The sequence below is a fragment of the Salmo salar genome, chromosome 04, assembly GCF_965601325.2.
Source record: "Salmo salar chromosome 04, fSalSal1, whole genome shotgun sequence".
NCBI classification, from domain to species: domain Eukaryota; kingdom Metazoa; phylum Chordata; class Actinopteri; order Salmoniformes; family Salmonidae; genus Salmo; species Salmo salar.
The window spans coordinates 34,909,402-35,013,643 of NC_138294.1; the positions used below are offsets into that span (position 1 = coordinate 34,909,402).

The 104,242-nt window shown below is 42.4% G+C and overlaps 3 protein-coding genes across 5 annotated transcripts; 2 read left to right on the forward strand and 1 right to left on the reverse strand.

Moving 5' to 3' along the window:
• The first annotated feature begins 4,897 nt into the window (after positions 1-4,897).
• acsl1a (acyl-CoA synthetase long chain family member 1a) lies at positions 4,898-56,272 on the forward strand. Of its 2 annotated transcripts, none has more exons than XM_014195507.3 (21): positions 4,898-5,006; positions 21,689-21,888; positions 30,190-30,304; positions 32,620-32,684; positions 33,011-33,112; positions 35,659-35,758; positions 36,481-36,656; positions 36,897-36,929; positions 37,128-37,179; positions 38,733-38,806; positions 39,313-39,390; positions 40,091-40,225; positions 40,790-40,924; positions 47,162-47,257; positions 47,860-47,932; positions 48,179-48,267; positions 51,263-51,379; positions 52,270-52,413; positions 52,690-52,791; positions 53,921-53,992; positions 54,226-56,272. In XM_014195507.3, the coding sequence occupies exons 2-21, from the start codon at positions 21,694-21,696 to the stop codon at positions 54,364-54,366; spliced, it is 2,094 nt and encodes a 697-aa protein (XP_014050982.1). In that variant the 5' UTR covers positions 4,898-5,006; positions 21,689-21,693; the 3' UTR covers positions 54,367-56,272.
• A 1,796-nt stretch (positions 56,273-58,068) lies between these two features.
• Positions 58,069-74,787, reverse strand: primpol (primase and polymerase (DNA-directed)). 2 transcript variants are annotated; one of them, XM_014195535.3, is made up of 14 exons: positions 74,574-74,787; positions 73,801-74,018; positions 73,262-73,356; positions 72,971-73,109; positions 70,478-70,625; positions 68,092-68,194; positions 67,147-67,256; positions 66,690-66,852; positions 66,146-66,249; positions 64,330-64,416; positions 64,054-64,162; positions 60,133-60,209; positions 59,867-59,913; positions 58,069-59,643 (listed from the first exon to the last, which is right to left on the reverse strand). In XM_014195535.3, the coding sequence occupies exons 2-14, from the start codon at positions 73,981-73,983 to the stop codon at positions 59,353-59,355; spliced, it is 1,656 nt and encodes a 551-aa protein (XP_014051010.2). In that variant the 5' UTR covers positions 73,984-74,018; positions 74,574-74,787; the 3' UTR covers positions 58,069-59,352. The 2 variants fall into 2 exon arrangements, with proteins under 2 accessions (XP_014051010.2, XP_014051011.2); XM_014195536.3 differs by having other exon boundaries at positions 74,484-74,585.
• Positions 74,788-74,881: 94 nt separating this feature from the next.
• casp3a (caspase 3, apoptosis-related cysteine peptidase a) lies at positions 74,882-84,028 on the forward strand. The gene is made up of 6 exons (XM_014195538.3): positions 74,882-75,131; positions 75,966-76,105; positions 78,921-79,049; positions 79,875-80,050; positions 82,183-82,297; positions 82,531-84,028. Exons 1-6 carry the CDS (start codon positions 75,067-75,069, stop codon positions 82,758-82,760), a joined length of 855 nt encoding a protein of 284 aa, XP_014051013.1. The 5' UTR covers positions 74,882-75,066; the 3' UTR covers positions 82,761-84,028.
• The last annotated feature ends 20,214 nt before the right edge of the window (positions 84,029-104,242 follow it).

The following is a 104,242-nucleotide window of genomic DNA, read 5'->3' on the forward strand; positions in this document are numbered from 1 at the left end:
GGCGTGACAGGGGGGTTTTCTAGTTTTGTTTTTCTATGTTGTTATGTTCTAGTATTGTATTTCTATGTTGGGTTTTGTTTGGGATGATCTCCAATTAGAGGCAGCTGGTCCTCGTTGTCTCTAATTGGAGATCATACTTAAGTAGGGGTTCTTCCCACCTGGGTTTGTGGGAGATTGTCTTTGAGTTAGTGTATGTTTCACCGCTGCATCACGTTTTGTTATTCAGTTTATTTATATGTATTGCATAGTTTCACAGTGAAAATAAAATGTGGAACGACACACACGCTGCACTTTTGTCTGCTCCTTCCTACGACAACCGTGACACAATGCAAACTCATTCTGGCTATGGATATGGAGAACATCAACACATTAACATGTCACTAAAGTCATAATTAACACTGACAACTAAAATATTGTTGTTACTGCTATGCATATTAATAATAATAGGGCAGGGGGATAGTTCAAAAACCAACCCCAAAAGGTTCTTCAAAATGTTTTTAGAGGATCCATTAAAAGGGGTTATTTGAAGAACCCATTTAAAGGGTTCTTTGAATAACTTATAGGGGTTCCCCCACCGTTTGAATTTGAAGAACCCCTAAAGGATACTCCAGGAACCTTTTCTTTTTAGAGTGTAGAGTGAATCTTTCCACTTTGTCCTATTGAAGCACACTGGTGGATGGAGAATAATGACTTAGCACTTACAGCCACATCCATATATTCATGTCAAATTGATACATTTATGAGGTCAACATATAGAAATGTACAGTGTTCAGAAGTTATCAAACTATACGTTAACTAAGCACTATATCATTTCAGTTCAGTAGTTATCCATTTTAAGAAGTTTGATTAGCTGATAATTGTATTAACAAATGACAAGAAAATAATATTAAAAGTAAAGTGAATATTGCATTTTGAAAAGCAGATACTTTGAATATGTAGACTATCCAAATTGAAAGAGTGATTTTGTGCAATGAACAAGTGACTTTGTAAATGTATTTGTTTAACTCAGTCAAAATGTGCTTATAGTTTTGAAACATAAGCCATTTTGAGAATCTACTTAGATTTTTTTGCTTAGAGTTAAAATGTATAACATACTTGTGCCAAAGTAATTGTAAAAACTGTAATGCTACGTATAATTGAAGTGTTGATAATTTTTTTATCAGAAAAAAAAGCCTATTTTGTAGCCTACAGATGTCAGATCTTAATATGACCCATTTTGTTGCAGGAGGAAAACAATCCTGCTGCAGGGGGATTTGAATGAATATTGAATATTTAGAATCGCCAACAGGGGGCAATTAGAAGTGATGTTTGCACTACCGTACCTAGGGGTCTATGGTTTAAAACAATTCTAGCATACACATGTTTATGAACGTTGTGCATTTTATTGCAATAACGAATAAAGTAATATGTAGTCAGCCATTCAAATTGATACTCTCCAAATTGACAATGAAATAATGACTAAATTATCCTCTATAGTTTAAGCTTTAGATAAGAACCTTTTGTCTTTGACATTTCATTGAATAAACATAACTGATAGTCTGACATTAATGATTTGCTGAGTCTCACTTTGATGGGTCCTACTCTAGAGTGCGCCATTGGTCTGGTCACATTAAATAATGAGCAAAACAAATAATGGGGTTCATCATTTTATCAAATAACAGTTTTCCATAATCAAACATTTATGGTTCGAAAGAAAGGCAAAGCGTTTCAATAATGTAAAATGAAAAGCCTGTAATTTAACGTAAAAAAAGTTGATTGATAAAACACTTTGTACTATTGATGATGTACCTGTATGAAAGAAGCAAATGCTGTTATGATTATTCTTGGATATGAAATATTGTTATTACAGTATGAACAGATTCCAGTTATAACCACAATAGGAAGCATACATACATTGTAGACATTATACTCGTCTGTCATCTGTGTGGCCATGCACACCTCCAACTCAATCATTAAGTTTGCAGACGACACTACAGTGGTAGGCTTGATTACCAACAACGATGAGACGACCTACAGGGAGGAGGTGAGGGCCCTCGGAGTGTGGTGTCAGGAAAATAACCTCACACTCAACGTCAACAAAACAAAGGAGATGATTGTGGACTTCAGGAAACAGCAGAGGGAGCACCCCCCTATCCACATCGACGTGACAGTAGTGGAGAAGGTGGAAAGTTTTAAGTTCCTCTGCGTACACATCACGGACAAACTGAAATGGTCCACCCACACAGACAGTGTGGTGAAGAAGGCGCAACAGGCGCAACAACCTCAGGAGGCTGAAGAAATTTGGCTTGTCACCGAAAACACGCACAAACTTTTACACATGCACAATCGAGAGCATCCTGTCGGGCTGTATCACCGCCTGGTACGGCAACTGCTCCGTCCACAACCGTAAGGCTCTCCAGAGGGTAGTGAGGTCTGCACAACGCATCACCGGTGGCAAACTATCTGCCCTCCAGGACAACTACACCACCCGATGTCACAGGAAGGCCAAAAAGATCATCAAGGACAACAACCACCCGAGCCACTGCCTGTTCACCCCGCTATCATCCAGAAGACGAGGTCAGTACAGGTGCATCAAAGCTGGGACCGAGAGACTGAAAAACAGCTTCTATCTCAAGGCCATCAGACTGTTAAACAGCCATTACTAACATTGAGTGACTGCTGCCAACATACTGACTCAAATCTCTAGCCACTTTAATAATTAAAAATTGGATGTAATAAATGTATCACTAGTCACTTTAAACAATGCCACTTTATATAATGTTTACATACCCTACATTACTCATCTCATATGTATATACTGTACTCTATACCATCTACTGCATCTTGCCTATGCCACACGGCCATCGCTCATCCATATATTTATATGTACATATTCTTATTCATTCCTTTAAACTTGTGTGTATAAGGTAGTTGTTGGGAAATTGTTAGATTACTCGTTAGATATTTCTGTACAGTCGGAACTAGAAGCACAAGCATTTCACTACTCTCGCATTAACATCTGCTAACCATGTGTATGTGACCAATAAAATTTGATTTGATTTGATTTGAAGGCAGACCTTGGTGGTGAATGAGTTGAGTTGACACCCATTCAATTCAAAGTGCATTGAGCATCTCGTGGAAAAGCACTATAGAAATCCAATCCATTATGTTCATAATTATTGTTTGTCATCAGCTTAAAGGGGTAGAACATGTAGACCAACTGTCAGGGATGGCCCCCACATCAGCCCATTTTTTCCCCTTGTAACATTTACCTGAACTGCTCTATGGCAAGTCTTTTCAACCTACTGTTTTTCCCAAGTGGGAAAAAGTGAGAGATGGGATGTAGTGGTGGGTTGCTTTATGACTTTGCGGTTGTGGCTGCAGACTGGGTCCTGCACAGAACTATTGGCCAGATTTACCCAAGTTTGCACTAGGTGCCATATTGGCACCTGTTTCTTTCAGTAATGGATAAAACACCAAAAACAAATAACAATTATGAAACTGTCTTCATCTACACTATTACTACACATCTACACACATAAATCTGCTAAATGACTTAAATGTAAATGTAAAATGTACACACATACACATATTCTTTCTCTAAACTTTTATTTGCTATTCATGTACTGTCCTTTACGTTCGGTTCTCTGGTAGTTGGTAGAGCATGGCTTTTGCAACACCGAGATAGTGGGTTTAATTCCTGGTTTCTCCCATACGTAAAAATTGTATGCACGCATTACTGTAAGACTGCTAAATGGCATATATTATTATTATTATTATATTATTTCATAAAACAGATGGACATGGAACATCCTTTTCTCAGACAAACAGTGTTGTACACAGATTGTACACAAATTTATTTTACAAAAAAGTTAAAGCTTTTTAATCGGCCTTTAATGTACGTATTTGGACAATAGTATGTTTTTTACTTTACATTCATTCCCCATCATTGGGATCAGCCACCGGCTTGGTTGAGGCACCTGCTCGGGATGTTGTTGACCAATCCTAGGGAATGTCACCAGCTCCCTCAGATTTCTCTGTGCTCTTTTGTTGAATGCTTGCTTCCATGAGTCGACACGCCACAATTGCTCTATTGAATTGGAGATCTGGACACTGATGGCCGGTCAAGAACAAGAACAAGTTTGTGTTCCTTTTTGCCATTTATCAAATTGGATTGAATGTGTTTGATGATGTATATGTTGGTTTGTCAATATGTGATCAAACTTTGGATTCTTTTCAGGGAGATTTTTGGTACAATAGAAGCACAGGTTTAGGGCACAAGGCTAAAGGGATTTTTAAAAAGGATTTTAACGCGACATTAAAGCATAAATTAATCCTCTAAATGTTAGTTGTCACCATCAGATCACAGAGGACAGTGTGTGAGTAACTTGATTGCTGACTGACAATCTTAATTTTAGTTGGTTGGATGAAGTTAAGTTAGGCTAGACAGAATAAGCAATTGAGCAGTTGGCTTCATACAATGTCCTTTACATACTGTAGGCTATAATGTCCTTTACCCTGGTGGAATATTATAGTTTGTCCATATGAGAAAAAGGGTAGGCCTAATTAATGGGTGTCTTATAATGTGGCAAAACAGTGTTGTCAAAAACAACAAGAAATGTAATAAAATCCTAGGCTACATGAATTGCTCTGATAAAGATTGTTTTGAAATTGAACTTGGAACAAAATTGAACTTGTCTGAACAAACTTGCATCCGAAGCATCATTAATAAACAAATACAAGTTGTTTGAGCAAATATGATCTGAAACTCTTTCTGTGATTAAATATTTATTGAATAATGTGACGTAAATAAAGTGTGATGGAATGTGCAAAAAAATGGACGCGTACGTAACGTTCAATAAAAATTGTCCAATGAAAACACGCCTTTGAAAATGTATGGGGAAAATATTAGACAGCATCACTGATTGGCCAAGCAGCTGCTTTACAAGTGAGATGCACTGTTCTTGAGCGCTACATCCTCTTTAAAGATTCTGAATGGTTCACGACTAGGAGGCTGCCTGACACAGGTTTGTTGGATATATAACTTTATGCTTTTCCTGTTCAATTATATTATTCCAAGTTTGTGCTCAATAACTATGTAAAAAATAAGAAATACATTATTGTGTGTTTGGTTGCGCAATAACTGGGTCATTAAAAAAACAACAGTCGCTCAGTTTTCAAAAGGCGTAACGTTTAGATGTCTGATGGTGGATTAAATCGTTTTAAATGTAGATAATATCCATCATATTATCAATACAGATTACGTGCACATCGCAGGCTGGATAGACTACGCATTTTAAGACGTAGGCCTATACAAAAACAATATTTATATTTTACAGGCGTTCCCTATTTCGTAGCGTGCTCGGTGAATCAACACGTAGTCATAAAAATAGCTATCTGCTGTATAACTTTTTCTTCCTGTAAACTATATATCAACTTCTTGCTACGTTTGTGAGACACTCAACTTTGTTTAGAAACGTTTTATCGTGATACGCGCGTTTAGGACTTGTGAAAGGAGCCCGAATGACGCCATTGTTAGTTAATTCAGTAATATTGTAATATACGTTTTTAAAAGGAGACAATGTATCCATTGTCAAACTCGTGTTGTGGCATCCCCGCCTTGTCATTTGCCTCGAGACAGTTTCGAGAGTTACTATCAGTGATTCTCGAAAAATATTCATAGGTTAATTGGTATACTTTTTAAAACCATTTATTTAAGCAAGCAATATAAAATACAATATTTCCATTAGTAAAGTGATAGGCTACTCCGATGCATAGAGAAAACAATTGAAATACTTTTGATTATTTTGGAATGAACAGTAACTTTCTTTATCATGTTTCATTTTAAAGGGAAATTGGGATACCCATTTAAGTGACTGCAAGGTTCTGTTGAAATTGCAATGTAGCGATTTATTTTCAAAGAGTAGCTCAAAGCCTATTAATGCTGCATTAGGCCTAATCAGGGTTTCAGTCTTACTGACCTTCTCAAATGAAGGTTTATTTTTGCTTTTGCTAAACGGTTAATTCCTAAACATTATTAAGCTTAGTACAGGTGGCAAGATTTAAACCTGTTGGTGTAACTAAGACTTCTTCAATGTTCTTTGCCAGAAAGCTGTAATGCACACTTTCTTAACCCTGCCCAGGCCAGTCCAGGGTGGCTTCAAGTTCACAGCTATTTCAAAGACATACATTTGCTACCAATGGTTGTAGCCTACTTATTAGGCCCAAGTTCAAAATAGACAGGTGCCATTGAAACTTGGTTTGGTAGAACACCTGAACATTTGACGTTATAAGCTAGGCCTATACCTGGCTCATTGTGGTACAGCAAACAACCGCATAAGAGGAATTGTGTGGAATGTTGTCTGGAGTCTGTTTTTGACATTGACTCACTGTCTGAGTGTGCTGCTTTTAACCGGCTCTCCTGTTGACAATATTCTTGCGACGCGGACCCTTTTTTAAATGTTTTTATTTTCTGGATTGGTCTGCCATGTGGTTATCATATGGAGTAGCATTGTTCATATACTACAAAGGAGATAGTATTTTGTTAGTGTATTACAGTACCGCTGTTTTTTTTTTTTTTTTTAGGTGAAAGGGGAATTTCTCTTGTTGTAGTCAACTATCAATCCCTAGGGTCAGTGTGTTCCCGAAATCTGGAGTAGTCCGCATAATAAAAAAATAAAAAAGTTGCCAGCTAAGGGGGAGTGGTGGCATGCCCCCCTGCAAAAATGTTTGCCCTTCAAAATCAGATTTGGTGGCATCTGATGCACCACAATTTTAGTCATTTAAGTAGATGCCACAAGGGAGAGTAGCCGGTTATTTGACTGGCAGCTGGCTCTTATGGAACACATGGCAGGGGTCACCGGGGATGTTTCAGTGAGGTTCACAGATAGAAATGTAATAAATACAGCTAACATGGTTTCTTATTCTACTTGGCAGACAACCATATCTGTTCTACTCAATGCTTTTCTATATGAAAGTTTCTGTAATGTTGCACCATCCTGAACCGGCCCCTGTTTACACCCATTCGTCATCCAGCCTGGTTCCCAATACCACCCTAGCTTTTTTTTGCCTTAAATCTGCTAGGTCTGGTCTGAAACCAACCCCTATACCCCTTCCTTTAGTAGCATGCATTCATGCCTCTTTGAATTCAGATATGAAGCGATGTGTTGACTGACAACCACGTGGCAACTTCTACAGAAGCTCTTCTCACGCCTTTTACTATATATTACAAAGGGATACTGCTACGATCTCTGGTTCGTATTTGTATGTTACAGATGTTACATCTCTCCAAATGTGCCACAAAAGAGATCTGGAAACAGATTTTTTTTTTTTGTATGACCGTATGCATGACTGGATGTCATTTACAAAATAGCCTCCAATACCCTCAATAAACTGGATGCAGTCTATCACAGTGCCATCCCTTTTGTCACCAAAGCCCCATATACTACCCACCACTGCAACCTGTACGCTCTCGTTGGCTGGCCCTCGCTTCATACTCGTCGCCAAACCCACTGGCTCCAGGTCATCTACAAGACCCTGCTAGGTAAAGTCCCCACTTATCTCAGCTCACTGGTCACCATAGCAGCACCCACCTGTAGCACGCGCTCCAGCAGGTATATCTCTTTGGTCACCCCCAAAGCCAATTCCTCCTTTGGCCGTCTCTCCTTCCAGTTCTCTGCTGCCAATGACTGGAATGAACTACAAAAATCTCTGAAACTGGAAACACTTATCTCCCTCACTAGCTTTAAGCACCAACTGTCAGAGCAGCTCACAGATCACTGCACCTGTACATAGCCCATCTATAATTTAGCCCAAACAACTACCTCTTCCCCTACTGTATTTATTTATTTTGCTCCTTTGCACCCCATTATTTATATTTCTACTTTGCACTTTCTTCCACTACAAATCTACCTTTCCAGTGTTTTACTTGCTATATTGTATTTACTTTGCCACCATGGCCTTTTTTGCCTTTACCTCCCTTATCTCACCTCATTTGCTCACATTGTGTATATAGACTTATTTTTCTACTGTATTATTGACTGTATGTTTGTTTTACTCCATGTGTAACTCTGTATTTGTCGAACTGCTTTGCTCTATCTTGGCCAGGTCGCAATTGTAAATGAGAACTAGTTCTCAACTTGCCTATCTGGTTAAATAAATAAATGCATGAAGTAGGAGATGGGCTACAAGATGGACCACGCTTTTTTTTTATTAATCATAGGCGGAAATCCTCAGGAAGTTTAGGTCTACTTGTTGCTTAATCTTCAATCTAACTGCAGTTAGCTGTCTAAAGCTAGACTTGACAGATTTTAAATCTACAATTGCTGAATCCATTTGTGGACTTAAATTGAGACGTATAAACTCAGCAAAAAAAGAAATGTCATCTCATAGTCAACTGTGTTTTATTTTCAGAAAACTTAACAAGTGTAAATATTTGTATGATCATAACAAGATTCAACAACTGAGACATAAACTGAACAAGTTCCACAGACGTGTGACTAACAGAAATGTAGTAATGTGTCCCTGAACAAAAAGGGGGTGTCAAAATCAAAAGTAGCAGTCAGTATCTGGTGTGGCCACCAGCTGCATTAAGTACTGCAGTGCATCTCCTACTCATGGGCTGCACCAGATTTGCTCGTTCTTGCTGTGAGATCTTACCCCACTCTTCCACCAAGGCACCTGCAAGTTCCCGGACATTTCTGGGGGGGAATGGCCCTAGCCCTCACCCTCTGATCCAACAGGTCCCAGACGTGCTAAATTGGATTGAGATCCGGGCTATTCGCTGGCCATTGCAGAACACTGACATTACTCTCTTGCAGGAAATCACGCACAGAATGAGCAGTATGGCTGGTGTCATTGTCATGCTGGAGGGTCCTGTCAGGATGAGCCTGCAGGAAGGGTACCACATGAGGGAGGAGGATGTCTTCCCAATCCATATCTCCATCCGTGGCTAATTTAGTAAAAGGTCTATTTTAGCTAGCCAGCCACCTGGATGCTGGACTTCCTGACAGGCTGCCCCCAGGTGGTAAGGGTAGGTAACAACACATCCGCCAAGCTGATCCTCAACACGGGGGCCCCTCAGAGGTGCGTGCTCAGTCCCCTCCTGTACTCCCTGTTCACTCATGACTGCACTGCCAGGCAGAACTCCAACACTATCATTACGTTTTCTGATGACAACAGTGGTAGGCCTGACAACGATGAGACAGCCTATAGGGAGGAGGTCAGAGACCTGACCGTGTGGCGCAAGGACAACAACCTCTCCCTCAACGTGATCAAGACAAAGGAGATATTGTGGACTACAGGAAAAGGAGGACCGATTATGCCCCCATTCTCATCGACGGGGCTGTAGTGGAGCAGATTGAGCGCTTCAAGTTCCTTGGCATCCACGTCACCAACAAACTAACATGGTCCAAGCACACACAGTCGTGAAGAGGGCACGACAAAACCTATTCCCCCTCAGGAGACTGAAAAGATTTGGCATGGTTCCTCAGATCCTCAAAAGGTTCTACAGTTTCACCTCTGAGAGCATCCTGACTGGTTGCATCACTGCCTGGGATGGCAACTCCTCGGCCTCCGACTGCAAGGCACTCCAGAGGGTAGTGCGTATGGAACAGTACATCACCGGGCCAAGCTTCCTGCCACCCAGGACCTCTATACCAGGCTGTGTCAGAGGAAGGCCCTAAAAATGGTCAGACCCCAGCCACCCTAGTCATAGACTGTTCTCTCTGCTACTGCACGGTAACGGAGCGCCAGGTCTAATAGGCTTCTAAATTGCTTCTACCCCCAAGCCGTAAGACTCCGAACAGCTAATCAAATGGCTACCCAGACTATTTGCATCCCCCCACACCTCTGGAATGCTGCTGCTACTCTTATCTATGCATAGTCTTAAAGTGACTATCTACATGTAGGGTTGGGCGATATGCTTATATAATATATCGTGTGATAAAACGTCTATGGTATCATTATGCTCTATCATTTATTTTGTTGTTGTAAATCACACTTTTTACAGCAATATTTTCCGTCAATTGAACGATGCTTTGCGTTCTTCACGTGCCGTGTGGACAACAGGCTCAAACACCACTAACCTCTTTTACCACCTACGCAAGAATCATGTGAAACAGTACGGAGAGAGTCTACGGATGAGACCCACAAAAGTACAATCGAGTGCTCAAAACAAACCCCCCCCCCCCCCCCCCCCCGACTCAGATGTTGCAAGAGGCTTTTGCCCAATTGGCGCTAACACTCGACCCAATGTACCAAATGCAAATTGACATGTGACACACATTAATGCCAAAATAACACACAACAGGCAAGCACCCCCCCCCCCCCCTCAAAAAAAGTGTGTGTATATAGATATATTTTTATAGATTTATTTTGTTTGCAGATTTTTATACATTAATATTCTGTTAAATGCTTAATTGAAAATTTGCACCAAGGTTCTAAATAAAAGGAGAAAGAATCAAATATGAGTAAGTACCTTTTTTATGTTGAGTATAATTCAAAGGTAATAAGTAGGCCTTTACATGTGGTAATTTTATATAAACTATTTATTCATTGAATTTACAGAATGTGCAATATGGCGATATGTATCGTTAACGGGATATGAAATTACCTATATTGTGATATGAGCTTTTGGCCATATTTCCCAGCCCTACCTACATGCATATATTACCTTGACACCGGTGCCCCCGCACATTGACTCTGTACCGGTTCCCCCTGTATATAGCCCCGCTATTGTTATTTACTGCTGCTCTTTAATAATTTGTTATTCTTATGTCTTACTTTTTTAGGTATTTTCTTGAACTGCATTGTTGGGTAAGGGCTTGTAAGTAAGCCTTTCACTGTAAGGTCTGTTGTATTCGGCGCATGTGACAAATAACATTTCATTTGCTGCGACGCACACAGACCAATTTCTCTAGTTTACAAACTTGTGATTATCATGTGGAGGATTCTTGTCCTGTCAGCTTTGAAGTACAGTGACAGCGTTCAAGGAAATCTGGAAATGGAGGCTTGTGGTGTGGAGAAGAAAAAAAATCTTGGTCCTCTCTCGCTTTCGTCTCGAATGTTCGGCGTCTCTCACATGAGAATCTAGCGTTTTCCACTTCAGATTACAGAGCTCTCTCTCCTGTTCTCTCTCCCTCCCTCCCTCCCTCCCTCCCTCCCTCCCTCCCTCCCTCCCTCCCTCCCTTCTCACACCCTCCCTCCCTCCCTCCCTTCTCACACCCTCCCTCCCTCCCTCCCTCACACCCTCCCTCCCTCCCTTCTCACACCACTCTGTGGAACAGGGCCAAGGATGCACTGACTCTCCACCGTGATCCGCCTGCTCCGCTCGTCTTTGGCAGGGGTTACTAACGGCCAAAGCCCTCAGGCCACAGCAAGTCAGTGAGCCTTTATTTACACAACACTTCTACCAAGGCTCTGACCACGGCCTGGTCAAACAGGAAATCGGCACTCGGGCAGGGGCGAGCTGTAAGGTATTAGCGCGTCATTGGTGAGAGCCCCATTCCGTTGAGTGGAAAGTTAGAGCTTACCTCTCTCTGTAAACGGCTAAATGAGCTAAAGCTGATGAGATTAAGGGTATTTAATGCTTTCCATTGATGGTTAGATGCTAAATGGATATTAGTCCAAATTGTTTTGAGTTTGTAGCATTTCGGTGTAAAGGCGTGGTGATTTTAAATTGTTTGCGAAGAAAATCAATAGTCCCTGGCAAAAAAAGATAATGTATAGCCACAGTGGGATCGGAGTGCTGTCACCAACTGTTGATATAAAAATATGTATGAATGTGCTTTATAAATATAACATTTGGAGTTTAGGCCTAATGGTTCTTCACCACTGGATGACAAAATTTATCCTGTAACACTAAGTCTTTTTGAACCGAGGTATGAACCGAACCGTGACGCATGGATTTAGTAAACCTTTGCACTCCTACATTTTATTTGAATGTTAAGACAGCAGGTTTGGCGCTTTGTGTTTGATGCTGCATGTAGAGAGATGCGTACAGAGCTATTATTCTCTTATTGATCATGGTTATGAATGGCTTTTTGACAAACGCACATGCAGTTTAAATTTAAACTACCGTAATTCCGGACTATAAGCCGCAACTTTTTTTCCCAGGCTTTGAACCTCGCGGCTTAAACAATGACGCGACTAATATATGGATTTTTCACACTTTAACATTTTTTTTGCTCCAAAAAAACACATTCTGTGACGTGCTCAGTTTTTTGGCGGCATGAAGCTTTCATTAGACCAATGAAATTGCCGAACGGGTTAAGGTCAAACAACCTTTTTGTTTACTGTTTAGATTAAATCGAGCGCTCTCAAACTTCCCATCATTCTGATTACGGTAGTCATTTTGTCACCCTCATCATGGCAAAGACACGGAGAAATGCATATGATGCAGCTTTCAAGTTGAAGGCACTGGATCTGGCTGTTGGAAAAGGAAATAGAGCTGCTGCACGGGGGCTTGGTCTTAATGAGTCGATGATAAGATGTTGGAAACTGCAGCGTGAGGAATTGATTCAAAAAAGACAACTAAAGCTTACTGCTAATTTTGAATTTTTGTTACAAGCTGTGTTTCGTTAAAGCCTGTGTAAAGTTAATTTGTTTCAATGTACCGGTAGGCACCTGCGGCTTAGACATGTGCGGCTTATTTATGTTCAAAATAATTTTTATTTTTTTTAAGTCAGTGGGTGCGGCTTATATTCAGGTGCGCTTAATAGTCCGGAAATTACGGTAGGTGAAAATTGGGTCTGATTTTATAAGTATGACTTTGAAATTGTCCTCTACCATGTTTTTAGGATTCATAGCCCAGACTCAGATTCTTAGGTGCAATCTGTAAATGTAATTTCCAATTAAGTGTTGACCCTGGTTTTGTTTGTAAATGGGAGTGATGGGTCTTGGAAAATAAAGGGATTCTACTATCTGTGGTTGACTCTGCAGTGTGTTGGTGGGAGCCTCATGGAATCTTGGCAGGTTAGGAAAGCCTGGTCCCACATCTGTTTGTGCTATATGGCTACAGTTAGGTGTGAGAATTGACCATAGGAGTTGGCAAGACAGCACAAACAGATCTGGGTCTGGGCTAAGGCTAGTTTTGAAGCCATTTTAGCAGACTACTGTCTTTCGGTCCTGTTGACCGTGAGGCTGCAGTCACCGAGCCATGCCTGCAGTGCGGACAACCTTCCCTCACATTCACCCCTCCCCAATGTCCCATCTCTCTATGACCCTGTACAGTGTGGTCATGACCCAGCACATTTGCTTTCCTCTTGGGTCACCTGCTGTCCTCATGAATGCTGCTCTCCCCACCAAAGTCACCTTTGTGTCCAAAGGGGAGTGGGGATTGAGGGTGAAAGATGAGGCTGTGTCCGTGCGGGGCTAATTATAGGCGGATGGATCGCTTTGCAGTTACCTCCACCTCACCACCCCCTACACTCAGTCCACAACTAGCCAACTCAGTCACACTAGTCTAGATTGACCTCCCTGCTCCCTTGCAGTGAAATAAATCTAGTATGCTTCCCCCAACGTGTGTCTCGTATGTTAACAACTTTGTATGTATAGAATAACGATCCCCCCGCCCCTTTACTACAACATCCTCCAGAGATATTTGTAGCTAATGCTGTTGAATTATCAATGAGGCATCAGCGCTTAACAAATCACAACACGCACACGCGTACACACAGCCTATTCAGTAACTGAATAGTGCATGGCAGTTTTGAGGGGTTTTTCTGTATGCAAAAGGATGTTGCACTAGGCTAGAGTATCCATACTGTGCTAATTCAGGAGGGAATCAATATGCTACAGGGATGGTGCTGCTGATTTCCTCCAATTTATGGGAATTTTCACATCACTGAGACTGGAAGCCTAGTGGCTTTGGTCCTGAGAATTCAAGAGGGGCTTTTCAGGAGGGTGCAACGTTACAGAACATACAGGAAGATGCAATTCTATCTCAAAGTGAGCTGTATTTGAATTAGATTTATGTCTGCACTTGCCAGGTTCAGAAAGTCCCACTTCATTGAATACGCTGTACATCTAGAAGTGGAGTTGCTGGTATTGTGACAGTGTGAGCCCTCTGGGCATTTCTAACTATAAACATTTGAAACTGAGCTAGCACGCTGCTTTAACACACCTATAGCAGTTTTAAATCCCTAGTCTTCTAAAGAATTCCCTTAACTTTAGCTTTAGAGGATGTGTTTTTGGACCAGGCCTTGGAGTGGGAATGGGCTAGGCATTGTATCTGAAGCAGGCCTAAGAGGGGCTAGGGGTTGAATGGCACGACAGGATCTCGTCACTGTCCATAGCTTATGCCTGCCCATACCATAACCCCTCCCCCACCATGGGACACTGTTCACAAAGTTGACATCAGCAAACTGCTTGCCCACTTGACGCCGTACATGCTATCTGCCAGGTACAGTTGAAACCGGTATTAATCTGTGAAGAGCACACTTCTCCAGTATGCCAGTGGCCATCGAAGTCTGTTCTTCGGCGTCGTAACAGTCAGGTCAAGACCCTGGTGAGGGCGATGAGCACTCACATGAGCTTCCCTGAGACGGTTTGTGACATTTTGTGCAGAAATTATTTTGTAAAAACCCAGTTTTTGTCAGCTGTCCGGGTGGCTGGTCTCGGATGATCCCACAGGTGAAGAAGCCGGATGTGGAGGGGCTGGCCTGGTTACACGTGGTTTGTGGTTTTTGAGGCCGGACTGTGTCGCAGCCAGCCGTGATTGGGAGAATCATGAGGCGACGCGTAATTGGCCCAGTGTCGTCCGGGTTAGGGAGGGTTTGGCTGGCCGGGATGTCCTTGTCACATCGCGGTCTAGTGACTCCTGTGGCGGGCCGGGCGCATGCACCCTGACACGGTTGCAAGGTGTATGGTATTTCCTCCGACACATTGGTGCGGCTGGCTTCCGGGTTAAGCGTCAAGAAGCAGTGCGGCTTGGCGGGGTTGTGTTTCGGAGAATACACATCTCTCGACCTTCACCTCTCCCGAGTCCCATTGTTGCAACTCCCAAGACTGTAACTACCAATTGGCTATGACGAAAAAGGGGGTAAAAAATTATGGAGGCGACTTATGGTAGAGAAATGATCATTGAATTCTCTGGCAACAGCTCTGGTGGACATTCCTGCAGTCAGCATGCCAATTGGCGCGCTCCCTCAATTTGAGACCTGGCATTGTGTTGTGACAACTGCACATCTTATTGTCCCCAACACAAGATGCTGTTTAGTCAGCATCTTGATATGCCGCACCTGCGAGATGGATGGATTATCTTGGCAAAGGATGCTCACTAACAGGGATGTAAATTTAAATTTGTTTGCAAAATTTGAGAGAAATAAAAGCGCTGCGCATGGAACAATTCTGGGACCTTTTAGTCCCATGTTTCATGAGCTGAATTAACACTTTACATGTTGTGTGTTATATTTTTGTTCAGTATAGTTGATCCTTCTCTTGTCCATCCCCTACAGTTATCCTGTATGTGAATACTTTGTTGCATCGTATTCAAAACTTCTGCAGGGCACCAACAAGTAGCCTACCATTTAACAACCTGAATTTTAAAATTGTATATTTTGAACATGGCTCAGGTTAACCACTCTTCTAGCTAGTAAGTAAGTTGTACTCCATATTTTATTAACATCACACATCATATCCAGGGGATCTGCAAGAATGTGTCTGTATAAACCTAGATAGTCTGACTCATGCACTTGACTTGCACTGAAATGACTGAACCACATACCACTTTCTTTTTAGCTGTTGACAGTGCTGTATTCCGTGCGTTCTGCGGTCAAACAGACCAGCTGGATTGTGACCCCACCCCCCCCTCAGTTTTTTCCAATGTCTTCAGTTTTCTGGCTGAGTGGGGTGACTGGTGGGCGAGCGCTGCCATTGGCCCATCATCCTCCCAGGCCAATTATGGAGGGGCTGGCTGGAGGGGGAGAAGCAGTGGCGGGTTACCTTTAGCCTGGAAACGACTCCCAGCCAAGCCATGTGATGCCTGTGGCATGTCCCTTTTCCCTGCTCTCCCCGGCCAGCTGACTGAGGCGCGCACACATGCGCCTTACGTGTGTGTGTGTGTGTGTGTGGTATACATGCATACACAGACGCTTGTATGCACATACCACACACTTAGAGTGGGCAGGTTGGTATGGAAACAAAGATGAGAGAGGGGCTGAGAGGGAAATGGCAATGGTTTTAAGTATAGTGAGCATTCGGCTGTGGTAGTTACCCTAGTCTTAAGAATTCCACCATTTTGTTTGACCTAAGCAGTTTTCCATATCTGGAGGTTGTTCAGTAAAAAGAAACATTTACCCTCTGTACCTCTTCCTTGTTATAATCTCTAATTTCCATGTCAGTGTGTACGTCAAGCTACCAGCTATTCCCGCGAATGCCTACCCCGGGGCTTGTTTACATGAGATTAGATTCTTCTTCATTAACATGTTTCAGATGTGATGGCTCTGCCATTAGCAACATTAGCATCCTGGACTAAATCTTCAATCACTATGATGGGGATCTATTGGGGCTTTTGTGGTTAGGGCTGGCACGGTAATTCTATAATCATGTAACCGACGATAATGGATGAAGACATAATGAAAATAAAAATGTTTTAATACATTCACTTAAGAAATGTATTTTAGTCGAAGTTTACATACACCTTAGCCAAATACATTTAAACTCAGTTTTTCACAATTCCTGACATTTAATCATATTTAAAATTCTCTGCCTTAGGTCAGTTAGGATGACCACTTTTATTTTAAGAATGTGAAATGACAGAATAATAGTAGGGATAATGATTTATTTCAGCTTTTATTTCTTTGATTCCCAGTGGGTCAGAAGTTTAAATACACTCAATTAGTATTTGATAGCATTGCGTTTAACTTGGGTAAAATGTTTTGGATAGCCTTCCACAAGCTTCCCACATTAAGTTGGGTGAATTTTGGCCCATTCCTCCTGACAGAGCTGGTGTAACTGAGTCAGGTTTGTAGGCTTCCTTGCAAGCACACGCTTCTTCAGTTCTGTCCACAAATTTTCTATAGGTTTGAGATCAGGGCTTTTTCCTCAACATGACGATGGTCATTATTGCCAAACAGTTATATTTTTGTTTCATCAGACCAGAGGACATTACTCCAAAAAGTACAATCTTTGTCTACATGTGCAGTTGCAAACCATGGTCTGGCTTTTTTATGGAGGTTTTGGAGCAGTGGCTTCTTCCTTGCTGAGCAACCTTTCAGGTTGTCGATATAGGACTCGTTTTTACTGCAGATATAGATACTTTTGTACCTGTTTCCTCCAGCATATTCGCAAGGTCCTTTGCTGTTGTTCTGGGATTGATTTGCACTTTTTGCACCAAAGCACGTTCATCTCTAGGAGACAGAACACATCTCCTTCCTGAGCGGTATGACGGCTGCGTGGTGACATGGTGTTTATACTTACGTACTGTTTGTACAGATGAACGTGGTACCTTCAGGCGTTTGGAAATTGCTCCCAAGGATGAACCAGACTTGTGGAGGTCTACAATTATTTATTCTGAGGTCTTGGGTGATTTTCTTTAGATTTTTTTTCCCCCCATGATGTCAAGCAAAGAGGCACTGAGTTTGAAGGTAGGCCTTGAAATGCATCCACAGGTACACCTCCAATTGACTCAAATTATGTGAATTAGCCCATCAGAAGCTTCTAAATCCATGACATCATTTTCTGGAATTTTCCAAGCTGTTTAAAGGCACCGTCAACTTAGTGTATGTAAACTTCTGACCCACTGGAATTGTGACACAGTGAATTATAAGTGAAATAATCTGTCTGTAAACAATTGTTGGAAAAATGACTTGTCATGCGCAAAGTAGATGTCCTAACCGTCTTGCCAAACTATAGTTTGTTAACAATTCATTTGTGGAGTGGTTGAAAAACAAGTTTTAATAACTCCAACCTAAGTGTATGTAAACTTCCGACTTCAACTGTGTGTATAAATTGTACTCTTTTAAAATGTTACCTTTTTAACTAGGCAAGTCCAGTTAAGAACAAATTCTTATTTACAATGACGGCCTATATGTCCCCTAACCCTGACGACGCTGGGCCAATTGTGCTCTGCCCTATGGGACTCCCGCTCACGTCCGGTTGTGACACAGCCTGGGAATGTACCAGGGTCTGTAGTGCCACTCGGGAGACCTGTTTCACACCACTGACTGAAGAAGGCCGGGCATTAAAAAAGACGAGAGCCGTGTGGTTGAGTCCATTTTCATGGTAACATGTATTCTTTACCACGTGATGAAACTTTGCTGCTTGTTTTAGCAAGGTGTTGTAGCAAACAACTATCAGCAAATACATGCACTCAATGGCTTACCACAAACAGGGCACACTGTCACTTGACCAAGATATCAGCAAGCTAGGCTAGCTATCCCCTAGCTGTCAGTTTAGGAAAGGGGATACCTAGTCAGTTGTACAACTGAATGCATTCAACTGAAATGTGTCCTTCTGCATTTAACCCAACCCCTCTGAATCAGAGAGGTGCGGGGGGCTGCCAGTAAGTAAACACAGAACAGTCTGATTTGAGTCTTTGGTTGCTTAGGCAATACCCGCCCCTGAAGCAGCAGCACATGCAGTCAGGATTGAATGAGAGGAGAATATATTTAATCAAAAAAAAATATTTTTTTTATAACGATGGTCACTTCATGACAGTCACAGCCCTATTCGTGGTCCTAACACAGACCGGCACTCGCTTTTCAATGACTGCTTCCTTGAGCGGAGCTCCAATGAGTGGCTCTGAAGAGGGTCAGCGCCTCATGCGCCTGCTGTTTTGAAAGGGGGCGTCGCCCTGTTATTCATAATTGTGAGAACTAAGAGGTCTACTGTAGCTCAGTCCCCTCTGGGAGCAATTGCTACTACTTCAGGGATACAAGGTAAAGAGATTAACTGCTCTGTATCAGTAGAGGTACATCTCCTTTTTGTGGCTATTTTTCAATGATTGTCACAATGTGAATATCATTTTTTTTCTCTGACACAGAAATGTGAACGAAGCAAAAACATTTATTTTTAATATTTTCTTAGGCTAAAATGTGACTGCCACCGTTCTTGGAAGTCAAAATTGAGCCATCTCCCTGTCTAACTAACCATTCTCAGTCATCAATAGTGTCAGGCAGTCTAGGGGCAAAGAGCATAGGGTGACCTATTCACTCTTTCCTGTTTCTCTCTCTCTACCTCTCATTCTGATCTCTGTAATTGTGCCAAGACAGGATGAAGCACCTTTTGAGACTGTAGTGCAGTTTACAATGGTAACAAACCTCTGTCCTGCAAAGAAGTGCTTTTTAAGAACAAACAGGATAATCAAAAAATATTCTGTCACAATTGATGGGAAATGAGAGTAGAAGTGAAGTCATCTTTAAAAGTAAAGACCCTTCACGGTTTTAATGCTAAAAGGTGTTGGTTTATGGTGTTGTATAGACTCAAAATGGCTTGCTTCTGAAGCTAAGCAGGGTTGGTCCTGGATGGGAGACCAGATGCTGCTAGAAGTGGTGTTGGAGGGCTAGTAGGAGGCACCCTTTCCTCTGGTCTAAAAAAAATATCCCAATTCCCCCAGGGCAGTGATTGGGGACATTGCCCAGTGTAGGGTGCTGTCTTTCGAGTGGGACATTAAATGGGTGTCCTGACTCTCTGTGGTCACTAAAGATCCCATGGCACTTCGTTGGCTAAGTTCCCAATCTGGCCTTCATACCATCATGGCCACCTAATCATCCACAGCTTACAATTGGCTCATTCATCCCTCTCCCCTGTAACTAATTCCCAGGTCGTTGCTGTAAATGAGAATGTGTTCTCAGTCAACTTACAGGGAAAATAATAAAATAGACAAGTAATGCAACTTTCAATTTGGCAGAATGTTGTTGTATTGACAGAGCTGTTGACATTGAACATGTTGTGAGGTGACTGTCTTTCAGACTGTGACCTATGACGGTCACACTGGTCTCCATTTGGAGAGTGAGTGACTAGAGCCTCAGGGCCTTGTACTATAAAATGCTTCCTTCTTCCTTAAGGTAATACTGTTCAAAAAATGATATTTTTTTGGTATTTTCATTGTTGGACATAAGACTGTTATCAGCACCAGGAAATATGTTCCCAAGTATTCCCATGCGTAATAGAGGTTTGAAATGTTTTAGTGAAATATGTTATCTGTTTGGGCTTCTTGTGGTCAATTTGCAGTCTACAAATTATTTTGTTTTTATGCTCCGGCACCCCGACCAGCCGCTCAAGAAACAATTGGCCTGTGGCTGATTATTGTTGACAATTCCTGCTGTAGAAAGTACCCACACAGTTGTCAGATGTTGCCTTACACCCTGGACTATCAATCCACCCGCTTTGCTTGGATCAATTAAACTGTGCCGGATCATGAGATCAATGCTGACTTCAACGAAGTGTTTATACAGGGCTCTGGCCTGGTGTGCAGGGAAGAGGGGATTACAGTGAGCTCACTATCAATGCACTTCAGACAGGAAATGTCACCACGTCTTACTTCCCCACTAAAATGAGATGTGCCATGTGCGGGTGTCCTGATATCATGATGGAAACCTGTGTTCAGGATTGGTTTGTGGAATGTTTTGAGTGTTTGCCTCCCCTAAGGCATTCATTATGTTTGCATGTTAAGTGTTTGGTGATGGGGAAAATAATAGAATGTAATACAAGGCGCTATGAGGCCTCCCGAGTGGCGACGTGGTCTAAGGCAGTACTGTAGCTGTGCCACTAGAGATCCTGGTTCGAGTCCAGGCTCTGTCACAGCCGGCTGCGACGGGGAGACCCATGGGGCGGCGCACAATTTGGCCCAGTGTCATCTGGGTTAGGGGAGGGTTTGGCCGGCAGGGAAATCTTGTCCCGTCGCACACTAGCGACTCGTGTGGCGGACCGGGCGCAATGCACGCTGACATTGTCGCCAGGTGTACAGTGTTTCTTCCAACACATTGGTGTGGCTGGCTTACGGGTTAAGTGGGCATTGTGTCAAGAAGCAGTGCGGGTTGTGTTTCGGAGGACCCACGGCTCTCGACATTCGCCTTTCCCGAGTCTGTATGGGATTTTCAGCGACGGGACAAGATTGTAACTACCGATTGGCTACCACGAAATTGGAGAGGAAAAAGGGGTAAAATTAAAAAGGAACCATTTTCCTCCCTTGGTTTCAGTTTGGTGAGGTGTTGCACTAAACCCTTTCTCTCCCATCTTGTTTACATTTTTCATGAAATGTGTAGCTCTGTCTCAATGTTCTCAATGATTTCCTTGTCATTTCCGTCAGCTGCACTGGTCTAAGATTGTATGCGATGAAAGAAGCCTACTATTACTGTCGCTTTAAGCCGTCTAGTTATTATAGGTGAGTGCAGACAAAGGAAAGGAAGCCATTTGAGAGTAATGGGACCAACCAATTTCAGTAGTACCTACTATGTTTCTAGAACCATGGGGATAAGATGGGTACAAACAATATGTTGGTAATAAATGTAGCTCCACCCTCAACCAAAGCTCCTTGCAGTCAAACATGTCACTCCAAATGTGCTCAGTCCTCAGTGTGCAGGGTGGGTGAATGGAACCGGGCACTAGTCCTCCTTTGGCGATTATTGCTTTCCCCTATGCAGTTCTTTCATGTCTTTACATATTGAGGAGGTAGTTAGGTGCTAGGGGAGATGGAAATGTAACTTTTTTTAAAGACTACAGATGTGTTACACTAAATGTTTTTTTTTCTCCTCTCTCTCGACAACAGAGAAGATGCAGGCCCAGGAGCTCCTGAGACGGCTGCGGATCCCAGAGCTGGAGGATGTGCGCCAATACATGCACAGCCTGCCCACCAACATGCTGATGGGTGTGGGCGCCCTTGCCGCCCTCACCACCTACTGGTACGCCACGCGGCCCAAGGCCCTCAAGCCGCCCTGCGACCTCAACATGCAGTCAGTGGCCATGGTGGTAAGGGAACATTTTCGTTACTTTTATTTCTTTATGTTCAAATCCCAGTTCGCCTCTTTTTAATATTCCAGCACAAGTCCAAAGAGCATAGGTTTCCTTCGTTTCTGAGACAACTTGTGTAACAGCATAGGAGGAAGTGATGAGGAAATAATGGCTGGATTTGTCAACAAAAAAAAGGCTACATGTGACAAAAGACAAACTGTCTATAGATGCATCGGTCTTTATTACTGTATGACATTGTACTTGTCCACAGTAAGTTATTCTTGTGTACATTTTTGAAGCGTGTTGTAATGTTAACTTGGTTTAAGGCGGTTCAAAAGTTCACAGTTAATGTGGGTGCTTTGGACAATGTGTCCCATGTATTTTTAGTACTGTAGCCTTTGGTCTCTGTCTGTACAGGTTCATTTTATTAACAACACTTGTTACAACACAAGCGTTGGACCAGATTTTTCTCTTTCTACTTTCAAAATAGTATATCCCAGTAACAGAGTAGGAGGCCAGACAACAAGTGTGCTTGTCTGAGCATGTAGTCCAAGACTATTTACATTTTTGAGTGAGTCACTGATTGTGTGTGCACTAGTACAGATTGAAGCATCTTAAGGGACTCCCACGATTTCAATTGGACACCAAGTAAGTCCCTGTATTTATCTTGCTTAAGAAGTGAGATTAATGTGTGTGTGAGTGAGCGCACACACCCCGGTGTTGGCAGTGGGAATACTTGAGAAAGCTGTTCCTACTCTGGCCTACGTAAACACGAGAAGTTCTTTGCTGTGCCAGCACTGCATTCCAACAGTCCTCATCTGTTATTTTGTGTGTGTGTCAAAGACGATGAAAATGTGTAATAGAATTGCGTTGTGTGGTGTAAAGGAAAAACACCACTAGTGTCTTCGTTCTTTCAGCCAGCCCTCTATTCAACGTACAATACAAAGTCATTATGCAGACATACTCATATCATGATTCATTACTAATGATAAATCTTGGGGTGGAGGCAGTCGTCTCTTCTAGCGTCTGCTGCCTGTTTTTCTAAGTGAAGTTTGAAAATGTAAGAAGTCCGTCTTTTTCTTGTTTGAGACGATGTAGCAGTGGTTTGAACACACATACACAAACTCTAATGATTTACAGTTCTCCAAGCTGGTCACAGGAGGACCAGAGAGTAGGGTGAAGTTACACTCTAGACACTGATTTTTGGGTTAGTTTAGCATTTTCCCTACAAATGTTTAAGGTTAAGATTGGGTGAGAGGAAGCTGATCCTAGATCTGTACCTTGAGGAAACTTCACCCAGAGTGGAGAATCAGAGAGAGACCACAATGTAACTGGGCCTGTCAGCATGGGCCCCTTTGTCACCATGACAACCATCTAGGCTGTGTTCCATTCCAGAGAATTTAGCCACCCCTCCTCACTCACCCCCTCTGTCCTTGTTCACTCCACTTCACCCAGCTACAGCTTGAGTCTTTTCTGCCACCCTTAACTCTCACTCATTCACTGTGTGGAAGGTGACCAGTTTCTCTAACCTCAGCCACCACAGGTAGCCTAGGTTACACTAGCTTTACCCTAGCTTTATTCAGTCATTTCAGATCCTCAAAGGTGGAGTGAGCTAGGGTAGGAAACAACTTTCTGCAATGAAAAGCAGGCTTGGTGTTTTGTCCAGTGCAGCTGTGGCCAACTTCACAGAGCACATGGCAGTTTAGTAGAGTATTATTTTTTGCTCTGTGGTTGATGGTTGCAGAAACAGATTGGCCAAAGGGCAGTTAAGACAAATGCCAGATGGCCTGGTCCATCTTAAATCCGTGGACATTTTGTAAATATGTTTTGCATAGAGTGATCCTAATTTGGTTAATAATGGGGGCCCAAAGAAATACATTTTAAAAAATGGGCCAAAGTATCTGGGCAAATGTTGGGTCCTTGGAGGGAAATTATTGAGGAGCAGGTATCGATAGAGAGGAGGGAAGGAGATTGATGTACACACTGTACAGTTGCCCTACCCTCATTACTCAAAACAAATAATTGTGTTCCTTAACCTTTATTTAACTCAATTAAACATTTAAAGAAATAAAAAATGAGAATACTGATTTTTGAAATGCACTACGTAAGCAAAAGTATGTGGACACCTTGTTGAACATCTCATTGCAAAATCATGGGCATTAATATGGAGTTGGTTCCCCCTTAGTCTCCTTTCTTCTGGGAAGGCTTTCCACTAGATCTTGGAACATTGCTGCGGAGAATTGCTTCCATTCAGCCATGTGCATTAGTGAGGTTGGGCACTGATGTCGGGAGATTACGCTCGACTCGCAGTCAGCATTCCAATTAATCTCAAAGGTGTTTGATGGGGTTGAGGTCAGGGCTCTGTGCAGGCCAATCAAGTTCTTCCACACCGATCTCGACAAACCATTTCTGTATGGACTTCGCTTTGTGCACTGGGGCATTGTCATGCTGAAACAGGAAAGGGCCTTCACCAAACTGTTGCCACAAAGTTGGAAGCACAGAATCGTCTAGAATGTCATTGTATGCTGTAGCATTAATATTTCCCTTCACTGTAACTAAGGGACCTAGCCCAAACCATGTAACAGCCCCAGACCATTATTCCTCCTCCACCAAACTTTACAGTTGGCACTATGCATTCAGGCAAGTAGCATTCTCCTGGCATACGCCGAACCCAGATTTGTCCGTCAGACTGCCAGATGATGAAGAGTGATTCATCACTCCAGAGAACGCGTTTCTACTGCTCCAGAGTCAAATGGCGGTGAGCTTACACCACTCCAGCCAACGCTTGGCATTGCTCATGGTGATCTTATGCTTGTGTGCGACTACTCGGCCATGGAAACCCATTTCATGAAGCTACCGACGAACAGTTCTTGTGCTGGTGTTGCTTCCAGAAGCAGTTTGGAACTTGGTAGTGAGTGTTGTAACCGAGGACAGACAATTAGTTTGCGCCTCAGCATTCGCCGGTCCCGTTCTGCGAGCTTGTGTGTCCTTCCACTTCGCGGCTGAGCCGTTGCTCCTAGACATTTCCACTTGACAGTAACAGCACTTACAGTTGGCCGGGCCAGCTCTAGTAGGACAGTAATGTAACTGACTTGTTGGAAAGGTGGCATCCTAGGACAGTGCCACGTTGAAAGTCATTGAGCTCTTCAGTAAGGCCATTCTACTGCCAATGTTTCGCTATCGATATTGCATGGCTTGTGTGCTCTTTTTTTTATTTATTTTTTTTGTCTTTTTTTATACACATGTCAGCAATGTGGGTGTGGCTGAAATAGCCAAATCCACTAATTTGAAGGGGTGTCCACATACGTGTGTGTGCGTGTAGTGCCTTTGGAAAATATTCAGACCCCTTGACTTTTTCCACATTTTGTTTCATTACAGCCTTATTATAATATGGATTATAAAAAAATCCTCAGCAATCTACACACACTACCTTACAATGACAAATTTTAAAATAGGTTTTTATAAATTGTTGCTAATTATTTACCCCAAAAAATGCCATATTTACGAAAGTATTCAGACTCTTTTCTATGGGACTTGAAATTTAATCTCCGGTGGATCCTGTTTCCATTGATCCTTGATGTTTCTACAACTTGATTTGGAGTACACCTGTGGTAAATTCAATTGATTGGACATGATTTGGAAAGGCACACACCTGTCTATATAAGGTCCCACAGTTGACAGTGCATGTCAGCGCAAAAACCAAGCCATGATGTCGAAGGAATTGTCCGTAGAGCTATGAGACAGGGTTGTCGAGACACAGATCTGGGGATGGGTACCAAAAAAATGTCTGCAGCATTGAAGGTCCCAATAACACAGTGGCCTCATCATTCTTAAATGGAAGAAGTTTGTAACCACCAAGACTCTTCCTAGAGCTGGCCGCCCAGCCAAACTGAGCAATCGGGGGTGAAGGGCCTTGGTCAGGGAGGTCACTCTGACAGAGCACTAGAGTTCATCCGCAGCACTCCACCAATCAGGCCTTTATGGTAGAGTGACCAGACGGAAGCCACTCCTCAGTAAAAGGCACATGACAGCCCGCTTGGACTTGGCCAAAAGGTATCTAAAGACTTTCAGACCATGAGAAACAAAATGTTCTGTTCTGATGAAACCAAGATTCAACTCTTTTGCCTGAATGCCAAGCGTCACGTTTGGCGGAAACCTGGCACCATTCCTACAGTGAAGCATGGTGGTGGCAGCATGCTGTGGGGATGTTTTTCAGGGACTGGGAGACTAGTCAGGATCAAGGGACAGCTGAACAGAGAAAAGTACAGAGATCCTTGATGAAAACCTGCTCCAGTGCGCTCAGGACCTCAGACTGGGGTGACGGTTCACCTTCCAACAGGACAGCGACCCTAAGCACACAGCCAAGACAACGCAGGAGTGGCTTTGGGACAAGTCTCAATGTCCTTGATTGGCCCAGCTAGAGCCTGATCTTGAACCTCTCTGTAGAGACCTGAAAATAGCTGTGCAGCGACGCTCCCCATCCAACCTGACAGAGCTTGAGAGGCTCTGCAGAGAAGAAGAATGGGAGAAACTTCCCAAATACAGGTGTGCCGAGCTTATAGCGTCATATCCAAGAAGACTCGAGGCTGTAGTTGCTGCCAAAGGTGCTTTAACAAAGTACTGCGTAAAGGGTCTGAATAGTAATATTTCCATTTTGTATTTGTTATAAATTTGCACAATTTTTTTGCTTTGTCATTATGGGTATTGTGTGTAGGTTTAGGGGGAATGAAACTTTATAATTTTTTTTTAAGAATAAGGCGTAAGAAAATGTGAAAAGTCAAGGGGTCTGAATACTTTCTGAATGCACTGTATAATGTATGTTCAAAGATTCATCCACCCAGGACTTATCCATCAACATTGAGGAATATGCATTGTAAGTCACAGGCTTCATTAGGAAATGTGTTGGTTATACCCACAATAACAATCCGGACATCATACCCCAACCAAAATCCCTGAATAAATGAAGATATCTGTACAATGCTGAGAGCTCGTTCTGCAAGGGTCAATGTCAGCAGAGCGAACCCCAATGACTCGGTGGCACGTGACTCGTACAAGACAAGCAGTTAAGAGCTCTGTAAATCTATTAGGGACGCAAAAAGACAACACATATGTTTGACAGTTAACGCTTGTCGCATGTGGTAAGGACTACAGACTACAAAAGCAAATCCATCTGTGTGGTTCCCATAGAAGCCTCCCTCCCAGACAAGCTTAACAGTCTATGGTTGCTTTGAGGCAGAAAATACTGAGCCATCCAGGAAGACTCTCGCTGCTCCGGACGTCCAGGTGCTTTCGTTCACTGAGGCTGACGTGAGAAACTCTCGAATGAATACTCAGTCGCCTGCCCAGATGGCATCCCTGGCCAGTGTGTGCTGACCGGCTGGTGGGCGTCTTCTCGGACATCTTCAACCTGTCCCTGTCCCAGGCTGTAGTGCCCACCAACTTTTAAGGAGGCCACCATTGTCCCGGTGCCCAAAGGAAAAACAAGGTGACATGCCCAAGACTCTCGCCCCGTTGCACTCACCATCGGTCGTCATGAAGTGCTTCGAGAGGCTTGTCAGGGCCCACATCAAGGCCAGAATGCCAGGCACACTCCAATTTGCCTACCGCTCCAACAGATCCACAGAAGATGCCTTTTCCATCGCTATTTACACGACCATAACACATCTGGACAAGATTAACTCCTATGTGACTACAGTTCAGCATTCAACACTATTGTTCCCACCAAGCTCAGAACCCTGAGTCGCCTGGACACCACCCTCTGCAACTGGATCCTGGACTTCCTGACCGGCAGGCAGACCACAAGCTATGAGGATCGGCAACAATACCTCCTTCACACTGACTCTTGAAGCAGCGGCCCACCAGTGGTGTGTTCTCAGTCCTCTGCTGTTCACCCACAACTGCGTGGGTTTGCACGACACCAATTCCATCAAGTTTGCTGATGACACCATGGTTGTAGGCCTGAACCAACAACAACAAATCAGCCTATAGGGAGGAGGTGAGCTGGCATTGTGGTGTCATGACACCAACCTCTCCCTCAGCGTCAGCAAAACAAAGGAGTTGATTCTTGACTTCAGGAAGCAGAAGAGGAAACATGCCCCAATCCACATCAACGGGACTGCAGTAGTCATGTTTTTAAGTTCCTCGGCGTCCACATCACCGAGAACTTGCCATGGACCAATAGCACCATCACTCTATGCGAGAGGGCCCAACAGCGTCCATCACTGGGACCGTGCTCCCACTCATCCAGGACATCTACTCAAAACGGTGCATGAGGAAGGAACTCACATCAAGGACCCCACAACCCCAGCCACAAGCTGTTCTCTCCCTTACTGTCGGGTAGACTGTATCGGAGCATGAGGTCTCGTCCCAACAGGCTCAGAAGCTCTACAAGCCATCAGACTGAACACTTGAACTGGACTGACCATCTGCTCTGATTATATGCAACTTATCACATACACACACACACACACACACACACACACACACACACACACACACACACACACACACGAGTCCCCCCACCCCTTTTGCCCTCAGAACAGCCTCAGTTCGTTGGGGCAGGGACTCTACAAGGTGTGGAAAGCGTTCCACAGGGATGCTGGCCCATTTTGACTCCAATGCTTCCCACAGTTGTCTCAAGTTGGCTGGATGTCCTTTGGGTGGCGGACCATTCTTGATACACACGGGAAACTGTTGAGTGTGGAAAAACCCAGTAGCGTTGCAGTTCTTGATACATTGATACGCCTGGCACCTACCATACCCTGTTCAAAGGCACTTAAATATTTTGTCCTGGCAATTCAACCTTTAAATGGCACACATGCACAATCCGTGTCTCTGTTGTCTCAAGGCTTAAAAATCCTTCTTTAACCTGCCTCCTCCCCTTCATATATATTGATTTGAAGTGGATTTAATGTATGTAAGGGATCATAGCGTTCACCTGGTCAGTCTGTCATGGAAAGAGCAGGTGTTCTTAATGTTTTGTGTGCTCCATTCATGCAGTTTATATTCATGCCACACTCTCAGATCACCACTACTGCTACCAGGCTCTATTTATACTGCTCAATTTATATACTTGCCCCATCCTTCTCCAATACCCGTGTAAATATTGGACTAAATTGTGCCTTCCTGTATTAGACTTTCTGTTCATAGTCTTATGTTTTGTTATTGTTGACTGAACCTGCAAGTAAGCATTTCGTTCGATGTATAACATGCGTTTCCCATACATATGACTAATAAAATGTGAACCCATGCTATTTGGAACATGCTCACATGGGTCCTAACATGCCTGTTTTGCACTAAACCATGCTAATGCTAAAGCTGTAGCCAAGTAAATAACCTGAAAGCTGTGCTGATTCTCTTGCTCCATAGAATACTTTTTACTTATCCGTAAGAAAGGTTGTGTGTGTGACCGAACTGCCATTATAAATGTGACACACAACCACGATGATCAAGTTTCTGTGTGTCTGTCTGTCAAGTCAGCCTGAATTGTCTCATTGTGACCGAAATAGGATCTGGGGAGTGCCTTTGGATGTTTGGCTTATTTCAGCAAGCTACATAAAAGCGATTCCTGAGTGTAGCAGCTAGGCCACTTGCAACATTTTAACACGCGGGTTACACGGAGAGCATGACACCATTTACTCTCTATTTTAGTTATGGGATGAGACATTTGTTCATGGTTGGTTTGAATGCAGGAGGTTAAGTGTGGAATTATGAAATGTGTCTTCAAAATCTTGGTAAAAATATTTCTTGCCTTATTATTTTTTTTCAGAATAACCTTTTTTTTTTTTACTTTATAACCATGGTTTTGGGGATGCACACAGTAAGTAAGCATTTTCTTTCTGCCCAGCAGTAACACTTTCATTTCAATCGATCCAGCCCTTGATTCATTGAATCAGCTGTGTTCATACGGTGTTGAACAAAAGCCGGCACATCCTGTGGGCCCCAGGACCAAGATGGAATAAAACTGCTCTAATTGAGTGATGGGCATTGAATCTTCCCCCTGCAAGGACTGGTGTGGACGCATGCCTTTGTTCCAGCCAAGCAGTCACTATTCTACTAATCACCTAACCATAATCTTCAATTAAGAATTTGGTTATTTGAATTAGGTGTGTTGCTGCTTGGCTAGAACAGAATTCTGCACACACACCAGCCCTCACAGGGTAAGACTGTCCTGTCCACCCCAGTTCTAAGTGGATCAGTTATTTCAGTGGCACACCTGGGTCCTGTTTAGTAGGGCACACTGTAGCAAAATATATTTTTGCGATTTTGCATTTCAAAATGTTTTTAGGACCCAACTTAACTATGTCTCTCTCCTAACAGGGTGACGGTTACGTCAGGCGGTCCATTCTGAATAACGACGATGAGCACATGACGCACTACTACAGTGACGCGCGGACCATGTACGAAGTATTCCTCCGAGGCATGCGTGTGTCCAGTGAGTACTCGTCAACAAACACGGTTCTTTTTTTTTTTTTTTTTTTGAGGGGGGGGGGTATATTTTTATTTTCTTTATTTAGTTGAGGTGTAGACTCAAAGGACAACAGGCATGCAGCAACAGACAAGTCATAGTCTTAATAGTAAGCAATCTTATTAGTAAATCAGTATTTTGATAGTTCATTTGAATAATATACAGTTGAGGGAGATGTGTGTTACGCTGATGAAAATAGTCTGTGTATATATTGCAACAACATGGCAAGGTAAACCACAACACAATGATTTGATGATGGTAATGTGCCTAATTCAATTGAAATCACCACATGCCATATTATACAGTTGTTATCATACCCTAAATTCCTAGAGGTAGTTTCAGGCTTTCTTACAACTTTTTCATTAAAGTTGTTCTACTAAAACTGTCTGCATTATGCTATTATTTTCAGCAGCACACTATTGGGATGTGTGCATTATTCTCTGCAAGATTGGTACAATCCTGCCGAACTATGGTTGTAACCAGACCTAGGTTCAAATACTACTTGAAATCTTTCAAATACTTTTAGCCTTATCTTTTGTCTGCCTGGAGCGCCAGATGGAAGGATTTGCTCGTAGTACTTTAACCCTGGTCTGGTTCTAACTGACTTGTGGCTTATCATAAAATCAACTTGTATTGGTCGCGTACACAGATTTGCAGGTGCAGCAAAATTATTATGTTCCGAGGGCCAACACTGGAGTAATATTTAGCAATGCAAACAAAATTCTACAACTTTTGAATTAAGTTGTGAGAAGAATATTGTTTAACCTCTATGGGCTAGGTGGGACGCAAGCGTCCCACCCGTGGTGCACTCCATCAACAGCAGGTGCATTTCAAGAGCGGCAAATTTGAATCCAAATAAATGTCAAAATTCAAATTTTTCAAACATACAACTATTTTACACCCTTTGAAAGATAAACATCTCCTTAATCTAACCACTTTTTACGATTTCAAAAAGGTTTTACGGCGAAAGCATAAATTTAGAGTATGTTAGGACAGTACATTTACAAGAGTTGTGTGTAATGTTTTGTCAATTCAAAGACAGGGTCACCAAAACCATAAAACCAGCTAAAATGATGCACTAACCTTTTACAATCTCCATCAGATGACACTCCTAGGACATTATGTTAGACAATGCATGCATTTTTAGTTCTATCAAGTTCATATTTATATCCAAAAACAGTGTTTTACTATGGCATTGATGTTGAGGAAATCGTTTCCCTCCAATAACCGGCAGTCAAGTCAGCACCACAAATTAAATAATTAAAATTAGAAAACATTGGTAAAATATTATATTGTCATTTAAAGAATTATAGATTTACATCTCTTGAACGCAATCAACTTGCCAGATTTAAAAATAACCTTACTGGGAAATCACACTTTGCAATAATCTGAGCACTGCGCCCAGAAAAATACGCGTTGCGATACAGACTAGCCGTCATGTTGGGGAGATCTAAAATCGAAAATACTATGTAAATAATCCATTACCTTTGATTCTCTTCATCAGATGTCACTTCCAGGTATCACAGGTCCATAACAAATGTAGTTTTGTTCAAAAAAGCTCATCATTTATGTCCAAAAATCTCCGTCTTGTTAGCACATGATCTAAGCCCGCCGGACTTCACTTCATGAACGAGGGGAAAAAATATATTTACGTTCGTTCAAACATGTCAAACGTTGTATAGCATAAATCATTAGGGCCTTTTTTAACCAGAACATGAATAATATTCAAGGTGGACGAATGCATTCTCTTTTATAACGTATTGGAACGAGGGTACCCAACATGAACTCGCGCGCCAGGTGTCTAATGGGCCATCATCGTTCCATGGCTCTTGTTCGGTCAGATCTCCCTCCAGAAGACTCAAAACACTTTGTAAAGGCTGGTGACATCTAGTGGAAGCAATAGGAAGTGCCAAAATATTCCTCAGCCCCTGTGTTTTTCAATGGGATAGGTTTAAAGGTAATACAACACATCAGGTATCCACTTCCTGTCAGAAAATGTCTCAGGGTTTTGCCTGCCAAATGAGTTCTGTTATACTCACAGACACCATTCAAACAGTTTTAGAAACTTTAGGGTGTTTTCTATCCATATATAATAAGTATATGCATATTCTAGTTACTGGGTAGGATTAGTAACCAGATTAAATCGGGTAAATTTTTTTATCCAGCCGTGCAAATACTGCCCCCTAGCCCTAACAGGATAAGGACCATGGTTTTCCATCAGTAAGCATGTAGAGAACCGAAGTGAGTTTGTCGTCACAAGGGCGCTGTCTTTTACTTTCCAGATGATGGGCCCTGTCTAGGATCAAGAAAACCGAACCAGCCTTACGAGTGGCTGTCATACCGAGAGGTGAGCTATACTACCATTTTTAGTCAATTCTTTTGAGATGGAAAAAGTAGTTCCAGTTGGTTTCTCTTTGAGCAACGGACTTTAGACATTTTACAGCTTATTTGGTTAATTAGTTCGTTCTTCAGTCAGTTTTAACAGTTATATATATATATATATATACACACACCATTAACAAGTGAGAGATTTGCCTAGTGCCCATCTTTATATAGATGTTTTACTTTTTTATCTTTGTAATTCATAACAATGAATTCCCTCAAACCGGTATGGATCATATGATTGTTCAAATGGGGAAAAGTAAGAGCATCTTTCCTATTTGTTTTGTGAAGGTTGCAGACAAAGCCGAGTGCATTGGCTCGGCTCTCCTTCACAGGGGGCACTCCCAGACTGGAGACAAGCATATCGGCATCTTTTCCCAGAACAGGCCAGAGGTAAGAGGAATGAGCAGCAACAATTCTTTCTCTCCCTCTTTCTTGCACACTCTTGCTTTCAATTGTGCGCACATCCCCTTTTACATATTCACTGGCTAAGTCTGAATACCTGTGCTTGCGTTGTAAATAAACTCAGCAAAATAAGAAAAGTCCTCACTGTCAACTTCGTTTATTTTCAGCAAACTTAACATGTGTAAGTATTTGTATGAACATAACAAGATTCAACAACTGAGACATAAACTGAACAAGTTCCACAGACAACTAACAGAAATTGAATAATGTGTCCCTGAACTAAGGGGGGGTCAAAATCAAAAGTGACAATCAGTATCTGGTGTGGCCACCAGCTGCATTAAGTACTGCAGTGCATCTCCTCATGGACTGCACCAGATTTGCCAGTTCTTGCTGTGAGATTTTACCCCACTCTTCCACCAAGGCACCTGCAAGTTCCCGGACATTTCTTGGGGGGAATGGCCGTAGCCCTCACCCTCCGATCCAACAGGTCCCAGACATGCTCAATGGGATTGAGAACGGGCTCTTCGCTGGCCATGGCAGAACACTGACATTCCTGTCTTGCAGGAAATCACGCACAGAACGAGCAGTATGGCTGGTGGCATTGTCATGCTGGAGGGTCATGTCAGGATGAGCCTGTATGAAGGGTACCACATGAGAGAGGAGGATGTCTTCCCTGTAATGCACAGCGTTGAGATTGCCTGCAATGACAAAAAGCTCAGTCCGATGATGCTGTGAAACCACCCCAGACCATGACGGACCCTCCACCTCCAAATCGATCCCGCTCCAGAGTACAGGCCTCGGTGTAACGCTCATTCCTTCAACGATAAACGCGAATCCGACCATCACCCCTGAGACAAAACCGCGACTCGTCAGTGAAGAGCACTTTTTGCCAGTCCTGTCTGGTCCAGCGACGGTGGGTTTGTGCCCATAGGCAACATTGTTGCCGGTGATTGTCTGGTGAGGACCTGCCTTACAACAGGCCTACAAGCCCTCAGTCCAGCCTCTCTCATCCTATTGTGGACAGTCTGAGCACTGATGGAGGGATTGTGTGTTCCTGGTGTAACTCTGGCAGTTGTTTTTGCTAATTAGTACCTGTCCCGCAGGTGTGATGTTCGGATATACCGATCCTGTGCAGGTGTTACTACGTGTGGTCTGCCACTGCGAGGATGATCAGCTGTCCATCCTGTCTCCCTGTAGCGCTGTCTTAGGCGTTTCACAGTACGGACATTGCAATTTATTGCCCTGGCCACATCTGCAGTCCTCATGCCTCCTTGCAGCATGCCTAAGGCACATTCACGAGGATGAGCAGGGACCCTGGGCATATTTCTTTTGGTATTTTTCAGTCAGTAGAAAGGCATCTTTAGTGTCCTAAGTTTTCATAAATGTGACCTTAATTGCCTATCTGGCTGTTAGTGTCTTAACGACCGTTCCACAGGTACATGTTCATTAATTGTTTATGGTTCATTGAACAAACAGACAGGACGGACAGCTGATCGTCCTTGCAGTGACAGTCCACATGTAGCAACACCTGCACAGGATCGGTACATCAGAACATCACACCTGCGGGACAGGTACAGGATGGCAACAACTGCCCGAGTTACACCAGGAACACACAATCCCTCCATCAGTGCTCAGACTGTCTGCAATAGGCTGGACTGAGGGCTTGTAAGCCTGTTGTAAGGCAGATCCTCACCAGACATCACCGGCAACAACGTCGCCTATGGGCACAAACCCACCGTCGAAGGAATGAGCGTTACACCGAGGCCTGTACTCTGGAGCGGGATCGAGGTGGAGGGTCCGTCATGGTCTGGGGCAGTGTTTCACAGCATCGTCGGACTGTGCTTGTTGTCATTGCAGGTAATCTAAATGCTGTGCGTTACAGGGAAGACCTCCTCCCTCATGTGGTACCCTTCATGCAGGCTCATCCTGATATGACCTTCCAGCATGACAATGCCACCACGCACAGAACGAGCAGTATGGCTGATTTCCCGCAAGACAGGAATGTCTGTGTTCTGCCATGACCAGCGAAGAGCCCGGATCTCAATCCCATTGAGCACGTCTGGGACCTGTTGAATCGGAGGGTAAGGGCTAGGGTCATTCCCCCCCCAGAAATGTCTGGGAACTTGCAGGTGCCTTGGTGGAAGAGTGGGGTAACATCTCACAGTAAGAACTGGCAAATCTGTTGCAGTCCATGAGGAGGAGATGCACTGCAGTACTTTGTATCTGGTGTTGCCACCTGCTGCATTGACTGTTACTTTTGATTTTGACCCCCCCCCCCCCCCTTTATTCAGGGACACATTATTCAATTTCTGTTAGTCACATGTCTGTGGCAGTTGTTTAGTTTGTCTGTTGAATCTTATGTTCATACAAATACTTAGACATGTTAAGTTTGCTGAAAATAAATGTTGACTGTGGGAAGTTTCTTTTTTTGCTGATTTCAGTATATACTTTTTGCAAGAATGATTTCGGACCCGGCGTCAAACCTTGATAAAATCTTACCCCTGTACTGATGTTATCCATGTCCTCTCCTACAGTGGACCATTTCAGAGCTGGCCTGTTACACATACTCCCTGGTGTGTGTACCACTGTATGACACGCTAGGCGTCGAGGCCATTGAATACATCATCAACCAAGGTATGTCGCAGGGAAACCAGAAACGCCATTTGGAACAAGGTCACAAAAGTGCGGCCTGATATCCAAAATCGACCCCTAGACTTTTCTTTAGAAATAGAATTGCTAGAACAGGAAAAGCCCCTTAGTCTATGGCAATTTTACTCATGAATACCACACACACAATATTCTATATGACGGCAGTTATTTAGAGCTGAATGGGTTAGATTCAAGTAATATGGTAGAAGTTCCAATTCAAAAAGCAAGGTGGGGCTATTACATAGTTCTTACACCTATTGAATCCTTCCAGATCTACATGTGTTAAGGGGCTACAGTAGCTACATTCCACACTGTTAAACATGTCGGTCTTGGCTTCCTCACCAGCTGTAGAATAAACTAATATCAACCAGCAGACACGGCGGCCCTCAAATATTTGTTTATGATATAGAAGTTATTCTTTCAAATATTACTTTAGTTTGTCATAAACTTGTTATGAAGCATTATGATGCACTGAAATCTCACTAACACTGAAAACGTAAAAGATGTAATCTGCATAAACTGTCATTAGATGACAAGTCATGGTTATGTCACTGTTGTAGGCATTATACAAGAACATTCAATTAATGTGTAACTAAATTAATTTCTCAGGACAATAGACAGGACTATACCTCACACCCTTACTACCATCACGGAACATAAAAAAATAAGCTGACAAAAAATAACCCAGTGCCATCCCATGTTTTTAGCCGCCGTCTCTACAGTGATCTGCGACTTGGCTGACAAAGCGCGGCTCATCCTGGACTGCGTGAGGGGTAAGGAGCACACATTGAAGACCATCGTGCTCATGGAGGCCTTCGACGAGGAGCTGGTGGACCGCGGGCAGCAGAGCGGCATCGAGATCCTTAGCCTGAAGGATGTGGAGGTAAAATGTAATGTACTTCTATGTTCACAGTATTCACGTTTTGCAAAGGCTCTTATCCAGAGGCTCATTGAGAACCAGCTTGTTCGAGCAGGGTCCTCATTTTGATCTGTTCTCCAGTTTTGTTTGGTTATGCATATCCCAGCTATATTTTCTTATGTTAGTAAGCTAATGTTTCAATGCGGGAAAAATGTAACTGAAGTGTGTTTAATGTTTTCTTTACGGTTTCTTTGTCACCCTCAGGCTGTTGGCAAAGCCCACTACCACCAGCCATTGGTGAGTAGGACTGTACAAATCCATATTGCGGTTCATTCAAACAGTGGTGATTTTAATGAATCCCAAAGAAACAAATAATATTAGTAGGTTATTACTCTGTCCTTACTGTGTTATTTGTTTGTGACTATCTGGTATGTCTGTACTGTTAAAATAACGTGCTACTAGTTCGCTCTTAAATCTCTTTGTGGTCTGCTATAGCCCCCAACACCAGAGGACCTGGCACTCATCTGCTTCACTAGTGGAACCACAGGTGTGTGTGCATTAATTCAGCTTTCATGTCATTACTCTGTATTTCAGAATTTGCATATCCCACATTTAAAACAATGAAATGTATTTTATAAAGCTATTTTTTTTACATCGGTAGTTGTCACAAATTGCTTTACAGCTTCTACCCCCAAGGCATAAGAGTGCTGAACAATGAATTAAATGGCCACCCGGACTATTTGCATTGACACCCCCCCCCCCCCCCCCCCCCCCCCTTGTTTTACACTGCTGCTACTCACTGTTTATTATCTATGCATAGTCACCACTTTACCCCTACCTACATGTACAAATTACCAGTGGTGGAAAAAATTACCCAATCCTATTTGAGTCAAAGTATTTGGTTTTCAATATACTTAAGTATCAAAAATACATGTAATTGATCAAATATATTTTAAGTATTAATAATTTCCAATTCCTTATATTAAGCAAACCAGACAAAACCATGTTTTTGTTTTAAATTACTTACAGATAGCCAGGGGCACGCTCCAACGCTTAGACATAATTTACAAATAAATGATAAGATTGTGAATTGGACCATTTTCCTGTCCTGCTAAGCATTCAAAATGTAACAAGTGCTTTTGGGTGTCAGGGAAAATGTACGGAGTAAAAAGTACATCATCATTTTGTTTAGGAATGTAGTGAAGTAAAAGTTGTCAAAAATATAAATAGTAAAGTACAGATACTTAAGTACTTTACACCACTGCAAATTACCTCGGTTAACCTGTACCCCTGCCCATTGACTCGTTACCGGTACCCCCTGTATATAGCCTCGTTATTACTTTTTATTTGATTTAGTAAATATTTTCTTAATTCTATTTCTTGAACTGCATTGTTGGTTAAGGGCTTGTAAGTAAGCATTTCACGGTAAGGTCTACACCTGTTGCATCAGCGCATGTGACAAATAAAATATGAATTGATTTGAGATAGAATAAGCAATGCAGAGGTAGAAGTACTGTGGCCAGGTAAAACTCATTAGAAGGCAGGAACAGGAAGAAACCTAGAGGGGTGACCAGTCCTCTTCTCGCTGTACCGGGTAGAGATTTTAAGAGTACCATTTAAGGCCAGATGTGTTTTACCAAGATAGGGGACCAGCAGGGTCAGAGAATATCCATAATGGCTATAGAGGGTTCAAACACTTCAAGACTGTCAGGCTTTTCATAGTCAGGGATTCAAAGTAGGGAGAGTAGACATTTTTAAAAGTATGAACAGTCTTATTTCAAAAGCAACACAGTAGAAAAATAGGCCAGTACACTGACATGTATAATGTAATACAAAAAGTATGATAGTCAAGTTTGAAGTAACACTCACTGACATACTGTGTACATGCATGATCAGGAGGATGTGTGTTACACTTGGACCCTCGTGACAAGAATGATCCAGTTTATGAAAAATGGTACTAATCCATTGTTTCCATGAATGGAGACTCTCCCACACACATGAATTACTGACTCTTTTTATTAGTGATATTGTGTACTGGAAACGTGAAGCATCTAACCTTCAAGATTTAATAAATGGTCACTTGTTTTCTTTTACTCCCAGGAAACCCAAAGGGTGGAATGCTTACACATGGCAATGTTATCGCCAATTGTGCTGCTTTCATCAAGATAACAGAGGTAAACTAACCACCTTTTTGATGAATTTGTTCCTTGAATGGCTTATCAAAGGAATTGTAAACATTGTGAATATCAAAAGAAATATAGGTATTGTGAAACTATCAGAAGTGCTTTCTTATAACAGTAAGTAGAATTTATTCAACCTGGTAACAATAGGAAACAAGTTCTTATTTGCAATAACAAACCTGGCTTAAAAACAGCAATTTTTATCTTAACATTTGCCTCTGCTTAGATGGGCAAGTAAAACAAAATGGGCACTTATTATGCTTAGTGTCATGTTAATATTTACTGTTGTATTCCACAATGTGTGGAAAGCTGCTATTTTCCAAGCCGCCTTTGCACTTCCTTACCCACCCCCCTGCTAAATGCCCTTTAAAATCCAGTCAGTTATTTTTTTCTCGCTCTTGTTCCTCAATCTTCATGTTGACTTTGACTTTCCTGTCTGTCCTCTCCTATCCGTTCCCTTTTTTCCCTTCCATATCTTTTTCCGCTCTGTGTCTACTCAGAGCATACTCAAGCCCAGCACTAAGGATGTGCTCATCTCCTTCCTGCCATTGGCCCACATGTTTGAGAGGGTTTTTGAGGTAATGCAATGCCTGACGCGGGTGGGTGTGTGTGTCTTCCGCAGGTGCACTGCATGCTGAACCTCCATGACATTCACATGTCCTACCTACCTCTAGCACACATGTTTGAGAGGGTAGTGGAGGTACGTACTGAAACTGATAGAATGACGAGAAGCAGGAACCCCTCGTTTCAATTCACCCTTGTTAAAACTGAGACTGCAAGGATTGACCATCCATGATATCAAAATTAGAGTTTTAACCTTGTTTTGTGGCTATATAGTGTTTGTTTACATTTTCTTTGTTTATAAACCAAAAAGTTAAACATGTATTGTAAATATTTATCAGCACAGCATTATGACAGCATTTTATAAACTGCAGCTTATTTTGGATTCTGATGGGGTATGACAGTTGGACTAAGTTTATCAGGCACATTCTTCAAGAATCATTGTCTGTGTATAGATGAATAGAATTAATTTAAAAGGCCCAGAATGGATGTAGCAATCGCAAATTGCCTTTTTTTTAATACACTTAATGTCAAATAATTGAACTTAGCTTGATTTAGTTTGCCCGCTACCATGGAACCAATAGAATAGTCACAAAAGTGCAAACTCAAAGCTAAAACACCTAAAATATATTGGAACATATTTGACACGTGTACTTGACAGTTAACGGACACTTCCTTTTTCGTCTGCCTCCTTCTCACACCTCCACCCTTCTCCAGGGAGTGATCCTGGTGCACGGTGCACGGATTGGCTACTTTCAGGGGGACATTCGGCTCCTGATGGACGACCTGAAGACCCTTCAGCCAACAGTCTTCCCTGTCGTCCCCCGTCTGCTCAACCGCATGTTTGACAAGGTCAGATGCACTGTAGACCCTGAGGGATGTTTATGACTATAATATGACCATATCATTTAGTACCAGTAGCTGGATTTATTTTAATGGGACATGCATAAAAGATGAATACAAAAATGTCTTGGAATAGTTGTACATGTGTATCAAAACCTTATTTAAAGCATGGGTGGGTGTGGGCAATGGTATGGAAACCAAGACGCTTCATAAACATTGCAGAGGTGGGTTGGACTGAATTCGACCACAAAGGTTTAAAATAGCTCCATGGCCTAGATTGCTTTGGGGTTTGATATGTTGTTGAATACTCTCTCTTCTTTGGAGAATGGGTGGTAGGTAGCCCAGAGGTCAGACAGGTGGACCAGTAGCTGGACAGGCACTGGTTCAAATCCTGGGCTGGGCTATAACAGAGCGAACTGAACTGTCAACCAATGGGCTGCTGCTTTCCAGATTGTTGCTATCCATCCACTCCAGTTTTGCCCTTGATGAAGGCACAAGGTTGGGAGCTGGGCATAAGACCAATATCCTTTGCAAGACAAATAAATACGATTATTTTTCATCTCTCCTTCAAAGATCTTCGGACAGGCCAACACGCCACTGAAAAGATGGCTGCTGGTTTTCGCCTCCAGGAGGAAGCATGCAGAGATGATGAATGGCGTAGTCAGGAAGGACAGCTTGTGGGACAAGCTCATCTTCCAAAAAGTCCAGGTACCCATGGATAGGCACCTGATGATCGTGCTAGAAAGGACAATGTTGTAACTTTATATGAGCTAAGTTTAGGTTTCGGGTTCTGGGTGAGGGTTAAGGACGGCAGGTAGCCTAGTGGTTAGAGTGTTGGGCCAGTAGCCGAAAAGTTGCTGGATCGAATCCCCGAGCTGACAAGGTAAAAATCTGTTAAATAAAAAAACAAAACAATTTTTTTAGGATTGTGGGTATCGTAAAGACGAGGGTTAATGGTAAAAACAATTGGTGGTAAGAAAGTGCCACACATTAGCATTTTTCATCATGGCAAATTTGTATGAAGCATTATAATGTAACCCTTAAAAGGATTAGCCCCTTTTTTTTTCAATTTTCGCCTGAAATGACATACCCAAATCTAACTGCCTGTAGCTCAGGCCCTGAAGCAAGGATATGCATATTCTTGGTACCATTTGAAAGGAAACGCTTTGTAGTTTATGGAAATGTGAAAGGAATGTAGGAGAATGGAACACATTAGATCTGGTTAAAAAAACTAAATTGGACCATCTTTGAAATGCAAGAGAGGCCATAATGTATTATTCCAGCCCAGGTGCAATTTAGATTTTGGCCATGGGATGGCATCAGTGTATGTCGAAAGTTTTAGACTGATCCATTGCACTTCTGTTCAAAATGTTGTATCAAGCCTGCCCAAATGTGCCTAATTTGTTTATTAATAACTTTTCATGTTCAAAATTGTGCGCACTCCTCAAACAATAGCATGGTATTCTTTCACTGTAATAGCTACTATAAATTGGACCGTGCAGTTATATTAACAAGAGTTGACTCTGTCTGCCAATATCAGATATGCCTATGTCCTGAGAAATGTTCTTGTTACTTACAACCTCAGGCTAATGGCATTAGCCTATGTTAGCTCAACCATCCCGTGGAAGGGACACCGATCCCGAGGATGTTTGATTGGGGGGAAAAATGTACAATCCAGAGGATAACATGTTGTTTCCAACATCGTCCCCGATTGAATACCCCCACACAGACCCCAAAATCAAAAAATACTTTATCTTAAGGTTGTGTCTATTGCAGTGGTTCTCAATTGGTTTTGCCTCTGGACCCATATTGAACCAGGTTGTCTGTCGCGACCCATTATTCGCATTGCAAAAAATAATTGCTCGACATGAAATCTGTAAAACTATACTAAACAAAAATATAGATGCAAAAATGTCATTGATTTTACTGAGTTACAGTTCAGATAAAGAAATCAGTCAATTGAAAAAATATATATTATGCCCTAAATTATGGATTTCACAAGAGTGGGCAAGGGCACAGCCATGGTTCGGCCTGATAAGGCATAGGCCCACCCACTGGGGAGCCAGGCCCAGCCAATCAGAATTTGTTTTTCTCTACAAAAGGCTTTATTATAGACCGACAAACCCGCAGGTGAAGAAGCCAGATGGGCTGGTGTGGTTACACGCGAGTTTGGTTGACGTACTGCCAAATCCTCTAAAACAAGGTTGGATGCGGCTTATGGTAGAGAATTAACATTAATTGGACATTTCTGCAGTCAGCATGCCAATTGCATGCACCCTTAACTGCATATTTTAGTGGCCTTTTATTGTCCTCAGCACAAGGTGGACCTGTGTAATGATCATGCTGTTTTAATCAGCTTCTTGATAAGCCACTAACAGGGATGTGCACACAACTTGAGCGAGAGAAGCTTAATGTGTGTATGGAACATTTCTGGGTTCTTTTATCTCCACTCATGAAACATGGGACCAACACTTTACATGTTACGTTTTTATATACATTTTTCTGTCTGTTTTTAAATGCAGTATTGATATTAAATGTAGAAATTTCATGACATGGGAACAACATTCCCACCACTTTCATTGTTAGTAATTACTATTTGCCCATATTCTTGATCAGTGACGATTTTAGCATGTAAATCTTGGTGGAAGACTCCCCACAATTTTTTTGTTGTTGGAATGCTTGGCAGCAAAGCCGCTACAAAACACAGCACTAAACAATACATTAATTGCGCTATAATGGTGAAAAACAGTGCCCACAAACTGTTAGGGCCTACACAAAGCTGTCCCAACAGCAGTCCCAAAGCCAGGTGTAGTAGCAGTGGTAAGGTTGTCTTGAACTCACTGAAGTCTGAAATTTCCAAGTTTCCAGTTGTTTTGAATGCAGCAGAAGTCATGCTGGATTGACAGCATGGCCAATGTTGAATGTTTATCCCTTTAAGCTTGGAAAAGACTCAAACCCAGACTTGGCCCACACACCAACTCCACTGAATAGCAGGCTAGTGACTGCTTAGCAGATGCTTGCAGTTAGCCACTAATTCCTTCCAAACCACTCATTGTTGAATTTGTGATTTTCAACTTTTTGTATAATGTTTATGGCCGATGTGCACCAATTTGCTTTATTGATAAATTATTTTCATATGACAAGGATGGATGGATTCGCCAGTAGATTGTCGACTTGATTCATTCATGATGATCAGTCCAATCATAGCTACAGTAGATATAACGTGATTTGACGTCAATTTATCTGTGGCCAATGACCTTTTGCCTTCTTGGATGGGCATTTGTAATGTAACTATGGCAGCACCCAAGGGGCTTGAATTTTCAAGCACTCCCCTTAGATTTTGCAGTGATGTAGTGTCCCTATGAGTGACATAACAGTAAGCCAATCACGTGGCAACTAGAGAACATTACCAACCCCTACGCTCAGTATTTTCCGCTGGCTGCCCCACCACCACAGAAAGCAAAAAAGAGACCATGATTGTATGTGGCTTTATTAACTCTTATTATTATTTATTTATTTATTTATTTATTTACTTTAAATGTTATTTGCTGACAGATATCAAATGTTATTTGGCACATGCGCCAAATACAACAGGTGTAGAACTTACAGTGAAATTCTTACTTACACGCCCTTAACCAACAATGCAGTTTTAAGAAAAATACCTAAAAAATATGTACAGTGGTGGCCAAAAGTTGAGAATGACACAAATATACATTTTCAGTCTGCTGCCTCAGTTTGTATGATAGCAATTTGCATATACTCCAGAATGTTATGAAGAGTGATCAGATGAATTGCAATTAATTGCAAAGTCCCTCTTTGCCATGCAAATGAACTGAATGCCCAAAAAACATTTCCACTGGATTTCAGCCCTGCCACAATAGGACCAGCTGACATGTCAGTGATTCTCTCGTTAACACAGGTGTGAGTGTTGACGAGGACAAGGCTGGAGATCACTCTGTCATGCTGATTGAGTTCGAATAACAGACTGGAAGCTTCAAAAGGAGGGTGGTGCTTGGAATCATTGTTCTTCCTCTGTCAAACATGGTTACCTGCAAGGAAACACGTGCCGTCATCATTGCTTTGCACAAAAAGGGCTTCACAGGCAAGGATATTGCTGCCAGTAAGATTGCACCTAAATCAACCATTTATCGGATCATCAAACACTTCGAGAGCGGTTCCATTGTTGTGAAGAAGGCTTCAGGGCGCCCAAGAAAGTCCAGCAAGTGCCAGGACCGTCTCCTGAAGTTGATTCAGCTGTGGGATCGGGGCACCACCAGTACAGAGCTTGCTCAGGAATGGCAGCAGGCAAGTGTGAGTGCATCTGCACGCACAGTGAGGTGAAGACTTTTGGAGGATGGCCTGGTGTCAAGAAGGGCAGCAAAGAAGCCACTTCTCTCCAAGTAAAACATCAGGGACAGACTGATACTCTGCAATAGGTACAGGGATAAAGTCATTTTCATAAAGTGATTCTCATTTTCATAAATCCCCTTTCCGATTGTTTGGGGCATCCGGTGAAAAAGCTTGTCTGGAGAAGACGAGGTGAGTCCTGTGTCATGCCAACAGTAAAGCATCCTGGGACCATTCATGTGTGGGGTTGCTTCTCAGCCAAGGGAGTGGGCTCACTCACCATTTTGCCAAGAACACAGCCATGAATAAAGAATGGTACCAACACATCCTCCGAGAGCAACTTCTCCCAACTATCCAGGAACAGTTTGGTGATGAACTATGCCTTTTCCAGCATGATGGAGCAGGAAATCCCCAGACCTTAATCCCATTGAGAACTTGTGGTCAATCCTCAAGAGGTGGGTGGACAAACAAAAACCCACAAATTCAAACAAGCTCCAAGCATTGATTATGCAAGAATGGGCTGCCATCAGTCAGGATGTGGCCCAGAAGTTAATTGACAGCATGCCAGGGTGGATTGCAGAGGTCTTGAAAAAGAAGGGTCAACACTGCAAATATTGAATCTTTGCATCAACTTCATGTAATTGTCAAAAGCCTTTGATACTTATGAAATGCTTGTAATTATACTTCAGTGTTCCATAGTAACATCTGACAAAAATATCTAAAGACACTGAAGCAGCAAACTTTGTGGAAATTAATATTTGTGTCATTCTCAACTTTTGGCCACGACTGTACATGTAGGTAGAGGTGTTAAAGTAAAAATATATATTTTTTAACACTTAACAAATTCTTATTTACAATGACGGCCTACTGGGGGTTAACGAACTTGTTCAGGGGCGGAATGACAGATTTTTATCTTGTCAGTGCGGGGATTCGATCAGCAACATTTTGGTTACTGGCCGAACGCTCTAACCAGTAGGCTACCTGCCCCCCCCCCCCCCCCCCCCAGGAGTAGGAGTAGTAGAGTCTGACTAGGGTGGCTGGAGTCTTTGACAATTTGTAGGGCCTTCTTCTGACACCGCCTGGTATAGAGGCCCTGGATGGCAGGAAGCTTGGCCCCAGTGACGTACTGGTCTGTATGCACAACCCTCTGTAGTGCCTTGCTGTTGGAGGCGGAGCAGTTGCCAGGCAGTGATGCAACCCGTCAGGATGCTCTCGACAGTGCAGATGTGGAACTGAGGCCAAATCTCCTTAGGGAGAATGGGTCTTGTCATGCCCTCTTCACGACGTGCTTGGACCATGTTAGTTTGTTTGCCAGGTGAGACTTCCCTTCACTGTTGTCATCAGCAAACTTGATGGAGTCGTATCTGGCCGTGCAGTCATGAATGAACAGGGAGTATAGGAGGGGACTGAACGCACCCGAGGGGCCCCCGTGTTGAGGATCAGCGTGGCAGATGTGTTACCTTCCCATACCACCTGGGGGCGGCCCGTCAGGATGTCCAGGATCCAGTTGCAGAGGGAGGTGTTTAGTCCCAGGGTCCTTAGCTTAGTGATGTGCTTTGAGGGCACTATGGTGTTGACCGCTGAGCTGTAGTCAATGAATAGCATTCTCGCATAGGTGTTCCTTTTGTCCAGGTGTGAAAGGGCATTTTGGAGTGCAATAGAGTGCATCATTTGTGGACCTGTTTTTATCTGTATTATTTAAGTTGGCAAGTCAGTTAAGAACAAATTCTTACTTACAATGACAGCCTACCGGGGAACAGTGGGTTAACTGCCTTGTTCAGGGGCAGAACAACAGATTTTTATCTTGTCAGCTTGGTGATTCGATCCAGCAACCTTTCGGTTACTGGGCTACCTGTCGCCCCAAAACTAAGGATGGTTTTTGGGATAATGTTGTTGATGTGAGCCATGACCAGCATTTCAAAGCACTTCATGCTACAGATGTGAGTGCTACAGGTCGGTAGTCATTTAAGCAGGTTACCTTAGTGTTCTTTTGGTATTACCGACTCAGTCAGGGATGGGTTGAAAAATGTCAGTGAAAGCACTTGCCAGTTGGTCAGCGCATACTCGGACTACACGTTCTGGTAATCCGTCTGGCCCTGCGGCCTTGTGAATGTTGACCTGTTTTAAAAGTCTTACATCGGCTGCAGAGAGTGATCACACAGTCGTCCGGAACATCTGATGTTCTCATGCATGTTTCAGTGTTACTTGCCTCATCGCGAGCATGGAAGTAATGCTGACACATATTAATGCCAAAATAACATGTAATACAGGCAACAATAAAATAACTGGTATGCTTCAAAACTGGTTGCCGCTGTCGTTGAAGGTTAATAAACTCACTGGTTTGAGACCAGAAAATCAACCAAAAATGGCACTGCTAATAGCTCTATAATAGCTCTAAATGTTATTGAAAAAATTGTTCAGAGATTTAAAATTGTAAATTCATTATCATTTCAGACAGTTCTTTTTTCCTCCATTAATCCCCCCCAAAAAATATATAATTACTCAGACACGTGCGACCCAAATTTGAGAATCGCTGTTCTATTGTGTGAGGTACAACCATGGATGTCAATAACGTCTTTCCTCCTTTGTGTTCTCCAGAACAGTCTTGGGGGTCGTGTGAGGCTGATGATAACAGGAGCGGCCCCAGTGTCTCCAACCGTCCTGACCTTCCTTCGGGCTGCTCTTGGCTGCCAGGTGAGACTTCCCTTCATGGATTTACAAATTAAACGACAGGTGTAAGAAAGGATAAACTCCCTCTAGTCCATGCTTCCACCAATCCAATGCTTATAAATGCATGGGGAAGAGTGCACAAATGCAACCTTTCTCAGAGAATTTGGATGCAGAGCCTGGTTGTGTTCCAATTCTCTAACCTTCTAAAGAGGTATGTGCACTCATTCATTCACTCCCTCATGCATTTAAAAGCATTGTTTGGATTGGTGGAAGCATGGCTGGAATATTCATCATACCTTTCCTTTTAAATCCTTCAGGGGGAGTTTACAGGTAGAGAATTGGAATCTAGCCCGTCTCATAGGTAGCGATTCGGAGTATAGCCCATCTCATACCCTAGAGAAACGAGTCCCTCTTTGACCTTTCCTGTTTGTTCAACAGGATTCGCCTTAGAAAGATTGGATATAATGTTCTTTTCTATCAGTCAAAACAATCACTTCATGCTTGGGAATCAACCTCACACCCAACCAGGTGCTGTGGTGCCAAAAGATAGATGATACTAGCATGAGAAACACAAGTTACTTAATTACAATGCTTTCAAATAAATGTCTGCTGCTTCTACTTGACAGTTTTATGAAGGCTATGGTCAGACTGAGTGCACAGCCGGGTGCACCATGTCCATGCCTGGGGACTGGACAGCAGGTAATACACACATTCAAGCTTTACCGACACATCGCACAATGCATACCACCACATGTTTAATCCAACAAACAAGTCACACAAATGGCTCTACACTCTGATTCTACAATGAACAAGAACAGTTTTACTTCTGTGTCTTGTGTGGCTCACTGGAACCTTCATGAAACCTTATGAGACCATGTTTGCATTATGAAAGAACAGCCAAATAAAGTGTTACTGGAATGTGACAACTCATCTCTTTTTGCCCAGGTCATGTGGGGGCTCCACTGCCCTGCAACTATGTAAAGCTGGTGGACGTGACTGAGATGAACTACTTTGCTGCCAATGGGGAAGGAGAGGTGAGGTGTTTAGACCAATGGAAGACCCACCTCGGTCTCAAATTGCTCCCTGTCCCTCCCCCTTGGCCCTAACTAGTCGATGTTAGCATATCTGAAGGGTCTGGATAGGTATAAGCACTACAGTAGTAAAGCTTCCACCATACTGATCTGCAAACATTGAAGAATAAGGGCCAAGCCCAGTGGTAGGGTTTTAATACATGCGGTAAAGAGATGTTTGGAGTTTGACAAAACAATGTAAACCCCATGGAAATTCCACACATAGGGCCCATGTGTTGTTGATAGATCAGAATCTCCTCATTCACACCCATCAAAATTAGCCTGTCAACTCCAATACATGTTCATGTCATCGTCACCAATCAACTGCATTGCACTTAAAAACGACTTCATATACCACCATCGATCTCTATATGGCTAGCTATACTACCAGCTTATCTGAACAGGAGTTAGCATTTTGCAGACGTACACTATATATACAAAAGTATGTGGACATGCCTTCAAATGAGTGGATTCAGCTATTTCAGTCACACCTGTTGCTGACGGGGGTATAAAATCGAGCACACAGCCATGCAATCTCCACAGCCAAACATTGGCAGTAGAATGGCCTTACTGAAGGGCTCAGTGACTTTCAACGTGGTACTGTCATAGGATGCCACCTTTCCAACAAGTCAGTTCGTATAACTTCTGCCCTGCTAAAGCTGCCCCAGTCAACTGTAAGTGCTGTTATTGTGAAATGGAAACGTCTAGGAGCAACAACGGCTCAGCCATGAAGTGGTAGGCCACACAAGCTCACATAACTGGAGTGCCGACGCGTGTGGTGCGTAAAATTGTCTGTCGGTTGCAACACTCACTACCGAGTTCCAAGATGCCTCCGGAAGCAACATCAGCACAAGAACTGTTCGTCGGGAACTTCGTGAAATGGGTTTCCCTATGGCCGAGCAGCCGCACACATGCCTAAGGTCACCATGCTCAATGCCAAGCGTCGGCTGGAGTGGTGTAAAGCTCACTGCCATTAGACTCTGGAGCAGTGGAAACTCATTCTCTGGAGTGATGAATCACGATTCACCATCTAGCAGTCCGACGGATGTATCTGGGTTTGGCGGATGCCAGGAGAACGCTACCTGCACCGATGCATTTGGTGGAGGAGGAATAATGGTCTGGGGCTGTTTTTTTTTTTATGGTTTGGACTAAGCCCCTTAGTTCCAGTGAAGGGAAATATTAATGCTATAGCATACAATGACATTCTAGACGATTCTGTGCTTCCAACTTTGTATCAACAGTTTGGGGAAGGCCTTTTCCTGTTTCAGCATGATAATGTCCCCGTGCACAAGCGAGGTCCATAAAGAAATGGTTTGTCGTGATCGGTGTGGAAGAACTTGACTGGCCTGCACAGAGCCCTGACCTCAACCCCATCAAACACTTTTGGGATGAATTGAAAGGCCGACTGCAACATTACATTACATTACATTACATTTAAGTCATTTAGCAGACGCTCTTATCCAGAGCGACTTACAAATTGGTGCATTCACCTTATGATATCCAGTGGAACAACCACTTTACAATAGTGCATCTAAATCTTTTAAGGGGGGGGGGGGGGGTTAGAAGGATTACTTTATCCTATCCTAGGTATTCCTTAAAGAGGTGGGGTTTCAGGTGTCTCCGGAAGGTGGTGATTGACTCCGCTGTCCTGGCGTCGTGAGGGAGCTTGTTCCACCATTGGGGTGCCAGAGCAGCGAACAGTTTTGACTGGGCTGAGCGGGAACTGTGCTTCCTCAGAGGTAGGGGGGCCAGCAGGCCAGAGGTGGATGAACGCAGTGCCCTTGTTTGGGTGTAGGGCCTGATCAGAGCCTGAAGGTATGGAGGTGCCGTTCCCTTCACAGCTCCGTAGGCAATCACCATGGTCTTGTAGCGGATGCGAGCTTCAACTGGAAGCCAGTGGAGAGAGGGTGACGTGAGAGAACTTGGGAAGGTTGAACACCAGACGGGCTGCGGCGTTCTGGATGAGTTGTAGGGGTTTAATGGCACAGGCAGGGAGCCCAGCCAACAGCGAGTTGCAGTAATCTAGATGGGAGATGACAAGTGCCTGGATTAGGACCTGCGCCGCTTCCTGTGTGAGGCAGGGTCGTACTCTGCGAATGTTGTAGAGCATGAACCTACAGGATCGGGTCACCGCCTTGATGTTAGTGGAGAACGACAGGGTGTTGTCCAGGATCACGCCAAGGTTCTTAGCACTCTGGGAGGAGGACACAAGGGAGTTGTCAACCGTGATGGTGAGATCATGGAACGGGCAGTCCTTCCCCGTTAGGATGAGCAGCTCCGTCTTGCCGAGGTTCAGCTTGAGGTGGTGATCCGTCATCCACACTGTTATGTCTGACAGACATGCAGAGATGCGATTCACCGCCTGGTTATCAGAAGGGGGAAAGGAGAAGATGAATTGTGTGTCGTCTGCATAGCAATGATAGGAGAGACCAGGCCTAATCGCTCAACATCAGTGCCCGACCTCACGAATGCTCTTGTGGCTGAATGGGAGCAATTCTCCGCAGCAATGTTCCAACATCTAGTGGAAAGCCTTCCCAGAAGAGTGAAGGCTGTTATAGTAGCAACGCCATATTAATGCACATGATTTTGGAATGAGATGTTTGACGAGCAGGTCTATATACTTTTGGTCACGCAATGGATTTTCTAAACCCTAAAGGACCACTTCTAAACATTATGCAGCAAAATCAGATTTTAGTAACCACATAGAAATCATGACGGATTTGATGAATATCCACGTTGTTAGATAAGCTTTTTTGAATGGGTGCCAATGACTGTGTCCTTGGGGTGCCTTCCACTGATCTCTTTACAGCGTGTATTGGGACCGACAGGAATATTGGGGTGGGGGTTTTCCCAGCTTGCTTTGATACTTCCCAATTTAATCATTAGCCTTTGAGGAGGTGGGTGTGTATCCTAGTCCCATGTTTGTATTTGATGTATATATAGTTCTGCTTCTTCGCAGGTGTGTGTGAAAGGACCAAATGTATTCAAGGGCTACCTGAATGACCCAGAGAAGACAAAGGAGGCCTTGGATCAGGATGGCTGGCTCCACACCGGAGACATTGGGAAGTGGCTGCCTGTAAGTACTGTCAACTCTACATTCAGCTAGCTGTGTTTCCCAATTCTGATCCTGGAGACCCAAAGGGTTCCACCTTCTTTAGGCATGATGATGACTTGATTAGTTGAATCAACTGTTAGTGCTATGGCAAAAACAAAAATGTGCACCCCTTTGGGTCCCCAGGACCAAGATTGGGAAACATTGAGCTAGCCTATAAGGCGGGGATGGGAAATTGTCCTCTGGTGGGGCTTGCACGGTGACCATTTTTGTGCCAGAAGTTTAAGTTAAATTACCTAGGCAAGTCAGTTAAGAACAAATTCCTTTTTCAGGGGCAGAACGACAGATTATTTTACCTTGTCAGCTCGGGGATTCGATCATGCAACCTTTTGGTTACTAGTCCAATACTCTAACCACTAGGCTACCTGCCACCCCAGAATACTCACCACACATCAGGTGGAGAGGTGAGGAGTGAAATATGCCAGTTAGGTGGCCATGATAAAATGGGGCCAGGTTGGGAGTTTAGCCATGACAATGGGGCTAACACCCCTACTTTTATGATAATTGCAATGGGATTTTTAATGACAACAGAGGGTCAGGACACCCGTTTTATTGTCCCATCCAAAAGATGGCACACTACGCAGGGCAATGTCCCCTTCACTGCCCTGGGGCATTGGGATCTCCTTAGCCCTCCAACACCACTGCCAGCAGCATCTGGTATCCCATCCAGGGAGCGACCAGGACCGACCCTGCTTAGCTGATGATGACGATTATGATGAAATAAGTACCAGGCAAAAGAGATCAGCAGACATTGGGCCTCAATCTATGACTGACTAAGAGCGGGAAAGTAGTAATGGGGCAAAATCTGATGTAGTTAATCAGTACTTAGTTAAGTTTGTTTACTCTACTTTCAGAATGGCATTCTGAAGATCGTGGACAGGAAGAAGCACATCTTCAAGCTGGCTCAAGGAGAGTACATTGCCCCGGAGAAGGTCGAGAACATCTACATCCGGAGCGACCCGGTGGCCCAGATCTTTGTCCATGGCGATAGCTTGCAGGTTTGTGACAAACCAAATCGTGTGTGCGCATGCCCGCATGTGTGCCAAGGCTTCTGCTGTGCGTGTTTCTATTGAAGCACTTTGTTTGTGGTTGGGTATGTACATGAATAATGTTGGTTGTGGATGTGTGCACCATCTAATTGAAACTTGTTTGGGTGACACTTATGACTTTCATATATAAGCCATTGCTTGTAAATGTTGATACATTTGTAAATTAGTATAAGTGCTTATGAATTGTAAAAAGCTAAATGTTTAAAAATGTCTTGTTTGACACAGGCATGCCTGGTGGGCATTGTGGTGCCTGATCCAGACTCCTTACCAGGATGGGCAAAGAAGAAGGGCATCGAGGGTTCTTATTTGGAGATGTGTGCAAGCAAGGTTAGCGAGCTTCAATGGTATGGCAGATTTACCTGACAGTGTATTCAGTGGCTGATTTCCACAGTCCATGCTAGCATACCTCTTACACTTCAGCAAGTGTTGTCCTCAGCAAAATGTCACTGGAGCTTGCAGAGCCTCTACAGTAGCTCATGGTCCAAACACAACAAGACAGTCGTGAAGAGGGCACGACAATGCCTTTCCCCCTCAGGAGACTGAAAAAATATGGCATGGGTCCCCAGATCCTGAAAGTTCTACAGCTGCACCATTGAGAGCATTCTGACCGGTTGCATCACCACTTGGTATGGCAACTTTTCGGCATCCGACCATAAGGCCTTACAGAGGGTAGTGCGTATGGCCCAGTACATCACTGGGGCCAAGCTCCCTGCCATCCAGGACCTACTGTATATACTAGACGGTGTCAGAGGAACGCCCCAAAATTGAATCGTCAGACTCCAGTCACCCAAGTCATAGACTGTTGTCTCTGCTACCGTAGGGGAAGCAGTACCGAAGCACCAAGTCTAGGTCCAAAAGGCTCCTTAACAGCTTCTACCCCCAAGCCATAAGTCTACTGAACAATTAATCCCCCCCCTGTTTTTACACTGCTGTTACTCTCTTCTTATTATCTATGCATAGTCACTTTACCCCTACCTACATGTACAAATTACCTTGACTAACATGTACCCCCGCACATTGACTCGGTACCGGTACCCCCTGTATATAGCCTTGTTATTGTTACTTTTTATTTCAGTTTATTTAGTAAATATTTTCTTAACTGGTTAAGAGCTTGTAAGTAAGCATTTCACAGTAAGGTCTGCACCTGTTGTATTTGGCGCATGTGACAAATAAGATTTGAGTGTAAAGCCTTAGAATGAAGCAATGTATTGGGCATGCTAGTGTGGATATCAGAACATAGCCAATCTCATCTCAAACACTCATCAGTTTTTATTTGTAATGAAAGTGCTCCATATAGACAATGTGACTTCTGACATGCACATTTTGGGGGGATTCTATTAATGATAGACTAATGAACAAAATACTGAAAGATAGTTTGAGTGAACTATCCCTTTTTAAGTACAGCCATTAAGATGTATTGTCTACACTGCCTTGTCTGAAGTGCCTATCTTTCCAGGAGTTGAAAAATGCCATTCTGGAGGACATTCTGAGGCTGGGGAAAGAAGGGGGACTGAAGTCTTTTGAGCAGGTGAGGAATCCTTCCTAACGCTCCACACATTCATTAGGCACCATTTAGACACGATAACACTCACAAGTGATGTTGGTGCCAAATTGTGCATGATTATAATGCTGCCTCTAGCCCAGAGTACTCTTGGAGAAAAAACAAAACATTTGCATCTCAATGGGACTCGGCTTGTTAAATATAAGCTAAACACATAATAAGCTGAATAATGAATAACATGCTGTCTCTGTCCCGTGCAGGTGAGAGATATCTCGCTGCACACGGAGATGTTCTCCGTCCAGAACGGCCTCCTGACGCCCACGCTAAAGGCCAAGAGGACCGACCTCCGCAGTCACTTCCGAGAGCAGATTGACCTGCTCTATGCCAAGATCAAGATGTGAACCCCAGGTAGAGGGGAAAGGGAAGCAGAGGGTGACAATCTGGAAACCATAGCCCGCTCCCCTTGACTGTAATACTCATCGGAGGTGACGGTTGTGCCCTCTCTTGTCTACTGTGACAGTGTCTTTGGTCCCCTTGCTGTGTAGAAGAGATGGAGAGAGTGAGTCTGTTATGTTAGAGACTGGGATTCAAATAAACATAGGTAGACCCATGCACTGTGATTAGACTTTTTTTAAAGGCAATGTCCCAGAGATCACGTTCGCCATAAACTCAGCGCAATCACTTTTAGAAGTAGATTGCAGTGCACAGGTTATTTATCTACATTTGTTTATATCTAGGCCATAGTGAAAGGGGGAGAGGTTCATGCCTTACTGACCATGTGACTGTCAACCATTCCTGTCAGCCATTTCAAGTGCCAATCGAGTCGCCTGTTAGGAGTTTCTCGACTATCTCACGGTTGGTAATCCCTCAATTGTCAGTTTCAATTAACCAGTTTTTACTAATCATCTCTAAGTTCTGACAAACTTTAGTTTTATTCTTTTATTCTCTTTTTTGTTTATCTGCTTTATGTTTCAAGACCACACCCATGCAGACATTTCAGTTGTTGAAATACTGAGACAAACATTAGTACTGTCTTGTTCAACTTGAGAAATACAGTAGCTATTTATAGCAGTCTATTTAATGTTTGTTTCTTTTAATTTAAGTTGATATTTAATATCATTGATGAATGTTACTGTAAATAGTGTATCTGTAGAAAAAGTCACGAGAGGACTTCAATGGGTCACGGTTGATACAGTAGCATGTGTTCTTTCTTTTTTCTGCATTCCCTTGTTTTTCAACGTTGTACTGTCAGAAGGCCTTGTCTAAACCTTTCTGATCCTTCCATAACTATTTTAGCACAAGACAAGTAGGAAGATGTCCATTCTGAAAGGTGTTATGCTCTTGTGAATGGCACAAAAGCCTGGCAAAGGAAATAAGCCTCCCACACAGCAGGGATAAAAGACTGCATGTGCAATACCAGAACGAAAACACACAACCTAAAGTGCCACCAATGTCTCTGCTCACACACAGAAACATTTATTCCCTAAGTGTCCTTTTAAAACTACAGTGGCCTCAATGTGCCAAAATGCACACGCCGGGACCTGTCCTATCCATAGAAAACATAGTCCTGTCGGCCAAGGGATACCCGGGTCATATTCAGCAGGCAACAATCAGGAGCCTAGCTGCCAAATTCCAATTCTCTCACCAAAATGTGCGCTCGTTCCCTCCCCCTCATGGATGTAAAATAAATAATTGGGTGTAAAATGGTGCAAGGGCTCTCTAGATAGCCCATGCTTACACAAATCTAATGCTTTTTAAATGTGTTCAAACGGAGGTGGTGAAACTGACTTTTGTCCAATTGGAATGCACACTCGCCATCCGTTTTGAAGATGTTTTCTCCCATTTGATGCCTAATGAAGGATACCCTGGAGAATGATCAGGTTAAGCTGGCCAGTGCCAAGCCATGGCTCGCTGGCCCCTTGAGTTTGCTTTTTTTGGACAAAAATAGTGACTTATTTGTGTTAGGCCTAACCATCATTTACCTCTATAAGGAACCACATTATTGACATTTTAGTCTCCTTTGAGATCTAACAAAGAAATAAAAAAGGGTCCTTTTATGAATTCAGGTTATTTAACAATGAATTAAGTGCTCATGATGCACATTGACCTGTTTGTTAACATTGTTCTGTACATTATTGGGTTTATCTGCTTGATCATGTTTCGAGACACCATCACAGATGGCCAATACTAGGAACTTGAGCTCTCCTTAAATCGACAGTGTTCGGTTTTGATGTGTTTTGTACGGGAGTAAAATTCATACCTTTCATTTACTCCACTGTACCAAATAAACCTGTTTGTCCTACTGTAGCTCTCTCTGCTTCATTATACTTTTTGTTGTTGTATACAGACATTCTTTGAGATGTACACAATATGATAACTGATTTCAGTCAACACAAAAAACAAACTTTATTCATAATGCATGGTTTTATTTGTTTATTTAGATTCCCATTAGCTTTTTCAGAAGCATCTGCTACTCTTCCTGGGGTCCACAAAAAACACACATGACAAGTAACAAAACACTGATAGACAAGGAGTCACACTTTAAAAAAAAAAAAATACAATATACAAACAATGCATCTAAAAAATGTTTGTCCCCTCTGTTCCATGAGATGTTTAATCCGTTTCCTAAAGGTAATTTTGATATTTTCTTGAGTAATTGTAATTGGGAGTGCCATGCAATCATGGCTCTGTATAATAATGTGCGTTGCTGTGAATTTGTTTTGGACTTCGGGACTGTGAAGAGACCCCTGGTAGCATGTCTTGTGGGCTATGTATTGGTGTCTAAGCTGAATGTTATTTGATAATGCATACAATCCTGGAATTTTCATTGCAGTAATATTTCTCAAACTAGTAGAGAAGCAGTTCATCTATCATGAACCCTCAACCAGGATAGACTGGCGTGCATCTTATGTATGTGCTGCTCTGTTTTGAGCCAGCTGCAGCTTTGCTAGGTCTGTCTTTGCCGCACTTTACCATATTACCGGACTGACAGTAATCAAGGTGGGACAAGCCTTAACAACTTGTACAGTTGATTTTTGTATAAACATTTTTTTTTTTTATAACATACACCCTTTCCCCATCTTCACAACTTTGTCAATGACTTGATAATTGACCATCCAATGTTATACCTAGGAGTTTGCTTCCTCAACTTGCTCAGTGGTCACACCCTTTATGCACAACTCCAGTTGAGGTTTAGGTCTTACTGTTTTGAAGCAAATAAAATGCTTTTAGTTTTTGATGTATTTTAGACTAGTTTATTATTAACCACCCATTCTAATACTAACTCTTTATTTAGAATTTCAGTGAGCTCACTGGCTTTTGGGTGCTGACATGTTAAGTGTGGAATCATGCGCATACATGGTCATTTTAGCTTCGTGTAAGACCTGTGATAAATCATTTATAAAAATAGAGAAGCGTAACAGACCAAGGCAACTGCCCTGTACATATCTGATGTTACAGAAACATCCATTGAACACTGGGTTCTATTGGCTAAATAACTCCCCAACCATGTGATTGCAGGTGATGTAAAGTCGGAGCAAGTGAGTTTCTTCAATAACAATTTATGATCAATCAAAGGCTACACTGAAATCTAACAATACAGCTCCAACTATCATGTTAATATCCATTTATTTTAACCGATCTTTCATCTGAGTCAATGCAGTACTAGTTGAGTGCCCTACTCTATATGCATGCTGAAATTCAGTAAACTTGTTCCCTGAAGAATTACCTTGTGGCTCAGTTGGTAGAGAGCATGGCACTTGCAACGCCTGGATTGTGGGTTCGATTTGCACGGGGGACCAGTACAAATAAATGTATCCACTCTGGATAAGAGCGTCTGCTAAATGATTAAATGTAAAATGCATTTGGTCAAACACAATTTTCTCCATCAGTTTACTAAGAACAGGCAGCAAACTGATTGGATGGCTGTTAGAGCCAGCAAAGTGTGCTTTACTATTTTTAGGCAGAGGAATTACTTTAGCTTCCTTCCACACCTGTGGACACATGCTTGGTGACTCAATTTGCAGATAAATGGTTTGCAGTCATAATACAATTATAGTATCACCCATAAAAGAATCCAGAACAAACAAGGACCAGAAAACAGGTAAGGAGTTGGTAGTTTATAAATGTTCAGTTATCAGAAACATCCTATATACAATTCTACGCTATCAGAACAACCAGTAGGGCCGACATTCAATGCAAGGTGCTTTATTGTGCAGCGCACTACACGATGCTCTTTTTAATGGCATATTCCCAGACATTTGTAGAGATTGTCACACTATAATGCAGGAGTCTCCAACCTTTTCTACCATGAGAGCTACAATTTTTTTTTTTATGTTTAGTTTTTTTGGCATTTTCACCCTCAAATACAATTGTTCATATAGAAACATAATTGGATGTTCTGAGTCCATGGCAATGCTTAAATCTGGAAGAAACAAAAAAATCCATGTTGTGTAATTATGCAATTAAAGGGTATCTAACGAGTGAGGAATGTTTACTGCTCATTTCATGGCAAAGTTTGCAAATAATAGAGAAGGTTTTTGGGAAAGTATTTCTGGCTACACACAGAGTGATAGACAAACGCACCACACAGGCAATATTACTGGAAATTAATATGGCAGATAGTGTTAGGTTTGGGTTTTTAATCCAATAGTGGCTGACCAGGGGTTTGATAATGTCAATGCTCCATTGACTAGATAGTAGTTGGGAGCTTGCGGTGTCTGATACTTGTGAGATTTGTTTGACCGTTTGCAGTGAATCACGTGAAAATTGCATGTACTTTCAGAATTGTTTGGCGAGCTACTCATAGGCGGGCTGCACCTCATACTGGCACCTTGCGATCGACCTGTTGGAGACCCCTGCTATAAGCCACCTTGCATTGAATAGGCCTAGGTAATTTTTACAGCCAGTAGTTGAAATTGGGGATTGTACTGAATTTCTATTTTTTTATTTAGCCTTTATTTAACCAGGCAAGTCAGTTAAGAACAAATTCTTATTTACAATGACTGCCTAACCCGGACGACAATGGGCAAATTGTGCGCCGCCCTATGGGACTCCCAATCTCGGCGGGTTGTGATGAAGCCTGGAATCGAACCAGGGTCTGTAGTGACTACTCTAGCACTAAGATGCTGCGCCACTCAGGAGCCCAATTACTGTATTACAAATGAGAAATTAACTGTTGGACAAGTATAACCTCTAATGCAGTCTTCTTCCATTCTGCTCCTGTACACTCACAGGCTGCAGGCTTTTGGTCCAGCCCAGCACCTCAACACACTTAATTCAACTAAGCATCAAGCCCTTGAATAGTTGAATGGGGTGGGTTCCCCCTGAGCTGGAGCAAAAGCCTGGTCACCCTGTGTCTCCATGAACAGAATTGAAGGAAAATGCACTTAGCACTTAGTGGCCGACAAGCATACATCTTTGAGGGACTCAAACTCAGTCATGGTTTGGAGCAGAAGCTCATCTGGGACATCATCCTCTGCCAAATCGCCTGTGCTTCTCTCGACATCCTCCAGGGCCTCCAGGTAAGCCTGGTCATCTGGCTCACCTCCCCAGGGATCGCGGTCTTCTCCCTGGGGAAGTGTTGCTGCCGAGCCCCCCAGGTACTTTTCCGCTGGGAGTGTCTGGCTGCGCTCGATGTTCCCCATGTCGTCCATCAGATATGCCTGGTCCTCCTCATCCTGCCGCCAAATAGACAAACACACAGCTTAATAGCTTTATTTTTACTTTTGTTACCGTGGGATTCTTTTTTGAGATACCCATGCATGTAGCCAGAGGAAGTCAGGTACCCAACAGTCTCTTTCTGGTTCTTGTGGTGATGTAATTTTCTATTAAAATGGCCATAAGTGTGACTGAGGCAAATCAGACATTTGTAGCAGTGAGGGGAACAGGTGCAGAACTCACCATTGTTATGAGGTAGCTGACGCAGATGTCCTGTGGTAATGGGTAACCTGGAAGAGTAATGACTGGTTTAAAAGGCACAATCTGTAAGATTTCCTGCTGTTCCAGTCATTTCAATTAATGACATACTGGTACACCAATCACCTAAAACACAGGCTCTCGATTGTGGTGATAAGATGACTTGTGTCAATAGTATTAGATCTATTCTATTTAATCAAAGTCAGCACTATTTTTACTTCAATACTATTTCAATGTTAACCAGCGCATACTAGAAGATCTGAAGCTCTTGCAAGCAGGGTCATGACACTTCTGGTACCAGACCTCCTCTTTAAGATCCACCAGAATCCTGTGGGGGAAGAAGAGAAAGAAAAGTCAGGGGGACAAAAGTAGGGTGTTAATCTCAAAAGTAAATTCCTTGTGTTGTGAGAGAACATATTGGAGAAGGTCCTAGGGGAGGAATCAAGGATCTTCTCCTCAGATGCATTATGAGGTGGTGGTTAAGGAATCAAGAAAACATTAGAGATTCACCAAAGAGTATCAATATACTGACAAAAAACTGAACTTAACTATTACATTGACATAAGTATTCAGACCCTTTACTCTGTACTTTGTTGAATCAATCAATCAAATGTATTTATTAAGCCCTGCTTACATCAGCTGATGTCAAAGTGCTGTATAGAAACCCATCCTAAAACCCCAAACAGCAAGCAATTCAGGTGTAGAAGCACGGTGGCTAGGAAAATCTCCCTAGAAAGGCCGGAACCTATGAAGAAACCTAGAGAGGAACCAGGCTATGAGGGGTGGCCAGTCCTGAAGCACCTTTGGCAGCGATTACAGCCTCGAGTCTTCTTGGGTATGACGCTACAAGTTTGGCACTTCTGTATTTGGGGAGTTTCTACTATTCTAATCTGCAGATCCTCTCAAGCTCTGTCTGGTTGGATGGGGAGCGTCGCTGCACAGCTATTTTCAGGTCTCTCCAGATGTTCACTCGGGTTCAAGTCCGGGCTCTGGCTGGGCCACTCAAGGACATTCCTGCATTATCTTGGATGTGTGCTTATGGTCGTTGTCCTGTTAGAAGGTGAACCTTCGCCCAAATCTGAAGTCCTGAGCAGGTTTTCATCAAGAATCTCTCTGTACTTTGCTCTGTTCATCTTTCCCTCGATCCTGACTAGTCTCCCAGTCCCTGCTGCTGAAAAACATCTCCACCACCATAATTCACCGTAGGGATGGTGTCAGGTTTTCTCCAGACGTGAAGCTTGGCATTCAGGCCAAAGAGTTCAATCTTGGTTTCATCAGACCAGAGAATCTTGTTTCTTATGGTCTGAGAGTCCTTTAGGAGCCTTTTGGCAAAGTCCAAGCGGGCTGTATTTGTATTTATTACGGATGCCAAAGCAGCAGCTAATCTTCTTGGGGTCCAGCAAAATTAAGGCAGTTTATACAATTTTAAAAACATTACAATACATTCACAACACACTGTGTGCCCTCAGGCCCCTACTCCACCACATATCTACAGTACTAAATCCATGTGTATGTATAGTGCGTATGTTATCGTGTGTATGCATGTGTCTGTACCAATGTTTGTGTTGCTTCACAGTCCCACTGTTCCATAAAGTGTTTTTTAAATCTAATTTTACTGCTTGCGTCAGTTACTTGATGTGGAATTGAGTTCCATGTAGTCATGGCTCTATGTAGTACTGTGTGCCTCCCATAGTCTGTTCTGGACTTGGACTGTGAAAAGACCTCTTGTGGCATGTCTTGTGGGGTATGCATGGGTGTCCAAGCTGTGTGCCAGTAGTTGGTGCATTCAACATGTAAATACTTCTCATAAATAAAAGTAGTGATGAAGTCAATCTCTCCTCCACTTTCAGCCAGGAGAGATCGACATGCATGTTATTAATATTATCTCTCAGTGTAAATCCAAGGGGCAACCATGCTGCCCTGTTCTGAGCCAATGGCAATTTTCCTAAGTCCTTTTTTTTGTGGCACCTGACCACACGACTGAACAGTAGTCAAGGTGCGAGAAAACTTGGGCCTGTAGGACCTGCCTCGTTGATAGTGTTGTTAAGAAGGCAGAGCATCGCTTTATTATAAACAGACTCTCCATTTTATCTACTACTGCATCAATATGTTTTGACCATGACAGTTTACAATCCAAGCAGTTTAGTCATCTCAACTTGCTCAATTTCCACATAATTTATTACAAGATTTAGTTGAGGTTTAGGGTTTAGTGAGTGTTATGTTCCAACTACAATGCTTTTAGTTTTAGAAATATTTAGGGCTAACTTATTCCTTGCCACCCACTCTGAAACGAACTGCAGCTCTTTGTTGAGTGTTGCAATCATTTCAGTCGCTGTAATAGCTGACGTGTATAGTGTTGAGTCATCCGCATACATAGACACTCTTTACTCTTTACTCAAAGTCAGTGGCATGCCATTAGTAAAAATTTTAAAAAGTAAAGGGCCTAAACAGCTACCCTGGGGAATTCCTGATTCTAACTGGATTATATTTGAGAGGCTTCCATTAAAGAACACCCTCTGTGTTTTGTTAGACAAGTAACTCTTTATCCACATTATAGCAGGGGGTGTAAAGTCATAACACATACATTTTTCCAGCAGCAGACTATGATCGATAATGTTAAAAGCAGCACTGAAGTCTAACAAAACAGCCCCCACAATCATTTTATCATCGATTTCTCTCAGCCAATCATCAGTCATTTGTGTAAGTGCTGTGCTTGTTGAATGTCCTTCCCTATAAGCATGCTGAAATTCTGTTGTCATTTTGTTTACTGTGAAATAGCATTGTATCTGGTCAAGCACCATTTTTCCCCCAGAAGTTTACTAAGGGTTGGTAACAGGCTGATTGGTCGGCTATTTGAGCCACTAAAGGGGGTTTACTATTCTTGGGTAGCAGAATGACTTTAGCTTCGCCCCAGGCCTGAGGGCACATGCTCTCTAGTAGGCTTAAATTGAAGATGTGGCAAATAGGAGTGTCATCTGCCTTTTACTGAGGAGTGGCTTCCGTCTGGCCACTATCATAAAGGCCTGATTGGTGGAGTGCTGCAGAGATGATTGTCCTTCTGGAAGGTTCTCCCATCTCCACAGAGGAACTCTGGAGCTCTGTCAGAGTGACCATTGGGTTCTTGGTCACCTCCCTGACCAATGCCCTTCTCCCCTGATTGCGCAGTTTGGCCGGGCGGCCAGCTCTAGGAAGAGTCTTGGTGGTTCCAAACTTCTTCCATTTAAGAATGATGGAGGCCACTGTGTCCTTGGGGACCTTCAATGCTGCAGACATTTTTTGGTATCCTTCCCCAGATATGTGCCTCGACAAAATCCTGTCTCGGAGCTCCACGGACAATTCCTTCGACCTCATGGCTTGGTTTTTGCTGACATGCACTGTTAACTGTGGGACCTTATATAGACAGGTGTGTGCCTTTCCAAATCATGCCCAATCAATTGAATTTACCACAGGTGGACTCCAATCAATTTGCAGAAACATCTCAAGGATGATCAATGGAAACAGGATGCACCTGAGCTCAATTTTGAGTTTCATAGCAAAGGGTCTGAATACTAAATATGTAAATAAGGTATTTCTGTTTTTAATTTAATAAAATGTCTAAAACCTGTTTTTGCTTTGTTATTATGGGGTATTGTGTGTAGATTGATAAATTGTAATTTCATACATTTTTGAATAAGGCTGTAAAGTAACAAAATGTGGAAAAAGGGATCTGAATACTTTCGAATGCACTGTTTATCAGTATATTTGTAACAACCTAAACATTATGAAACTTCTATTCAATCAAATAAGCCTCAAGTAGCAAATTAGCAATTCAATTTTATGTTGACCAAACTCAACACTCTTCCATTGACCTCTATACAAAAAATCCCCACTCCCACTGCTTAACGCTATATTTTCGCACGGACAGATATCTCGCTTCGCCTCTTCCTCTCTGGATTCAGTAACAAAGGGCTTTATCAGGATGCATTTAAAATGGCTTCCTCTCCTTCAACTGCACTGATCTGAAAGAACAGGATAGGTGGAAAGAACATGGTGGCCACCTATAGGGCTATTTGCTTTCACCCGTCCAGTTATTTTATATCAATACATAATCCAGTAAGGAGGAGAGGAAGGAAGGATGACACTTTGGACTACTGAGACAGATAGATCCCCTCAATTCCAAACTAGACACTCACATGATGTTGTTGCTTTTGTGGAACCGGTCCACGTTCTGACACCAGCGGTACTTTAGGATGTCGTAGACAAGTAACTGCTCTGAAACAAAGTAATTCCACCGTCGTATGCCTGTTAGGGAAAATATTGGAAACTTTTATATTTCAACACTTCAACTTGGTTAATTTGATACACTACAGATATTTGTAATGCAGCAGCAGTTAGATTTGTTTTATTACATACAGTGCATCTAAAATAATACATATACAGTATTTATCTAACAGCTGCTTAAAACTTACTTCCTTGGATGCCATCCCTTTTCACCACAGAAAGAACAAAGTTGTCCACTTCTTTGTGGGGAGAACACTGGTAGCCTCCCAAAGAGTCTTACATTGAAGGATGACAAACAAAACAATATCTTTCATAGAAGACAGAAAGGCTATTAAATTCAATAACCCCTATTTTTTGCAGTCAAAACCAGTATTTGCCAGAAGTTTAACATTGGCAATGAAATCTCCAGACCTGGGTCAAATACATATGTCAAATTCCTTAAAATGCTAGACGTGAGTTTGACATAGCCTGCCTGGCACAATGGAATAGTCCCAAAAGTGCAAACTCAAGGTTATATTCATATGTGTCTGTATATATACAGTACCAGTCAAAAGTTTGGACACGCCTACTCATTCCCGGGTTGTACTTTTTTTTACTATTTTCTAGAATAATAGTGAAGATATCAAAACTATGAAATAACACATATGGAATCATGTAGTAACCAAAAAAGTGTTAAACAAATCAAAATAGAGATTCTTCAAAGTAGCCAAGCTTTGCACACAAAGTATTCATACCCCTTGACTTATTTCACATTTTGTTGTGTCACAGCCTGAAAATGTTTTTATTAAATAGATTTTCTTCTCACCCATCTACACACAATTCTTCATAATGACAAAGTGAAAATATGTATTTTTTATTTTTTGGCGCATTTATTTAAAATAAAATGCATAAATAATTTACATAAGTATTCACACCCCTGAGTCTTTCTGGGTACATCTAAGAGCTTTCCACATCTGGATTGTGTAACATTTGCACTTTCTTATCAACATTCTTTCAGCTCTGTCTAACTGGTTGTTGATCATTGCTAGACAACCATTTTCAGGTCTTGCCAAGGATTTTAAAGTAGGTTTAAGTCAAAAATGTAACTTGGTCACTCAGGAACATTCACTGTCTTCTTGGTAAGCACCTCCAGTGTAGATGTGGCCTTGTGTTTTAGGTTATTGTTGTGGTGAAAGGTGAATTAATCTCCCAGTGTCTGGTGGAAAGCAGAATGAAGGAGGTTTTCCTCTAGGATTTTGCCTATTTTTTTATTATGTACATGCTTCCTTCTTTTCACTTTGTCATTTAGGTTAGTATTGTGGAGTTACTACAATGTTGTTGATCCAGCCTCGGTTTTCTCCTGTAACAGCCATTAAACTCTGTAACTGTTTTAAAGTCACCATTGGCCTCATGGTGAAATCCGTGAGTGGTTTCCTTCCTATCCGGCAACTGAGTTGGGATGGACGCCTTTATCTTTGTAGTGACTCGGTGTATTGACACACCATCCAAAGCCTAATTAATAACTTCACCATGCTCAAAGGGATATTCAATGTCTGCTTTAAAAAAAAATAATAATAATTTAAGACCTCTCTACCAATAGGTGCACTATTTTGCGAGGGACTAGAAAACCTCCCTGGTTGAATCTATGTTTGAAATTCATTGCTCGACTGAGGGGTCATACAATTATGTGTGGGGTACAGAGATGAGGTAGTATGGTGTTAAACACCATTACTGCACACAGTGCGTCCATGCAACTTATTATGTGAGTTGTTAAGCAAATTGTTATGAACTGATTTAGGCTTGCCATAACAAAGGGGTTCAATACCTATTGACTCAAGACATTTCAGCTTTTCATTTGTAAACATTTCTAAAAACATAATTCCATGACATGGGGTATTGTGTGTAGACCAGTGACAAATAATCTCATATTTTATAGAATGATTCACCTGGTTTGGGTGAGTTCATTAACAACTTTGCTTGCACGTACACAACACACACACAGCTCTGTCTTCTGGGGGTCAGTACCTGAAACACAGTGTGAAGTCGAACCCAGCTGAGCATGAGGCTTGGGGCATATCCCATCCCTCTCGTCATGGAGGTCCCATGTCAGAATCTTCTGACCAGTGAAACTGTAGACCAATATTGAAATAGACATCATCATTCATTAACATTAGATTAAACACAAATGTTATCCTAGCCACACATTATGCAGCATGTCAGAATATTAAGCATGTTGAATAGTCAAGCACTTCCATCTCAATCCAAATCTTAATCTTCAACACACACCCCTGCTCTTCCTTCCTCCCACTTAATGTCGCATGACAAAACCAGCATTCAGTGGGCTTGTGTGAAAGCATTTTTTTTTTATGATTTCAACCAGCTTTGCCAGGTCAGTACACAGTCAAGTCACCTGTAGTTCTGGGGTAAGATTTCCTCTAGGTACAGAGATCTAGGATCACCATACCCTGAGACATCCCAATAAATGCCAACCTGCCCAGTACTGGGGAAAATGCTAAACTGACCCAAGATCAGCATCTAGGGGCAACTCCACCCTTCACTTCATCTGTACCTTACGTTGCTGATTAAGGAGGACTGGAACAAGCTCTCCTCTGCAGAGATGTTCCTTTTAGGCTTGGGGATGAACTTGTTGTCCCCTGCGACAGTGAAGGCTGCATTCTTCCCCACCTTAGATGACTTGTAGAGACGGAAGTTTCTGTTCTTGGTGTACACACCTACATTTCATCCATTATAACATAAATTAACACAAACAAGTGGAAATTAGAATTACTGACACAATTTACAATGCATTGACAAGATAAATCAAATTCCATACAACTATAGACTGGTTGTAAAAATAAAAAATAAAAAAAGATGGACAAACACAGGAATAAAATAAAATTGAGATATAATCATCTAAAACAGAACAAAATACAAAGATTCGTTGTCAATGCTTGTATCTACTATTTCAGCCTCATTTGAAAGTAAAGGTAAAATTGACTTTTCAAGATACATTAGGTGACACTTACCGAGGTCAACAAAAAGCCCATCCTGTCCGTCCTTGTTTTTCACCAACAGGAAGCTGAGGTCCCTCTCTTCCTGTCTGGGCCTCTTGGCCTGTGGACTTCCAATCAGCCCCCTAATAATAATAATAATACATAGGATTTACAGTCAGGTCCATAATTATTGGTACCCTTGATAAAGATAACCATAAAAAGACTGTATAAGATAAATAATACAAATACTGAGCTATATTGGTTGCTCAATTTAATTCAATTAAATTTTTAATTCAATGCATTATTTTTTTTATTAAATGAAGAAAAAAAATCAACTGCACAGGGAAAGAGATTTTGTTTAATAAAAAAGATAGGTGTCAAAAATATTGGCACCCCCATTTTCAATGTATGGAGTATAACAAAACTGAGCCTTTTTCGAAAATGTTTAATGAGATTGGAGAACATGTTGGGAAGGATCTTAGACCATTCCTCCATACAGAGTCTTTCAAGATCCTTGATATCCTTTGTCTGCTCTTATGGATTGCCCTTTTCAATCCAATCTTATTAAACATTTTAGAATGAGGCTCAGTTTTGCTATCCTCACAAGGGGAGGGTGCTAGAGTACTGAAAAGAGGGGTGCCAATTATTTTGACCCCTATATTTGAGAATTTTTGTATTACTTGCTAAACAAAATATATTTCACTGAGCAATTATATTAGTATACAATATAATTTCCCCATTACATTGAACATGCAATATATCTCAGTATTTGTATTATTTATTTTATACAGTATTTTTTGCTTATATGAATCAAGGGTGCCAATTACTATGGACCTGACTTTTCTAAACCCTTAAGTATTGTGTTGTAGTATTGAATGTATCTATCAATTAGTTTCTTAGTTACTAATTGCGTTAAATCCCTTGGAATTATAAGGTAAAGTGTTACCAAAATTTGTTTTAGAACATCAAAGGACAGACCTTTTGCCACTGTCCTCTGTGACTCCACCCACGTCATTCTCAAGTTCACTTCCCCTCCTATGCACGCTCAGCACTGGCTGCAGAATCAAATGGATAAATTGCCCTTTAAAAAGACAAAATGCATACTTGATTTACTGATGAGAGATATTTTTTAAATCAGCACAAGCCTATATTGATTAGAAAACAATGCATTTTATTTTCTACCTCCAATATAAAGCAATAATATTGTGAAGTTGAGTTTAATATCTATACTGAACAAGAATATAAATGCAACATGCAACAATTTCATTGATTTTACTGAGTTACAGTATTTCATATGAGGAAATCAGTCAATTGAAATAAATTAATTAGGTCCTAATCTATGAATTTCACATGACTGGGAATACAAATATGCATATGTTGGTCACAAAAGAAATGGGCCTCACAATGGGCCTCAGGATCTCATCACTGTATTTTTGTGCATTCAAATTGCCATCGATAAAATCTAATTGTGTTTGTTGTCCGTAGCTTATGCCTGCCCATACCATAACCCCACCCCCACAATGGGGAACTCTGTTCACAACAGCAAACTGCTCGCCCATACGACGCTATACACGTGGTCTGCAGATGTGAGGCCGGTTGGACATAGTGCCAAATTCTCTAAAAAGACGAAGGCGTCTTATGGTAGAGAAATTAACATTAAATTATCTGGCAACTGCTCAGGTGGACATTCCTGCAGTCAGCATGCCAACAGAACATTTCTGGGATCTTTAATTTCAGCTCATGAAACATGGGACCAACACTTTACATGTTGCCTTTATATTTTTGTTCAGTTGAAGTCGGAAGTTTACATACACTTAGGTTGGTGTCATAAAAACTTGTTTTTCAACCACTCCACAAATGAATTGTTAACAAACTATAGTTTTGCTAAGTCGGTTAGGACATCTACTTTGTGCATGACACAAGTAATTTTTCCAACAATTGTTTACAGACAGATTATTTCACTTATAATTCACTGTATCACAATTCCAGTGGGTCAGAAGTTGGCATACACTAAGTTGACGGTGCCTTTAAACAGCTTGGAAAATTCCAGAAAATGATGTCATGACTTTAGAAGCTTCTGATAGGCTAATTGCCATAATTTGAGTCAATTGGAGGTGTACCTGTGAATGTATTTCAATGCCTACCTTCAAACTCAGTGCCTCTTTGCTTGACAACATGGGGAAATAAAATAAAAAAAATCAGCCAAGACCTCCACAAGTCTGGTTCATCCTTGGGAGCAATTTCCAAATGCCTGAAGGTACCACGTTCATCTGTACAAACAATAGTACGCAAGTATAAACACCATGGGACTACGCAGCCGTAATAGCGCTCAGGAATGAGACGCGTTCTGTCTCCTAGAGATGAACGTGCTTTGGTGCGAAAAGTGCAAATCAATCCCCGAACAACAGCAAAAGACCTTGTGAAGATGCTGGAGGAAACAGGTACAAAAGTATCTATATCCACAATAAAACAAGTCCTATATCGACATAACCTGAAAGGCCGCTCACCAAGGAAGAAGCCACTGCTCCAAAACCACCATAAAAAAAGCCAGACTGCGGATTGCAACTGCACATGGGGACAAAGATCGTACTTTTTGGAGAAATGTCCTCTGGTGTGATGAAACAAAAATTGAACTGTTTGGCCATAATGACGATTGTTATGTTAGGAGGAAAAAGGGGGAGGCTTGGAAGCCGAAGAACCCATCCCAACCGTGAAGCACGTGGGTGGCAGCATCATGCTGTGGGGGTGCTTTGCTGCTGGAGGGACTGGTGCACTTCACAAAATAGATGGCATCATAAGGGACAATTATGTGGATATAGTGAAGCAACATCTCAAGACATCAGTCAGGAAGTTAAAGCTTGGTCGCAAATGGGTCTTCCAAATGGACAATGACCCCAAGCATACTTCCAAAGTTGTGGCAAAATGGCTTAAGGACAACAAAGTCAAGGTATTGAAGTGGCCATCACAAAGCCCTGACCTCAATCCTATAGACATTTGTGAAAAAGTGTGTGTGAGCAAGGAGGCCTACAAACCTGACTCAGTTCCACCAGCTCTGTCAGGAGGAATGGGCTAAAATTCACCCAACTTATCGTGGGAAGCTTGTGGAAGGCTACCTGAAATGTTTGACCCAAGTTAAACCACTTAAAGGCAATGCTACCAATGACATTTCACATTCTTAAAATAAAGTGGTGATCCTAACTGACCTAAGACAGGGAACTTTTACGAGGATTAAATGTCAGGAATTGTGAAACACTGAGTTTAAATGTATTTGGCTAAGGTGTATGTAAACTTCCGACTTCAACTGTATATCTCTATCTACGGTCTCGTTTCCACTTTACATCAGAGACAGTAGGAGATTACGTACCGACATGTAGGTTATCCTTAAAAGCTGCATTTGGTAAAATGAAGATGAGATGGCGACTGAATTTTTCCTCGGTGCTGGAGTCAAGGTTCAGAACATCTTTCCCAGAGCACTCAATCCCATACACCTCCTCCAGCTTCTCACACACATACTGTAAACACACAGGAAAAAACAGCGTTACCAAATATAAATATTAATAAACATGTTGAAGTAGGTACCATCGACATTAAAGGGTCAATCTGTGATTGATACATCAATTTTTTGACTTTTAAATTAATTATATACACTACCGTTCAAAAGTTTGGGTCTCTTAGAAATGTCCTTGTTTTTGAAAGAAAAGCATATTTTTTGTCCATTAAAATAACATCAAATTAATCAGAAATACATGGTAGACATTTTAATGTTGGAAATGACTTTAACATTATGGAATATCAACATAGGCGTACAGAGGCCCATTGTCAGCAACCATCACTCCTGTGTTCCAATGGCACGTTGTGTTAGCTAATCCAAGTTTATCATTTTAAAAGGCTAATTGATCATTAGAAAACCCTTTTGCAATTATGCTAGCACAGCTGAAAACTGTTGTCCTGATTAAAGAAGCAATAAAACTGTCCTTCTTTAGACTAGTTGAGTATGTGGAGCATCAGCATTACAGGCTCAAAATGGCCAGAAACAAAGAACTCTCTTCTGAAACTCGTCAGTCTATTCTTGTTCTGAGAAATGAAGGCTATTCCATGCGATAAATTGCCAAGAAACTGAAGATCTCGTGCTGTGTACTACTCCCAGCGCAAACTGGGCCTAACCAGAATAGAAAGAGGAGTGGGAGGCACCGGTGCACAACTGAGCAAGAGGACAAGTACATTAGAGTGTCTAGTTTGAGAAACAGACACCTCACAAGTCCTAAACTGGTAGCTTCATTAAATAGTACCCGCAACGTCAACAGTGAGGAGGCGACTCCGGGATGCTGGGCGTTTAGACAGAATTGCAAAGAAAAAGCCATATCTCAGTGGCCAATAAAAAATAAAATATTAAGATGGGCAAAAGAACACAGACACTGGACAGAGGAAGATTGGAAAAAAGTGTTATGGACAGACAAATCTAAGGTTGAGGTGTTCGGATCACAAAGAAGAACATTCGTGAGACGCAGAAAAAATGAAAAGATGCTGGAGGAGTGCTTGACACCATCTGTCAAGCATGGTGGAGGCAATGTGATGGTCAGGGGGTGCTTTGGTGGTGGTAAAGTGGGAGATTTGTACAGGGTAAAAGGGATCTTAAAGAAGGAAGGCTATCACTCCATTTTGCAACGTCATGCCATACCCTGTATGCGTGTAATTGGAGCAAATTTTCTCTTACAACAGGAACCCAAAGCACAGCTCCAAACTATGCAATAACTATTTAGGGAAGAAGCAGTCAGCTGGTATTCTGTCTATAATGGAGTGGCCAGCACAGTCACCGGACCTCAACCCTATTGAGCTGTTGTGGGAGCAGCTTGACCGTATGGTACGTAAGAAGTGCCCATCAAGCCCGTCCAACTTGTGGGAGGTGCTTCAGGAAGCATGGGGTGAAATCTCTTCAGATTACCTCAACAAATTGACAACTAGAATGCCAAAGGTCTGCAAGGCTGTAAATGCTCCAAATGGAGGATTCTTTGACGAAAGCAAAGTTTGAAGGACACAATTATTATTTCAATTAAAAATCATTATTTATAACCTTGTCAACGTCTTGACTATGTTTCCTATTAATTTTGCAACTAATTTCATATATGTTTTCATGGAAAACAAGGACATTTCTAAGTGACCCCAAACTTTTGAACGGTAGTGTATATATATATGTATATATATATATATATATATATATATATATATATATATATATATATATATATATTCTTCAAGAATCAATAGGTATATATATATATATATATATATATATACCTATTGATTCTTGAAGAATATAACTTATGAGCTTAGTTCAACTGTCATACCATCAGAACCTAAAATATAAGCTAGTTTTGCTCCATTGTTTGTAAACAATGTAGTTGTAAACAAACACTGTATAGCCTCAAAACATGATTAAAATTATGCAAGTGAGTCTTTGCATCCATAGCTCTGTCTATGAATTTGAGAGTGGTTACATTAACATTTAATTCCTCAGAATGTACAGCAAAAAACAACTTTCTACGGATCACACTTTATTTGGACCATCAGTCATACAGTCAGGCTACATAACACTGTCATAACAATTAAATAACATTTGTCATAAACAGTCTTGGCAGCTGGCTTCACCTTATGGCAACTGACTTTACACTGTCATGCCATAAACCATTAATTTGATTAGCCAGGTTGCTAGCTAGTTTGCCTAGCCAATAGGCTGATCTAAACATTGTGTGTGTCATGTCAGTGTAAAGTAAATTGTCATAACAATGACATAACTAACACCATAAACAACATATTTGACCCAGGTCTATTTTGCACTTGAGAGGGAATGTTTGCGTACCTGGATGAGGGAGGCCACCATGCACTTCCCATCAAAGCCCTTATTGGAGGGCCTGTGGAACTCCAAGTCAAAATATAGCTTGCAAACAGCCCCCTCTGGGATCACCTCATAGCAATGCATCAGAGATTGCCTGTAGGTACTAATTACAGTTGAAATTGAAAGGGTTGAAGTGCAGTAGTACCATTGGTTAACAATCTTCAGTTATGACAAATAGGACGTTCTTATTTCTTAACTGCCTCTGAAGGTATAAATAAAGTTGTATTGAAGTGAATGGTGTAACCTTATACATACCTGTAGTAATGCCATAGCTCACTGTAACTGGTGACCAAGAAGATCCTCTGACCCATCTTGGCCTGTTCCTTCTCAAGTGCAAACACGTGTACGTCCTTTGAATTAGAGGGCAGTCAAAACTACAGTTAGCTGAAAACAATGTCATGCTGTTATTATGACCCATTGGGGCGGCAGCGTAGCCTAGTGGTTAGAGTGTTGGACTAGTAACCGAAAGGTTGCAAGATAGAATCCCCGAGTTGACAAGGTAAAAATCTGTCATTCTGCCCCTGAACAAGGCAGTTAACCTACTGTTCCTAGGCTGTCATTGAAAATAAGAATTTGATCTTAACTGACTTGCCTAGTTAAATAAAGGTAATACAAAATAAAATGGAAGTGCAATGAAACACACACATCACACAAAAGGACATAAAGTCCTCCGGACATACAGTAGCCTGCTCACAGATCTGTTTGTGCTGTCTTGTCAAATCCTATGGTCAATGTCAAACATGACAGCACAAATGGATCTGGCACCACGTTACTCCAGACATGCTGGTGCATACCTCTCTGCAACTCTGTGCAAAGTTGATAGCCATACATTGACGAGGGAAGAGCTTCCATATGGAGGATGGCTGCCATGGCCGGGACAGCCTAGGTTTGTAGCATGATGTCAAAGGACACTGCTGGAAGGACTGAGCTAGTTGTTCCACCTTCTTCAATCTGTTTTCCCAATCACCCTTGTTCATCTTCTATGTGATGCTGGCTGCCACCACAGTCATTTCTGCATGTAAGAAATAAAAAAAAACAAGTATTTGATTACTTTAGTGTCAGTGTTATTAATATCTAACTTAGCAATGATCAATACTGAAGGCATTACAATAGACCTATGGCTCCATCTCTGATTTTGCATTCACAACCATGTGATTGTGAAGCCCCATCATTATTAGGCATAGCAGAAAATGGATGGATTGTGGCTGGAGAAATGTAGCTAGCTAGGGCCAACTTTCAAATTCAGACACATTGGATGCAAGGACTGACAGCCCATGAGAATGACAAGATTGTTTTACATTCATAAATTTGTTTACAAGCATTCGATTGTGTATGAATTGGTACCAATTAAATGTGTATACATACAGCCTGATTAAATCAGACTAGCCATACACACTGCACATTTAGCCGGAGTTGAGTTTAATATGTAATGTTGTTAATGCTAGTACATGTAAAATGTATAATAATATGTAAAAACCTGCTTAACGTTTGCTAACCTAAGCTAATTAGCTAGCTAGCTAACGTTACAGAATTCGACGTATAGCAGGAACTGAATCTATCTACTTACAGGAACCCGTGTTGAAAACGTTGTTTTGCAGCGAAATGTGACGTACTTCATGGAAAAACGTATGGTGCGTTCCAGTGCGCTAGAAGTGTGCCTTACTATCCAAATAATTGAGCACATGCTGAATTCGTGCAATATGGATATGAAATATTGCAAATGCATATAGCCCACCAATATGGAGCCACCATTTATATGTACACGTTTATTATTATCAATATTATTTTTAGATGTAATCATATGAGTTGTGTAGAAGTGTGGAAACCGAACGCCCCCTTGCATTGGTTTCGATAGTGACGTGTCCTAATATTGTTTACTCCGGACGCTACTATTGGTTGGTTGCTGACTGTTGTTTGCAACAAAGAACTATAGGAAGACATGCGCATACAATATATTGGCCTGATATAAGGGTGGCAATTTGCACGGTTTGACCAAAACTTCACTACCAACATTTTTATATAGTCACTGACATTTGTTTGAAATCGATTCGCAGAATACCATGTCAGCAGCAAACGATTTGAGTGCTGGGGACTGCGTTGACGCTAGGCGGGGCGATGGACAAGAGTGAGATTCTTTGTTATCTCAATGCATGTATTTTACGAAGTAGCCTAGCAAACCGTGGTAAAGTTGTTTTGAGTTGCGATATTCACCAGTCATTCGGGCCACCATATGTTATTATACATTTCGTAATGAAATCAGGACATTAGGCGACATTGTTACTTGATGATCGTGTTGCGGTCATGGAGTTTGATGCCTATATTTGGTCCATGCTAGGAAATTGCCAAAATTGTTATTGTGTCACGCCTATAGTTGACACACGCACACACAGCCATATATATGATTAAAAAGAGACGTTTTACAATAGGAGATCTGTTGTATCTCTTTTGAAAAAAATATTATATTTTTATTCATAGATATGGCGCAACAGTCAGAGAGAGAGAAGGCACAGGGTCAGCCACATGGCAACACCCCTGGGAGAATTTTGGCTTAAAGGCCTGCCTGGGAATTGCTTTTGAAATGCATCCTTCCACCCTTTCTTAAAGTAATCACTGATCTGATGATTCTACAGGTGAAAAGTAAGGGTACCACCTCACAGCTCCCACACAATCCACATGTCTGATCAGTGATTACTTTGAGGGAAGGATGCTCAAAAGTATTTCAAAGGTGCACGTTTATACTTACTCAAAACCCAGTCTGAGATCTGACTTACACAGAGTATCAGCTTGGCGTATTGCTGTAATCTAACTAGTGGTCCTGTGTGGCTCAGTTGGTAAGAGCTACAAAGTTGTAAGTTCAATTCTCAGAGGGAAAACATGCACACACGAAAATGTACACGACTTTGGATGTAAGTGACTTTGGATGAAAGCGTCTGCTAAGTGGCATCTATTTGTTTCCTAGGTCAGAGGGCCCCTGTGGTGGCTCTGGGTCTATGCAGGTGGATGCCAAGCCTCAGTCCCATAGCTTCAGGTACAGCCTCAGCTACCCCAGCATTGGCCAGTGTATCATCATTAACAACAAGAACTTTGACAGAAGAACAGGTTTGTGTTTGTTCATTTGTAGACTCCGGGTCTAGGCTATGTCTAATACTTATGTTTTGTATTTGCATAAAGCTTGTTGTTCAGCTTCTTCCCAGTGGGTGAAACTAGTTGAAATTACATCATTATAACCTGATTATGTCAAATGGTTGTAATGACATTACCTCACCCAGCTTTGTCTGCTGGGTAAGAATATGTGTAAAGGCAGTGATGTAAAGTACTTAAGTAAAAAATACTTTAAAGTTCTATTTAAGTCGTTTTTTTGCGGTATCTGTACTTTACTATTCATATTTTATACAACTTTCACTACATTCCTAAAGAAAATATGGTACTTTTTACTCCATACATTTTCCCCGATACCCAAAAGTATGTTACATTTTGAATGCTTAGCAGAACAGGAAAATGGTCCAATTCACACACATATCAAGAGAACATCCCATCTCTGACCTGGAGGACTCACTAAACACACATGCTTCTTTTGTAAATTATGTGTGAGTGTGTGCCTCTGGCTAGCCAAATAAAATAAAAATGGTTCTGTCTGGTTTGCTTAATATAAGGAATTTGCAATTATTTATGTTTTTACCTTTTGATACTTAAGTATATATATTTTTTACCCCTTTTTCATGGTATACAATTGGTAGTTTACAGTATTGTCCCATAGCTGCAACTCCCATACAGACTAAGGTCAAGAGCTGTGCATCCTCCAAGAAACAACCCAGCCAAGCCGCACTGCTTCTTGATACAATGCCCGCTTAACCCAGAAGCCAGCCACACCCATGTGTCAGAGGAAACACCATGCGACTGTGTCAGTGTGCATTGCGCCTAGCCTGCCACAGGAGCTCGTGCGCGATGGGACAAGAACATCCCCGCCGGCCAAGCCCTCTTACCCGGACTATGCTGGGCCAATTGTGCACCGCTCCATGGGTCTCCCGGTCGCGGCCAGCTGCAACAGAGCCTGGACTCGAACCAGGATCTCTAGTGGCACAGCTAGCACTCCGAATCAGTGCCTTCGACCACTGCGCCACTCGGGAGGCTCCTATATTTTTGGAATTACATTTACTTTTGATACTTAATTATACACTGCTCAAAAAAATAAAGGGAACACTTAAACAACACAATGTAACTCCAAGTCAATCACACTTCTGTGAAATCAAACTGTCCACTTAGGAAGCAACACTGATTGACAATACATTTCACATGCTGTTGTGCAAATGGAATAGACAACAGGTGGAAATTATAGGCAATTAGCAAGACACCCCCAATAAAGGAGTGGTTCTGCAGGTGGTGACCACAGACCACTTCTCAGTTCCTATGCTTCCTGGCTGATGTTTTGGTCACTTTTGAATGCTGGCGGTGCTTTCACTCTAGTGGTAGCATGAGACGGAGTCTACAACCCACACAAGTGGCTCAGGTAGTGCAGCTCATCCAGGATGGCACATCAATGCGAGCTGTGGCAAGAAGGTTTGCTGTGTCTGTCAGCGTAGTGTCCAGAGCATGGAGGCGCTACCAGGAGACAGGCCAGTACATCAGGAGACGTGGAGGAGGCCGTAGGAGGGCAACAACCCAGCAGCAGGACCGCTACCTCCGCCTTTGTGCAAGGAGGAGCAGGAGAAGCACTGCCAGAGCCCTGCAAAATGACCTCCAGCAGGCCACAAATGTGCATGTGTCTGCTCAAACGGTCAGAAACAGACTCCATGAGGGTGGTATGAGGGCCCGACGTCCACAGGTGGGGGTTGTGCTTACAGCCCAACATCGTGCAGGACGTTTGGCATTTGCCAGAGAACACCAAGATTGGCAAATTCGCCACTGGCGCCCTGTGCTCTTCACAGATGAAAGCAGGTTCACACTGAGCACATCTGGAGACGCCGTGGAGAACGTTCTGCTGCCTGCAACATCTTCCAGCATGACCGGTTTGGCGGTGGTCAGTCGTGGGGTGGCATTTCTTTGGGGGCCGCACAGCCCTCCATGTGCTCGCCAGAGGTAGCCTGACTGCCATTAGGTACCTAGATGAGATCCTCAGACCCCTTGTGAGACCATATGCTGGTGCGGTTGGCCCTGGGTTCCTCCTAATGCAAGACAATGCTAGACCTCATGTGGCTGGAGTGTGTCAGCAGTTCCTGCAAGAGGAAGGCATTGATGCTATGGACTGTCCCGCCCGTTCCCCAGACCTGAATCCAATTGAGCACATCTGGGACATCATGTCTCGCTCCATCCACCAACGCCACTTTGCACCACAGACTGTCCAGGAGTTGGCGGATGCTTTAGTCCAGGTCTGGGAGGAGATCCCTCAGGAGACCATCCGCCACCTCATCAGGAGCATTCCCAGGCGTTGTAGGGAGGTCATACAGGCACGTGGAGGCCACAGACACTACTGAGCCTCATTTTGACTTGTTTTAAGGACATTACATCAAAGTTGGATCAGCCTGTAGTGTGGTTTTCCACTTTAATTTTGAGTGTGACTCCAAATCCAGACCTCCATGGGTTGATAAATTGGATTTCCATTGATTATTTTTGTGTGATTTTGTTGTCAGCACATTCATTCATTCATTCAGATCTAGGATGTGTTATTTTAGTGTTCCATTTATTTTTTTGAGCAGTGTATTTAAAACCCAAAACTTTTAGACTTACGCAAGTAGTATTTTACTGGGTGACTCACTTTTACTTGAGTCATTTTAAGGTATCTTTACTTTTACTCAAGTATGACAATCGGGTACTTTTTCCACTACTGTGTAAAGGCTGTATGTACACAATGATGACACGCATTACATATCCAGAAAGCAAATTTAATTTGTCTAATAACTTTACTTTGTTTTTAAAGGTATGAATGTACGCAATGGCACAGATGTGGATGCAGGCAACGTGATGAAGGTGTTTGGGAAACTGGGTTATAAGGTGAAGGTTTACAATGACCAGACAGTGGACCAGATCAAGCATGTTTTAACCACAGGTAAGCATGTTCGAAAGTCAGCACCACCACTGACAACCACCACGAAGATGGGTTTGTCTTCGTATAAAGATCATACACAGAAGACATTGAGTAAATTACGTTTTAAAAGCAGCCCATTCACAATAAAACAAGTGAAAGTACATGGTCTCCTGTACTTAAACTGAGAATCAACAATATGACGTTTCCACAAGCAACAGGGTTAAGCAAAGACATTGCAGGTGAGCACGATGCAAAACGATCCGCGCTCAGTGTCTGCACATGTGCACTGGTGCGCTTCATTCTCTCACCTGCAACGTGATAGCTGTGTGAAAACTTTGGTGAAGAAAATGAGCATCTCGTTTCTCACTTCTTGTTCTGGAAATCATCCCAATACTGCTCTTGTCTACCTTTTTAAAGGGGCAATCCGCAGTTGAAACAATAACAAAACGACCTCCCCACAAATGTTTCGGTAAAAAGTTGAGAGATGAGGCTGAAGAAATGTAACCATTCCCAAACTCATAGACAGAGCTATGGCTGCCAGGACTGATCATCCATGATATCAACATTATAGTTTTAACCATGTTTTAAAATGCTGTACAGTGTCTGTTTACATTTACTTCGTTTACAAACATTGAAGTAATGCAAGCTTATATTTTGGGTTCTGATGGAGTATGACAGTTTAACTAAGCTCATGAGAAATGTATGTTATGTTCTTCAAGAATCAATGGGTACATCAATAATCAATCATTTATAAGTAAAAAATGTATGTAGCAACAGCAGATTGCTCCTTTAAAGAGCCTTTTCAATTCTGTGAATCACCAATCTAAAACTTGATGTTGTTTCCAGCCTCCAAGGAGGACCACAGCTGCTCCGCTTCATTCGTGTGTGTCCTGCTGAGTCACGGGGATGATGGTGTGTTCTTCGGGACGGATGCCTCCATCGAGCTCAAGAGCCTCACCAGCCTGTTCCGGGGCGACCGCTGCAACTCGCTGGTGGGCAAGCCCAAACTCTTCTTCATCCAGGTACTGTGGCCATCACGTGTGTTCCTAGATCAGACTTTTAAAACTACTCAGGAGCAGATTTACAAAGCCATTGCACCTGTTTATTTTTTTTCTAGATGGAATTAAGGTGAAACCAAAGCATAGAACAACAATATGAAGTTAAGGTTAAAAGAAGGTATAAGACAGAGGCTAGTTGAATCCCCTACTGACAAAACAGGTTAGTCTCGTCCACAGTCAAATCAAATCAAAATGTTTTTGTCACATGCGCGAATACAACCTTGCAGTGAAATGCTTACTTACGTCAACAGCCAGTGGAATCCCGTGGCGCAAAGTACAAATACCTCAAAAATGCTAGAACTTCAATTTCTCAAACATATGACTATTTTACACCATTTTAAAGACAATACTCTCGTTAATCTAACCACATTGTCCGATTTCAAAAAGGCTTTACAGCGAAAGCAAAACATTAGATTATGTCAGGAGAGTACCCTGCCAAAAATAATCACACAGCCATTTTCAAAGCAAGCATATATGTCACAAAAACCAAAACCACAGCTAAATGCAGCACTAACCTTTGATGATCTTCATCAGATGACACTCCTAGGACATTATGTTATACAATACATGCATGTTCTGTTCAATCAAGTTCATATTTATATCAAAAACCAGCTTTTTACATTAGCATGTGATGTTCAGAACTAGCATACCCACCGAAAACTTCCGGTGAATTTACTAAATTACTCATGATAAACGTTCACAAAATACATAACAATTATTTTAAGAATTATAGATACAGAACTCCTTTATGCAATCGCGGTGTCAGATTTTAAAATAGCTTTTCGGCGAAAGCACATTTTTGCAATATTCTGAGTACATAGCTTGTCCATCACGGCTAGCTATTTTGACACCCACCAAGTTTGAGACTCACTAAACTCAGAATTACTATTAGAAAAATTGGATTACCTTTGCTGTTCTTCATCAGAATGCACTCCCAGGACTTCTACTTCAACAACAAATGTTGTTTTGGTTCCAAATAATCCATAGTTATATTCAAATAGCTCCGTTTTGTTTGTGTGTTCAGGTCAGTATCCGAAGGCGAGCGCATTTCGTGACAAAAAAAATCAAAATATTCCATTACCGTACTTCGAAGCATGTCAAACGCTGTTTAAAATCAATTTTTATGGGATTTTTCTCGTAAAATAGCGCTAATATTCCAACCGGGCAACATTGTATTCATTCAAAGGCCGAAAGAAAAAAATGGAGTAGTCTCGTGACCGCACATCTCCAGTGTCACTGTCCCCAGGCTGACCACTCACAAACTCTCCTGCTGTTCTTCGCCCAGAGACAGCAGACACCCCATTCCACTTTCTGGCGGCTTTAGAGAGCCAATGGGAGCCTTAGAAAGTGTCACGTTACAGCACAGATGCTGTATTTTCGATAGAGATGCAACAGAAGGACAACAAATTGTCAGACAGGGCACTTCCTGTATGGAATCTTCTCAGGTTTTGGCCTGCCATATGAGTTCTGTTATACTCACAGACACCATTCAAACAGTTTTAGAAACTTTAGAGTGTTTTCTATCCAAATCTACTAATTATATGCATATTCTCGTTTCTGGGCAAGAGTAAAAAAATACAAATAAAAAAAAGAATAAGAAATAAAAGTAACAAATAATTAAATCTGCAGTAAAATAAGAATAGCGAGGCTATATACAGGAGGTACCGGTACACAGTCGATGTGCACAGGCACCGGTTAGTCGAGGTATTTGAGGTAATATGTAGATGTTATGCATAGATAATAGACAGAGAGTATCAGCAGTGTAAAATAGGGGGTGGGGGGGCAATGCAAATAGTCTGGGTAGCCATTTTATTCGATGTTCAGGAGTCTTATGGCTTGGGGCTAGAAGCTGTTTAGAAGCCTCTTGGACCTAGACTTGGCACTCTGGTACCGCTTGCCGTGCGGTAGCAGAGAGAACAGTCTATGGCTAGGGTGGCTGGAGTCTTTGACATTGTTAGGGCCTTCCTCTGACACCGTCTGGTATAGAGGTCCTGGATGGCAGGAAGAGGTGAGGGATTGTTCAAAAGGTAGCCTCTGCGTTCGTGTGTGACTGTGACTGAACCATGTCTCCTGTCCCCCGTGTGTGTGACAAGCAGGCTTGCAGAGGTACTGATCTGGACAGGGGCATCGAGGCAGACAGCAGTTCAGATGGGAGTTCGACCAGGATCCCTGTGGAAGCAGACTTCCTCTATGCCTACTCCACAGCTCCAGGTCCAAGACATGTTCCAAAGCCACACACACACACATAGAAGCACTCTCCAGTCAAGTTTCCTTGAGGTGTGCACAGATCTATAAGTAGTTGGATCTGTGAATGCAAGGCTACCACCCTCTTACTTTACCAATCCATCCAATTCAGATCTGTTATTATCTGAGCATGGATGCATTTTCTGAATTATTCAAACCAGGCCCTTGACTCTTATGTGCTCTCACATGTCTTCCCACAGGCTACTACTCATGGAGGAACACTCAGACTGGCTCCTGGTTTATCCAATCTCTGTGTGAGATGATTGGCAAATACAGCAAAGAGCTAGAGGTCCAACACATCCTGACCCGGGTCAACCACAAGGTGGCGACAGAGTTTGAGTCTGCGTCAAACTCTCCCGGCTTCGATGCCAAGAAGCAGATCCCTTGCATTGTATCAATGCTGACCAAAGAGATGTACTTTACACCCTGAAAGGAGAAAGGTGTGAAGAAGCTCCTCATTTGCCTGGTCCCAGATCGGTTTTGCTGTCTCGCCAACTTCTATGGTCAATGTTATAGGAGTTGGCAAGAGAGGAAAAACAGACCTGGTACCAGCTTCTATCTGAGTGAGGGCAATAGATGTGTTTGTTTTGGTTGTGGATTGTATTAGCTGAATTCTTAACACCACTGCTCAATCGCTCTAGCTCAATTTGGACTTGGTTTAAACTTGTAGGCTTAAGTATCACATTTTATGTTGGAGGTTGAAACCTCTGTCATGCTTTCAGCCTGATGTCATGCACAGAGAAGTTGACTCTTCTTCAGGGTAGGGGTCAGTTCATGTTTCAATTCCATCAACTGAGGAAGTGTGAAATCCAAATTGTAAATGTTAAATTTAAATAACTTCCTAAATGCACTGATTGATTTGAAAGTTGAATTGACCCCAACCCTGTTTCTTACTGAATGATCCCTTGTGTGTAAAGTTTAAATGTGTATAATGTTTTGGGAGTAGATTGCAGAGGTAGTGTGTAGTAATCAAATCATGGATGTGCAACTCATCTACAAGCACCAGCATTTCTCCCTCCTCATTTTTCTCATACTGTTTTATTTAAAAAATGTATTTGATTATTTTTACAATGTCTAGAACCACACATTTTGTTGGATACTTGAATGAGTAGTCAAAGTGCATTTCTGAGGGGATTATGTTACATTTGTCTTTTGTGTGGGTTTAAATATGATATTTTTTTTAATTGCAGGATATTGTGTAGGTCCGTTATAGTTATTCTGTGAAAAAAAACTATCCTGTTAAATGAATTCTCCAGAAATAAGGCTTGCTTGCCCTTCCGCCTTATTTCATGAAATCATTGTCTCTCTGTCTGCTCCGAAGCGGGTCAATTGAAAGCTCTTCCTGACCTGAACATGACCAAATGCTTATTCTCTTTGTAGGTTAAAAACATTTGCTCCTGTCCTGGCGTAACAAATGTGTGGTATGTTGATAGGATGTGTATGCTGATAGTAGACAGGATGTGTCCTCTCTAACTTGGCAGAGACATTTTGTCTATATATTAAAGGCCCAGTTGTAGAAGCTTAAAGGTGCACTCCAGTAGTGATGTGCGGGGCAGCTGTTTGTTCACCCACCCGCAATTGCTAATAACCCATCTGCAACCACCCAACTATATGTGATAAAGTGAAAATGCAATAAGATTTTCAGTGCAAAATGTACACATGACATCAGTTTGACAGGAATTAAAGCTGTGAAAATGACCTAACATGTTTCTGCTAAGATTTCAGTTCAGCTGCAGAAACTGCTTAATTCTGCAGGAGTTAATTATATTATAAATAATCATAATGGTGCCAGAGGAGATGGCTCTTAACCAATTGTGCTATTTTGTATGTGTTTTTTCGCGTAATTTGTAACTTATTTTGTACATAATGTTTCTGCCACCGTCTGTTATGACCGAAATGAGCTTCTGGATATCAGAACAGTGATTATTCACCTCAAACTGGACAAGGCAACAACACATCTGCCACACTGATCCTCAACACTGGGGCCCCTCGGGGGTGTGTGCTTAGTCCCCTCCTGTACTCCCTGTTCACTCACGACTGCACGGCCAGGCATGACTCCAACACCATTACATTTGCAGATGACACAACGGTGGTAGGCCTGATCAACAACAATGAGGACGTCAGAGACCTGGAAGTGTCTCTCAACATTAGAGCTTCAAGTTCCTTGGTGTCCACATCACCAACAAAATATCATGATCCAAACACATCAAGACAGTTGTGAAGAGGGCACAACGATGATATTTTCAGTCCCTCTCAGGAGGCTTTTGACCGCAAGACGCTACAGAGGGTAGTGGGTACGGCCCAGTACATCATTGGGGCCAAGCTTCCTGCCATACAGGACCTCTATACCAGATGGTGTCAGAGGAAGGCCCTAAATATTGCCAAAGACTCCAGCCACCCTAGTCATAGACTGTTCTCTCTGCTGCCACGCGGCAAGCAGTGCCGGAGCGCCAAGTCTAGTTCCAAAAGGCTTCTGATCAGCTTCTACCCCAAAGCCATAAGACTGCTGAACAGCTAATCAAATGGCTACCCGGACTATTTGCATTGACCCCCCCTTTAGGTTTTACACTGATTAGGCACATTGTTACAGAGAACAATTTATTGTGATAGCAGTTTACCCATCTGAACAGTACAGTTCCATCTTGTGACTGTCAAATTTGTATAGCGCCTCAAAATCATCACACATAACATCTTTCTCAAACATTAGGCTACTGTTCTGGTCCTCACTTCTTTTTATTTTCAACTCTCCATTTTGCAGCTTTTCTCTTATTGAATTACACATCAACATTGTCCCTTTTTTCTCAGTGGATCGAAGTTAACTTTTTCTGCCCAAGTTTCCAAAAGCATGTGGAAATTGGCATGTATTTGCTGCGCGAACAGTTACATCCTGACCAGACGTGTGCCATCACACGCGTGTTGATTTTGTCCATCCACACCAGATGCTATCAGGACACACAGGTGGAAATATCAAAACGAATTCTGAACCAATGACATTCATTTGGGGACAGGTTGATAAGCAAACATTCATGACAATTTAGCTAGCTTGCTGTTGATAGCTAATTTGTCCTGGGATATAAACATTGGGTTGTTATTTTACCTGAAATGCAAAAGGTCCTCTACCTTGACAATTAATCCACAGATAAAACGGTAAACCGAGTTATTTTTCCTAGTAATTTACATTTACATTTAAGTCATTTAGCAGACGCTCTTATCCAGAGCGACTTACAAAATGGTGCATTCACCTTATGATATCCAGTGGAACAACCACTTTACAATAGTGCATCTAAATCTTTTAAGGGGGGGGGGGGGTTAGAAGGATTACTTTATCCTATCCTAGGTATTCCTTAAAGAGGTGGGGTTTCAGGTGTCTCCGGAAGGTGGTGATTGACTCCGCTGTCCGGGCGTCGTGAGGGAGCTTGTTCCACCATTGGGGTGCCAGAGCAGCGAACAGTTTTGACTGGGCTGAGCGGGAACTGTGCTTCCTCAGAGGTAAGGGGACCAGCAGGCCAGTGGTGGATGAACGCAGTGCCCTTGTTTGGGTGTAGGGCCTGATCAGAGCCTGAAGGTATGGAGGTGCCGTTCCCTTCACAGCTCCGTAGGCAATCACCATGGTCTTGTAGCGGATGCGAGCTTCACTCCTACTTCAAATCAAATGTATTTATATAGCCCTTCGTACATCAGCTGATATCTCAAAGTGCTGTACAGAAACCCAGCCTAAAACCCCAAACAGCAAGCAATGCATGTGAAAGAAGCACGGTGGCTAGGAAAAACTCCCTAGGAAAAACTCCCTAGAAAGGCCAAAAACCTAGGAAGAAACCTAGAGAGGAACCAGGCTATGAGGGGTGGCCAGTCCTCTTCTGGCTGTGCCGGGTGGATATTATAACAGAACATGGTCAAGATGTTAAAATGTTCATAAATGACCAGCATGGTCAAATAATAATAATCATAGTAGTTGTCGAGGGTGCAGCAAGCACGTCCGGTGAACAGGTCAGGGTTCCATAGCCGCAGGCAGAACAGTTGAAACTGGAGCAGCAGCATGGACTGGGGACAGCAAGGAGTCATCATGCCAGGTAGTCCTGAGGCATGGTCCTAGGGCTCAGGTCCTCCCGAGAGAAAGAAAGAGTGAAAGTGAGAATTAGAGAGAGCATATTTAAATTCACACAGGACACCGGATAAGACAAGAGAAATACTCCAGATGTAACAGACTGACCCTAGCCCCCCGACACAAACTACTGCAGCATAAATACTGAAGGCTGAGACAGGAGGGATCAGAAGACACTGTTGCCCCATCCGATGATACCCCCGGACAGGGCCAAACAGGCAGGATATAACCCCACCCACTTTGCCAAAGCACAGCCCCCACACCACTAGAGGGATGTCTCCAACCACCAACTTACCGTCCTAAGACAAGGCCGAGTATAGCCCACAAAGATCTCCGCCACGGCACAACCCAAGGGGGGGGGGGGCGCCAACCCAGACAGGAAGACCACGTCAGTGACTCAACCCACTCAAGTGACGCACCCCCCCATGGACAGCATGGAAGAACACCAGTAAGCCAGTGACTCAGCCCCTGTAATAGGGTTAGAGGCAGAGAATCCCAGTGGAGAGAGGGGAACCGGCAAGGCAGAGACAGCAAGGGCGGTTCGTTGCTCCAGCCTTTCCGTTCACCTTCACACCCCTGGGCCAGACTACACTTAATCATAGGACCTACTGAAGAGATATGTCTTCAGTAAAGACTTAAAGGTTGAGACTGAGTCTGCGTCTCTCACATGGGTAGGCAGACCATTCCATAAAAATGGAGCTCTATAGGAGAAAGCCCTACCTCCAGCCGTTTGTTTAGAAATTCTAGGGACAATTAGGAGGCCTGCGTCTTGTGACCGTAGCGTACGTGTAGGTATGTACGGCAGGACCAAATCGGAAAGATAGGTAGGAGCAAGCCCATGTAATGCTTTGTAGGTTAGCAGTAAAACCTTGAAATCAGCCCTTGCCTTAACAGGAAGCCAGTGTAGGGAGGCTAGCACTGGAGTAATATGATCAAATTTTTTGGTTCTAGTCAGGATTCTAGCAGCCGTATTTAGCACTAACTGAAGTTTGTTTAGTGCTTTATCCGGGTAGCCGGAAAGTAGAGCATTGCAGTAGTCCAGCCTAGAAGTAACAAAAGCATGGATTAATTTTTCTGCATCATTTTTGGACAGAAAGTTTCAGATTTTTGCAATGTTACGTAGATGGAAAAAAGCTGTCCTTGAAACAGTCTTGATATGTTCTTCAAAAGAGAGATCAGGCTCCAGAGTAACGCCGAGGTCCTTCACAGTTTTATTTGAGACGACTGTACAACCATCCAGATTAATTGTCAGATTCAACAGAAGATCTCTTTGTTTCTTGGGACCTAGAACAAGCATCTCTGTTTTGTCCGAGTTTAAAAGTAGAAAGTTTGCAGCCATCCACTTCTTTAGGTCTGAAACACAGGCTTCTAGCGAGGGCAGTTTTGGGGCTTCACCATGTTTCATTGAAATGTACAGCTGTGTGTCGTCCGCATAGCAGTGAAATTTAACATTATGTTTTCGAATGACATCCCCAAGAGGTAAAATATATAGTGAAAACAATAGTGGTCCTAAAACGGAACCTTGAGGAACACCGAAATTTACAATTGATTTGTCAAAGGACAAACCATTCAGAGAGACAAACTGATATCTTTCCGACAGATAAGATCTAAACCAGGCCAGAACTTGTCCATGTAGACCAATTTGGGTTTCTAATCTCTCCAAAAGAATGTGGTGGTCGATGGTATCAAAAGCAGCACTAAGATCTAGGAGCACGAGGACAGATGCAGAGCCTTGGTCTGACGTCATTAAAAGGTCATTTACCACCTTCACAAGTGCAGTCTCAGTGCTATGATGGGGTCTAAAACCAGACTGAAGCGTTTCGTATACATTGTTTGTCTTCAGGAAGGCAGTCAGTTGCTGCGCAACAGCTTTTTCAAAAAAATTTGAGAGGAATGGAAGATTCGATATAGGCCGATAGTTTTTTATAATTTCTGGGTCAAGATTCGGCTTTTTCAAGAGAGGCTTTATTACTGCCACTTTTAGTGAGCTTGGTACACATCCGGTGGATAGAGAGCCGTTTATTATGTTCAACATAGGAGGGCCGAGCACAGGAAGCAGCTCTTTCAGTAGTTTAGTTGGAATAGGGTCCAGTATGCAGCTTGAGGGTTTAGAGGCCATGATTATTTTCATCATTGTGTCAAGAGATATAGTACTAAAACACTTTAGTATCTCCCTTGATCCTAGGTCCTGGCAGAGTTGTGCAGACTCAGGACAATGGAGCTTTGGAGGAATACGCAGATTTAAAGAGGAGTCCGTAATTTGCTTTCTAATGATCATGATCTTTTCCTCAAAGAAGTTCATAAATGTATTACTGCTGAAGTGAAAGCCATCCTTCATTTGCGAATGCTGCTTTTTAGTTAGCTTTGCGACAGTATCAAAAATACATTTCGGATTGTTCTTATTTTCCTCAATTAAGTTGGAAAAATAGGATGATCGAGCAGCAGTGAGGGCTCTTCGATACTGCACGGTACTGTCTTTCCAAGCTAGTCGGAAGACTTCCAGTTTGGTGTGGCGCCATTTCCGTTCCAATTTTCTGGAAGCTTGCTTCAGAGCTCGTGTATTTTCTGTATACCAGGGAGCTAGTTTCTTATGACAGATGTTTTTAGTTTTTAGGGGTGCAACTGCATCTAGGGTATTGCGCAAGGTTAAATTGAGTTCCTCGGCTAGGTGGTTAACTGATTTTTGTCCTCTGATGTCCTTGGGTAGGCAGAGGGAGTCTGGAAGGGCATCAAGGAATCTTTGGGTTGTCTGAGAATTTATAGCACGACTTTTAATGCTCCTTGGTTGGGGTCTGAGCAGATTATTTGTTGCAATTGCAAACGCAATAAAATGGTGGTCCAATAATCCAGGATTATGAGGAAAAACATTAAGATCCACAACATTTATTCCATGGGACAAAACTAGGTCCAGAGTATGACTGTGGCAGTGAGTAGGTCCAGAGACATGTTGGACAAAACCCACTGAGTCGATGATGGCTCCGAAAGCCTTTTGGAGTGGGTCTGTGGACTTTTCCATGTGAATGTTAAAGTCACCAAAAATTTGAATATTATCTGCTATGACTACAAGATCCGATAGGAATTCAGGGAACTCAGTGAGGAACACTGCATATGGCCCAGGAGGCCTGTAAACAGTAGCTATAAAAAGTGATTGAGTAGGCTGCATAGATTTCATGACTAGAAGCTCAAAAGACGAAAATGTCATTGTTTTTTTTTTGTAAATTGAAATTTGCTATCATAAATGTTAGCAACACCTCCACCTTTGCCGGATGCATGGGGGGTATGGTCACTAGTGTAACCAGGGGCTGAGGCCTCATTTAACACAGTAAATTCATCAGGCTTAAGCCATGTTTCAGTCAGGCCAATCACATCAAGATTATGATCTGTTATTAGTTCATTGACTATAATTGCCTTGGAAGTGAGGGATCTAACATTAAGTAACCCAATTTTGAGATGTGAGGTATCACAATCTCTTTCAATAATGGCAGGAATGGAGGAGGTCTTTATACTAGTGAGATTGCTAAAGCGAACACCGCTTCAGGCTTCTTCTTCTTTGGACTTTAAATAGTGGTTGGCAACCAACTTTAAGGTGCATTATCACTACCAACTGGACTGGAGTGTGGACCTCACTTCATCTTTCAATCACCCACGTGGGTATATGCTCCTAAAAACCAATGAGGAAATGGGAGAGGTGGGAAAGATGTAAACCGTCATTGCCTCTTGATCACATTTGTCATACTGTAATTGTTTTGAATTTCACATTATTTCACTTAGTTGGTGAAGTTCTCGAAGCTCCAACAATTATAGTTAGTTTTCGGTTCTGCTTTATAATAAATGGGGCTAAAATCATGTTTACATTATAGTCAGATAGGTAAAGCGTAATTACAGATTAGGCACATTGTTACAGAGTGCAATTTATTGTGATAGCAGTTTACAGTTGTGTCATTACACATTGGGATATTCACACATTAGATTAGCAAACATTGTACGATGTAGCAATGTGTATTGTTAGGGTTCGTTCCTTTCCTCCTTGTCAATCATTGGTGATATTAGCATTATGACAATATATTTAATTAAATCATTCAAAACCTTTATTAATGCAATTGCAGACAGAAGTTGACAATCAGGAACATAGCACGCATGTTTCCGAGTAAGTCCTGCATCAAAAACAAAAAGTCTCAAGTTGTTTTGTTACACCCTCAGTCTAGCCTCGTGATGTCGCTACCTACGTCATTACCTTTTTACTCGTGAGACCAAAACCCTGCCTACCAAGCTATATAAACAATGGCTTTTAGTGTTATCTAAAACTTAGCAGTAAACGTCCACTCCCCAAAGTTGATTTATTGTGGAATGTTTGACTAGTCTTATCTCCTCCACTCCCCTGCAGAGCTCCTTCTTCACAGTCACACATTACTCAAAGGGGCCTCTTTTTAATGAGGCAGAGAGAGAGAGAATTAGAAAACAACTGTGGAACAATATTAAAACCTCATAATGTATATATATTGTTAATCTGTAGTCTAGGACCCTACTAATGTAAGGAGGGAGGGGTCTTATAACCCCTCCCTTTCTATTAATACAACATAAGAATAATCTATTATTCTAATACATCAAACATCTTGGTACAACCCTTTTCATGACCCCTAGGTGAACCCGACAGTACCTACAAAGTAATTAGGCCTACCATGTAAATAAATGATTATATTGTAATTTTAAAGTAGGACCGTTTTTCATATTTACATTGTCAAATTCAATACATGGAGTTTCTATGGATTTTTGCTAATAACTTTTTAATACTGTCCTTTGGTTGTCCATAGAGAAAAATGTATGTATTACCATTGTGCATAAGCTGTCTCTGTACAACATGATTACATCATGTCCAATGTTCCCACATATTTTTTTAATCATTGAGCAAATTTCAGGTCTGCTGAGTGCAAACTTTAATGTTGAGAAAATTCTGTGCAACTTCCGGCGTGCGTTTACTGTGAACACTGTACCCGCTTTAAGTTAGTTTTAACAGTGGTCAGGTAGGCTACTGTGGCTATTTGGTCATAATATAGGCCTAACATGCGCACAGCTTAGAGGGAACATTGATCATGTCTATTTTACACTGTTAGTTCTATTAAGTGTAATGAAAAATTACTCTGCTCCATTGTCATAGAAACCGTACCATTCTTAATAATTTAATGTCCTCACATTTTGTCTAGTCAGTACCACCTGCTGTCTACAGGAAATAAAAGTAGTTTTTTGGAGTTGGTAAAATTATTTCACCCTTCACCTGGTAAATAACCATGTAAATATACTGCTCAAAAAAATAAAGAGAACACTTAAACAACACATCCTAGATCTGAATGAAAGAAATAATCTTATTAAATACTTTTTTCTTTACATAGTTGAATGTGCTGACAACAAAATCACACAAAAATAATCAATGGAAATCCAATTTATCAACCCATGGAGGTCTGGATTTGGAGTCACACTCAAAATTAAAGTTGAAAACCACACTACAGGCTGATCCAACTTTGATGTAATGTTCTTAAAACAAGTCAAAATGAGGCTCAGTAGTGTCTGTGGCCTCCACGTGCCTGTATGACCTCCCTACAACGCCTGGGCATGCTCCTGATGAGGTGGCAGATGGTCTCCTGAGGGATCTCCTCCCAGACCTGCACTAAAGCATCCGCCAACTCCTGGACAGTCTGTGGTGCAACGTGGCGTTGGTGGATGGAGCGAGACATGATGTCCCAGATGTGCTCAATTGGATTCAGGTCTGGGGAACGGGCGGGCCAGTCCATAGCATCAATGCCTTCCTCTTGCAGGAACTGCTGACACACTCCAGCCACATGAGGTCTAGCATTGTCTTGCATTAGGAGGAACCCAGGGCCAACCGCACCAGCATATGGTCTCACAAGGGGTCCGAGGATCTCATCTCAGTAGCTAATGGCAGTCAGGCTACCTCTGGCGAGCACATGGAGGGCTGTGCGGCCCCCCAAAGAAATGCCACCCCACACCATGACTGACCCACCGCCAAACCGGTCATGCTGGAGGATGTTGCAGGCAGCAGAACGTTCTCCACGGCGTCTCCAGACTCTGTCACATCTGTCACATGTGCTCAGTGTGAACCTGCTTTCATCTGTGAAGAGCACAGGGCACCAGTGGCGAATTTGCCAATCTTGGTGTTCTCTGGCAAATGCCAAACGTCCTGCACGGTGTTGGGCTATAAGCACAACCCCCACCTGTGGACGTCGGGCCCTCATACCACCCTCATGGAGTCTGTTTCTGACCGTTTGAGCAGACACATGCACATTTGTGGCCTGCTGGAGGTAATTTTGCTGGGCTCTGGCAGTGCTTCTCCTGCTCCTCCTTGCACAAAGGGGGAGGTAGCGGTCCTGCTGCTGGGTTGTTGCCCTCCTACGGCCTCCTCCACGTCTCCTGATGTACTGGCCTGTCTCCTGGTAGCGCCTCCATGCTCTGGACACTACGCTGACAGACACAGCAAACCTTCTTGCCACAGCTCGCATTGATGTGCCATCCTGGATGAGCTGCACTACCTGAGCCACTTGTGTGGGTTGTAGACTCCGTCTCATGCTACCACTAGAGTGAAAGCACCGCCAGCATTCAAAAGTGACCAAAACATCAGCCAGGAAGCAGTCTGTGCTCCCCACCTGCAGAACCACTCCTTTATTGGGGGTGTCTTGCTAATTGCCTTGCTAATTTCCATCTGCACAAGGAACAGTGGGTCTTGTTCAGGGGCAGAACGACAGATTTGTACCTTGTCAGGTCAGGGATTCGAACTTGCAACCTTTCGGTTACTAGCCCAACGCTCTAACCACTAGGCTACCCTGCTGCCCCACAAATGATTGTAACATAAGACATATTGAGACCTAGGCCTCTTTTTCAAATGTGTCCTACACAATACAACACAAATACGTACATTATACACAAAATATACATATTGATACATTCATTAAAATACAAAAACACAGTCATGGGACGCACAAGTAAAACATCACAAATCACCCCAAAAAACGAATAATTACCCAATCAATACCGAACGGCACAAGAATATTAAGATTAAATGTATTTAGAATTTTGTTCCAGCAACACGGTGCATTAAAACTAAAAGCAGTTTTACCTAACTCGGTGGAGACCCTAGGAACATCAAGAGTTAACCAATCCTATGAAGGGGTTAGGCAACTCAGGAGTCTATATTTCAAGTGCAAAATTAGTTTAGACGGAAGTTTATGAAATAGGGCCTTTTATACAATAATGGAGTAATGAAGAGATCGACAGGTCTTTTGCGAAGTCCAGCCAACCTTTTGATAAGCCTACAGGATGCAGTGATGAGTATCAAAATTGTCACCTGTAAAAAAAACACACACAATATAAGCCAACAGTAGGAATATTTGTGCAATGTTTGGGGTCCAAACTAGGATCCAATTCAATCCGATCACACTTGTAGACAATGCATTTTTTAAAGGCAATGTTCCGGCTTTCACAAGGATTGCATTAACATTTAAAGGTCATGCTCGCTATAACGCGAATCACATTGAATCCCGGCCCTAAGCAAAACCTTTTTGATTTTGATGACAACAATAGGGCAGTGGTGCTGTTACTTGTGCCACAAGAGGTTGCTCTTGCTACATTTTCTGTGGGCTGGAGTGAAGATAAAGTTTTAATGGCCACATTCCATTTCAATGCCTAGCCCCTTTTCCCCTTTGGTCTCCACAGATCTGATAGGGCTGGATACGTGAAAGCAATATGGAAGAATCCCCACTCTGCCGACGGCAGGTCTAGGAAGACCATCAACATATTGTTTACCCTTATCTAGTCCTTTCCGGTCTTTTATACTATACAGGTAGGGGCAAGGGACTGAAATGGGACTAGGCCCTCATTAGTTTAGTCATATGCTACGGGTACATCATTAACCTCTTACTGCAGTAATGGTGATTTCAAGACAACTGGGAACAAGGTCTAATCATGACATCAGTCATCTTCAGGTCGGAGCTTTGGAAAGATGCCTGAGTTGGATGACCGTTCAAAAACATTTTACCAGTCGGAGCTAGTTTTTTTTCAGAGTTTCCAGTTGTCTTGAACGCACTGAAGTTGGAAGTCTGAGATTTTCCAGTTCTGAGTTCCCAGTTGTTTTGAACGCGGGATAAGCAGCGTGCTCCTTCAGTCACCAGATAGGAGCACTTCCCTTGCTCAGATCTTGCATGCATCAATCAATGGTTGCTTGCCACATCATCGACAGTAGTGTCGTCGACAGTGTCATCGAATGGCAAATTGCTTTAACATAATGGATGTGGTTAGCTGATACTGAAAATACCTATCCAGGTGTTGCAAGATATGCAATGCATCAGCAACGGCTGGGCAGAGGAACCTGCCCTTCATAAGGTTTACTTGAGAAGGGAGTCTATGTGCTATTTTATTACATTATCCCAAAATCATTCTGCTGTTTTATTTGGGTAATAAAGGTACAGTTTATGTATTTGGGTAAAAAAATGTACTGCATGTGAGCTTGATTGAAGTGAACACATATATTAATATACAGTGCATTCGGAAAGTATTCAGACCTGTTGACTTTTTCCACATTTTGTTACGTTAGAGCCTTGTTCTAAAATGGATTAAATTACTTTTTTCCCTCATTAATCTACACAGAATACTCCATAATGACAAACAGAAAACAGGTTTTTAGGAATGTTTGCAAATGTATAAAAGAAAAAAACAGAAATACCTTATTTACATAAGTATTCAGACCTTTTCCTATGAGACTCGAAATTGAGCTCAGGTGCATCCTGTTTCCATTGATCAACCTTGAGATGATTCTACAACTTGGAGTCCACCTGTGGTAAATTCAATTGATTGGACATGATTTGGAAATGCACACACCTGTCTACATAAGGTCACACAGTTGACACTGCATGTCAGAGCAAAAACCAAGCCATGCGGTCGAAGGAATTGTGCGTAGAGCTCCGAGACAGGATTGTGTCGAGGCACAGATTTGGGGATGGGTACCGAAACATTTCTGCAGCATTGAAGGTCCCCAAGAACACAGTGGCCTCCATCATTCTTAAATGGAAGAAGTTTGGGACCACCAAGACTCTTCCTAGAGCTGGCTGCCCGGCCAAACTGAGCAATCGGGGGAGAAGGGCCTTGGTCAGCGAGGTGACCAAGAACCCGATGGTCACTCTGACAGTGCTCCAGTGTTCCTCTGTGGACATGGGAGAACCTTCCAGAAGGACAATCATCTCTGCAGCACTCCATCAATCAGGCCTTTATGGTAGAGTGGCCAGACGGAAGCCGCTCCTCAGTAAAAGGCACATGACAGCCTGCTTGGAGTTTGCCAAAAGGCCCCTAAAGACTATCAGACCATGAGAAACAAGATTCTCTGGTCTAATGAAACCAAGATTGAACTCTTCGGCCTGAATGCCAAGCGTCACGTCTGGAGGAAACCTTGCACCATCCCTACGTTGAAGCATGCTGTGGAGATGTTTTTCAGCGGCAGGGACAGGGAGACTAGCCAGAATCGAGGGAAAGATGAACGGAGCAAAATACAGAAAGCTCCTTGATGAAAACCTGCCCAGAACGCTCAGGACCTCAGACTGGGGCGAAGGTTCACCTTCCAACAAGACAACTTTGGGACAAGTCTCTGAATGTTCTTGAGTGGCCCAGCCAGAGCCCGGACTTGAACCCGATCGAACATCTCTGGAGAGACCTGAAAATAGCTGTGCAGCGTTAATCCTCATCCAACCTGACAGAGGATCTGCAGAGAAGAATGGGAGAAACTCCCCAAATACAGGTGTGCCAAGCTTGTAGTGTCATTCCCAAGAAGAGTTGAGGCTGTAATCGCTGCCAAAGGTGCTTCAATAAAGTAAAAGTTTTGAATACTTATGTAATTTTTATATTTAATTTTCTTCTTTTATAAATGTGCAAAAAAAAATCAAAACTGTTTTTGCTTTGTCATTATGGGGTATTGTGTGTAGATTGATGAGGGAAAAAACTATTGAATCAATTTTATGATTTCACACACCCCGGGTGAGTTATAGGACTTGTTTACGTGCTGCTGTGTGTTTTTGTTGTCAACCTTACTTTGCTACCTGATAACTTTACGGTTTTTACTTTTTAATTACCGTTTATATTTTTCGTTTTTCCCTCACTCAACTTTTTCACTCCGGACGTTTTATCTGGACATGGTTCATCAGGACCTCCAACAGCTGAAGCTAAGTAACATTAACATGATGCCTTCTAATTGCAGTCGCTGTACTCATAATATACAGGAGAACGATCGCCTTACGGCGAGGATAGCTGTGCTGCAAGCTCAGCTTCAGACGCAATCGTTAGGCAAGGGTAATTTCGGTGTAGGAAAGGATGAAACGGCGTCTATGCCACCAGTAAGTACAGATAGTAACGTTAGTATAAATCCCCTTGCACGGTTCCCGCAGCCGGACAACTTTCTCATGGCTTCTGGAGGGAAATGCTGTAGGAATGCTCAACCGGTGTCGCTCATTCAGCCGACAGAAACTTTCAACCGGTTCTCCCCATTAAGCAGCGGGTCGGAGTCAGAGGCCGAGCCTTCTCTGGTCTCTACTCCTCCCGTTACAGGGTCTGAGACGCCGAAGCCTCCCACCATTAGCTCTGACAAATTGAAAACCCTAGTCATTGGCGACTCCATTACCCGCAGTATTAGACTTAAAACGAATCATCCAGCGATCATACACTGTTTACCAGGGGGATGGGCTACCGACGTTAAGGCTAATCTGAAGATGGTGCTGGCTAAAGCTAAAACTGGCGAGTGTAGAGAGTATAGAGATATTGTTATCCACGTCGGCACCAACGATGTTAGGATGAAACAGTCAGAGGTCAACAAGCGCAACATAGCTTCAGCTATGTTCTAGGTCCCAACAAACAAAGAGATCTTCTGTTGAATCTGACAATTAATCTGGATGGTTGTACAGTCGTCTCAAATAAAACTGTGAAGGACCTCAGCGTTACTCTGGACCCTGATCTCTCTTTTGAAGAACATATCAAGACTGTTTCAAGGACAGCTTTTTTCCATCTACGTAACATTGCAAAAATCAGAAACTTTCTGTCCAAAAACGACGCAGAAAAATTAATCCATGCCTTTGTTACTTCTAGGTTGGACTACGGCAATGCTCTACTTTCCGGCTACCCGGATAAAGCACTAAATAAACTTCAGTTAGTGCTAAATACGGCTGCTAGAATCCTGACTAGAACCAAAAAAATGTATCATATTACTCCAGTGCTAGCCTCCCTACACTGGCTTCCTGTTAAGGCAAGGGCTGATTTCAAGGTTTTACTGCTAACCTACAAAGCATTACATGGGCTTGCTCCTACCTATCTTTCTGATTTGGTCCTGCCGTACATACCTACACGTACGCTACGGTCACAAGATGCGGGCCTCCTAATTGTTCCTAGAATTTCTAAGCAAACAGCTGGAGGCAGGGCTTTCTCCTATAGAGCTCCATTTTTATGGAATAGTCTGCCTACCCATGTGAGAGACGCAGAGTCAGTCTCAACCTTTAAGTCTTTACTGAAGACATATCTCTTCAGTAGGTCCTATGATTAAGTGTAGTCTGGCCCAGGGGTGTGAAGGTGAACAGAAAGGCTGGAGCAACGAACCGCCCTTGCTGTCTCTGCCTGGCCGGTTTCCCCTCTTCCCACTGGGATTCTCTGCCTCTACCCCTATTACGGGGGCTGAGTCAATGGCTTACTGGTGTTCTTTCATGCCGTCCCTGGGAGGGGTGCGTCACTTGAGTGGGTTGAGTCACTGACGTGGTCTTCCTGTCTGGGTTGGCGCCCCCCCTTGGGCTGTGCCGTGGCGGAGATCTTTGTGGGCTATACTCGGCCTTGTCCCGGGATGGTATGTTGGTGGTTGGAGATATCCCTCCAGTGGTGTGGAGGCTGTGCTTTGGCAAAGTGGGTGGGGTTATATCCTACCTGTTTGGCCCTGTCCGGGGGTTTCATCGGATGGGGCCACAGTGTCTCCTGACCCCTCCTGTCTCAGCCCCAGTATTTATGCTGCAGTAGTTTATGTGTCAGGGGGCTAGGGTCAGTCTGTCACATCTGGAATATTTCTCTTGTCTTTTCCAGTGTCCTGTGTGAATTTAAATATGCTCTCTCTAATTCTCTCTTTTTCTTTCTTTCTCTCTCTCGGAGGACCTGAGCCCTAGGACCATGCCTCAGGACTACCTGGCTTGATGACTCCTTGCTGTCCCCAGTTCACCTGGCCATGCTGCCGCTCCAGTTCCAACTGTTCTGCCTGCAGCTATGGAACCCTGACCTGTTCACCGGATGTGCTACCTGTCCCAGACCTGTTGTCCCAGACCTGCTGGAACCCTGACCTATTCACCGGACGTGCTACCTGTCCCAGACCTGCTGTTTTCAACTCTCTAGAGACAGCAGGAGCGGTAGAGATACTCTCAAAGATCGGCTATGAAAAGCCAACTGACACTTACTCTTGTGTTGCTGACTTGTTGCACCCTCGACAACTACTATGATTATTATTATTTGACAATGCTGGTTATTTATGAACATTTGAACATCTAGGCCATGTGCTGTTATAATCTCCACCCGGCACAGCCAGAAGAGGACTGGCCACCCCTCATAGCCTGGTTCCTCTCTAGGTTTTGGCCTTTCTAGGGAGTTTTTCCTAGCCACCGTGCTTCTACACCTGCATTGCTTGCTGTTTGGGGTTTTAGGCTGGGTTTCTGTACAGCACTTTGTGATATCAGCTGATGTAAGAAGGGCTGTATAAATACATTTGATTTGATTTGATTCAGCGTGTAAATCAGCTAGAAAGATGTGTTGGCATCGAGTAATTGTCTCTGGCCCTCTCCCAGTTAGGGGGAGTGATGAGCTCTACAGCAGAGTCTCACAACTCAATCGCTGGTTGAAAACTGTTTTCTGCCCCTCCCAAAAGATAGAATTTGTAGATAATTGGCCCTCTTTCTGGGACTCACCCACAAACAGGACCAAGCCTGCCCGCTTAGTGGAGTCTGCCACTTGCACAGTCAGTGTAGTCAGCTCAGCTATCCCCATTGAGACCGTGTCTGTGCCTCGACCTAGGTTGGGCAAAACTAAACATGGCGGTGTTCGCCTTAGCAATCTCACTAGAATAAAGACCTCCTCCATTCCTGCCATTATTGAAAGAGATCGTGATACCTCACATCTCAAAATAGGGCTACTTAATGTTAGATCCCTCACTTCAAAGCAGTTATAGTCAATGAACTAATCACTGATCATAATCTTGATGTGATTGGCCTGACTGAAACATGGCTTAAGCCTGATGAATTTACTGTGTTAAGGAGGCCTCACCTCCTGGTTACACTAGTGACCATATCCCCCGTGCATCCCGCAATGGCGGAGGTGTTGCAAACTGTGGCAAACCTCTTCAAAGTTAGGAGCGTTTGTCACAAATTAAGTGGGAAACTGTCACCAAAGTCAGCCCAGAATGAAAGTTCTTTCGAACATGACAGTACCTGTGTGTTTGTTTCGCTGTCCTGGTCCACCCAGGCCGCAGGTAAGGTCAAGGATAGCAGGGTTCGGTACACAAATCTGGTTCTCGGTAGGTCCAGGTCTAAACGCCAACAGGTAAGTCCAAAACAGTCCAGCTCGTACACGGTAAATCCAGCCAATGTAGATTGTCTCTTTCTCTATGGTTCATAGATCCTTCCCGCCCTCTCTCTCTCTTCCTGGTTTTTCTTGACCTTTTATCCTAGGGTCGGCTCCACCTTCTGAGGCTTCCCCTTGCTTCTGGGAATTGTAGTTTTGGCAGTCGGCCATTTTGTGATCTGTAGTTCTGATCGGGGTGGCCATTTTAGTGATCGGGCAGAGCCCGTTTATTAGTTCTGCCCTCACATATCTGCCATTTATCACTCGACCCCCTTCTTTGCCACATAACATTTACGATCGCAAATTTCAATTTACAAAAAATAAAAAGACGTTTTCGTCTTTTGAGCTTCTAGTCATGAAATCTATGCAGCCTACTCAATCACTTTTTATAGCTACTGTTTACAGGCCTCCTGGGCCATATACAGCGTTCCTCACTGAGTTCCCTGAATTCCTATCGGACATTGTAGTCACAGCAGATAATATTCAAATTTTTGGTGACTTTAATATTCACATGGAAAAGTCCACAGACCCACTCCAAAAGGCTTTCAGAGCCATCATCGACTCAGTGGGTTTTGGCCAACATGTCTCTGGACCTACTCACTGCCACAGTCATGGCCTGGACCTAGTTTTGTCCCGTGGAATAAATGTTGTGGATCTTAATGTTTTTCCTCATAATCCTGGACAATCGGACCTCCATTTTATTACGTTTGCAATCGCAACAAATAATCTGCTCAGACCCCAACCAAGGAGCATCAAAAGTCATGCTATAAATTCTCAGACAACCCAAAGATTCCTTGATACCCTTCCAGACTCCCTCTGCCTACCCAAGGACATCAGAGGACAAAAATCAGTTAACCACCTAACTGAGGAACTCAATTTAACTTTGCGCAATACCCTAGATGCAGTTGCACCCCTAAAAACTAAAATAATTTGTCATAAGAAACTAGCTCCCTGGTATACAGAAAATACACGAGCTCTGAAGTAAGCTTCCAGAAAATTGGAACGGAAATAGTGCCACACCAAACTGGAAGTCTTCCGACTAGCTTGGAAAGACAGTACCGTGTAGTATCGAAGAGCCCTCACTGCTGCTCGATCATCCTATTTTTCCAACTTAATTGAGGAAAATAAGAACAATCCGAAATTTCTTTTTGATACTGTCGCAAAGCTAACACAAAAGCAGCATTCCCCAAGAGAGGGCTTTCACTTCAGCAGTAATGAATTCATGAACTTCTTTGAGGAAAAGACCATGATCATTAGAAAGCAAATTACGGACTCCTCTTTAAATCTGCGTATTCCTCCAAAGCTCCGTTGTCCTGAGTCTGCACAACTCTGCCAGGACCTAGGATCAAGGGAGACACTAAAGTGTTTTAGTACTATATCTCTTGACACAATGATGAAAATAATCATGGCCTCTAAACCTTCAAGCTGCATACTGGACCCTATTCCAACTAAACTACTGAAAGAGCTGCTTCCTGTGCTTTGCCCTCCTATGTTGAACATAATAAACAGTTCTCTATCCACCGGATGTGTGCCAAACTCACTAAAAGTGGCAGTAATAAAGCTTCTCTTGAAAAAGCCAAACCATGACCCAGAAAATTTAAAAACTATCGCATTGCATTGCTTGCTATTTGGGGTTTTAGGCTGGGTTTCTGTACAGCACTTTGAGAGATCAGCTGATGTAAGAAGGGCTATATAAATACATTTGATTTGATTTGAAACCTTTCTGTGAATTACAAAGCAAAAACAGTTTACCATAACTAAACTAAAACTAAACACCATGAAACCCTTGATAAATACTTTACCCAATTTGACCTCCCCTCTGGTTAACATCCTGTCAAGTTCAAACAAAAGTCCTTGCAGCCAAGATTATAAAAAATTGTTCCAAGTAGATGTTTGCAGTGCTAATTCCAAAAGAGTCAATGTAAAAATATATCCATAGAGAAAAGCACACACAGGATATCAAAAGTTATATGCTTAGTATTTTTATTTATTTATTTAGAGCCAGCACATAAACACCCAAAGTTTCTACTAGGTATTTTTTAAGAGTGTGCAGCACACCTTCCAAGTCCAAACCTCATTAAACAAGTGATTTAAAAGGTGGTCATTTAAAGTGTAATAATTTGCCAAATGAAAGATGTCAAATATAATTGTTTTACATGTGAAAGACCTTGCTTGCTTTACTCTTCAAAAAGTTGGCAGATCTTAACATTCATTTTGTGTATAGGCAGATAAAGAAAATGTGCAAATCTGATGGCCATGTTTATAGTGTTTTAAAAACATAGCACCATTTAAAACCTATAACCAAAACCTATAACCAACACTTAAACATTTTTACACAAATAGGAACTTTTTTTCTAATATTGTAGACATTACAAAAGAAAATCCCTAATTTCGCTCATTTACAGTATGGCTCAGGACTGTCATAATTTAGGAATGTTTGATGCGGCTCTAAAATCCCAAATGTTCATTTTATATCATGGGCTTTCAACACAATTTTCTCCCCCTCTGGGTAAAAACCTGACGAAATCTCAAATCAACATCAAGTTTTTGTGGATATTTAATTGAGTTGTCAACAAACTTGAAATTAACCAACCCTTGAAATCCTATTGTTGATTTGTGGTTGAAATCTGGTTGAAATTAGACAAACTGTGTACGTTGCCCACTTTCTGTGAATTCAACCAAAAAATCTTGTGATGTTCAATGTCAGTTTGATGGAAAACTTATTCAACATATTTTTACCTGGCAGACTGCGGGATAGTCTCACATTAATATACTTCCCAAGTCTCGTTCATTACGTGAGGAAGCCTGGAAATTAAGGTTACTTAACCAATCTGTATATTTCATAATTCTGTCCAAATGTTGTGTGACCATTTAATTTTACAGCAAACTACCCTAGGGCTGGAATTACAACAAACCTGTGCTGCAAGAAAGTGATGCCATTACTGCATCACGTGAAAGTATATTTTACAAAACATTAAATTTTTTTGTGCAGTGAAAGTCTCCCAGAGTCCTAGGTTTGATTCTGCTCCAAGTTTCCAAGTAACATCTTAGATGAATAGTCATGCAGAGGTCTTAAAAATGGTATACTGTTGCAAACACCTAAAATCAAGTGCTGGTAATTGCAGCAATTGAGGGGAACTGATTTTGAATTTGACTAGTCAACTTTGTAGGGGCTGATATATTTTAATAGATATTTATATATGACTGTGTACCACAGACACAGCACCTAGATGTTGACACACTGTCTTGCTCTGCTGTCACAGAGGTGGTGGAGGTAGCTAGGTAAGTGCATGTATGAGTCTGGTGCATTGGAGCTAACAAAAGAGAGATAAGCAACGAAAATATGTCACACTTCAGAGAAAAATAAAAAAGATTGTGAACATCCTTACAGTCTACGCTCATGATTGTGTACAAGAGCCACTCGTCTAATAAAATAGCACCTGGATATGTGAAATGCGGCAACTCCTAAATTAATTTAAATAATCTTCTTTGTGTGAAAAAAACATTTTGTGTTTTTTTTCTTCCAAAGTGACCTTTCCCTTCAAAACGATGACCAAAAAAATCCTACAACTTGCTCTGGCTAGGAAGTGAACACCTTTAAGCAAATATGGTGCCAGTTGATATTCAGTACAATCACTAAACTTACTGTGGCTAGTTGCCCGTGAAACTGAGACAGTCAGAATATGTTCTGTGACTTGTTAAAGCATAGTGCACCCAAATTACACATTGGTTTCCTTACGCTGTCAGCAGTCTATGGACAAGGTATAACAGCAATCCATGCGTTGGTTTTGTTTACCTGGCCACTGTGGAAACAGTGGCCAGGTAAACATTTTAATTAGGCCTAGATTCAAACAGATCAAGCGCAAGCGTTAACCGACGATAGCCGACACCCGCACAGCTGATGTTTTGGCGGTGTCAGAAGTGGAACTGCGTTGGAGCTGTCAAATTGTTGAGCAGCTGCTCTTGTCATCACTATAACAAAGCCACACCCGCCCCACTCACATTAGAAGTTCAGAACGAGAAAGTGTAGGCAATATAGAAATAATGAAGCTCAAATTGAAAATAATTTATCAAAATAATAAGGATTTCTATCAGCCTAATCGAGGTGTAAATTACAAGAAACATCAATAGGCCTTCTAGGAAAGTACATTGTTGGACCTAAATGCAACATTAATAGGTTAAAC

Excerpts from the sequence above, each read along its gene's own strand:
- acsl1a (XM_014195507.3), top strand. The coding sequence starts at position 21,694 with ATGCAGGCCCAGGAGCTCCTGAGACGGCTGCGGATCCCAGAGCTGGAG. Across the intron at positions 36,930-37,127 it reads CCCACTACCACCAGCCATTG|CCCCCAACACCAGAGGACCT; the intron begins GTGAGTAGGACT and ends GGTCTGCTATAG. Across the intron at positions 48,268-51,262 it reads CTGCCAATGGGGAAGGAGAG|GTGTGTGTGAAAGGACCAAA; the intron begins GTGAGGTGTTTA and ends GCTTCTTCGCAG.
- primpol (XM_014195535.3), bottom strand. The coding sequence starts at position 73,983 with ATGAACAAGGGTGATTGGGAAAACAGATTGAAGAAGGTGGAACAACTA. Across the intron at positions 66,853-67,146 it reads TGGGCTTTTTGTTGACCTCG|GTGTGTACACCAAGAACAGA; the intron begins GTAAGTGTCACC and ends GATGAAATGTAG. Across the intron at positions 59,644-59,866 it reads TCAGCTACCTCATAACAATG|GATGAGGAGGACCAGGCATA; the intron begins GTGAGTTCTGCA and ends ATTTGGCGGCAG.
- casp3a (XM_014195538.3), top strand. The coding sequence starts at position 75,067 with ATGTCAGCAGCAAACGATTTGAGTGCTGGGGACTGCGTTGACGCTAGG. Across the intron at positions 75,132-75,965 it reads AGGCGGGGCGATGGACAAGA|GTCAGAGGGCCCCTGTGGTG; the intron begins GTGAGATTCTTT and ends TTTGTTTCCTAG. Across the intron at positions 80,051-82,182 it reads CCAAACTCTTCTTCATCCAG|GCTTGCAGAGGTACTGATCT; the intron begins GTACTGTGGCCA and ends TGTGACAAGCAG.